At 39.0% G+C, this 127,048-nt stretch overlaps 1 protein-coding gene and 1 long non-coding RNA gene across 2 annotated transcripts; one reads left to right on the top strand and one right to left on the bottom strand.

Moving 5' to 3' along the window:
- Window positions 1-18,354: 18,354 nt before the first annotated feature.
- Window positions 18,355-49,489, bottom strand: LOC121394149. Its single transcript, XR_005961515.1, has 2 exons — window positions 49,408-49,489; window positions 18,355-18,520 (listed from the first exon to the last, which is right to left on the bottom strand). It is a non-coding gene; the product is annotated as an uncharacterized LOC121394149 (long non-coding RNA).
- A 71-nt stretch (window positions 49,490-49,560) lies between these two features.
- On the top strand, window positions 49,561-75,604 carry ppp3r1.S (protein phosphatase 3 regulatory subunit B, alpha S homeolog). Its single transcript, NM_001090497.1, is given in 8 exon segments — window positions 49,561-49,705; window positions 58,866-58,905; window positions 67,551-67,727; window positions 68,533-68,592; window positions 71,087-71,271; window positions 72,798-73,691; window positions 73,730-73,864; window positions 74,413-75,604. Coding segments are annotated over 6 exon segments (513 nt in total). The 5' UTR covers window positions 49,561-49,702; the 3' UTR covers window positions 72,846-73,691; window positions 73,730-73,864; window positions 74,413-75,604.
- Window positions 75,605-127,048: the final 51,444 nt, after the last annotated feature.

Here is a 127,048-nt window from a genome sequence, read left to right as displayed (position 1 = left end):
CGCGTTTCGTGCCTGTGTGGGCACTTACAGCCTATGAGTAAATTACATAATTAGTATTGGATATTTCTCTATGGCATTTTGTTCCTCCTTAATTAGCATATGTACTGTACATATTCAAATGAGAATCTTTGAGGCTAAGCATATAGAAAAATATCAGGACATTTGTCTACTTTCAAGAATAATAATAATAGGCGTTTTTTAGTGTTTTTGGTCCAACATATGGTTAAGGTATTCATGACCAAATAACAGTATCAGATACATAAAACCAGTGGCTTTTGTTCTGATTCAATCACAGACAGGTAATAAATAATCACCCCCAATATCATTCAAACTTCTTCATAGGTTGGACTTCTGGGATACATAGGGAAAAATGAGCATGCATCCCAATTCACACCCCAAATGGCATGCTGTCCCCCATCTGCTGCTTTAGGCCCTCTCTAGTCTATAGTTGGGGTTCCCTGTATTACACACTTTTTATAAAACAGATGCAGTCACATTATCAAGTGCATTTTTTTTTAGTTCTGACTCATAATACATAAAGCAGTGGTTCTTTTAACATGTGCTATGAATTTGGCACAGAGAAAAGGAAGACCTATTAGATAATAAATGATAAACATAAGTGTACCATTTTCCTATTCTCAAAAGTGTTTCCATTGCAAAGTTATGCCCCAGATATGTCACATACGGTATGTATATATGTATATATATATATATATATATATATATATATATATATATATATATATATATATATATATATATATCTGACTTAGAGCTATGAAGTCACTTAGGAATAAATGTAAGATCAGATGCATTAAAGCGGAACTGACACAATCTTTGCACATCATTCACATGGTATCTGCTCACTTTTGCTCAACTTTCAAACCTCTTTGGATATAATTTCACCATAAGAAGCCAGATATCTTCTGTTCTTCTTAATAGGATTATTTTACTATGCATGAAATATAAATTAGATAGATAGATAGATAGATAGATAATAGATAGATAGATAGATAGAGATAGATAGATAGATAGATAGATAGAGATAGATAGATAGATAGATAATAGATAGATAATAGATAGATAGATAGATAGATAGATAGATAGATAGATAGATAATAGATAGATAGATAGATTTCAAAGAATTAAAACGAAAAGGACCCTTGCCAGGACACTTTAGGCAGGGTCAACCTACAACAGGGGGCCTGCTGAATATCGGGGACTCGGCCAGATATACTTCATGTGCCCACTGTGTGAGTGGCTCGTGGGTACCGAACTGCTGCAAGGTCTTGGGTTAGAGGCGGCCATAGCGGTTGTAATAACTAGAAATCTAGGATTTTAATGTAAAAAATCGACCAATGTGATGTCACATCCAGCTAATGGGACATCACTTCCAGTAGGTAGTGTGATCCCTGCAGGAATGGGTCAACTGGAAAACCATGGGGTTGAGAAGGTGGGAAGCAGGCGGGATTTTCTGCCATTCTTCAGCTGTGCTTAAAGCAGGGCTCTAATCTAAGGCCAAACAAGTTATTCTGCTCAAATCTCAGCAACACAATTCTGTTGGGACCTTGCTTTGTACATAAAGGCATTTATTGTGCTGAACAGGGAAGGAAATACTTGGGGGTAATTTCCAAAAACTTGACTTCTCACTATAATTAAAAAAAAATTCCAAACAAATTGTCACTGTGACATCTCATATTTATAGCATCAAATGAAAACCACTGAAAACAGCCCATGAAGAATCCTGAAGGTATGCTCCAACTGGGACCATCTGTCACTGACTTCTACATGATTTTGGTTTTAGCTGATGTATTTTCGGATTCGGATTTTTAGCAGCTTCAGTGCATCATTAACCTCAAAAAGTTTGAGGTTTTTTTTTTCCCTGTAGAAAAAGTTTTCCCCCTTTAAAAACTCGACCAGAAAACTTTGAGGTTTAATAAATAGGCCCCTAAATAATAAAGAATGTCACATTACACTGTAATGTTTTCTTACTGGAACCAGGGCCTCTACCATCAGGGGACTCCTGTCATGGCATGGCATGGCAAGTTGGCATGAAAGGATATGAACATAATTTGGCTTGAAACTGGATGGGTATAGGGCACAGTCAGACAGGGCCTAGTCCTAACTATCGAAAACAAATATATCTAGTCCATTATTCCTGCTCCACCAAATGTTATCCTAGAGATATGCATTTCAGCAGGAAGGGTTCTCCTGGCAACCACCAAAATCAGACAAGTTTATTAGACTAGAGTCTCATTGCAGAGGCCTTTACTCTACTTCAGAGAACACTTGCTAATGAGCATGCTCAGATTAGACTTGTGTACAGTTTTTGTAATAACACTGCTTGCAGATTACAATGGATATTTTTGGACATAGACAGATACTTTGGGTCTTTAAGTATACATGTCTTTTATAAAAATGCAAACTACATGGCCACAGAGTACCGAAAAATAAGGGGTAAAACTTAAACTGACTGACAAAAGAAGGATTAAAAGGGAAGTAAAGTGTAAAATAGAATAAGGCTAGAAATGCTGTATTTTGTATACTAAACATAAACATAAACTTACTGCACCACAAGCCTAATCAAACAAATAATTTATGCTTTCAAAGTTGGCCACAGGGGGTCACCATCTTGTAACTTTGTTATACATCTTTGCAAGACCAAGACCGTGCACATGCTCAGTGTGATCTGGGCTGCTTAGGGATCTTCATAAACTATCAAAACAGCACAAGTCAAATAATATCTGCCAGAAGCCGATACAGCAAGACTGATTAATAATCAGAATATACAGACTGCACTGGGTCCTGTGTTGTCATGTAATCTAATGTGGATTTTATAGTTTTTGTATTGTTTAATACAAACTTTCTCCAACTCTCCAGAACCAGTGGCTGCAGCAAGATAATCCTCCAAATAGAATCCCAGTTTACCTGTTTAAATCTGGCTCCATGATCTTTGTCCCTGCAGCTGGAGTTGGAAACTGTAAAGGGGATGTAAAGGCAAAAATAAAATCCAATACAAATCTCTACACAGTCGCCGGCTGCTCTACAGGGAACAAACAAAGCTGCTTGAGTTCTGCATGGCTGGTAAGTAAGGTGGGGGCTCCCCCTGCTGTTCATAAGTATGATTGTTTCCCTGCAGAGCAGTAAGGGACCGTCTGACAATTCCTATCCACAGCAGTAAATGAAGGGAGAATTTCACTGCATACAGTCAGGTTTCTTATAAAAACGGTACACATTTTTTAATTGAAGTATATTGCAGATAGATTTCTTTTTCATTAAAGAAAATTAAAAATGGGATTTTATTTTTTTGCCTTTACATGCCCTTTAATAGGGGCCAGTGTTAAATCACTGAACATTTTAGCAATGCTGAATTGAAAGCGAAATCAAGTGAAGATTTGTAATTAGAGATGATAAAAGAGCAATTAGACTTTTCTGCAGGAGCACGCAATTACACTGCAACATCAAGCACATAAAATGTGTCCAGAGTAATGGAAGCGATTGAATTGAGAACTAGATCATTTCAATATTACCCTTCTGACCCACATTCTACTTTTCTACAGGATACAAAACAAATCTAAGTAAAGTATTTTAGTAAAGGAATACATTTGTGTTGTTTTTTATAAAAAGGAGCAAGTAATAATGAACTTGCCAGCATGAATTTAAAGGACCCCCACTAGGACCAATTCCTCCCCAAGGCACGCAAAACAAATTATTCATAGCAAACGCTGCATATTGATGACTCCCCAGATACACAGAAATGAGAAGTAGTTTGATTTGAATCATGGGGAATATGCAATGTATTCTGTGTTAAATTCAAGTGTATTCTGTGGCAAATTAAGAACTGTTCTATTGTCAGAGACTAGTGATGGGGGAATTTATTTACCAGGCGCGAAATCATGCTTTCACCAGTGAGTTCAGAAAAATATTTAAATGCAAATATATTTGCTTTATCCCATCAGAACACAAAAAATCTTGGACTGCAAAGTTACTTGGTCTTTTAACATATATATTTATAGTTACTCTATTTTATAAGAAATAATAAAATAAATTCACAACATTTTACCTAGGACTTATACACAGAACTGCCTAGATACCAAAATAAGAGTTATGATTTTCACATAAGGCATCATGGGCAGAGACATGCAAATCACTTCTTTTAACCCCGTTGGCCAACTATACATCCAGAACCGCTGATTAATAGCACAGATACAGCCTAGTGGTGCAGAGCCAAATATCCAAACTTGCAGGCAATCTGTATCAATCTTGTTACATCTCATCAGTGAAAGATATTGGAACATGGCTTCTGAAGGGTAGGACTTGGAGAGTAACAAAACCCAATGGGAAACCCAACCTGGTTAGGGTGAGAAGGGCTGAAAGGAGCCAAAAAACCCTTCACTAGCAATTTACACAATTGAAGCCTTCTGAAATCAGAAGGTATTATACTTGTCTCATGCCATATACACAGCACTGCCTAGATACCAAAATAAGAGTTTTGATTCTCCCATAAGGCATCATGAGCGGAGACGTGCAAATCAACGTAAGACGAATATTCCATTCCAAATTCCAAGGATTTTTCAGCTATGGTTTGTTTGGGATTTTGAGTGCCGCCCTTCTAAAGAGATGATATTCTCCACTGAATAAAACTATAAACTAGTGGTTCTGGATGCAGAGTTGGCCAAAGGGACATAAAGGAGTGATTTGCATGTCTCCGCCCATGATGCCTTATGGGAGAATTGAAACTCTCATATTTGGTATCCAGGCAGTGCTGTGTGTATGGCATGAGACAAGTAAATACCTTCTGATTTCAGAAGGCTTCACTTTGCATGTAAATTGCTAGTGAAAGGCTTTTTGGCTCCTTTTAGCCCTTCTTACCCTTCTTACCCTAACCAGGTTTGGTTCCAATTTGTTTTTAAAAAATTCAATTTTTTTTTGAAATTTCAAGTTCATGGGAGTTTATGAACTCAAAATTTACTCCCATGAACTCAAAATTCGACCCTTGATAAATCTGCTCCTAAGTGTAAAAACCATGAAAAACTCTAATACAAACAATGTAAAAGCTGTTGGGGTCCCATAGAAGTCAATGGGAGCTCTGCTGATCCTATTGGACCATTTCTAATCAGTTCTGACTTTTAGAGGTTTTCAGATTTTTGTTTTCGCTAGTAATAAGTGAAAAACTTGAATTTGTAGAGGTTTTTGATTTTTTTTTAGAGCATCATTCAGCATTTGTTTCCTATCATACTTTTTATATTTCGATCCTTTAATACATTTCATGGTTTTATGGAAATAGAGTTTAATTGTGGATTCAAAAACCTCTAAAAAGGCCTCCGCAAGTTCTTAGTGAGAGTGCACTTTGGGATGAGAGGTAGAATAATGGTAATACTAGTGCATACTATAGTGCATACTCACACACAGTGCCTTTATACAGCGTTGCCTGTCTAAATTCTCTAGCCAATATAAATACAATTATTAAAGGCTTTCTTGAACCTGTTTCCAGGCTAAATTATTTTCTCAGACTGTAAAGATCCATTAACCATAGTAACCAATCAGATATTGGCTTTAGAAAGCAGCAGCTACCTTCTGTTTGTTATTGATAACTACTACTGATTCAAACTTGTTGTATCTGCGGTGTTCATATTCTATAAGCTTTAAAAAGTTCCACTGCCATGTATTATACCCTGACTACCCCTAATTTTTTGTACCCCCACATAAACTTGCAAGGGGGCCCAAAACGAGGGAAGAAAACTTTCAATTTAGTGCTTATATATAAAGAATTTACTTGCTTTGTTTTATTCTTTAAGCACAGTTCACTAGTGATGGGTGAATTTCTCCCATTTCGCTTCGCCTAAAAATTCACAAATTTCCCGTGAAATTTGCAAAACGGCAAAAATTTCATGAAACTTGAAAATTTACGTCCACTTCAATTTTGATGCTCGCCTCCATTTTGACACCTGTGTTAAGGTCAAAAATTTTTTGAAGCCGGCAAATTTTCATCTGAGTTTTACAATTTTATTTGCCGGTGACAAAACTTGGAAATTCACCACAAATTCAGCCAGCCAAATTTATTTGCCCATTACTACAGTTTACATTCACTGACGAATTATATAAAAAAAAGTCTAGAATATCCTTTGCCTATTATTTCCTACTCACACTTTCCATAGACTGCACACAAGATGCTTTTAGCCAATTTTCATTGTGCGTCACTAATCTTTTGACAGAAAAGATCCATAAGGTTCTGCTAAGTCGTTTCCCGCCCCTAGTACGTTAGATACTTAAAACATTGATAGTCATGTTTTTATTTATGTTCTAATTGTATGAAAGTGGATTCATTGCTTTCTGTGGCATGACTGATATCGAGGCACTTCTGGGAATAATTTACGTTTCATGTATACATGCAGGAACAGCAGTGTGGGCTTCATGTTCCATCTTTTGTCATGAATTCTATATAAACAGCCTTTGGGTTTTTCTAAGAAACAAGAATTTGTAAGAGCACCTGTGTCCTTTTCCCTGAAGACCTATTTCATTTTAGAAATTAATCTTTGAAAAATGTATCTGTTAAACCATAATTGTCAGTATGGAAATTATCTTTTGTAAAGTGGCTCTTACAAAGCCCTTTGTACTTGATATGTCAGATTTTTAAGTCATCCATATAAACTTACAATAAAAGCTGGCATTTAAATACAAAAATAACATTGAGTGAATTAATATATTAGCTGTGAAAAAGCTGTGAACAAAGTTATATCTTTGAACTGATACTGTTGTTTAATGGAAATATCATGGCGCAGTGTTCTCCCCAGTTGTGTTTTTTTTGCCATTGGCAATTTTCCCCCACAATTTGTGCCATATTAAAATTGTTCTTTCAGAAGCCGGTAATTAGGGGGCTTATTTACAAAAAATTTTGCTCATTATTTTATTAAAACAACTTCAAGCAAACTCCCATCCACAATTTTACTTTGTTTGTCAATAAAATAATTTGAAAAATTCAGTGTGAGAAAAGACTCGCTATAATTGTTAACAAAAATTAAAAATGTGCAGTTTTTTCATAATTATCACCTGAAAACCACACAAAAATGTACAGATTGTGGTACGAAACCCAGCACAGATCATGATATCTTCCAATCTGCGATTGACTTTTACATGACCTCAGCAGGTTTGAGATGGAGTATTTTCGAATTTGGACTTTTAGTAGCCTTGGGTATAATAAATCTCAAAGTTTTGTTTTTCCAAAGAAAAATGGTGGTTTCCCCTTTAAAACTCCGACCAGAGAAATCCAGACTTTAGTAAATAACACCCTTAATTTGCTGGAGAGAACAGTCCTCTCAGCAGTAGAGGAAGTTTATATATTTTATTTTCCCTGGCAGGAAGAATGCTAACCATCATTTACAAAAAAGGGGCAAAGGGCACTAAAAAGTCAGTTTCAATCAGTTTCAAGAATACTTTATGTTTCAAACAACTTCAGTGGAGTATTAACCACGAAGAAAAAATATGACAGACATATCCAAAGCATTCAAGGTCTTCTTTTGTTATCATGATGCACAGAGTGATTTCTCTTTGAAACTTTCCCCCGACATAAAATGCCAAAAAAGTGCAATGCACAAAGCTCACATTGATGCTATTCACAAAGGTAATTGTGATTTGTTTTCTCAGAGCTACAGTTGTGTTCAGAATAATAGAATTATTTTTAAATAAATGAATAAAGCTCAAAATCCTTATTTTCTTACACACAAATGAGTTGGGAACACTGCACATTCTATTCCAAATCAAAACATTTAGAAACATTTATCAAATTTGTGTTATTCCTTTACAAAGTGAAGAAAAGGGGATATTAGGCTGTTAGCAGTGTCTGCATTCAACATTCACTGTATAAACTGAAATATATTTCAAGATTTTGCTTTCTTTTGAATAATTGAACTAATATTTCATTGTATAATCAGTGTTTCTGTGCTGCACATCTGTGTTGCATGGAGTCCACCAACTTCCAACAACCTGTTACATTCCACAATTCTTCTGCATTTCTTACTTTTGCCTCACAAACAGCATTTTTGATGTCACCTCACAAGTTTTCTACTGGATTAAGGTCCGAGGATTGGGCTGGTCACTCCATAACGTCAATCTTGTTGCTCTGGAACCAAGATGTTGCTCATTACTGGTGTGTTTGGGCTTGTTGTCTTGTTGAAACTCCCATTTCAAGGGCTTTTCCTCTTTGGCTTAAGTCAACATGACCTCTTCAAGTATTTTGAAGTTTTGAAACTGATCCATAATTCCTGGCATGCAATAAATATGATGTTATGAGGCATTGCAACATTGTACAAATCCCTGTGGCTGGGGGCCAACAATTAATTAACAAGGCTTGGATCTCTGACATGGTTCACAGATAGTGTTTTTTGCTGCAAGAATCTTTTTACGGGTAGCGTTTACTCTAAGGCAACTGAACATGCTCGAATCACATTGAACTGGCAGCAGCATGCGGGATCCAGGGGTTTATATTACCTGCATCCAATGCAGATAGGCTGCACTGGGCGGCACGGTTAACTCCTGCCTTGCCAACGTGCTGTTAACTCTTGCTTTGTCGACATGATCCACTGCAGCCGTTACATAGGCCCAACACCAAAGTATGAGAAACATCTCCATATTGTGATGCTTGTATCACCGACTGCACAGTGTACTGTGACTTGAATTCAGTGTTTGGGGGTCATCTGCAAACTGTCTGGGGCCCCTAGACCCAAAAAGAACAATCTTGGTTTCATCAGTTCACAAAATGTTGTGTCTCTTTAGGCCAGTCAATGTGTTCTTTGGCCAACTAACCTCTTTAGCAAATCTTTTTTTCAACAATGGGGCTTCTTGCCGATAGCTTGGCTTCACATAGGTGTCTTCTAATTGTAACAGTACTCGCAGGTAACTTTAGACCTTCTTTGATCTTCCTGGAGCTGATCATTGGCCAAGTCTATCCATTCGAATGGTTGTATTCTGTTTTCTTCTATGTCTTTCAGGTTTTGGTTGCCATTTTAAAGCATTTGAGATCATTTTAGATGAGCAGCCTATCATTTTATGCACTTCGTTTTATGTTTTTCCCTCTCCAATCAACTTTTTAATCAAAGTAAACCAGCTTTCTTCCAATCCATAAGTACCATACCCGATGAAAGCAATCTGAGAAAATCAGAAACTGATCTAAGCTCTTTTAGAACTCGGGGGAGTATACCATCAGGCCCTGGTGCCTCACATAAATTTTTATTAAAGCTTTATGAACCATAATCCGAGTCAGCCACTGACTAGATTGAGCTAAGCCAACAGTGCAGCTATGAAGTGAGTCTGGGAACACTGAAGAGAAAACTCATTTAGCACTGATTTGCAGTGATTTGCTTTTTCTGTATCTGTTACAACCATACTGGTACTATTATTTAAAGAAGCAACACTCTCAACCCACATCTTTTTATTATTAATATACTTAAAAAATTTGTGGGGTTAGTCGTAGCCTCTGGCGCAATGCACTCCTCATTTCCTACCTTTGCCTTCCGGATTACGATTTTCACACAATTTTTTTTAAAAAAAATATTTTTTAAATACAATTTTCATTTTTAAATTTTTAAATAAATTTCAAATGGTGTTTTTTTTTGATTTTGATTTTATGGGAGTATGTGAGTTTTTATAAACTCCCATAAACTCTAAATTCGACCCTTGATAAATATGCCCCCAAATCTCAAGCCTTTCATCTAATATCCAGCCCCGGGGGAACACGTTTCCTTTGTGCAAATCTTGCCTTTTCAGATGCATTTTTACTGTCCGAAGAAAATGACTGGGGGGAAAAAATTATATTTGCCTTTTTTTTTACTTCCATTAAAATCTGAAGTACTCCTGCCATTCTCATATATGCACTGAACTAATGATGCCAACCACTGATGGTAATGATGAATAATCCTAGAGGCCAACAGTCGTTAATTTTCAGTCACTGTTGTAGCTGCAGCCAAATAAGACCAGAAATCAGTTTCTAGTACAGCTATTGGATCCTTTATGCAGAAACCTGCAATCCACGAGCCTCCAAATTTAAGGAAGGCCATCTCCCATAGAATCGATTTTAAGATAATTATTCTAATTTTGGCCTCCCATTGGAGGCCATGACTTTGGTCCGGGCCCTCTTTAGCTCAAAACGCGTGATGTATCAAGCATTCAGTTCCCACAATATCTAGGTCAGCCAATAATTTCATATCTCAACTTTATTGACCTTCAAACTTACATCAAAGAGCAATCAAGCAAACCCTTCCCCTAATTGGCCTTAAGATAACCCCCACCACCAAATTGCTTCAAGCCCCATAGAAGATGATGTAAACGGCATCCAGCTGCATTTTTTCCAGCCCAGAATGAAATACACAAGGAAACAGAACAAAGAGGGAAAGAAATAGCAAACTGTGCCAGAAAATATAATAATAATTGTTTCCCAAGGCTCCATACAAACATGAACTGATAAGCCAAACATCTCATAATTTCAACTGTTTTGTGACAAATTGAGTGTTGTAATTAACCACATACATATGTACAATAAGCCTAGAGAAACACATTTTAAAACTAAAGGAAATAATGTTTTCCAGCTTGTTTATTTCAAACTGGAAAATTCTAAGGACTTTGTCACCTTATCTAATTAAAGGGTATATAATTACAAATAGTTTGACCTAACATCTTGCACAGCAACATTTTCTACCCATTTATGCACTGCTGGTTCTGTCTTTTGAATCAAAGTATAAGATATGGTATTTCTTACCCGGAATACTTGTCACCTGAATTTTTGCAAATAAGGGATCTTTCTGTAATTTAGATCTCCATACCTTAAAAGAGAACTAAAGCCCCTTTCTAATAAAAACCCCTACCCTCCATAGTCCCAGTTAGAAATAGGGTTTAGTTCCCCTTTAAGTCTGATAAAAATCCTTAAACCCAAAAGGATTGTTTATGCAGCTGAGTTTGGATCACAAGGTACTGGTTTGTTTTATTACAGAGAAAAAGGAAGTGTTTTTTTCCAAATTTGCTTAAACTGGATTGTATGGCAGATAGCATTCTTTAATTTCTGTTTGAATAACAGGTTTCCATATAAGGGATCCCATACTTGTATCAGAAGTCAGACTGCACTCTTTTTCATGTCAGGGAACAGGCTAGAAAGAGTGATTCTGCTTTAAGTATCACAGTTATAAATAGTGATGGGCGAATTTGCGTCGTTTCGCTTTGCGGGAAAATTCACGAATTTCGCACGAAATTCGCAAAACGGCGCTGGCGTCTCGTTCTTGACGCCGGTGGCTGTTTCTGCCGCTGGCGTCGTTTTTTTTCCGACACGGCGAAAAAATTTTTTGACGCCGGCGAATTTTTTCGGGCGAATTTTCGCGGGCGTTTCTCAAATTTGTGAAAATGTATATTAGAAACCTGCTTCAATTGATATTTTGGTGCCGAATCGCGCAAATTCGCTGCGAATTCGCGCCTGGCGAATAAATTTGCCCATCACTAGTTATAAATAACTTTTAAACCACTGCATATTTGTGAAAATGTATATTAGAAACCTGCTTCAATTGATATTTTGATTCATAAGGAAACAATTATTTGTGTGTATACATCCAACTTATGCATGGGAATTTATGTGTTTTTTTTTTACTTGAAACATTTTTTTAGGGGCAGATTTATCAAGGGTCAAATTTTGAATTAAAAAAAACCAGCTGAAATTTACTGAAATTTATTAAAAAAAATTGAAGTATTTTGTTTGGGAATCGTACGAATCGAAGTAACATCGAATTTGATTTGAATTTTTTTCTAAAAAAAAAAAACTTAGATTTTTCAAAGCCCACCAATTGACTTCAAATGGGTTCTAGGAGATCCCCCATAGGCTAAAATAGCAATTTCGGCAGGTTTTTGATGGCATTTTAATTTGAATTTTCCCATTCGCCCCTTGATAAATCTCTCCCTTGGTATAGAAAGGGCAATTCTACTCTCTGCAAAAGCAATGCTGCCGTCATCCCTTGCCCCCCCCCCACTGAGGGCAAGATAGAGAGGGATTGCATTGGCTCATCCATGTGGGTCAGAAGAACCCAAGCAAAGATGATTAAATAAAGTGTACAAATGTTTATAAATTATGGGTAATAAATTCGGGATGCACCAAATCCAGGATTCAGTTTTGGATTTGGCCAGGATTCTGCCTTTTTCCCAAGATTTGGATTCAGCCAAATCCTTGTGTCTGGCCAAACCGAATCCTAATTTGCATATTCTAATTGGGGCGGGAAGGGACATCACTTGACTTTTCGTCACAAAATAAGGAAGTAAAAAAATGATTCCCACTTTTTCGCCTTCCTAACCCTAATTTGCATATGCAAATTAGGATTCGGTTCAGTATTCAGCCAAATCTTTCACGAAAGATTCAGGCATTTGGCCGAATTCCAAATAGTGGATTTGTTGCATCCCTAGTAATGAATATGGTCTAAAAAATTCCAGGAGTGTCCATTTTTAGACCTTGGAGAAAGCAAAGATATATCAAGGGTCGAGTTGAGAATTGAATTTAAAATTTGAATGTTGAGTTTATTTTAGTGTAATTCATCGAATAGTCCAAATTTGATTTGAGTTTAAAAAAAATTCAAAATTCGAATTTCTAAATTTATCATGTACTGTCTAAGAATTAGAATTGAACTATTCGCCATCCAAAACCTACTGAATTGGTATTTTAGCCTATGAGGGACCTCCTACATTTGGAAAAATTTGGTGGACTTTTGAAAAAAAAATGTACAAATATTTTTTTTTTCATTTTTTCTTTTTTAACTCGAATTGAATTCAATTCAAATTTGATTCGAGTTCTAAATTGGAATTGTACTGTCACTTTATGAATTCGAATTCGGCTATTCACCATCTAAAATCTGCCAAATTTGTGTTTTAGCCTATGGGGGACCTCCTACAATCAATTTGGAGTCGTTTGATGGATTGCTTTTAAAAAAAACTCGAATTCGATTTGAGTTTGCGGGTCGATTCTATCCACCCGAATTTAAAAAAAATTCGAATTTTTTAGTACATTTCAATTGGTTATTTTTTTGGAATTTCAAGTTTATGGAAGTTTTTAAAAACTCCCATACACTCGAAATCCGACCCATTATAAATATGCTCCTTGGTGTTGCTACAGAGAACTAATATTTGGAAAGAAGGTATGTAGTGATGGCGAATTTATTCGCTTTTTGCCACGAATTTGTTGCGAAAATTCGACGTTTTGACACCGGTGATGGAAACAACGCCGGCGACGATAAACGGAAACCCATTTGTGGCAAAGCAAAATGGGACAAATTCGCCCATCACAATAGGTGTGTACTAAATAGGATTCAGTGGAGTAAAAACAACTATATATGTTTCACAACTAGTGTTTTTCCAAGTAATTTGTCACCGGGAGTGCAGGGAAATATGGCCATGCTGTCAAACTCACAATACATTTATTGTCCATTAATCTTGCTTTTATATATACAGTTTACATATATATACGCAGAGGACAGGCTGGTGAAAAAGAAAAGGTCACAAGAGCAGAAAGGAAGAATACAGCTAAGAACCTGCCAGGAATAGAAGTGCAGAGTTTGGAAACTTAATGAAAATGTGTTTGTGTTTATGAATGTTATATCCTTACTGTACACAAATCAATACACACGTTCTGGCAATATAAGAATTACAGGGAAGATACAAATATTTAGTGGTGGGCGAATTTATTCGCCAGGCGCAAATTTGCAGCGAATTCCGGCGATTTTCTGCTGGCAAGTTCGCCGGCTTACAAAAATGGACGTCAGCGACCGTTTTTTGGTCGCTTGCGCATTTTTCGCCAGCACCAAAAACGGATGTCGGCATCAAAAACCAGACACCGGTGCCTTTTTGCAAATTTTGCAGTGAAACGCCCCAAATTCGCCCATCACTACAGCCTAATATTTTCCAATAACCTTTCATTGAATGAGGGAAAACCCATAAAAGCTCACTGAATAAGACCAGATCTTTCATCTTCAAATATAAAAGTATTGCTGGTAATGGCAATGTGAAAAGCTCATTACAGACCACAGGAGGAAGCCTTAAACAAGATTCGAGATAAGAAAGACGACTCGAGTGCTCTCCTCCCTGCACAAAAGAGACGAAAAGGAAAACGCATTTTGCTATCGAATTTCATTTTTGCCATTACTGGATCCAACGTACAATAAAGGCTTTCTAGGAAAAGATCAATAATAAACTATGACATTCACTGAGAGACACAAATATAAATATAAGCTCATGTTAAAAACAAAAAAAGTACAGGTATGGGATCTGTTATCCAGAATGATAGGGACCTGGAGTTTTCTGGATAAAAGATCTTTATACCTTGAAGTCTGCTAGAAAATCATGTAAACATTAAGGGGCAGATTTAAAATTAAAAAAAAATTGACTATTGAGCTAATTTTTGTGTACTTTGACTAGGGAATAGTCCAAATGCTATCCAAAATTCGGAAATTCGAATATCGAAATTTATCATGTACTGTCTCTTTAAAAATTAGACTCCGACCATTCGCCATCTAAAACCTGCCAAATTGCTGTTCTAGCCAATGAGGGACCTCCTAGAACCTATTTGGAGTCAATTGTTTTTTTTTTTTTTTTGGAAAAACTTCAATTTGTACGATTCGAATTCGGAGCGATTTAACATACAAAAAAGAAAAAAATTTTTTTAATAAATTTCAGTTGGTCTTTTTTAATTCGAATTTCGACATTTTTCAAATTCGAAAGTCGACCCTTGATAAATCTGCCCCTAGATAAACCCCATAGGCTGGTTCTGCTTCCAATAAGGATTATATATCAGTTTGGATCAATAGATTTAAATTGGGAAGACCCAAATTATGGATAGACCCCCTTATGCGGAGAACCCCAGGTCCCAAGCATTCTGTATAACAGGTCCCATACCTGGTAGAAACAAGTAAGTGAGTAAACCGTTGAATGTAATTTTTTATGCACTTTCTTCAAGAACTGTGAGTGTTCTATATTTGTTGTTTTGTCACTTGATGAACAGGAATGTACTTATCCATATATTATAATTGTGCATTATGACAAAAAATGAATATTCAAATGTTTATTACCATAAATGATTACAACATCCATTTATCATTTATTATATCTGCCGGCTGCCAAGAGTATTAATAATAATTCAAATCATGTTTAATTTTATGCAAGAGAAATTACTATGGCTAGAAGGAAGCACTAAAAATATTCCCATATAAAAATAGAAAATGCGGTTACGTCTTTAAAAATAATAAAACAATCTCAACAAAATTCATTAAATTATACATTACAGATTATGAGGGGGTTTTTCCTGGCAGTCTCTTATTTTACTGACAACATGGCGTAAAGATAACAATTTCCTGCAATTTAAGGGGCATATTTATCAAGGGTCGAAATTCTAATTTAAAAAGACCAACTGAAATTGTATCAGTATCTCTTTAACTTGAAAGACTATCCAATAACTTCCTTGCAAACATCCCTGCCGGGCCTGGATACAAAATGCAGCTCTATTAGAAAGACATGTAACAATCAGTTGCAGGTGAAGGTTAAGGCCATAATTTAGGATTTTTGTAATTTGTAATTTGTAAAGAGCAAAAGCAAATTAAAAAGACATTGACAGAACCTTCACCTGCCATCAGTGAGCTGCCAAACCACATAAGCTCTGTCGTAAGTAGTGATGGGCGAATTTATTCGCCAGGCGCAAATTCGCGGCGAATTTGCGCGATTCGCGCCGAGCGAATAAATTCGCGAAACGCCCGCGAAAATTCGCGCTAAAAATTCGCCAGCGCCAACGGACGCCGGCGCCAAAAACGGGCGCCGGCGTCGAAAAAACGGGTGCCGGCGTCAAAAACGGACGCCGGCGTCAAAAACGAGACGCCGGCGCCGTTTCGCGAATTTTTCGCCGTTTCGCGAATTTCGCGCAAAATTCGCGAATTTTTCGGCGAAGCGAAACGGCGCAAATTCGCCCATCACTAGTCGTAAGAGCCTTGAAGCTCATGACCCAAAGTAATAGCACTTTACTTTAGACAAAGGTAACTCCAAAGCAGGCACATTATTTATCCACAAGACCAGAGTTCTGGAAAAATAACGTAAGACAAAGTACAGCGAAACGCAAACTTTCAACCTACGTTTCCTGAAATGATAAAAGTGCACTATTATTATAATGTCCCGATCAAAATATATTCACATACCATTAAGGCAAAGATTGATGATTTAATTATTATTATTATTATTATTAAACACACTTTTCAAAAGTGATGTTTTTTAACATTAAACGCTATTCGCTTAGAAGTCAGTAGAGCTCATTTATAAACACTGGCAAATTTGCACCTGGGCAGAAACCCAAAGCAACCAATCAGTGATTAGCTTTTTTTTCAGCCAGCTGCAAGTAGAACAATGAAAGTAAAGATCTGATTGGTTGCCATGGATTACTGCCCAGGTGCCAATTTGCCCAATGTTTATAAATGACCCCCATGATGAGCTACTTTCATATTCTTAAAGGTTTTCTAATTTTTTAAAATGTAGAAAATGAAGCCCTCAACAACACAAAATAATAACATTGGCCATTATTATTATTATTATTATTACTTATAACTCAACAATACACACTTTTTTAAGGTTTGTATTCATTTGAAATGTAAAATAAACACAACTGCATTTCAGAAATATGTTTGAATAGCTTTCAGATCATTCATTGATGAAAAAGACAGAAAAAAAACTGTATAATGGTTATGAATTACTTTCAAACCATTCTATTTTGATTCAGAAAATATTTATACTTGTAGACTGTATGTACAAAGTATCACAACTTTCTTCTGCTAGAACTTTTATACTTCTTATATGTGGGTAAATCAATAAGAGGTGCTCAAATGTTAGCTCTGCTGCCAAAAAAGAGCTTTCATCAAATGGTACAAAAATAGAAACAAATGGCACACTCACTTCAATGCTCCTGCATCAATTCAAACTGTTGACATTTTTATTTCGGTGAAATCTCAGCAAACGTTTCGGGGTCAAGCCCCTTCATCAAGTGTAGACTGTATGCTCTATTCTTCATACATTGTATATTGCAGTCCCCAAATTAATGCCCTATGATGCCAGTCATGTGATCCATGCATCATTCATACCCAACCATTTTTGGCATTTCAACTTGAGCCATTCAACTGACCATTTACCCCATTGTATATTAGTATTGAATTATTAGGGTTTAAGCTGAAAATACTTTTTGCCTATTGTTTTAATCACAACAAATCTATATTTCTTGAATAAAAAAGGCAAACAGGGAAAATGAACCTACTCCATGTTTGGTCCCTGTGAAATAGATTAGATTAGATCACAATACAGTCCCCCTATGATGTGACTGGTTTGTTAGAAGCAATCATTTATGATGGGGGATTTTCTGATAACTGGTACTCTAATTATTACATTACTGCAGTGATCCCCAACTAGTGACTCGTGAACATGTTGGTGTTTGTTTTTGAATTTCTTGTTTGAAGGCAAGCTTTAGTTGGATAAAGCCCATTTATACTGTACAACTATATGGCACCCCATGGGACTTTTTGCATGCTTATGTTGCTCTTCAACTTTTTTTACATTTGAATGTGGGTCACATGTAGAAAAAGGTTGAAGAACCCTGCATTACAAGGATCAAACATGGAGTAGTTCTGATAACAAGTTTGCCCTGTTTAGCTCAAGAAACAAGAAAACCCATAGATTTTTGTGATTAAAACAATAGACAAAAGGTATAAGCCCAAGGGGGTATACTGTCCTTAAATTAGTGTCCAAATGGACAGATCTTTCTCTGCCCCATAACCAAACCCCTCTCTTTGTAGCAACTTTTTACACATTTAGGGGATTATTTATAAAAATCTGAAAATGTCTGATAATTTCAGGTAAAATAGATTTATCAATACATTTTTCCGAAAATTTATCAATACATTTTTCCGAAAATTTCCTGTTCGGGAAAAAACTCCATAAAACTGTGAAAAAATTTGAATCATATTGATTTTTTGGATTTTTGCCCAAAAACCACAAACTCTTCAGATTATTGCACAAAACCCAGCACAGATCAGGATATCTTCAGGACTTCTGCCAATAATTTCTACATGAACTCGGCAGGTCTGAGCTGGAGTACTTTTTTATTCGGACTTTTAACACCCTTGGGGTTTAGTCAATTCCGAAAAATTCTAGGGTTTTTTTCCACTAAAAATTTGGATTTTATAGTAAAAAAAACTTGAATTTTTCGAATTTATGGGATTTGGACTTTAATAAATAACCCCCATAATCTAGGGCTTACTCTGCTAGGAAACTATGTACAAAAATATGAAGAGATATCATTTGGAATACGTTCCTTTACCTTTCTGTACTCTCCTCTGGAGAAGTGTCAGCAATATCTGAAAGCAGATTTATCTGGTAAAAGGGAAAATCAGTCCCCGCTGTGTAACCAATGACATTTTTCTTTTTCTAAAGGCATGAATGAGTGTCCTCCAGGACCTTGATAAAAACAGGGTTTCACACGCACCTACAAAAAAAATTGTTTTGTGAAAATACAGAAAAGGAAAACAATGAACAAGTATTTCTCGCAGGAGGAGACACATATTTTCTGACACCTGTTATTTTTTTGCAGCCTTGAAACTAAAGAAATGTTTGCTCAGGCATAAATTTCAGGCTTTCCAAATAGAGTGCACTTGTAGCCACTGTTTGACAGGATTTACAGTAATGACAGCTTTCCTAGACTGATCACAGCATTCTGCGTCGCTATGAAGGGATACAGATGTCTAGAACTCAATACATTCATTCAGATTAAAGTTAAACTATAATAAAAGGAAAAATATAACTATTATAAAAGTTAAGTTTGGAATGCTGTATATGTAGTTATGTAGAAACATATGAAAGATGGAGATAGTGTTGCCACCCATCTGGCTATGACCCGGACAGCCCAGTTTTCAAAAGGGGTGCCCAGGTCAAGACAGTCTGCCCAGTTTTCCAAATAAGGAATACCATGTAGAGTCCTGCGTCGGGTCGGGTACCCGCAAAGTCGGGTTTTAGGCCAAAAGTCCCCGATTCCTTGGCCATGCAGCAGTCCACAAATAACCGACTGGGTACCCCAAAAAGGTGCAAGCTTGATCCCTCCCAATTTCGTGGTTCTTCCAGTTTTTAGATTTTTTGGAAAGATTCAGCACCAGAGAGACCGGAGTCACTTCCAGTCAATTGTGAGTTCACTTCCGGTTGTGTGTCCCCCAGGTCGGAAGGTTAGTTGGCCTTTTGCGGGTCGGGTAGCAGGAATATGTGGGTAAAATTGCGGGGTGCTGGTACGGGTTGCGGGTATGGGTTTCAAAAAATTGACCCATACAGGACATGCAGCGCCAAGCCAAACCGTATAGAAGTGCTAAGAGCACATACCTTTAATGAACGGGGTTTAGCACACAAGTAACTGAGGGGACATCTGCAGCAAAGCAACTGCGGTAGCATACTTAATTTAGCCCTATTAACTTACCAACATCTTGAGTCAGGCTGCATTTTATGTTTTTACCCATTAAATATGGAAAGTAAAGCAGCCACTTGGGCCAGATTTTCAAGGAAAACTATCCCCTGAGCAATGTAGGTCTCTATAAAAATATACTACATAACAGCTCATATGTAAAACCCTGCTTCAGCTAAATAAACCATTTTTATGAAAATATACTTTTTTAGTAGTACGTGCCATTGGGTGGTCCTTAATAGATAATTGCCATTTTAAGAATGGTCCCCCCCTGGGTTCCTACGATTCATGTGCAAACAAACAAATGGGGATATAGTTTTCATGGAACAAAAACAAGCCTAGTGTAACAAATGTCTTGTTTCATTAGTCAGTAGTAACATTGATAACTGTATGCCTGATTTTTATTGAATATGATTTTTTTTCTGGAATTATGTTTTACTAACGTGATACTTTCCCTATGTCAGTGCTATGATATTTAGGTTTTGTGCTCTTTTCTGCCAAAGAAATGCTCCACTCTGTGTTGTTTCAGAACCCAGGGTTACTGCATTAACTTGGGTGCAAACACATGGGTGCTCCAGCACTGAAATTCGCTCCATGTGTCTGCACCCATGCTAAAGCAGTGGTTCCAGGTCCTGGAATAACACACAGTGGGGTGTTTATCTCCAAACAGCTCGGTCTTAGGACTCTTAGACTACTTAGTGGTCTTGCACTAGGCACATAGCTATTGAGGGGGCTACACATAGGGGCCCCTGAAATGAAACCAAAGGGTTAAGTGGAGGGGACATGACTGGGGGACAAATAGGGCCCTACGGGGATGGTGTTAGATTATGGGGATTGTAGTTTTGAGCCAGGGTAATGGGAGGAGGGGCAACAGAGAGTATAATAAAGTGGGACTAAAGAAAGGGGCAGTATTTTTTTACCTGAAGGCTGGAAACAGCTGCCTCCCTCCTGCTCAGGAGTTACGGGGAACAAAAGGATGGTTGGGACAGTGATGGTTATATAGTTGCAGCAATCTGGGGGCATGATGGGCTGCACTATGGACAGCCAAAAAAGGGAAAAAGAAAATGGAAGGAGGTATTTCAAATTTAAGAGATAGGCCTTGGGGGGCTAGGCCCGGTTAGGTGCCACGGTATGTGGGTGTGTTGGGAACGAGCCTCAAGTTTTGAAATTAAGGCAGGATGTTACATTTTATGTGGTTATATGCAGCCAACAATGGTTTATGTATTTGTTTATTTATTAAAGAATATCATTATCATTTTATTGTTTAAGGGATTGTTATTTACAGTAAATGAATAATAAACAAAGCTGCAACCTTTCCATCCAGATTTATTGTATCGTAGTCACGGAGCATCAAGCAGGTTAAAACATCCTTTTATTGAAAAATGATTAAAATATAACAAGAGAGCATAGAGAGCCCATCGGCTCTATGGCTTTGACGCGTTTCGTGGACAAACCACTTCCTCAAAAAGCTGCATTGTAACCGACAAGAGAAACATTTAAAACAACAGATACCACACCCCTTGTAAAAACATTAACCCCATCATGGTTGAATCCCATGATCGGTTCTCTAAAAGAGTAGGAAGTGTGTCTCGCTCAAATATATTGCATAAACTCGTACATCATGTATATCATATAGCAAAAATAATAATAATTGTGATAGTGAAAAATGAAAAATGAAATGTTTCAACTTCAAATTACAAATTATATGTTCACATGGCCAACGAGATGGAATATACATATATACTTATATCGTAATGTAATGTATAGTCAAGTGAATACTTGAAGTTACCAAAGAAAAATATTAATAATATTGTGCAACATTTAGTAAGGTATTATATGAAAATGAATAGAAAATTGATACAAAAATAATAAAGAATAATGAATTGATAAAAAAGAGAAAAAGGAAAAAATAAAAAATGAAAAAATTGATAAGAAATGAGAACGTAAGCAGGGAAACAAAAAGCCTCAATTTCAGTAATAACAAGTGAGTTCCCAATCTTGGTTAAGGCCTCCACTCATATTGAGGGTTTTTAATTCGAAGATCCAATAGGCTTCTAGCCTTGATAGGGCTTCGTTCATATCGCCTCCTCTGACGTTAATTTTAGGGGTGTCAATGACTTGAAAAGTAAAATACGATACCCCATCATGTCTCTCAAGGGCATGTCTGGAGATCGCTGATTTTCTATCTCCTCTATTAACAGCTGATAGATGTTCCAAAAATCTAACCCCGGCCCTGCGTGTGGTTTTGCCCACATATTGAGCCCCACATGCACAAGTTCCTAGGTAGACAATGCCTTTAGTACAACAATTGAAGTGACGTTTAAAAGAGTATTCCTTTCTAGTGATGCTACTGCAGAAACTCTTTGAAACATTAAGTACGAGACACGAGATTACTGAAATTGAGGCTTTTTGTTTCCCTGCTTACGTTCTCATTTCTTATCAATTTTTTCATTTTTCATTTTTTCATTTTTTCCTTTTTCTCTTTTTTATCAATTCATTATTCTTTATTATTTTTGTATCAATTTTCTATTAATTTTCATATAATACCTTACTAAATGTTGCACAATATTATTAATATTTTTCTTTGGTAACTTCAAGTATTCACTTGACTATACATTACATTACGATATAAGTATATATGTATATTCCATCTCGTTGGCCATGTGAACATATAATTTGTAATTTGAAGTTGAAACATTTCATTTTTCATTTTTCACTATCACAATTATTATTATTTTTGCTATATGATATACATGATGTACGAGTTTATGCAATATATTTGAGCGAGACACACTTCCTACTCTTTTAGAGAACCGATCATGGGATTCAACCATGATGGGGTTAATGTTTTTACAAGGGGTGTGGTATCTGTTGTTTTAAATGTTTCTCTTGTCGGTTACAATGCAGCTTTTTGAGGAAGTGGTTTGTCCACGAAACGCGTCAAAGCCATAGAGCCGATGGGCTCTCTATGCTCTCTTGTTATATTTTAATCATTTTTCAATAAAAGGATGTTTTAACCTGCTTGATGCTCCGTGACTACGATATAATTTTCTGTTCGAGACAACGCTTCGGGGGCGTACTTCCACGTGTAGCACAGCTGTAATTCATCGTGGGCCGGTGAGTGCTCCCAACTCTCTTTTGTTTGCCCATCCAGATTTATTGGTATCAGTTATTGGGGAAGAAGAAAGTGGCCCAGGCATTGAGGATCCACAAGTCAAGTGTACAATGAGCTAGTGAGATAGTGTATTAGGGCAGGGGCACACAGGCAAATTTGGGGAGATTTAGTGTCTTCTTTGGGGCGACAATTTCCCCAAACTGCCTTCCCCTTGCCGCCCGCCTGCTAAAATGAAAAATCTCCTGCGGCAAATGCACTCACGGCCCTTCGATTTCCAAAGTCGCCCGAAGTTTCCTCGTGAGGCAACTTCGGAAATCAAAGCGCCGCAAGTGCCATTGCGCTGGCGTTTTCTTATTATAGCGGGCGGACAGCAGGGGGAAGGCAGTTTGGGGAGATTGTCACCCCGAAGAAGAGGCGATTAGTCGCTAGGTGCCCCTGCCCTAATGGGCTACTGAGATAGTGTAGAATGGGCTAGTGAGATAGTGTACAATGGGCTAGTGAGATAGTGTAGAATAGGCTAGTGAGATAGTGGAGAATGGGCTAGTGAGATAGTGTAGAATAGGCTAGTAAGATAGTGTAGAATGGGCTAGTGAGATAGTGTAGAATGGGCTAGTTAGATAGTGTACAATGGGCTATTGAGATAGTGTACAATGGGCTAGTGAGATAGTGTAGAATAGGCTAGTGAGATAGTGTAGAATGGGCTAGTGAGATAGTGTACAATGGGCTAGTGAGATAGTGTAGAATAGGCTAGTGAGATAGTGTAGAATGGGCTAGTGAGATAGTGTAGAATGGGCTAGTGAGATAGTGTAGAATAGGCTAGTGAGATAGTGTAGAATGGGCTAGTGAGATAGTGTACAATGGGCCCCTCTGATGATTTTTTGCAGGGGGGCCTGGTGACCATTTACACCACTGACTTGCGCCTCCCAAGGTCATAAATTATCACCTAGCGGGTCTTCAGAAATTCTATTTATTCAATAAAATAAATACCCATTTAATTTAAAATAAAAAACTCATCTGATCCGCATTTTTCCCTCTCCTTTTTGTTATTACCGCTATGTCAGCAAATTGGCTAAAAATCCATTCAACTGGTTTTAGTAAATAAGTTGAGAAATAGTGATGGGCGAATAAATTCGCCAGGCACAAATTCACGGCAAATTCCCACGTTTCGCCACCGGCGAATAAATTTGCGAATCTCTCTTGAAAATTCGCCTGTGAAAATTCGCCTGCGGCAATTTCCGATTTTCAAAATTTTTTCGGGAAAACGTTCGAAATGCTCGATTTTTTCGTGAAAAGGTTAGAATTGCTCGATTTTGCATGAAAACGTCAGAATTTCACAAATTTTTCATGAAAACGGCTGAAATTCACAAAACTTTCCGTTTCCACAATTTTTCGTGAATTTTTTGAATTTGGCGGGAAATTCGTGAGTTTTTCGGCGAAATGGGAGAGATTCGCCCATCACTACTGAGGAAATCACTCTATAGTTGACTTTCTTAATTATAATTAAAAGGTCTATCTTTATTAGAGCATTTTGCACGATTATCCCTCCATCGTAGACAGTAAAGACATAGGATCACTCACACATCCATGAATAGAACTCAACTAGTGCACAACTCTCATGGATTTTACTTGGCACATATTTGGACTAACAAAGCACAGACTGAGTCCGGATCTTTTTTTTTAATTTTAATTCTTCCAAGATTTTTATTAAATCAAAAATTGATTGTGTGTGTACTTATATTCTTTATGGTCTGTTGCACTGCATATAAAACTTGTCATGGAATGAACTAAATGGATTGTTACGAAGCCAAAAGCAATTTCACGTGTTAAGGTCAAGCTTATTGCGAGGGTCCTTCCAAGGGGGCATTAATACTGAGCTGTAAATATTAGGGACAACCTCTGCTTTTTGCTTAAACCAACAGGAAAAAAGATAAGTAGAAACCAGCATATTTCTGATTTTCTAAACAAATGTTACATAAAATCTCAGGAGAGTGAAATAACATTGGGTAAACTAATCCATTTTATCTGCATAAAGGATCGAACTCAAGAGCATTATCTCAATGAGCAAGTATGTACAAACAAACTAATCCCATTCATACCATAAGAAGCAAGGCTAAATACAAGATTGCAATCACAAACACAATCCAACACAGCTCAGTTAACACAATATAGCGTTTCTGTCTCGGAGTCGCACGCCTGGGGTTAGGCTTTACCAAATATAGAATTGTAACCATATTAAGCTTGTAGCTACTTCAAAAAAAAAGAAGAAAAATTGAAATATTGAAAGGGAAGAGAACTTTGATAGTACTGGTGAGATGACTACTGTCAAACCCAATTTTATATCCTACGTTATATTTTTCAAGGGTCTATGTGGGAGTGATGTAAAATAAAGGAAAGAATAAAATCAGGGAAATTAGTAACACTAATAAAAAAAGGTTCCTAATAATTAGTGATGGGCGAATACATTTGCCAGGCATAGATTCGCAGTGAATTTCCGTGTTACGCTGTGCACGAATGTCTACTAAAAAATTGTCGCGAGCATGAAGTCAATGGGCGTCAAAGATATTTTGACGCCCATTGACTTCCATGCTTTTTGCAAATAGCACCAGAATAAACTTCAATCACTCTTTACTGCTGTACTGCAAGTTGGAGTGATATCATCCCCTCCCTTTCCCCCCAGCACCCTAAAAATACCCTAAAAATATTTTGTATCAAAATGAATCAGTTAATAGTGCTGCTCCAGCAGAATTCTGCACTGAAATCCATTTCTCAAAAGAGAAAACAGATTATTTTATATTTCATTTTGAAATCTGACATGGTGCTAGACATTTTGTCAGTTTCCCAGCTACCCCCAGTCATGTGACTTGTGCTCTAATAAACTTCAGTCACTCTTTACTGCTGTACTGCAAGTTGGAGTGATATTACCCCCCAGCAGCCTAACAACAGAACAATGGGAAGGTAACCAGATAGCAGCTCCCTAACACAAGATAACAGCTGCCTGGTAGATCTAAGAACAGCACTCAATAGTAAAATCCAGGTCCCACTGAGACACATTCAGTTACATTGAGTAGGAGAAACAACAGGCTGCCAGAAAGCAGTTCCATCCTAAAGTGCTGGCTCTTTCTGAAATCACATGACCAGGCAAAATGACCTGAGATGCACCTACACACCAATATTACAACTAAATACACTTGCTGCTTCAGGAATGACATTTTATATTGTACAGTGAATTATTTGCAGTGTAAACAGTGTCATTTAGACATAAAAACTACATCATAAAAACCATGACAGTTTCCCTTTAATGCCTGCCACTGGCAAACTTGGCACAATGACTATGTCAGATTTATTCAGAGCAAAGTAAAAAGTACAGACATTGCTTCAAATCCAAGAGTTCCTTGTGCCACATCGTATGACCCCCCCATGGATATTAGAAAATATTTACATTTACAACAAATCAGAAAGACGTTTGCTGAGATGAAACTCGCTGGAAGAATTCTTGTTCCATTCTGCACATTTCTGATGGGAATATAACAGGGATGATGCAGTATGTGCGAAGCTACAGCAAAAAAAGAATTTATTTTCTGAGCTGCGAGGTGATTCATTTACCAGTGAATTTTTTTTATTCAGCTGAGTAACGAGAATAAAATGTACAGACGGAAAGAGAATGATGGGTCATCTGCCTCAATTACAAAATTATTTCAATGTCAAAAAATATATTAGCCCGTTAAAGAAATATCCTTTGCTTCACTTTAATCTCAACACATGCTAATGACTCCATTAGTCAGAATGGAATGGTCTAATAGGCGCATACTGCAGTGAATTCATTTATTCTCCCGGAAAAAATAAACCCAATTGTTCAGCTTCTAACGAATACAAACACCACTCAGTGTTTAAAGGGATACTGTCATGGGAAAAAAATTTTTTTTTTCAAAATGAATCAGCAGAATTCTGCACTGAAATCCATTTCTCAAAAGAGCAAACAGATTTTTTTTTATATTCAATTTTGAAATCTGACATGGGGCTAGACATATTGTAAGTTTCTCAGCTGCCCCAAGTCATGTGACTTGTGCTCTGATAAACTTCAGTCACTCTTTACTGCTGACCTGCAAGTTGGACTGATATCACCCCCCTCCCTTTTCCCCCAGCAGCCAAACAACAGAACAATCGGAAGGTAACCAGATAGCAGCTCCCTAACACAAGATAACAGCTGCCTGGTAGATCTAAGAACAACACTCAATAGTAAAATCCATGTCTCACTGAGACACATTGTTACATTGAGAAGGAAAAACAGCAGCCTGCCAGAAAGCATTTCTCTCCTAAAGTTCAGGCACAAGTCACATGACCAGGGGCAGCTGGGAAATTGACAATATGTCTAGCCCCATGTCAGATTTCAAAATTGAATATAAAAAATCTGAATGCTCTTTTGAGAAATGGATTTCAGTGCAGAATTCTGCTGGAGTAGCACTATTTCATGCATGTTTTCCGATGACACGATCCCTTTAATGCTTAAACAGCACCAGACTGTTGTTCTACGTTTATATGGTGAATTGCAATTATACAACAACATAAGTATAACAACTATTATCCAGAATGCTTGGGATCTGGGGTTTCCCAAATAAGGGATCTTTCCATAACTTGGATCTCCGACGCTTACGTCTGCTAAAAATCATTGACATTTTAGAAAACCCAATATTATTGTTTTGCCACCAATATGGACCCTTGCAGCTTGTGTATAATTAAATACCAGGTACTGTTTTATTATTACCGGTATGGGACCTGTTATCCAAAATCCTCAGGACCCGGGGTTTTCCGAATAACGGATCTTAAGTCTACTAAAAAATCATGTAAACATTAAATAAACCCAAAAAGCTGGTTTTGCTTCCAATAAAGATTAATTATATCTTAGTTGGGATCAAGTACAGTTATAGGATCCCTTATCCAGAAACCCATTATCCAGAAAACTCAGAGTTAGGTAATGGTCGTCTCCCATAAACTGCATTCTATCTAAATAATCCAAATTTTAAAAAACGATTTCTCTTTTTCTCTGTAGTAATAATACAATAGTCGCTTGTACTTGATCCCAACTAAGATATAATTAATCCTTATTGGAAGCAAAACCAGACTATTGGGTTTATTTATTTTATGCAAGTGGTTAAAGGTTGCTCTTCATTTATACTTCTTGGATATGTCCTGCAGCAGAGGTATCCTACATACAATACTGAAGGATGTTCTTCACACCCAGGGAATTAAAAATAGACTTTTTAATTTGGCCAAAAAACAAAATCAGCAGGTCCTGAGATCGGCGCAAGACAGGGACCAAAACACTAGCCCAGTGGTTTTATTTAGGAGTGAATAAAGCTTTTTTATTGCGTATGACATGACCCTGCACCAAATAAAGCATTGGTATTGAGTATCTTTGTCCATCGCTACTGTATATTGTGATATTGTTAGTGATATCTGTAGCTTTCCCTTCAGTATTCAGTCATTGTGCCGTATCAATACCCGTGTGTGTCACTGCCATCTGCTGGCTGATAATAGGACCTGAATAATGCAGCGTAAATACATTTTAATCTGTTACAACGTCCCAAGCCAACAAACAAGCTCGTTGTTGTTTTAGGCCCAAAGGGCATAAAATCATACAGTGACTAAATCTAATAAACTAGTGAACCAGTGACAGAAAAGTCATCTTTCCCAGGGCTATAACAAAAATATCAAGAGCTCCAATATGGGAATGTTTTAAGCCAGTTCCTTAAAGAGATGCCCAAGGAAATCACTAAGCACTGGGCACTGGCGAATCTCATACAGTTGCCCAGGGAAATCAGTGAGCTCTGGGCATTTTCCATAGACAACCACAAGAGACCATTGAGAACTTTCAGAAGATGGTGGTACAGAGTTGGCAGAACTATACCCCAGGCTTGTGCAATACGTGTAAATAAATTGCAGTTTAAAGCAGTATTTTTTTATGCCTTGCTGGACTTTGGTTGTGACTTTGGAAAAAATGTAGGGGAGGTCTCCTCCAGGTCTGTTGATCATCTGGCATCTGCTGCCTGTAGGGTTGCCATCTTTTTGCAAATACTTTACCTGCAGGGGTGGGGTCTGTAACGGGGCAAGTTTGGGACATAAGGGGATGTGGCAATAATGCAAACAGGGTGGGGTCATGCCATCTGGATTGTGGTTGGAACAGAAAATGTAAGTTAAGCAGGTAGAGGTGCCGTTTGGGTGAATTAGGAAGGGATCTGGAGTTGGAGGGGGTTTGAGGTGGATTAGAGGCCTGCCGGGGTTGGAGGACAAGTCATTACAAATTTAACAGCAAGTACATTGCCAGTAAATTCAGAATACCGCTCCCAGCCTAATGAGTTAGGCTGGTGAAATACAGGTCAAGTGTCAACTCCAACTGCATGGTTAGTAGTGAACAGAATATAAGCAGCCAGACAAATACTTCTTCAATGGCTGTCTCTCATAGGGGCAAATTTACTAAAAGGAGAAGTGAAAATTCACCAGTGTGACATCATTTCGGTACTTCGCCGATTTACTAACAGGTGCAGTCGCAACTTCGCTAGCGAAAGATACTGATGCTGGCGCTAATTCTCAATCGCCAGATGAAGTTTTGCTCTGGCGAAGGGACCCAACAGCACAAATTCAATAAGATGATGATTTTAAGGAACGTTACCTCTTGAGCCAAATTTGCCTTCGCCACCTCGTACCAGGCGAAGTGCAATAGAGTAGATAGGAGTTCCTCAAAATTTAGTTCAAAATTTCTCCACTCTATAAGGAAAAAGAATACAACATTTCCATATTTGGCGAAGATGTCCGTCTCTCTCAACCAATGACTTCCCTCCCAAACCATCTTGCCCTTCTAGAAACTTACAGCAGACTCTCAAACCGCAAAGCAAACCAAGACAAATCAGAACTACTTCCAATAAACCTCCCCCAAGTGCTAACCCTTAAATTGAATTTCAATTACAAATGGAAACTGGGTTGTATTAGGTATTTGGGCATACATCTCCCTCCCTCCTACGCTGCACTGTATAAAGAAAACTACACTCCCCTCCTTGCACAGCTATACAAGGACCTAGACATATGGGATCCCTACACACTCTCCTTGTTCGATTGGATTACAACGGTTATTACTATGGTAACTCTCCCTAGATTGCTCTACTATTTTGAAACCCTACCTGTACAGATACCCTTCAAGGTGCTTAAAGCAATACAAAACAAAATTGATATGAGCCTCCAAATTACACAGAATATAACAGAAGACTAACACTCCCATCCATACAAGGAGGCCTAGGGGCCCCCGATGTACTTAGAAACGATCAAGCAGCGTTATTTACACCAAACGGTGGCATGGTCAGATAAAACATACTGTGGGATAACCAGGAATACTTATGTACATGTGTATATGAGAATAAATATACATATTTACATAAATATATCCTTGGTCAATGGGTAACACTCGAAAATGATCCTGTATCCCCATGTGGGACTATAAATGACTACTATTACAGAAGACATCCTACTCAACTCAATAAAAAGCATTTCACCCTGAAAGTCATAGGCCTTCAACTGCCCTTAGAATACTCACCCCTCGATATTATCATTGCAACTTGAGCGAGCAGGAAAGGCCTCATATCAGATATCTATGTATTACTCAACACATGCCCAGAAATATCCATTGCTAAACATTCTTACACGCTGTCATGGGAACAAATGCTACGGGATCATTTGTCCCTTTCCCAAATGGGTTTCACTATGGGAGAATCTTAAAAAGGCCTCAGCATGTGTTACATACAAGGAAACAAACGATACAATTCTCATCCAATGGTAAAGGACACCCACCAAACTTCATGCGATTTTATTGAGTTTCCCCTGATCCCATTAAATTGTGCTTTCTTAATAATAAATGTGGTCAAATTGGGGAGTCTAGATGGTAGGACTTTTTTAGAATTCAGATTTTGAGAAATGACCCCCTATTAGTAGAGGAAGACTTTCTCAACCAGCACCCGACCCTAACCCGCCTCCTCCCGTGCCCACTGCTGCCCTCTATTTACAGACCTATTTATAGTAGCGATGCACCGAATCCACTATTTTGGATTCGGCTGAATATCCGAATCCATCTTGGTAGATTAGGCCGAATACCGAACCGAATCCGAATTTTAATTTGCATATGCAAATTAGGGGGAGGAAAAGAATATGCGGAAAAAATTGGTTTGCTTCCTTGTTTTGTAGCAAAAAGTCAAGTAAAATCCCGCCCCCTCCCCACAATTTGCATATGCAAATTAGGATTCGGATTCAGTTCGGCCAGACACAAGGATTCGGCCGAATCCAAATGCTGCTGAAAAAGGCAGAATCTTGGCCGAAAACCGAACCCTGGATTCAGTGCATCCCTGATTTATAGACATCACAAAAGGGGCAGGGGCGGGTGGAAGTCTATAAATTCCAACGCCGGAAGTCGGAACTGCTAGGTCGCAGGAGAAGAGCTCGATCCGGACCTGCCCGTGACCCGAAGATTTCATGCAGGAGTCGGCCCAAACCCGGGGGTTTAAGGCCGGCCCACACATCACTACCCCCTATCTGTAAGAGTTCATTTTATCCTAGCTGACTGTTCCACCTCTGTATATGCAACAACCCAGCACTGGCCTCTCAGTCTGAATATATTTATGATTCCCCATAGTTTAAGCAACTGATGTAAATTAGCTGGAGACATGAGCAAGAATAGAGAGGGGTGCAGGGGAATCAGGCTTTACATATCCTTGTCATTTATTAGACTATTATTCTGGATATGAATTGACTTCTGGTTTAGCCGAGTAGAACTTTAGTTCTGCATAAATACATCTCAAATGACTATAGGGAAATTGCTTATTCACAATGAATCCAATCTTTATTTAAACCTTTGGGTTATTTGGTGTCCTACTACAGACAAATTTACAAGTATTCCAAATAAAGATTAGGAACACTATACATTGCACAAATATTACAATAATTGCTAGAATATATTATATATATCCCATGTTGTGACTTTTTCATCGATGTTACCTGTTGTTGGTGCAATGAATACAAACAAATGAATTACTAACAGAAATGAATACAACCAAATAAATTACTATCAGATTAAATGCTGCGGAATTCATGAGAAACTCTGCATTAAATAACAGATAAATAACAGGCATTGTAATACAGAGAGAAACTGGAGCCAGGGACATAGAGAGGCAGCAGAGAGATGTCTGGTGAGTTTGGGATTATCTCTCTTGCCTGGTGTGTGAGTATCAATTCCCAGTATCCTCATTGGCTGGGTCCAGCCACTCATAGCTGAGTATTCTGAGTATTTTACACAAAGACGTTATAAAAGGAGTTGATGAAACATTACAGCTTTTCATTTTCTTACACAATAAGTTTTTTGTTTCTTTGTTTTTGAAATAATACAACTTTAGTCCTCAGTAAAAGAGAACTGAACCCTAAAATGAACATGGCTAAAAATGGCATATTGTATATATTGAACAAATTACACAATCTTGCTCCAGTTCTGGGTTTTGGTGCGAGCGTTGCGTTTGACGTCGTCACGCTTGGGGCGAATTTCAAATATTTAAAGGGGCCTCATCCAATTTTCCTTGCCCAATGTAAGGTCTATATTCATAGTTCCTGGGTTCTATTTCAAAGTGTTCTGATCTGTTCCTGAACCTGCCTGACCCAAACCTTGTCTAGTCTGATGCATGTCCTAACCGTTACCCCTGTATAGACTACTCTTTCAGATCCTGCTTTGCATTGCGATATTGATGTGTTTGACTCACCCTGCGACCTCGACTACTCTCTCATCTCCTAAATTTGTAGTGTTTCTCCTGATTGGTATCAAACCCACCTGTCCCATGACCACACTCCTTGCTCTCCATTCCAGTTATAACTTTCAGTTCTCTTGTCTGCCCAGAACTCTCTCCCTGGTCTGTTAAGTCCTGGCGGCACCCAAGTAGTGGAGGGCTCCTCCCAAAGCGAAAGGTGGTTGTTATAGGCGGAAGAGTGAGCCGTGACCTTGGAGCTAGATCTGGGTTTCAGAAGTGGGTACAGAAGCCAAAAACATAATGTACAACATTTCCGCCCTACTTGAGTGGATCCCCACACAAAAGCAATAGTGCACAGCAACATCGAGATCACGGCAATTACCCATTTCAATAAGTCATTTGGTCAACCTGGTAAGAAAGGAAACAGCAGAAACTTTAGTCTCATCACAATGAGGCAGATTTACTAAAAGGGCTAAGTGGCTAACGCTTGCGACTTTTCTCCCAAAATCGCAACAAGAGGAAACTTCAAGCTATTTTGGGAGACTGGAGCGACACATGGGTTTTACCACCAGCGATTCACATTATTCCCTATGGGAAAGCATTTTACTGGAGAGTGCAGGAGATTAGTTGCCCAGAGAAGCAGCGATTTATTGTTAGCGATTAATCTCCTGGTGTGTCACTGCCCTTAGACTTGATACAATAGTTGCTGATATTCCTCAGATACTGCTGAAAAATGGATCAACTAAATGCATCGATTAAATGTATCAACTAAATGTATCAACTAATTGTATCAACTAAATGTATCAACTAATTGTATCAACTAAATGTAGCAACTAAATGTATGAACTAAATGTATCAACTAAATGTATCAACTAAATGTATCAACTAATTGTATCAACTAAATGTACCAACTAATTGTATCAACTAAATGTATCAACTAATTGTATCAACTAAATGTATCAACTAATTGTATCAACTAATTGTATCAACTAAATGTATCAACTAATTCTATCAACTAATTGCATCAACTAAATGTACCAACTTAATGTATCAACTAAATGTATCAACTAAATGTACCAATTAAATGTATCAACTAATTGTATCAACTAAATGTAGCAAAGTGTAACAGTTCAGATGCTCCTGGATCACTGAGCTCCCAGACTGAGACACTAGAGACACAAACATTAAACTTCAAACTTCAAGTTTGGGAAAACAGTAAAAAGTAAAAGATGGAACGCAGTTTAAAAAAAGTCTTTGTTTATGGTGAATAATCTGAAAACAACTGCACTAAAACAATTGTTTGTAAGATGAACAACCCCTTTATCCAGTTTAGTTGCACGTCTCTGCACTCGCTTCAGTTAATTGATATCTTTCTTCTTACGGACTGGAGCCCAAAACTGCGCTGCATACGATAATAATATCACATAATACCAAGGGGGGTGCCCCAGCCAATCAGCTTTTATAGAATAGATAATTAACCCTCAACTATAATTTATAAAGATAGATGTCAAGTGACAAAACAAAACCACAAGGATGCGGCTGTAATAACCGGACTTTTCAATAAAACGAATTAAAGAATTCCCAAGGCCTCCCTGGTAGGGGAAATCATTAGTGAATCAATATCTTCCTGATTTCAGAGCAATAAAACTTTGTGAGCAGTATCCTGATGGGCAAGCAATGGCGACCACTCTCAGCACTTATCTTCCCAGGCTGGGAGTTATAGTTTAAAGGGATCCTGTCATCGGAAAACATGTTTTTTTCAAAACACATCGGTTAATAGTGCCGCTCCAGCAGAATTCTGCACTGAAATCCATTTCTCAAAAGAGCAAACAGATTTTTTTATATTCAATTTTGAAATCTGACATGGGGCTAGACATATTGTCAATTTCCCAGCTGCCCCTGGTCATGTGACTTCTGCCTGCACTTTAGGAGAGAAATGCTTTCTGGCAGGCTGCTATTTTTCCTTCTCAATGTAACTGAATGTGTCTCAGTGGGACCTGGATTTTACTATTGAGTGCTGTTCTTAGATCTACCAGGCAGCTGTTATCTTGTGTTAGGGAGCTGCTATCTGGTTACCTTCCCATTGTTCTTTTGTTTGGCTGCTGGGGGAAAAAGGGAGGGGGTGATATCACTCCAACTTGCAGTACAGCAGTAAAGAGTGACTGAAGTTTATCAGAGCACAAGTCACATGACTTGGGGCAGCTGGGAAATTGACAATATGTCTAGCCCCATGTCAGATTTCAAAATTGAATATAAAAAAATCTGTTTGCTCTTTTGAGAAATGGATTTCAGTGCAGAATTCTGCTGGGGCAGCACTATTAACTGATTCATTTTGAAAAAAAAATTTTTCCCATGTCCCTGTAACAATTTCTGTATTGCTTCCACTTTTCTCATCACTCGGCAGGAATATACAATCATCCTCAAACCCACGCACTGATCATCAACCCTTATATGCCATTCTGATGACAAGACTGCTTTCTAAATGTCATTTTTGCAGTTATTGTATATAAATACCCCAATTATTTCCTCTTTTTTGTTAACACTTTCTTTGACACACAGATGGTTAATAGCGTTACTTTTCTCCAAGTGAGACAGTGAAAGACATTCCCGGGGAGCTAAAATGAGAAAATAAGCTTCCTGCTGTCACTTACGGGCGAGGAGTGTGAGATTTAATTCTCCACTTCCAACAGCCTTGGAAATAATCGTCGTGGGCTTCGACTGAATGTTCTCTAAGGCACTAACTGTCGGCCGGCAAATGCATCAGAAAGTGGCTTGTAATGTGTAAAGAAATCAGTGTAGAAAGAGAACCGTTAACCCTTGCAGTCTTTTGTATTGAAGGAGGCATGTTTTGAGCTGCAGTCTGTTCGTAGACAAGACAAATGGCATTGGAACAAAGGAGCTCGAATTATCAAGGTCAGGGTCTGACTGGCCCGGTGGGACCCATCATGGGCCCCCACCGGGCCAGACCAAACTTGGTATTTTAAAAAATAAAAAAAAGCCAGAGCGCCGCGCCGTCTGCACATGTGCGCCAGCGTGGAACAGAAGGAAGGCAGCGCACGGCACAGTGCGGAGCAGCAAGGGGGGCCCTGGACAGCAGTCCCGGTGGGCCCTGGGCCCCTCAGTCTGACACTGATCAAGGTCAACAGAATGTGGCAAAATTATAATGCTAATAATGGGAACCCTGGTAACTGTGACCTTATGGGTCAGGGCACACAGGCAGATTTGGGGAGATTAGTCGCCTGGCAACAAATCTTCTTCTGGGCAACTAATCTCCCCGAACTGCCTCCCCTGCCTTTCCCCCAGATAAAATGTAAATCGCCGTCGGGAAGTTTCCTTGTGGAGCGACTTTGGAAAACATTTCACCCGGCGGGAAGTCAGTTCAGGGAGATTAGTCGCCCAGAAGAAGAGGAGATTTGTTGGCGGTGACTAATCTAAGGAGTTGTTTAACTAAATTAACTATTAGAGGCAGATTTATCAAGGGTCAAATTTCGAGTTCATGGGAGTTATTTAAAAGCGGTCGGCCCCATGTTCTCTGCTCCATGTTTGACAAATTTTTGGGCATTTTTTGAGAATACAATTTTTTGGACAGAGAGCCCACGTTTGGAGAATAAGAGCCGCAGCTGGGGTCAGGGTGTACCTAGTACTTGATGCCTAAACTGTTAAATAAAGCCTGTGAGCTCCACATCTCGGTGTTTTAATTGAATGTTAGGGACACATCCTGGGGGGATAGGGGGGTCCTTGGCCTAAAACAGAAAGATGTCCAGGGCTGAGGGATCTACAGGAGGAATGTCATTCTATGTGTCAGTTTAGCTTTCTAGTTGCAGTTCAGGCATGTGATAAACTAAACTACCCAGTGAAATATGTCTATACTTAGGGGCAAATTTACTTAAGGTTGAATATCGAGGGTTAATTAACCCTCGATATTCGGCTGTCGAAGTTATGTCCTTCGACTTCGAATATCGAAGTCGAAGGATTTAGCGCTATTCGTTCGTTCCAACGAAAAATCGTTCAATTGAACGATTAAATCCTTCGAATCGTTCAATTCGAAGGATTTTAATCCATCAATCAAACGATTTCTCTTTGACCTAAAAAAGATTGCTAAGCCTATGGGGACCTTCCCCATAGGCTAACATTGACTTCGGTATCTTTTAGGTGGCGAACTAGTGGGTCGAAGTTTTTTCTTCAAGAGACAGTACTTCGACTATCGAATGGTCGAATAGTTGAACGATTTTTAGTTCGAATCGTTCGATTTAAAGTCGAAGCCGTAGTCGAAGGTCGAAGTAGCCCATTACTGTATGATTACGCTGGCATGTGACCGACAAACTACAGTTTTCTTTCCTTGAATATTATTATATACTCAATACATATTAAGAAACTATATAACGACAGGTTTTTATTTACCCATGAATATCGATGGCTATACAGTTTACAGCTGAAGTGCCTGATCTTTTTGCAGTTTGGCTGGAGTAGGTTGTACTGGCAGAAAACTGGGAAGTGTAATATAACAAATGAAATAAATTAAATGTTCAGTCCACGTAAGTAAGAAATATTGGAATAAGCAAACGTAATTTTTTTTTCTTTGAACTGTAAACTGCTTAAACATTCTCAGGTTTTACAACAGCACCACCTGCAGACTCCTGATAGTACTTACACTCTGTATAAAGAAATACAGTGCAGTATCTGACTAGTGTGTGATTAGTAATGTGAAAACGTGATGTGCGGGCTGGTCTGAAGCCAACGGGTTTAACGACTTGTCTGGAGGGTTTGGGCCGACTTCTATAGTATGTCCTCGGCTGCAGGCGAATTCGGGCTGAACGTTATCCTTCATTCTCAACGCCCGCAGCCTTCTTCTGTCCTACTTCCCTCTCTACATGTGCATTTTTATATACTAGCACTTTTATATAGTAGCACTTTTATATACTAGCACTTTTATATACTAGCACTTTTATATACTAGCACTTTTATATATTAGCGCTTTTATATACTAGCAATTGTATATACTAGCACTTTTATATATTAGCGCTTTTATATACTAGCACTTTTATATACTAGTACATTTATATAGTAGCACTTTTATATACTAGCACTTTTATATACTAGCAATTGTATATATTAGCACTTTTATATACTAGCACATTTATATACTAGCAGTCTTATATAATAGTACATTTATATACTAGCACTTTTATATACTAGCACTTGTATATACTAGCACTTTTATATGCTAGCACTTTTATATACTAGCAATTGTATATACTAGCACTTTATATATTAGCGCTTTTATATACTAGCACTTTTATATACTAGTACAGTTATATAGTAGCACTTTTATATACTAGCACTTTTATATACTAGCAATTTTATATATTAGCACTTTTATATACTAGTACATTTATATAGTAGCACTTTTATATACTAGCACGTTTATATACTAGCACTTTTATATGCTAGCACTTTTATATACTAGCAATTGTATATACTACCACTTTTATATATTAGCACTTTTATATACTAGCACTTTTATATACTAGCACATTTATATATTAGCACGTTTATATATTAGCACTTTTATACACTAGCACTTTTATATACTAGCAATTTTATATATTAGCACTTTTATATACTAGCAATTGTATATACTAGCACTTTTATATACTAGCACTTTTATATACTAGCACTTTTATATACTAGCACTTTTATATACTAGCAATTGTATATACTAGCACTTTTATATATTAGCACTTTTATATACTAGCACTTTTATATACTAGCACTTTTATATACTAGCACTTTTATATACTAGCACAGGCAGAGCACCAGGTTCACAGTTGCCAGGTTGGTGGTTTTCCAGCCAAATTAGGCTACTAATTTAAAACCCAGGCAGGTTTTGAAAGTACAAGTCAAATGGATGCCAGGCATGGATTTGCTGCAAATTTCCACATTTCATGGCCACTAATTTATTTTGTGAAAATGCATCAAAAATTCACAGACGAAAAAAAAAATTTTCGCACATCAAAATTATTCGGACACCCATTGACTTCAATGCTCTTTGCAAATTTTTAACGCTTTGTGAATTATTCGCGAAGCGAAATTGGACAGATTCGCCCATACATGTCCACAGAGTTATTAAAAGTGTTTTTGTCCCTTTAAGGCATGTTCTCATTCTTGCCTACCACTATAGTTGCCACCTTTTCAGGATTTTTTTTCCTGGCCGTGGTGGGGGTGGGCACAAAAGCGAACAGACCGTGATGCCACCAGGGTTGTGGTTCAAAAGGGGCGGAGCCACATCATGTGATGGCCAGAAGGCGAAGAAAAAGTTTGGAGCGAAAGGCCAAGGGCTTTTGTTAAGGGTATTACAAGTTTACCGGCAACTACAAGCTGCTGTGTAGCCATGGGGGCAGCCATTCAAGCACAGGATACACAGTAGATAACATATAAGTACTACTATAGTTCATATAAACAAGCTGCTGTGTAGTCATGGGGGAAGCCATTCAAGCACAGGATACACAGTAGATAACAGATAAGTACTACTATAGTTTATATAAACAAGCTGCTGTGTAGTCATGGGGGAAGCCATTCAAGCACAGGATACACAGCAGATAACAGATAAGTACTACTATAGTTCATATAAACAAGCTGCTGTGTAGTCATGGGGGAAGCCATTCAAGCACAGGATACACAGTAGATAACAGATAAGTACTACTATAGTTTATATAAACAAGCTGCTGTGTAGTCATGGGGGAAGCCATTCAAGCACAGGATACACAGCAGATAACAGATAAGTACTACTATAGTTCATATAAACAAGCTGCTGTGTAGCCATGGGGGCAGCCATTCAAGCACAGGATACACAGCAGATAACAGATAAGTACTACTATAGTTCATATAAACAAGCTGCTGTGTAGTCATGGGGGAAGCCATTCAAGCACAGGATACACAGTAGATAACAGATAAGTACTACTATAGTTTATATAAACAAGCTGCTGTGTAGTCATGGGGGAAGCCATTCAAGCACAGGATACACAGCAGATAACAGATAAGTACTACTATAGTTCATATAAACAAGCTGCTGTGTAGCCATGGGGGCAGCCATTCAAGCACAGGATACACAGTAGATAACAGATAAGTACTACTATAGTTTATATAAACAAGCTGCTGTGTAGTCATGGGGGAAGCCATTCAAGCACAGGATACACAGCAGATAACAGATAAGTACTACTGTAGTTTATATAAACAAGCTGCTGTGTAGTCATGGGGAAGCCATTCAAGCACAGGATACACAGCAGATAACAGATAAGTACTACTATAGTTTATATAAACAAGCTGCTGTGTAGCCATGGGGGCAGCCATTCAAGCACAGGATACACAGTAGATAACATATAAGTACTACTATAGTTCATATAAACAAGCTGCTGTGTAGTCATGGGGGAAGCCATTCAAGCACAGGATACACAGTAGATAACAGATAAGTACTACTATAGTTTATATAAACAAGCTGCTGTGTAGTCATGGGGGAAGCCATTCAAGCACAGGATACACAGCAGATAACAGATAAGTACTACTATAGTTCATATAAACAAGCTGCTGTGTAGCCATGGGGGCAGCCATTCAAGCACAGGATACACAGTAGATAACAGATAAGTACTACTATAGTTTATATAAACAAGCTGCTGTGTAGTCATGGGGGAAGCCATTCAAGCACAGGATACACAGCAGATAACAGATAAGTACTACTATAGTTCATATAAACAAGCTGCTGTGTAGCCATGGGGGCAGCCATTCAAGCACAGGATACACAGTAGATAACAGATAAGTACTACTATAGTTTATATAAATAAGCTGCTGTGTAGCCATGGGGGCAGCCATTCAAGCACAGGATACACAGTAGATAACAGATAAGTACTACTATAGTTTATATAAACAAGCTGCTGTGTAGTCATGGGGGAAGCCATTCAAGCACAGGATACACAGCAGATAACAGATAAGTACTACTATAGTTCATATAAACAAGCTGCTGTGTAGCCATGGGGGCAGCCATTCAAGCACAGGATACACAGTAGATAACAGATTAGTACTACTATAGTTTATATAAACAAGCTGCTGTGTAGCCATGGGGGCAGCCATTCAAGCACAGGATATACAGTAGATAACAGATTAGTACTACTATAGTTTATATAAACAAGCTGCTGTGTAGCCATGGGGGCAGCCATTCAAGCACAGGATACACAGTAGATAACAGATTAGTACTACTATAGTTTATATAAACAAGCTGCTGTGTAGCCATGGGGGCAGCCATTCAAGCACAGGATATACAGTAGATAACAGATTAGTACTACTATAGTTTATATAAACAAGCTGCTGTGTAGTCATGGGGAAAGCCATTCAAGCACAGGATACACAGCAGATAACAGATAAGTACTAAGTAAGTTTCAACGTGAGGCAACTTCGGGCGACTTCGGGAAAATGAAGGGCTCCAAGTGCCATTCCGCCGGCGATTTAGATTCTAGCTGGCGGGAAGGCATTGCGGGAGATTAGTCGCCTGAAGAAGAGGCGCTTTGTCGCCGGGCGACTAATCTCCCCAAATAGCATAGTACCCTAATACTGACCCTGATTCTGTCATTTGATTGCATATCGGTTGGCCGTTTATTATGGCCAGAACAAAAGATGAATATCTAGAATAAAATATTGAATCCAGTTAATATGGTATTCTGTGAAGTTAACATGCTGATTATAAGGAGCAGTGTTTGCTTTGCCTGTTGAGTCAAGGAGAGATATGTATCAGGTATGGACATGTTTTCTGCTGAGGCTCTGAGTAATCCCCATCCCTCCCTCACCTTCAGTTTATAGTTACCACTCCCTGGCTACAGCTGGGGCCCCACACATTGTTATCTGTCGAAATGTCTAAAAAGAAACCATTTCATAGTTGCCTAGTGGGAGTGAATCTCCGTACTCAGAACACAGATACAATCAGCTGCTATAAATGTTCTGTGTAATACACAATGAGACCGATAACATAAGCTTCATATGGCAAAGCCTTCCAGTCATTTATAGGAACTCACACCAAGCCATATAATTATTATTATTATTAATTTTTTTGAAGCTAAGGCTGGAGATGAAGCCAAGGGAGGTCATTTATTTGACCCTGGATGAAATACAAAAAAAATACACTTATTTGTATTCATTTAAAACAGAGAACAATAGCAGTGGCCACAAGGCAGCCCCATCCCAACCATCTGTCATAGGGAACTTGATAAGTACAGAGCTCTACATCGAGGGGCATATTTATCAAGGGTGGAATTTTGAATTAAAATAACTTTGAAATTCGAATTCAAAAAGACCAACCGAAATTAAGACTAAGTTTTTTTTGGTCAAATAGGTCTGTTTTCGATCGAATAGGTCCATATTTCGAATGTATGAATGGAAGGAATAGCGCATTGAATTTGGACCATTCCCTAGTCGAAATACACAAAAAATAGCTTATTTTTTTAAATCGAAAATTCACCTCAACCTTTGATAAATCTGCCCCCTGAAATCGGGCCTCTCCTATCAGACAATCTTAATGATAATCATAATATTTTTGGGGGTATAAGTCAGTTTACCTCTAGTTCAGCCGAGCCCCATTACAAGTGGTGAAAGAAAAAGAGCAGACAGCGAAACCAAAAATTTACCACAAGAAAATTCCGCAGCTCTTGTCATTTAGGGGCATATTTATCAAGGGTCGAATTTCGAATTTGAAAAACTTCAAAATTCTAATTCAAAAAGACCAACCGAAATTAAGTCAAAGTTTTTTTTTTTTTGCTCAAATAGGTCCATATTCGGCCGAATCAAAGTAATATTGCCAAAAAAATTTTGGTTTTTCAAAGCAGGAAGAAGATCGCTTGGAAGAAGATGGCGTCTGTGAACTCCGTGGACTGGACCTGCGCAGAAGGGTAAGTAACAAGTTAGGGGCATTTGCCCAGCGGGACGGGTAGGCCAGGGGGGAGGAGGGAGGGGAAGCAACTAAGGGGAGGGGGGAAGGGTTTTGCGCCGACTGGGTTTCCTTCTCCTTTAAGAAAAGTGGAACTCATTGGAAAGGGTTATGGCTGTGGCCTGAGGATGACAAGAGCATTTGCGGTGTTGCGGGATTGTTGTATTACAGCCAACAGTAGCCGCTTGTTCTAACTTTGCAGAAGAAAAAACAACCTGGATGGCAGTGCAATAAACCAATTTGCTTGAGATAATTGCTTGAAAGATGATAGTGTTCTACTGTTCCCTTGAGAGTGCGGAGATTGCCTTGCTGTGTATCGGGCCCTGCCCAGTCTAATAGTACATATGAAGAATTGTATTGTAGCAATTAACCAAATCAGAGTATTTTTCTTCATGTATTGCCAGTGATTTGTCATGTACACGACTCCTTTTGCTGTTGCTTTATATTCCAGGTACAGCTTTGTACTCTTATAATAACACGAGTAGGCAAAGTCCTAGACAAAGTTTATTTAGCCTCCTATTATTTTACATCTGTGGGATGTGTGTGTGCACAGTGGTGGCTTGTTGTTCAGCTCAGGGTTGACTGGGGGGCTTGGGGCCCACCGGGCTACTGCCCTCCACCCCCCCTGCTGCTCTGGCACGCCGCATTTCTGAGTATTCGAGCGGCACCGGGCCTGTGCGTGCGCACGCACGTGGGTTTCCAGGTTTCTGCACAGGCGTAGCCTCGTTTCTGCGCACGCACTATTTTTTTTTTCTTTACACGCTGGCATTAAGAAATGGATCTGGGCTGGCGGGGCCCACCGGGTTTTTTCCCGGTTTGCCGCCGGCCCAGTCCGATGCTGGTTCAGCTCAGATTATGCCCTGTACTTCCATTGTTTAGAGGCGTTAGTGAACATGTACATGGTTGTACTACAGGGGATTTGAGGGTTGTGTCCACCCTGTGACCTACTTAGATTTTCACCTTGGACACGTGGAGGGATCAATGCACCATTCTACTTTTAGGGGTTGAGGTTTATTGGTATAGAGAAAGTGCAGTTTAAAGGAAAAGGAAAGGCTAAAATTAAGTAAGCTTCATCAGAAAGATCTATATAAATACACCAGTAACCCCTCAAAGTAATGCTGCTCTGAGTCCTCTGTCAAAAGAAACAGCACATTTCTTTCCTTCTATTGTGTACTCATGGGCTTCTGTATCAGACTTCCTGTTTTCAGCTTAAACCTCCAGGGCTAGGGCTTGAGCATGCTCAGTTTGCTCCTCCCGTCCCTGCTGTAATCTGAGCCCAGAGCTATGAGTGAGCAGGGAGAGACTCAGGGAGGAAATGATGTCACAACAAGCCAATATGGCAGCTGCTATCCTAAACAGAGAGAGCTTCTAGAGCTGTTACTCAGGTATGGTAAAGCATTCTGCAGAATAAATATAGTGTTATAGCTTGCACTGTTATGTCTAATCTATTGGCACTGGGATATCTTGAGGTAAGAAGGGAGTGTCTGGGCTCATGGAGATTGAGACCCCCCCCCCCCCCCGTTTGTGTGCTGTACCTTCCACCTCTTCTTTATGGCCCAAACAGCAGGGAGCAGGCCTAGGTCAATGGGGCCCATAAGAGCTGTGATCCACTGGGTTTTTTACAGTGTCCCATCTGCCCATTCTGACAAGGGAGGGAACTAGGGCAACTTGGTCCGAATGAGACAGAGATTTAAAATAGACCGTAGCATTTCAAGTAAACAGAGGTCCAAACTGTCCCCCTACAGGACCAATAAATCTTGTCTATGGTATTTCACTGCAGCCCACTTGGCATTAGCCAGAATCTACAGATCTGGGCCTGAGGGAAACTCTCTAATGTGACACAATAATTAGTCCTTGAACAGTTTTGCAATAATAATAATATCCGTTTGTTCTCTCAAAAGACCAGTCATAAAAATTTTTTCTTTTTAACCAAAAAAAAAAAAAAACCACCAGTCAGTTTTAACTTTTAATTTGCAAAGCTTTTATTAGGAAATTACTTACCGATTCTCTGCATGCGCTCCTCTTCAGAAACGGCGACAGGGCGACAATCCATTGTGCGGCGCTCAATTTCTCCTCCCTGCCTTCTATAGGAGATAGCCAGGGAGGAAAAATCGAGCACCACACGATGGATTGTCGCCCTGTCGTCGTTTCTGAAAAGGAGCGCATGCAGAGAATCGTAAGTAATTTCTTAATAAAAGCTTTGCAAATTAAAAGTTAAAACAGTCTTGGTGGGTTTTTTTTTGTTGAAAAGAAACTAATTTTTTCAAATTTTTTTTATGTTACTGGTCCTGTAAGTGCTCGCCTACTGTAAGTCTACTGGTGATTATTGGGTTAAAATGTACCAATGGCAATCTGGTAGTGCAGGAATAAAAAAAAAAATGCACAAAGCAAATTTTGAAGGGCTGCCCGGGTCAAACCTAATTTAGAAAACCAGGAAGGATTCCCTATGATTTATGTGGTGATATCACCCACCCCCCCCAAGAATCACAGCCCACCCCATTGCATCACAGCCCCGCCCCCTGCCCATATTCATCCGGGCCAAAAGTGGCAACCCTACCTGCACATAATAAATGACCCCTATATCTACAACTACTTTATATATATATATATATATATATATATATATATATATATATATATATATATATATATATATATATATATATATATATACCACAGTCATGGCTGAAATTTAACAAGATGGGGTGTTTCAGGTGTAGTGGATGTATTACATGTGGATTTCTATTAACGGGTTCTCATTTCTCCCATCCGCATAGCGGTAAGAGATACGAAATTAGACATAGGCTAACCTGCCTGTCTGAATTTGTGGTGTACTGCATTATCTGCCCATGCGGTTTACACTATATTGGGAAATGTACTACAACATTTCGGATCCGTATGAACAATCATAGGTCCACTATACGTACTGCTCTGACCTCCGGTAAAGCGGATACCCCACTTGCCAGACACTGTGTAAACTTTGGACACTCGCTCCCCTCTATTCGATGTGTTCTAATTGATCATGTCCCCCCATTTAAATGTGGAGGGGACAGGGGGAAAATATTACTTCAAAAAGAGGCAAAGTGGATCCGAACTCTTGACACGGTGGCTCCTAGGGGCCTCAATGAGATGTATTCATTGGCTTGCTTCACCTAAATGATATATTTGTCCATCCTTTTTATAGATTCGATTAGTGCTATACATACCTGAGAAGATTGTCAGCACACCTTCTCTTTTTTTGATTCTTTTTTTGATCCTTTTTTTTACTTTGTATGGGTTAGAGCAGGGATCCCCAACCTTTTGAACCCATGAGCAACATTCAGAAGTAAAAGGAGTTGGGGAGCAACACTAGCATGAATAATGTTCTTGGGCTGCCATATAAGGGTTGTGATTGGCCATTTGGTAACCCCTATTTGTATTGTCAACCTACATTGAGGCTCTGTTTGACAGTACACCTGGTTTTTATACAACCAAAACTTGCCTCCAAGCCTGGAATTCAAAAATAAGCAGCTGCTTTGAGGCCACTGGGAGCAACATCCAAGGGGTTGGAGAGCAACATGTTGCTCACGAGCTACTGGTTGGGGATCACTGGGTTAGAGACATGTGATTGGTTCACAGGACAAGTGTGCAATGGAATGGTGACATATGGATACACCAGCCTGTAAACTTTTTAATATTCATACAGACTACACTCTGTTTTTTAACTACAAACTGGGTTTTGAGGATGACCACAATAATAGGACTCGTTGAGCAAGCATGTTCAATAAATATTTGTTATAACATTGGATCAACATTGCCCCTAAATAATAAAGATTTTTGGTATCATATAAGTAGCATAAATACATGTGAATGGTACTATTTGATAGACTTATTGTGACATGTAGATGCAACAAAGGGTTGGAAATATCCATGTACTTTGATATACGGCATGTTTGATATACGGCATGTTTGGAATTTTGCTTGACTAGGATAGATCTATATCCCAATGAACTTTACACCACTGGGGAGGCAGTGTTTTGAATAAGTAATTAAGCGCAACCAAGTCTTGCTATGTTTTGTTTTTGAACTTTTAAAATACCCCCTGGCCGGAGCGGTTTTATAATGGCATCTATGATAACCCAGTTTGTCAGTCCTGCAATTTGCACATTTTTGTATGTCTATAATGCCCTGATGGCTTATAACTTTGCACTTTTATAATTGTCTTTTTGACACTGTGGTTCAAATGTTTTACACTTTTTTATACACATTGTTAACATACATTGGGATTTTTTGTAATATACATTTGAATTGTTTTATCAATGTGATAGCTATTGCTAATACTTTAATGTGGAACATGTTCACTGTTATGCATATTTAATTGACACTTTACACTGATTGGAGGATGCTTGTATTTATGTATCATGTGATGACCACTGGGTGCATCCTGACGACGGTTCAGAGAGAACCGAAACGCGTTGATGTGGGAGAGTTTGTAATACTCCAATAAAAGATACTTCTTTATCACTACACCTGTGAGTGCTCCTAACTACATTTATTTATATATATATATATAATACACAAAAGCCATGAATATCCTGTAAATTATATCCTTATAAACGGTGAGTTCTGATGTCATCAGTTATAAACGGTGAGTAGTGATGTCATTTCTGTCACATGACTCATTGAAACTTGTGTATTATAATAAATAAAGTACCCCCAGTTGTAAAATATGAGGATATTAGAAGTTACCTCGGAGTTCCATGACCTGTATAAAAACAATCGGCCTTCGGCCTCGTACTTTTATATGGTCATGAAACTCCTCGGTGACTTATAATATCCTTATATTTTACAAGAGGGGCTACTTTATTCACTATATATATAGACATACTTGACTGAATCCTTCATGAAAGAAACCCAAAATAGAGAATTTGGTGGGTCCCTGATATATATACAGTATTTAAATGCATTAGTGTACCAGCTGAAAAGAAAAACATAATTCATGTACTTTCAGTAATTAAAGTTCCAGGCAGCCCCTGTGCATCTCATAAACTATAAAGACTAAACTAACCAGATTGTTTGTCAGTTGTCTAATAGGATCCTGTGGGGAAAGAAAGGTCTGGCAAGTAGGGATGGACGAATTTAACCCGTTTCGTTTCGACAAAAATTTGCCGCCGGCGAAATGTCGTCGACGCCCATTAAAGTGGGCATACAAGTCTATGGGCGTCAATTCTGAGGCATAACAAGGCGAGTGTTATAGATCAAATAAAAAGACAACTATAGTACATACCATAAAATATAATGTATCCTGTAGTGGCATACGGCAAACATAATCTATAGCAATATATCATAATAGCATAGTAAAATTGCATTCCTTAAAGTGAATGTCGTTATTTTTTTATGTAGTTTTTGTCTCTAAATGACACTGTTTACACTGCAAATAATTCACTGTACAATATAAAATGTCATTCCTGAAGCAGCAAGTGTATTTAGTTGTAATATTGGTGTGTAGGTGCATCTCAGCTCATTTTGCCTGGTCATGTGATTTCAGAAAGAGCCAGCACTTTAGGATGGAACTGCTTTCTGGCAGCCTGTTGTTTCTCCTACTCAATGTAACTGAATGTGTCTCAGTGGGACCTGGATTTTACTATTGAGTGCTGTTCTTAGATCTACCAGGCAGCTGTTATCTTGTGTTAGGGAGCTGCTATCTGGTTACCTTCCCATTGTTCTTTTGTTTGGCTGCTGGGGGGAGAGGGAGGGGGGTGATATCAGTCCAACTTGCAGTACAGCAGTAAAAAGTGACTGAGGTTTATCAGAGCTCAAGTCACATGACTGTGGGCAGCTGGGAAACTGACAATATGTCTAGCACTATGTCAGATTTAAAAATTGAACATTAAAAAATCTGTTTGCTCTTTTGAGAAATGGATTTCAGTGCAGAATTCTGCTGGATCAGCACTATTAACTGATTCATTTTGGAAAAAAAATTTTTTCCCCATGACAGTATCCCTTAAATGAAGCTAATGCAACTTATTAGGTATACTGTCATGGGGAAATTTTTTTTTTTTAAAACACATCAGTTAATAGTGCTGCTCCAGCAGAATTCTGCACTGAAATCCATTTCTCAAAAGAGCAAACAGATTTTTTTCTATCTGACATGGGGCTAGACATAATGGGGCAGATTTATAACGGGTCGAATTGAAATTTCAAATTTTTAAATTTGAATTTCAAGTTTATTTTAATGTAATTCGACTAGGGAATTGTCCAAATTTGATTCGAATTTAAAGAAAAATTGAAATTCTAATTTTGAAATTTATCATGTGCATCATCCAAAACCTGCCAAATTGGGGGTTTAGTCTATGGAGGACCTCCTACAATCAATTTGGAGTCATTTGGTGGACTTTTGAAAAAAAATTTTTTAATTTTTCTGGAAAAAACTAACTGAATTTGAATGAATTGATTCAAATTTGATTTGAGTTTGCAGGTCGATCCCATTCACCCGATTTTAAAAAATCTGATTTTTTTTTTTTTTACACCACCCTGGAAATCTCTATGAGCTAATAACTCAATACTTTCTTTCACACCAAGGGGCAGATTTATCAAGGGTTGAATGGAAAATTCAAATTTTTACATTCAAATTTTGAGTTTATGTTAGTGTAATTCAACTAGGGAATAGTCCGAATTTGATTCGAGTTTAAAAAAAAAATCATAATTTATCATGTACTGTCCCTTTAAGAATTGAAATTCAACTATTTACCATCGAAAACCTGCCGAATTGGTGTTTTAGCCCATGTGGAACTTCCTACAATCAATGTGGTCGTTTGGTGGATTTTTGAAAAAAAAAATTAAATGTTTCTTTTCTTTTTTTTGGTGAAAAACTTGAATCGATTATAAATTTCGACTGGTAGTTTTTTCCCCGGATAGACTCAAAATTCGACCCTTGATAAACCTGCCCCAATATATTGTCCGTTTCCCAGCTGCCCCCAGTCATGTGACTTGTGCTCTGATAAACATCAGTCTCTCTTTACTGTTGTACTGCAAGTTGGACTGGTATCACCCGCTCAGTGCCAGTAACAAATATGGCCATCCGATGAGGTTGTACCTTGGGTACGAATGACGTAATGACTTCAGGACGTCGGGGGCGCGTCTTGGTGACGTACCCGGACGACAAAGCTGCAGGCCACACCTATCTGTCTAGTACGTCAGTGCAGCTCCGCCTCTTTCTCGCGCCTGTCGCTGCTGCTCGTTCTCTCCCACCTAGAAGCTGCGGGTCATTGTACAACCGCCTTGTGCGCGGAGGCTGAGTCTTGTCCCGAGGGGAATACGGAAATTGCCGGGGATTCCCGAGGCCGACCAGTGAGCTGTGACAGTGAGGAGAGCGCCGCTCAGCCGCCAACATGGTGAGAAAGGGAAGGGGGGGGGGTTGTGGGCGGCCTGACTGGCGACTCCCGGTTGTGTATATGGCGGATTACGGCCTGAGGGGAAGTGAGTGAAAGCCCGTCCGTGGCCTGAGGAGAATTGCGCCTCTCTAGGCCCCGCAGTCCCACGTCTCCTTGTCTTTATATCTGCCCCGCGGCTCTGGGACTCTCTATACACTGTACTATACACGTCTCTATTGTACTACACACGTCTCTATTGTACTATACACGTCTCTATTGTACTATATGTCTCCTGTAGCGCCACCTGCTGCTCATATTCAACCTGCTGCGCCCAACAGACTATACAGGACTGACCAGCTCCCCAGTGATCCCCTCAGCTGCAGTCCAGATACACGAAAGCCTCCCCTGCCTCTATACAAGAGCCAATGACTGGTGCATTGTGGGTAATGTACCTGCCGCACTAATGGCTCAGTCCCTGGGAATGACGTAAATGAGGGGAGGGGCTTCTCTGACACATGCTAATTGCACAGCCAATGGGCTGCACCGCTCTGTTCTAGTGTAGGGAATGTGCTGCCTAAAGGGTTAATGAGCAGAGAGGAGGGATACAGACACTAGAAGGTTTATTGTCTCAGCAGATCCCTCCTCCTCCTGCCACTTCTCTGTCTCAAATATCAAGACAATAAAAAAAAAAATAACTCCCTCTGCTGCAAATTTGTGTTCCAGCCCTTCCACATCATCCAGAGTCTCTGACCTGAAGAGAAGCAAATGATCCAGGCCCGGGGGGTCTGCAATATAGCGCTGGGAATACACGGCCTCCAAGGCTTGCAATCTAGCTGTGCTGTAACATGTACTATCGGTATTCCCTTTTTACTGCAGATAAACACGAGCAGGAAGAGGGAAGAACGCTATTAAATCAGAATTTCCAATCTCCAAACGTGGAGACATTGGGGCTAATTTATAAACAGTGGGCAAATTTGCACTGGGCAGTAACCCATAGCAACCAATCAGTGATTTGCTTATTCAAAACAGTTGCAGGTTGAGCACTGAAAGCAATCATTTGATTGGTTGCCATGGGTTACTGCCCAGGTGCAAATTTGCCCACTGTTTATAAATGAGCCTCCCTGTCTAATGACGTGCGGCAAAGAACTGATGAAACGAGATTTACAATTTCACTTTATTCCTGATCGACACCATCCAGCAGTCCTTTTTCAATTATAACTAGGGGTGCACCGAGTCCACTATTTTGGATTTGGCCGAATCCTTCGCAAAAGATTCGGGCGAATACCGAACCGGATCCTAATTAGCATATGCAAATTAGAGGTTGGAGGGGGAAAACATTTTTACTTCCTTGTTTTGTGACAAAAAGTCACGCAATTTGCCTCCCCACCCCTAATTTGCATATGCAAATTAGGATTCGGTTCAGCCGGGCAGAAGGTTTCTGCCGAATCCGATTCCTGCTGAAAATGGCTGAATCCCGAACCGAATCCTGGATTGGGTGCATCCCTAATTATAACCCTGTGTTTTTCTCAATGTGGTCGTATATCTTTATTGATATCTCCAGCAGGACATATTCAGCATAATATTCAGAATTCTCTATTCATGGCCTGCAGCCTTGTTCCTTCATACGGGCATGAGATTGTTTTGGGTGACTTCTGATTTACTTCAATTTGACAGTAAAGGGGTTGTTCACCTTTAAATTAACTGTTTGTATGATGTAGAGAATGATATTCCGAGACAATTTGCAATTGGTTTTCATCTTTTATTATTTGTGGTTTTTGAGTTATTCAGCTTTTTATTCAGCAGCTCTTCAGCTTGCAAAGTCGGCAATCTGGTTACTAGGGTGCAAATGTCCTTAGCAACCATGCACTGATTTGAATAAGAGACTGGAATATGAATAGGAGAGGGCCCAAATGAAAAGAATAGCAAAAAGTAGCAATTACAATAAATGTGTAGCCTTAGAGAGCATTTGTTTTTGGTTTCGGTCAGTGCAATATATGGACAAACAATCCCTGTTTTGTTTAAAGGGTAAGGCATTTTTCAGTAGCAGTAGCACAAAATGTATCTGTCTTAAATATATTGATAATGGGTTTAGTGCTGAGGACTCTTGTATTCGGTCAGTGACCCCCATTTGAAAGCTGGAAAGAGTCAGAAGAAGAAGGCAAATAATTAAAAAACTATAAATAAAAAAAAAAATGAAGACCAACTGAAAAGTTGCTTAGAACTGGCTATTCTAAAACATACTAAGGGGCAGATTTATCAATTTCAAGTTAATGGGAGTTTCTCAAAACTCCCATAAAACCGAAATTTGAAAAAAAAACAAATTGAAATTGATTAAAAATATAATTTTTTTTAAAAAAATGGGTGAATAGGATCAAGCTGCAAATTCGAATAAAATTAGATTTTGAGGTTTCACCCCCATAGGCTAAAACACCAATTTGGCAGGTTTTAGATGGTGAATAGTCGAATTCGAATTCTTAAAGTGTACATGATAAATTTCAAAATTCAAATATTTTAATTTGTTTAAATTTGAATCAAATTTGGACTATTTTATTCACTAAAATAACCTCGATATTAGAATTTAATAATTTGAGTTTTCAATTCGATCCTTGATAAATCTGCCCCTAAATGTTAACATAAAGGTGAACCACCCCTTTAAGGGTGTACGTTATTCTATATATATATATATATATATATATATATATATATATATATATATATATATATATATATATATATATATAAAATATTGAGCTTCATCCAGTCACTGTGCCTTATTATTTCTCATTTATATTTATTAGGGATGCACTGAATCCACTATTTTGGATTCGGCCGAACCCCTGAATCCTTCGTGAAAGATTCGGCCGAATACCGAACCAAATCCTAATTTGCATATGCAAATTAGGGATGGGAAGGGGAAAACATTTTTTACTTCTTTGTTTTGTCACTAAAAGTCACGCAATTTCCCTCCCGTCCCTAATTTGCATATGCAAATTAGGATTCAGTTCGGCCGGGCAAAAGGATTCTGCCGATTCCAAATCCTGCTGAAAAAGGCCAAATCCTGGATTCGGCGCATCCCTAATATTTCTTTATCTATATGTTTGTGTATTGTATAGAGCTTTGCAATATTTTGGGCCGTTGGCAAGAGGCTGTAGCTCACTGTGTTGTACAAAACATTGATTTTCTTACATCTCAATATTTATACATTTCATCGGGAGCTGTCACATGACTTGCTTTGACGGAGACGTTCTCCGTAAGTTTTAGCAGGTGTCTGTCTCTGCTTTTCTACAGAGACTTCAGGAGAGCAACAGCATTGCAGGTCCTGCTCATTAAATAGTGCTGGAAGGTTGTCTGCTTATAATAAATAATAATCATTTTCAATAAATTGCTTTCTCTGAATCCAATAGCCAGCACTGGGTTCTTAGGTTGAGTTCTGCAAAAAGACTGGGGCTTGTTTATAAACACTGGGCAAATTTGCACCAGGCAGTAACCCATAGCAACCAATCAGTGATTAGCTTTTTTCAGCCAGCTGCAGCTTGAACACAGAAAGCAATCGTCTGATTGGTTGCCGTGGGTTATTGCCCTTGAGCATGCTCAGTTTGCTCCTCTCCCCCTCCCTGCTGTAATCTGAGCATAGAGCTTGGCGTGAGCAGGGAGAGACTCAGGCAGGAAGTGATGTCACAACAAGCTAATATGGCAGCTGCTATCCTAAACAAACAGAGAGAGCTTCTAGAGCTGATTACTCAGGTATGGTAAAGCATTCTGCAGAATAAATATAGTGTTATAGTTTGCACTATTGTGGCTAATCTATTGGCAATAAACTGCTTCAGTAGCTTTCCTTCTTCTTTATGAATATATCACTACAAATGCTGTAGTATACAGGCCCGGAGGCTTAGTAGCCCCATAACTGTAATAATTCAGGTCTTCAAAGTTGCTCTCAACTGCTCCCAGTTCATATTAGGCCATTTTTTGAGTGTCGGTGACACGGCACATGCTCATTGTGCTCTGGGCTATTGTAATGACTCTAAAGCATGTCTTCTCAACAATAGTGTTGTCGGGCAGGACTCCCAGATATTGATGCGGCAATCAGCCAATCACCACCGCCATAGCCCTGCCTAGAATCCTGCAGCGGGTCGGGTACCTGTGGGTTACCGGCAAAAAACGGGCACCCTGCGGAATGAGGGAAGGATTTTCAGATGTGGGTAAAGATGCGGGTCTCATCTAAATTTCTTATCTTATGTAATATTGTCAATGTTTTACAAAACATGTTTCTGCCCCGCCCACTTTTGATGATGCCACTTCCGGTTTGCAGCAATATCACGTCCTGTTTGATAGTGGTTGCGGATAAGGCAGTTGCGGGTCCGGGTCGGATAGCGGATCAAAGTGGGTAAATTCTCCTTTAAAAGGGGCGTATTGTGTTATGTATAATAAATGACAATATCCCTTTAAGAATTAACATAACAAAAACAGATAAGTACTATACTATAATTTATATGAACAAGCTGCTGTGTAGCAATGGCGGAAATTGAAAAAAAGGATATATGGCACAGGTTGAACAGTGGATAAAGGATAACACCATAATGTTCTACAGAGTTAATCTGCTATCTGCTGTGTCACCTGAGCCTTTTCTCCTTTGAATGGCTGCCCCATGGCTACACAGCAGCTTGTTTATATAAACTATAGTAGTACTTATCTGTTATCTACTGTGTATCCTGTGCTTGAATGGCTGCCCCCATGGCTACACAGCAGCTTGTTTATATAAACTATAGTAGTACTTATCTGTTATCTACTGTGTATCCTGTGCTTGAATGGCTGCCCCCATGGCTACACAGCAGCTTATTTATATAAACTATAGTAGTATTTATCTGTTATCTACTGTGTATCCTGTGCTTGAATGGCTGCCCCCATGGCTACACAGCAGCTTGTTTATATAAACTATAGTAGTACTTATCTGTTATCTACTGTGTATCCTGTGCTTGAATGGCTGCCCCCATGGCTACACAGCAGCTTGTTTATATAAACTATAGTAGTACTTATCTGTTATCTACTGTGTATCCTGTGCTTGAATGGCTGCCCCATGGCTACACAGCAGCTTGTTTATATAAACTATAGTAGTACTTATCTGTTATCTACTGTGTATCCTGTGCTTGAATGGCTGCCCCCATGACTACACAGCAGCTTGTTTATATAAACTATAGTAGTACTTATCTGTTATCTACTGTGTATCCTGTGCTTGAATGGCTGCCCCCATGGCTACACAGCAGCTTATTTATATAAACTATAGTAGTATTTATCTGTTATCTACTGTGTATCCTGTGCTTGAATGGCTGCCCCCATGGCTACACAGCAGCTTGTTTATATAAACTATAGTAGTACTTATCTGTTATCTACTGTGTATCCTGTGCTTGAATGGCTGCCCCATGGCTACACAGCAGCTTGTTTATATAAACTATAGTAGTACTTATCTGTTATCTACTGTGTATCCCGTGCTTGAATGGCTGCCCCCATGGCTACACAGCAGCTTGTTTATATAAACTATAGTAGTACTTATCTGTTATCTACTGTGTATCCCGTGCTTGAATGGCTGCCCCCATGGCTACACAGCAGCTTGTTTATATAAACTATAGTAGTACTTATCTGTTATCTACTGTGTATCCTGCGCTTGAATGGCTGCCCCCATGGCTACACAGCAGCTTGTTTATATAAACTATAGTAGTACTTATCTGTTATCTACTGTGTATCCTGCGCTTGAATGGCTGCCCCCATGGCTACACAGCAGCTTGTTTATATAAACTATAGTAGTACTTATCTGTTATCTACTGTGTATCCTGCGCTTGAATGGCTGCCCCCATGGCTACACAGCAGCTTGTTTATAGAAACAAAAGTAGTGTTTCTGAAGTAAACACATCAGTTTTACCAGTTCAGGGCAACAGTAATATTTTCATTGCTTTAAAACACTTTCATTTTTTGGTGTTACTGGTTCTTTAAGCTATAGAGATGCTTCCTATTCCTATAATTTCATCTACTCCTTGGAGGCTCAGGTTCTTAGATCCAAACCAGTCTGCAACATGACATGATGATATGTATGCTGGTATTCTAGGGTGTAAATAAAGCATTCCTCACATGATCATAGTAAGTTTTATTTTCTTTAATTAAGCTCTGCAGCGTTAAATAGGAGCCATTACAGCATACAGAGGGAATCTCCCTGGAGCCAAAAACACATGCTGTAAATGTCTCCGACGGAAACCGATACTGGAAAATAGACATGGGGAACCCTGACATGTTATTTGCCAAAAATCTCAGACTCAAGATCTCCTGAAGAACTCCCTCTCCCTACTGAAATTTGCAAAGGCAAAACTATTTTATTCTATTTTTTACCAAATGATCATTTAAAAAAAGAAAAGATATTAAAACTGAAAGCACAGAGCTACAGAGAAACACTGTAAGATAAATAAACGGTGTTGTGCCCGAGCTGTGTATAGGTGCGACGTGTGTCCATAGAACCTGCTGTGTGTCTGCAATTTCTTGGCCAGGTTGGGAATCTGAAGTTCAAAGAGGGAATCCTTTCCCATAAGAAGATCATCTTGTCAGCCGAGTCGAGGCCCTGTCTGTGCTGACATCTGTTAAAGGAGAAGGAAAGGTTAAAACTAAGTAAGCTTTATCAGAAAGGCCTATATAAATACACCAGTAAACCCTCAAAGTAATGCTGCTCTGAGTCTCTGTCTAAAGAAACACCATATTTCTTTCCTTCTATTGTGTACACATGGGCTTCTGTATCAGACTTCCTGTTTTCAACTTCAACCTCTAGGGCTTGAGCATGCTCAGTTTGCTCCTCTCTCCTAGTAGTGAGCAGGGAGAGACTCAGGCAGGAAGTGATGTCACGCCAAGCTAATATGGCATCTGCTATCCTAAACAAACAGAGCTTCTAGAGCTGTTTACTCGGGTATGGTAAAGCATTCTGCAGAATAAATATAGTCTTATAGCTTGCACTATTGTGGCTAATCTATTGGCAATAAACTGCTTTGGTAGCTTTCCTTCTCCTTTAAGTTCGTTAACTAGAAGTGACGTAGCCTAGAGTCCTGCGCAGAACCAATTTGTTAAACTCGAACCTGACCCGCAAGTACCTTATCCGCAACCCTTTCCGCTGACCATCAAGAAACAGGAAGTGCTGTCATTGTAAACCGGAAGTGACATCATTGGACGTTTGCGTGATCAGAAAAAAGGGGTAAAACAGGAAGTGTTGTCGTAAACTGGAAGTGTTGTCGTAAACTGGAAGTGTTGTCGTAAACTGGAAGTGTTGTCGTAAACTGGAAGTGTTGTCGTAAACTGGAAGTGTTGTCGTAAACTGGAAGTGTTGTCGTAAACTGGAAGTGACATCATTGGAAGTAGACGTGATCAGAAAAAAAGGAGTAAAACTCACTATTGAGAAGACCACGTGACCCACAAACCCGAAGAACCGCCAACCCGCGTCTATACCGGCTCCCGAAGCTGCAACCTGCAACCCGCAGGGTACTGCATGCTTTTGCAGGTAACTCGCGGGTGTAACGTAGTCAGCCTGCAAAGCGAATACTTTCTGCGATTAGGATTTCTGGGCCATTTACTACAGTACTTACTGCCAAGGGGCATTTCAACAGTGTTGCCTGATGTACTGAGGAACCACAATGTGTTTGGACACACTGTTAGACTATCATTTGGACTCAACATTTAAAAACAAGCAACTGCCGTAAATCGTTTGATGGAAATTCGTGAAAATGAAAGACATTTGATATGAGATAACTCTTCATATTCCCAAAAGTTATTTACCTTCCTGTTAAAGGGGTTGTTCACCTTCCAAACACTTTTTCTAAACCTTTACAATTTGCTACATTTAGTCGATCCAATTAGTTGATACAATTAATTGATCCATTTCTCAGCATTATATGTGGAGTATTAGCAACTATTGTATCAAGTCTAACAGCTGCCTGTAATGAAACTCAGGGATTCTGCTCAGCAGGGACAAAGATAAGAAATGTATCAACTAAATGTATCAATTTAGAACAGTTTACAGGGTCGGCGACCCTCCAGGCCTGCTTTAGAAGGTGAAAAATGACACTTTACACTTCAATATTAGAAAAACAGTCGCACACAGTAAATAGAAAGTAATGGAAAAACTCTTTATTCTCTTTAACATCTGAAACCAACTGCATTGAAAAAAAAGTGTTAGAAGGTGAACCACCCCTTTAAAACCTATTGCTCTGTATGATCCAAACCCTTCGTAGCTTATTAACGTTTGCGAATTCTAAAGGATACCTCCGAATACATTCTAATATTTAGAATTGTCTGTTTTTGAGTTTGCTGTGTACTAGATGCACATGTATGCATGAATCATAGATCGGATGTCATTGCATTAGAGGACAGATCGGGGTTGTGTCTGGGCATTATTGGGTGGTGTTAGGGTTAAAGGTCCAGTACCAAAAAAAAATATTAATTTGTATTTAACAAAAAAAAAACCCACCAAGACATATTTAACATTAAAAACGCAAAGCAGGGGCGTAACTATAGAGGAAGCAGACCCTGCGGCTGCAGGGGGGCCCAGGAGGTATAGGGGCCCCATGGGCCCAAATTCATATAAAATTTCAATAAATATTGGAGAAACAAGTCAACCCCAAAACATTTTGGGGGCCTGAAAAATAATTTGATGTGGGGCCCAGTAATATCTAGTTACGCCACTGACGCAAAGTCTTTATTAATAAATAACTCACCAATTCTCTGCTTGCGCTCCTCTTCAGAAAAGGTGGCGCTTGATTTCTCCTCCCTGGCTATCTCCTATAAGGAAGGGAAGGACGAGAAATCGAGCACTGCACGATGGATTGTCGCCTTTTCTGAAGAGGAGCGCAAGCAGAGTATTGGTAAGATATTTCTTAATAAAGACTTTGCAATTCTAAAGTTAAATATGTCTTGGTGTTTTTTTTTCATAATATACAGACAAATTTTTTTTTTTTTTTTTTAAATGATGTTGCTGTTCCTTTAATGCCTTCATTATATGGCTATGAATTATGTAATGGTATTGCTGAACACTGTTTATACGTTTACAGTTGACTCTTGATCAGTATACATACTAGGATAGAATTGCTTCAAATATTAATTGAACTGTAGTAATTATTTTTTTAGCTCAGGTTTTAATGTTGATTTCCTTCTCTTTCAGGGAAATGAAGCAAGCTATCCATTGGAAATGTGCTCACATTGTAAGTCATTTTTCCATATTTAATAGTGTGGACCTATTGTTGACTGTATCTAACTGTACTTTATGCACCACCTGTGGGTTGTAAATAGGACTATATTTGTTTCACACAATAAGAAATCTGTCCAAGCCATTTATGCTGGCTAGTTTAGGATTTTACAGGAGACCTTGACCATAAAAATCAGTATGGCAACAAATACCGTATTGTTTATACTGAACTTACTACCTTAGCAACTCTATAGCAGCCATGATTCAGGTAAGTTGCCACAGGAGCTTACCATCTTGGAGTTTCAGCGACACTGCACATGGTATGCTTTGGGCAGCTGGGAGAAGCTAAGCTTAAAGGGATACTGTCATGGGAAAACATGGTTTTTTTTTCAAAACAAATCCGTTAATAGTGCTGCACCAGCAGAATTCTGCACTGAAATCAATTTCTCAAAAGAGCAAACAGATTTTTTTTTTATATTTAATTTTGAAATCTGACATGGGGCTAGACATATTGTCAGTTTCCCAGCTGCCTCCAGTCATGTGACTTGTGCTCTGATAAACTTCAGTCACTCTTTACTGCTATACTGCAAGTTGTACTGATATCCCCCCCCCCCAGCAGCCTAACAATGGGAAGGTAACCAGATAGCAGCTCCCTAACACAAGATAACAGCTGCCTAGTAGATCTAAGAACACCCAGTAGTAAAAGCCAAGTCCCACTGAGACACATTCAGTTACATTAAGTAGGGGAGATAAAAGCCTGCCAGAAAGCAGTTCCATCCTAAAGTGCAGGCACAAGTCACATGACTGGGGCAGCAGGGAAACTGACAATATGTCTAGCCCCATGTCAGATTTCAAAATTAAATATAGAAAAAACTGTTTGCTCTTTTGAGAAATGGATTTCAGAGCAGAATTCTGCTATTAACTGATGTGTTTTGGGGAAAAAATGTTCCCATGACCACATCGCTTTAAGGGTCATTGCAAATCATCTAGCAAAAAATGAGGCTGGCCCATAATACAAGTTGATGCTACATTGCTTATTATTACATCCTATTGCTAATTGGACTGGTTTCAGAGCTGAATTTATTATTCTATTCTATATCTAGGGGAATATTTATTAAACTCCGAATGCAAAAATCTCGAAAAATTAGTGATTTTTTTTTTTTTTTATAAAATCTGACTTTTAAAAAAAATCATGAATTTTTCGTAATTTATTAAACCTCGAGGATGGAAAAGTCTTAATCAGAAAATCCAGCATCTCAGACCTATAGAGGGTGCATACAAGTCAATTGGAGAAGTCCCAATGATTTTTTGATGTGCACTGGGTTACGTGCAATATCCCGAAGTTTTCGGGTGAAAATTCAGAAAAAATCATGAAAAACTGACGAAAAATCCGAAAAAATCATGAAATTTTGATTTTTTTTCCCGCAAAGCAAATTTTCAGGAAAATGTAATAATAAATAAGCATAAAAAAACAGAGCGTATTTGATCGGAGTTTGTAGCAGAAAATATTGAGATAAATTCGGACTCTAAAATAAATAAACCCCCCTAAAGTATACTTCTATATATAAATGTTTGGGTAACTGACTGTAGCCCAGAGCATGTATTTTCAATAAGTCGCATGGAAGATCTGAGCCTATGAAGATACCTTCATAGTTCCCCATATTTTCTAAAGGGCTGTGGTAGCCTTGAGCCACGAAACATTAGGTACATCATTTGTTGAGCTTTAGTTCTCCTTTTAAGTGGGAGATGCACTAACATAGTTTTGCCCAGATACAGTTGCCATAAGCAACCCATCATAGTGTTTAAATTTCTAGTTTCAATTGATCCTCAGCATTCAGCTCACATTCAAAAGCAACAGTTATGTCCCATGTGCCCACCCTCAATTCCCTGATTGGTTACTGCCTGGTAACCAATCAGAGGAAACCAAGAGAGCTGAAAAGCAGGAAGTAGTGTTCTGGCTATTATGTTACACATCCACTCACTCCAGCCTTTATACATTACATTTTTGGCTAACTAACTATATTGAAAACATTTTTTTATTTTGTATTTCTGTACAACCTGTCTATTTACCCAGTTTTTTTTTTTATCTTTACACTGAACTGTTCCTTTAAAGTCCACTCATCAATGTATTATTGAATTAACTCTAGTTTTGCCCAGATACAGTTGCCATTAGCAACCCATCATACATTTCCTTTAAATTTCTAGTGGACTGATGAAAACAATTGCTGATTGGTTGCTATTAGAAACAAGGCGGTACAGTTCAGCTGCCATGTTAATCAGTCCCATTGTCAATGGAAAGGCCAGGACCCTTCTTTTACTAGAGCTCATTAACGTGACCAACAAAATCTTTGCTACTGACAGTTGCTGTGCGGAGCTGCCTTTCAGTACAGTATTTTACATACCCGAAATTGACACTGTTATCTCATGGTCCTATACAGGCATTCGTTTTTGTATTGGTTTGTTTCTGGTTTTATTTATAGAATACTTTCTTGTAAGAACTGAGACACGCTCTGCTATTTCAGGAGATTAGTCGCCCAGCGACAAATATCTTCTTCTTCGGGCGACTTATCTCCCTGAACTGCCTTCCCATTGGCTAGAATGTAAATCGCCGGCGGGATGGCACTCGGAATGCTTCGTTTTCCGATGTTGCCTCACTAGGAAACTTAGGGCGACTTTGATTTACATTTTTTTGCCGACGGGAAGGCAGTTCGGTGAGATTAGTCGCCCAAAGAAGAAGCGATTTGTCGCTGGATGACTAATCTCCCAAAGTGTGTGTCACTACCCTAAAATATAAGGAAATAATTCTTTACTTTGGCAGATGAGGGGGAATCAAGACCCTATTGACCATGTAGCTCCATAATGTTGCATCTGGATTCCCAATGCTGTTGGTTGCATTAGGCACAATCAAAACCATTGCACTTCCATGCAAATCTATAGGCTTCAGTATATAGAAATTTACTTTTTTTTTTTTTAGCATTTCCTCAGTAATAGTTTTTTTGTTCTAACTGGGGAGGCTGAGTCTGCAGAGTGTATAAATGTGAATACAGGTATAAATGAGTAGCCATCGCATTTTGTACTATAACACTGACTGGTTAAATAAACTAAATCTACAGAAGCTGTATCTGTATTGAATTTTAGTGCACACTTTAAAGGGGATGTTCACCTTTCAAGCACTTTTTCCAGTTCAGTTGTTTCCAGATTGTTCCCCAGAAATGAAGACTTTTTTCAATTACTTTCCATTATTTATTTTTTTACTATTTTTCCAAAATTTACATTTAAAGTTGAACGTTTGTGTCTCTGGTAGCTCAGTAATTCAGGTGCAGACTCAGACTATTACACTTTGCTACAATTAGTTGTTACATTTAGTTGATACAATTAGTTGCTACATTTAGTAGCTACATTTAGTTGATCCATTTAGTTGATCCATTTAGTTGATCCATTTAGTTGATCCATTTAGTTGATCCATTTAGTTGCTACATTTAGTTGCTACATTTAGTTGATACAATTAGTTGTTACATTTAGTTGATCCATTTAGTTGATCTATTTAGTTGCTACAATTAGTTGCTACAATTAGTTGATCCATTTAGTTGATCCATTTAGTTGATCCATTTAGTTGATCCATTTAGTTGATCCATTTAGTTGCTACATTTAGTTGATCCATTTAGTTGATCTATTTAGTTGCTACATTTAGTTGCTACATTTAGTTGCTACATTTAGTTGCTACATTTAGTTGCTACATTTAGTTGCTACATTTAGTTGCTACATTTAGTAGCTACATTTAGTTGATACAATTAGTTGATCCATTTAGTTGATCCATTTCTCAGCAGCATCTTTGGAGTATTAGTAACTATTGTATCAATTCTAACAGCTGCCTGTAATGAAACCTAGAGATTCTGCTCAGCAGGGACAAAGATTAAAAAAGGATCAACTAAATATATCAATTTAGAACAGCCCCCCCCCCCCCCCAGAGCTGCTTTAGAAGGTGAAAAATGACACTTTACACTTAAATATTAGAAAAACGGTCACACATAGAAAATAGAAAGTAATTGGAAAAGGTCTTTATTTCTGATAATCTGTCTGAAACCAACTAGTTGTTTGAAGGTGAACTACCCCTTTAAATGATAGCGCTGATAAAATATCACCACAATGCAGATCGTTATCGTTTTGCAGAAAAGTCTGACGTGACATTAGATAAAATGTTTCAGGCAGGAAGCAAAGGAGGAAGATGTTGATAAATACAACACCCAGTTCATGTAGCAGGAGACCAGTGTGTTGCATTAGGGGAGCTGTTACATATTAAGAAATCCCTCAAACACTATTCTACATCAGATCTATGTATATTTTTATTTATATACCACTACTACAGTGCCGTATAGCAGATCTTTTTGTCATATAATCTACAATAGACCCAAATACCTCATACTGTTAGATGGTTAAACATTTTAGGGTGTAGAATCAGAGACTAGCTTCTAGACAGCCATGGGTTTCCAACAAAGACAGTACAGGTATAGGATTCATTATCTGGAAACCCGTTATTTAGAAAGCTCCGAATTACGGAAAGGCCGTCTCCCATAGACTCCATTTAATCCAAATAGTCCACTTTTTAAAAATGATTTCCTTTTCTCTGAAATAATAAAACAGTAGCTTGTACTTAATCCCAACTAAGATATAATGAATCCTTATTGGAAGCAAAACCAGCCTATTGGGTTTAATAGCCGAACACTACTTCCTGCTTTTCAGCTCTCTAACTCTGAGTTAGTCAGTGACTATAAGGGGGGCCACATGGGACATAACTGTTCAGTGAGTTTGTAATTGATCCTCAGCATTCAGCTCAGATCCAAAAGCAACAGTTATGTCCCATGTGCCCCCCCTCAAGTCTCTGATTGGTTACTGCCTGGTAGCCAATCAGTGGAAAGCAAGAGAGCTGAAAAGCAGGAAGTAGTGTTCTGGCTATTATGTTACACATCCAGTCACTCCAGCCTTTATACATTACATTTTTGCCTAACTAACTATATTGTTTTCATCAATTGGGAGTCCACATTTGGTTTCTATCTTGATTGAAGCCTAAAGCTGGCCATAGACGCAACGATCCGATCGTACGAATCGTGGATTCGTACGATTTTCGGACCATGTGTGGAGAGTCCCGACTTTTTTCGTCCGTCGGAGATCAGTCGTTTGGTCGATCGGACAAGTTAGAAAATTTCTGTCGGCTGCCGATAATATCTCTGCGTGTATTGCCGATCGTACGATTTTCAGAGGGAGACTGTCACTGTTGTTGTCAGACATAAGTATCGTACGATTGCTGTCAGGGGCAGAACATTGGGTGATCTGTTCTTATTTGATCGGAATGGTAAAGACTTTGATCTGAATGGTTAGTGGAGGGTCGGGAGATGGGAAAGTCCGATCGTACGTTTATTCGTATGATCGGATCTTTGCGTCTATGGCCAGCTTAAGGGACTCGCCCCAGTTCACAGGCAATCATATACAAAAATTCCTATATCAAAAGATAACTGTCCCAAGGCTTTTTTTCTCCAGTTAAAAAAATATTTTATTTAGATTCACATTAAAAATTCACATACATACTGACCCCACAAGGCCCACCTTACGCGTTTTGCACCCTCCGGCGCTTAGCCATAGGTGTGTCTGTAAACAGCATGTCCTATACAACATAAAAACCCTATTAATCCCTCAAATTTTCTTTAAAACCAATCAAAAGTTAAGAGGGATTAACCCTACTTTTTCAATACGTTCCCAAAATTTACCTCTGTGGGATGTTCGTATCCTCTTCTATGTACCGTATCACAAATTGTAAATTCAAATAGTATTTCAAAGTAAACAATATTCATAAAGACAGTATACAACTCATCACATAAAAACAGTATAATACCAAAGTAATTTATAAACACTCCTTTGCACAAGTTATTAATTATAAAAGCCGTCACTAATTCTCCATGTTAGAAATTTCCAGCGGAGATGTTTTAGATACTTAAAGCAAGTGTTCTAATTAACCTCTTCAAATATAACAAGTGACATTGAACTCATAGTTGAGACCTCGAGGCAGGCGTGTTCCCAAATGGAAAATCCAAAACACCTCTCTCCTTTCCAATAGGCTCAATTGATCCATCCCCTCTCACTCCCAATCTAACTCTTTCAATTCCTTGAATGGAGAAGAATTCTAAGTCTCCCCCATAACAGACAGTAAAGTGTTTTTATTTTGTATTTTTGTACAGTACCCAGTTTTTATTTTTACACTGAACTGTTCCTTTGAAGTCCACTCATCAATGTATTATTGAATTAACTCTAATCCTCCATGCCATGATTTAGTTATAAAGCTACAAAACATTGTTCTGTAAAGTTTATAGGGGCAAATTCACTAAAGGGCAAATTTTTGCCTGGGAAGACTTCGCCACACTTTGCGCCACTTCCTGAGACATTAATTCGCAGCACATACGCTAATTCATCAAAATGTGAAGTTGCATCTCGACAGCCGATAGCGCTGATAAAGTTTCACTAGCGTTACTTCGTCAGCACCAGCATTTCATAGCGAGCTTTCGCTAACGTTCGTTTCTGCCTAGCGAAACTTCATTAGTACGCTTAGGTCAATTTGAATAGGGTCGGTACATATAGGTCATATACATGTCTTTATTAGAGATGTTGGTGCAAATGCTTGAAGTGGCCACACATGTACAAAGAAGCAAAATAAAGACAAAAAAAGTCCTCTAATGTCCTAGACATGAGCCCACCCTAAAACAAATGTGGCTTCATCTTATCAGTTATTCCTGGTGAAGGAAACTCTGGTGAAAGTGGTAACGTAATGGAAAACTTTAGTTAATTTGCGGAATAACGATTGTTCGCCTGAGCAACATTTCGCCTGGCAAAAGGATGTGAAACTTCATTAATGATGAACCCTTTCTCCTAGCGACGGCCACTGGGGGCAGCTGGGAAACTGACAATATGTCTAGCCCCATGTCAGATTTCAAAATTGAATATAACAAAATCTGTTTGATCTTTTGAGAAACAGATTTCAGTGCAGAATTCTGCTGGAGCAGCACTATTAACTGATGTGTTTTGAAAAAAACCTGTTTTCCCATGACAGTATCCCTTTAACTTAAACGTGGACCACCCCTTTAATGACAAAATCTGCCAAACTGTGATTACATGTCTCCTGTGGGGGTGGACATGGGGCTCATTTATCAACACTGGGCAAATTTATAGCAACCAATCAGTGATTAGCTTTTTGAAACCAGTTGCAAGTAGAGCAATGAATGCAGCAATCTTATTGGTTGCCATGGGTTATTGCCCAGCGTTGATAAATGAGCCCCACTGTCTCATCCATTCTGTTAAAGCTAAATCTGAGAGTTTAGATGGAAGAATGGATTCGGGGCATGTTTACTAACATTGAAGATAAAATCTGGAGAGATGTTGCCCATAGCAACCAATCAGATCTTTACTTTTCTTTTCTAACTTATAGGCGGCTGTTTAAATCTGATCGCTGATTGGATCTCCCAGATATTTATCTCCAATGTAATAATAAAAAAAGCTGATTAGTCTGCAGCTGAGTATTTATATGTATAAACGTCAATTGTACACACACAGGCTCCTTTATAAGTATCCCATAGCAACTAATCAGTGATTGGACTGATTTACTAACAGGTGTATGAATGCCCTCGGCTGTCCTTACTCTGCTGGTAGTGGTAGGATCAAAGCTTTGTTCCAAAATAAATCATGCAATACTGAATACACTTTGGGAATTTTTTGGGATTGTAATTACACTGTCCTTGTAGACCCCAGGGGCCTGTATCCAACGTTTCTTCTCACTGCGATAACCTGCTTAGCTTGTCCACGTTAATTACGCCATGTGATTGTGTGGAATTAACAAAGTATTAGCTGCGCTCTGCTGCTTAGCATTACAGTCGGCACAGTTCTAATCGAGCCTCTGATTTCACTGTTATGGCAAGTGCCGGCAGAAAGAAAGGTAATTCCTCCGAGTCCTCAGGAGTCGGTCATTATATAGTGAATAAAATACCCCCTCTTGTAAAATATAAGGATATTATAAATTACCGAGGAGTTTCATGACGAGGCTGTAGGTCAAGTGCTTTTATACAGGTCATGGAACTCCGAGGTAACTTCTAATATCCTCATATTTTACAACTGGGGGTACTTTATTTATTATAATACACAAGTTTCAGTGAGTCATGTGACAGAAATGACATCAGAACTCACAGTTTATAACTGATGACATCAGAACTCACCGTTTATAAGGATATAATTTACTTATTTCATGGCTTTTGTGTATTATATAGTGAATAAAGTACCCCCTCTTGTAAAATATAAGGATATTATAAGTCACTGAGGAGTTTCATGACCATATAAAAGTACGAGGCTGAAGGCTGAGTTATACAGGTCATGGAACTCCGAGGTTACTTCTAATATCCTCATATTTTACAACTGGGGGTACTTTATTTATTATAATACACAAGTTTCAGTGAGTCATGTGACAGAAATGACATCAGAACTCACAGTTTATAACTGATGACATCAGAACTCACCGTTTATAAGGATATAATTTACAGGATATTCTTGGCTTTTGTGTATTATATATATATATTCCTGATCATCTGGGAAATGCAGTTAACGCGAATGATTTTGTCTTCCTTGCAGTCGATGCGGACGAGATCAAAAGGCTGGGGAAAAGGTTCAAGAAGCTGGATTTAGACAACTCCGGTTCGTTGAGTGTGGAGGAGTTCATGTCGTTGCCGGAGCTTCAGCAGAACCCTCTTGTGCAACGAGTAATAGACATATTTGACACGGATGGAAACGGAGAAGTAGACTTCAAAGGTAACAGACCCCCATGCTTTTTATTTATTTTTTTTGGATATCTTTGTTGTGCCCTAATAAAACCACTGACTTTTAATACTACATTTTATCTTAAAGGGACGATGTAGCCCAAAATAAATGCCCTTTTTCCTTTTAGTTAAATGGCATAGAACTTTTTTGTCTTTGCCCTACTTTAACTTCCTGCTTGTCCCTATGTGACTCTATTCCTTCTTATTTTCTGGGACATGGAGTGGTTCAGTAAACGCCTTTTAAATATACAGGTATGGGACCTGTTATCCAGAATGCTCTGGACACATAGTAGATAGATGAATTCAGAAGAATCCCATTGTATGGCAAAGACCTTATCTGTTATCTGCCTTGTATCCTTTGCCTTTTCTTCTTATTCAGCTTTGAATGGCTGCCCACATACCTGCATAGCTTGTTTATATAAACTATAGTAGTACTTATCTGTTATCTACTGTGTATCCTGTGCTTGAATGGCTGTCCCCAGGGCTACACAGCAGCTTGTTTATATAAACTATAGTAGTACTTATCTGTTATCTACTGTGTATCCTGTGCTTGAATGTCTGCCCCCATGGCTACACAGCAGCTTGTTTATATAAACTATAGTAGTACTTATCTGTTATCTACTGTGTATCCTGTGCTTGAATGGCTGCCCCCATGGCTACACAGCAGCTTGTTTATATAAACTATAGTAGTACTTATCTGTTATCTAGAACAATTTTTTGAGGTTTTTTTCAACCTGCTATAACATTTTCTGTACATGTAATGGAAAATAATCCTAAAGCTTCTTTTTTCCCCCCAGAGTTTATCGAAGGAGTGTCCCAGTTCAGTGTCAAAGGTGATAAGGAGCAGAAACTGAGGTGTAAGTGTTGCTTTTAAATAAAATATAAAATAGTTTATTCAGAGATTTTTTTTGTTTTTAATATTCTTAATTGAGACTTGAAAATCTTTTATGAATTACCCAGATATGTGCTTTTTTCAAAGATACCTTCATATACTTCTGAATTACAAGAGGGCAGCAAAGGGAAGGGGTGGAATATTGAGAAAGATGGAAGCTAGACTTACTCAAAGATTCATTTGGCCAAACAAGACAAAGGCAAGCATTGGCCAGAAAACACGAGTGCCTGGGTGGTAAATAATCGGCTATGCACTATACATAGTCGGGTACAGGCAGATTTTCTTGCTACACCTCAATATCTGGGTAAACTGTGTTTTTTGCCTTCCACATCAAATTGTATTCTAGTTCAGCTGAGGGATGAAACCACAGACACTTCTTAATTGGTTTCAGGAACGTTTATTGGCTGCTATTTCTGTTAGATATTGCATTATTCTAAGTATTAAAGCAGAAGGAAAGGTTAAAAATACCCGAGTATAAGCCGAGTTTTTCAGCATCCAAAATGTGCTGAAAAAGTCTACCTCGGCTTATACTCGGGTCAGCGGTACCCGACCCGAGTAGCTGAGATTGCAGTCACTTTTAATCATTCCTATACCAACAGTACACTTGGGGAGAGACTGCAATATCCCACAATGCCCTCTGTTGGTTATATGAAAGAATAACAGTGACTGCAATATCACACAGCGCCATCTGTTGGTTATATGAAAGAATAACAGTGGGCCCTCTGTTAGTTATATGAAAGAATAACAGTGACTGCAATATCACACAGCACCCTCTGTTGGTTATATGAAAGAATAACAGTGATGGCAATATCACACAGCGCCCTCTGTTGGTTATATGAAAGAATAACAGTGACTGCAATATCACACAGTGCCCTCTGTTGGTTATATGAAAGAATAACAGTGACTGCAATATCACACAGCGCCCTCTGTTGGTTATATGAAAGAATAACAGTGATGGCAATATCACACAGCGCCCTCTGTTGGTTATATGAAAGAATAACAGTGATGGCAATATCACACAGCACCCTCTGTTGGTTATATGAAGGATTAACCGTGATGGCAATATCAAACAGCGCCTTCTGCACATGGTAGTGGGACAGTGGGACAATGCACACAGTAATCCGTTTGACAATTCTCTTGTCACCATCAACTTTGCAAAGAAGTCCGGTTGATCGCTGGGGGGGACGCTTTGGCAGAATGTGCGCTGCTGGGAGAGAGGGCTTTAGTTGTGTCTAGGCTTATACTAGGGTCAATAAGTTTTCCCAGTTTTCGTAGGTAAAATTAGGTACCTCGGCTTATACTCGGGTCGGCTTATACTCGAGTATATACAGTAAGCTTTATCAGAAAAGTCTATATAAATACACCAGTAACCCCTCAAAGTAATGCTGCTCCTCTCTTCTGTATCAGATTTCCTGTTTTTAGCTTAAACCTCCAGGGCTAGGGCTTGAGCATGCTCAGTTTGCTCCTCTCTCTCCCTCCTCCCTTCTCTGCTGTAATCTGCGCCCAGAGCTATAAGTGAGCAGGGAGAAACTCAGGCAGGAAGTGATGTCACACCAAGCTAATATGGCAGCTGCTATCCTAAACAAACAGAGAGAGCTTCTAGAGCTGTTTGCTCAGGTATGATAAAGTATTCTGCAGAATAAATATAGCATTGTAGTTTGCACTATTGCAGCTAATCTATTGGCAATAAAATGCCTCCGTGGCTTTCCTTCTCCTTTAACAAACACAATCATCATACAGTGTGCAATTTTTGGAAGCAAATTGTGATATTTTTATCCACTGTGTTGCTTTTTTCACACTAGCATTCAGCATAAGAGCAGGCATCTGCTTAGTAGTCTCCACCGTAACTTGCAAGTTATTCAGACTGTTGTGGCAAATTGCACAGCATTTCTATACATTGCATTTATTCCATAGCATGTGTGCCCTAAATTGCTTACACCATAAATGAAGCTACATCAACAGATGCACCCCAATATAGTAGGGGTCCCCACCTTTTTACCCATAAGCCACAATGAAGTGTAGAATGAGTTGGGGAGCAGCACAAGCATGAAATATGTTCCTGGGCAGGGTACCAAATAAGGGCTGTGATTGGCTATTTGTTAGCCCCTATGGGAACTGGCAACCTACAGGAGGCTGTGTGGAAGTACGTCTGTTTTTATTGCAACCAAAACTTGCCTCCAAGCCAAGAATTCAAAAATAAGCCCCTGCTTTGAGGCCAAAGGGCTGGTTGGGGATCACTGCTAGTATTTCCCGGTAATTCTTGCTTTCATGGTACCTTTGTAAACAACAACAACATACTTTTGCCTTCAGTTTGGCTCTTTGTGGTTGTGCATTAGTGAGTGAGCCACCAAGTGTCCAAACCTTACATCAGGACTAATGAAGGGAAAAATCTGAGTTTTTTGTATAGAGGATATTTTGCATTTTTGCTGGTTATGGAACGATCTGTTTCTCTCTTCTAGTTGCTTTCCGTATATACGACATGGACAAGGACGGCTACATCTCCAATGGTGAGCTCTTCCAGGTACTGAAGATGATGGTGGGAAACAATCTGAAAGACACCCAGTTACAGCAAATAGTAGACAAAACCATTATCAACGCAGATAGAGATGGAGATGGAAAAATATCCTTTGAAGAATTCTGTGTTGTAAGTACGGCTTTAAAATAAAAAGCTACGTCCCATTTATAGCTGGGCCCGTCCAACGAGAGATCACGTGACCAGAATGCCTACACATGACAGTTGGACAGCTTGAAATCGAAACCCAAATGCTTGTAAACCTTGTAGTCCTTTCTTCGTAAAAATAGCCATGTTAGTAATTGGTGATTTTTGTTAAAAATTCAGAGCCCTTTCCAGATTTCTAGAGTCCCGAGCATCGTCTGATTTATTTTCCCTACTTCAATCCTACAATTTAAATCTGAATGGATAGTTATAGGTCATTGCATAAAAACATGCAATAGCTATGCACCAGTTCATCGTATAAGGAATAAAATCTGAATATCTATAGCCAGCTTAACATCTAACTTTTAAAGTTTAGATGTAAATCTAGGAATTCAAGCTCCTTACCACAGCTCAAAGTAAATTTGATGGTATCGGAGCAAAGGTTAAGATCTGCAATTAAAGCTATATTCACTGCCTCTCCATAATAAAACAATATCGTTGAAGAAACGCTTGTACATGACAATATTTAGATTTGGAAAAAATGTAAGTACGTTCAAATTAATGCATGAAAGGGTGGGCATATGAGAGGACAATTGGCACCCCATTGCCGTCCCTGAAATCTGTTGATAGAAGGTTTCTTCAGTACTTATATATATGTGGCTGACGAGCAACATGATGGTGACCAACCCTTGGATGTTGCTTCCAGTGGCCTCAAAGCAGGAGCTTATTTTTGAATTTCAGGCTTGGAGGCAAGTTTTAGTTGTATAAAAACCAGGTGCATTGCCAAACAGACCCTCCTGTAGGCTGCCAGTTCACATAGGGGCTAATAAATAACCAATCACAGCCCTTATTTGCCATCTCAAAGGACTTCATGCTTGTGTTGCTCCCCAACTCTTTTTACATTTAAATGTTGCTCAGGGGTAAAAAAAAAAGTTGGGGGTCCCTGGTATATACAATAGGCATTCGGTATGAGCAGCATAGAGTGACTTACAATTCCAGGTAAATGATGTTCTTCACATCTTAAATTTTATATGATTACCGTATATACTCGAGTATAAGCCGAGTTTTTCAGCCCCCAAAATATACTGAAAAACTCTACCTCGACTTATACTCGGGTCAAGCGCAAAAACGTCCAAGAATAGTCTCCAAGAATATTCGCCGGCATCCAAAAAACGAGACGCCGGCACCTCCAATGGGAGCAGAAACCCTCAATTTTTTGATTGAAACTTACCAGAAGCGACTGCATTTCTCACCCTAGGCTTATACTCGAGTCAATAAGCTTTCCCAGTTTTTGGAGGTAAAGTAAGGTAAAAAGAGTTGGGGAGCAACACAAGCATGAAGTCCTTTGAGATGCCAAATAAGGGCTTATACTCGAGTATATACGGTATAACAGGCTGACGTATATGGATTGTTACAGAATGTCCCCCTTCTGGCACTCGCTGGTTTACAATATAATCTAGAGGGAGGGTATCCATGTGTAGCACTAATGATTGGGGGGTGCTTCTCTCTTACAGGTCGTAGGAGGTTTAGATATCCACAAAAAGATGGTGGTGGATGTGTGACTGAGCAACACTCTTCTCCATCTCTGAAGATCTGCTCAAGACGTCCAGCAACGCTCTCTGTGTATTTTCAATGGAAGTATTTTTCTCTGTGAAGCCACAATTTCCAACATGAGCCTCATGAAGCCAACTTAGTGTTATTGAATTTTTTTTTTTTTTGATCCTCAATAACTCATTGTAGCACTTTACAAGTCTGAAGGACAGCCGGATGGGAAGAGCGCGTCCATGTGGTGGAGAAAAGAAGTTGGCTTTTAATTTATTTTTTTTTTCTCCTTCTTCTTCGTCTTTTATAACAAGAAAAATATATATATAAATATAGCTTTCTATTTAGTCTCTAGGTAGGCTTTAATTTAATATACTCGAGTCAAAAGAAACTTAGAGTACAAGTGCCAAGCAGAACATACGCCGCTCATGACACGACAGCCAAGATCACACGCAGTTTTATACACGGTAGAAGAATGTCGACTTTTTAATGGGGCGTTCGCTCGACTTTCCTGTGATCATTTACCTGTGCGTTTTTTTTATATATATACACAGGAAATGTGTAAGTTTAATTGATACATGTTCTCATTACCAGGGACTGTGTGTATCTTGGTTTACGGAGACGTCCCTTCCAAGAGAATCATTCAGCTGTGTTCATAGCAACCACATAGCAACTGGGCCTTTGCTTAATGATACCCGGCAATTCACCATTATTTTTTGTGAATCTGCTGCAAGAAGCGCACATATAAACCTGCCTTCTCCAGTATATCGATTTAACGGTCACTGGGTCATGGCAGTGTCTTCTAGCAGGTTAGAAGTGCAGACCACTTGTTAGTAACGTCAGTTCCCTTTGTTTCCAGACAATTGATATATATATATATATATATATATATATATATATATATATATATATATATATATATATATATATATATATATATATATACAGTGAATAAACTATCGTCTCTTGTAAATTATAAGGATATTAAAAGTTACCGAGGAGTTTCATGATCATATAAAAACATGAGGTTTTTATACAGGTCATGGAACTCCGAAGTAACTTCTAATATAATATTTTCCAACGGGGTACTTTATTTATTATAATACACAAGTTTCAGTGAGTCATGTGACAGAAATGACATCACTACTCACCGTTTATAACTGATGACATCACTAGTCACCGTTTATATAGTGAATAAAGTACCCCCTATTGTAAAATATAAGGATATTATAAGTTACGTTACCGAGGAGTTTCATGACCATATAAAAGTACAAGGCCGATGGCCGAGTGTTTATATACAGGTCATGGAACTCAGCGGTTACTTCTAATATCCTCATATTTTACAACTGGGGGGACTTTATTTATTATAATACACAGGTTTTAGTGAGTTATGTGACAGAAATGACATCACTAGTCACCATTTATAAGGATATAATTTACAAGATATTCATGTATTTCAAGATATTCGTGTATTATATATAGTGATTAAAGTACCCCCTCTTGTAAAATATAAGGATATTATAAGTCACCGAGGAGTTTCATGACCATATAAAAGTACGAGGCCGAAGGCCGAGTGTTTTTATACAGGTCATGGAACTCCGAGGTAACTTCTAATATCCTCATATTTTACAACTGGGGGTACTTTATTTATTATAATACACAAGTTTCAGTGAGTCATGTGACAGAAATGACATCACTACTCACCGTTTATAACTGATGACATCACTACTCACTGTTTATAAGGATATAATTTACAGGATATTCATGGCTTTTGTGTATTATATATATATACATATATTTTAGATACACATTACTGGAAGCAGCCATTAATAATTATTTAATATATTTATTCCTCCCCCCCCCCCCCCCCGTTGTCATCTTCTTGGAAGTTGCTCATGCTCTCCGTGTCCTTGTCCCCGTTACGACTTATCCTTGTGATCTAAAAGTAGAGAAACGATAGACTGGAGTGTTCTCCTATATCTGCTCTGGTACTATTGGCAGGAAAATTTAAATAAGAAAAAAAAAAATTCCCCTAAACACCTAGTTTCATGGCTTTATTTGTTCCTTTTTGGCTTTGGAAGTGGCACGCTGGCTCCATTGGCCGCAGTCAAACGATTATTCCGCCATATTGTTCAGCTGCCGAGTCCCTTCGACTCAACTATAAGGCTCTTTGTGTGCCACAGATGGAGGTGCTTGGTGTCCTTGCATGACATGGAGCTTTGCATGTAGATCCATTGAAATGTTCATCTTGTTTACATCATTTGCATTATATATATTTGAGAAAACAACAAAAAAAACAACAAAACTTTGCCAAACGTTGGTACATGTTAATGTTCAATGAATAAAGAGAATAAGCCACATTTACTACATGTAATTCCCTTCCTCGGGGTGCGTGTGTGCGAGGGGTGAATGTTTCCAGCCGCTGGGTGTCTGATCCAGTGTTACTTGCCATGTACTCTGGACAAACTTGTCCTTTTGTGAATTTCCTTGTTTTGTACATAAGTTGTGTTATATTTACATTGAAGCAAAGGCTTTCTGTTTCTCTTGCTTGTGCATATTTTGGCTCGGCGTAAAAACAAAAAAAGGCTAATTTTTTCCGTAATGGGAGTTTTTTTTTTTTTTTTTGTTTAATTTCTATTTGTCTTCGTTTGTGTGGGGAAAATGGTTTTTGAATGGTTCAAAAAATATCTTTTTTTTTTTTTTTCTCCTGCATGATCCGGAACTGGTAGAGTTTGTAGTAATCTTCATACTGTATCAATAAAAAGATGAAACTTGTTAATCCGTTTTCAGCCTGCCTTATTTTTTGGGGGGTGATCTCATTTGCAATTGAAGAAGAAATCGACTCCAAAAGTCACTCGTAGTATAAAAGATGACTTTATTTCGGTAGATTAAAAAAATCACAAGTCCTGACGCGTTTCATACCTGGGATACGTTGTCATAGGCAAACTATAGGGCGATCTCATTTACAATTGAAGAAGAAATCGGCAAGGGCTCCAAACGTCACTCGCAGTATGAAAGACGACTTTATTTCAGTAGATTAAAAACATCACAAATCCTGACGCGTTTCGTATTTGGGATATGTAGTCATAGGCAAACTATAGGGCGATCTCATTTACAATTGAAGAAGAAATCGGCAAGGACTCTAAACATCACTCGTAGTATAAAAGACGACTTTATTTCAGTAGATTAAAGACATCAAGTCCTAACGCGTTTCATACCTGGGATACGTAGTCATAGGCAAGCTATAGGGCGATCTCATTTGTAATTGAAGAAGAAATCGGCAAGGACTCCACAAACGTCACTCGTATAAAAGACGACTTTATTTCAGTAGATTAAAGACGACATAAGTCCTGATGTGTTTCATACCTGGGATACGTAGTCATAGGCAAACTATAGGGCGATCTCATTTACAATTGAAGAAGAAATCGGCAAGGACTCTAAACATCACTCGTAGAATAAAAGACGACTTTATTTCAGTAAATTAAAAACATCACAAATCCTGACGCGTTTCATATCTGGGATACACGTAGTCATTGGCAAGCAATAGGGTGATCTCATTTGTAATTGAAGAAGAAATTGGCAAGGACTCCAAGGGTCAGGGCACACAGGCAGATTTGGGGAGATTAGTCTCCCGACGACAAATTTCCTCTTCTTCTTGGTGACTAATCTCTCTGAACTGCCTTCCCGTCGGCTTAAATGTAAATCACCGGCGGGATATCACTCGGAGCGCTTCGTTTTCCGAAGTCGCCCGAAGATTCCTCATAAGGCAACTTCAGAAAACGAATCCCACCGGTAATTTACATTTTAGCTGGTCGGGGAGGCAGTCTGGGGAGATTAGTCGCCCGAAGAAGAGGAGATTTGTCCTTGGGTGACTAATCTCCCCGAATCTGCCTGTGTGCCCTGACCCCAAACATCACTCGACGACTTTATTGAGTGAGCTCTAATACATCTGCTAGGAAAAAGGAGCAAGTCAAACCCAAAATAAAAATCTGTCTAACAAAAGACAAAATTATTGGAAGCAACTTTACAGTAGACATATTCATTACAAATTGTCTATGGTTTTTAATTTATTTGTAGAAGTATTGCTGTTGAAAGCAGAGTTTGTCCCTTCCCATTATCTGCCCTGATGGCCAAAACTGTTGATACAATGTAAGTCAAGGCAGCTGATTAACTGACCGGTCTTTGCTGGGGAACCAAGACTTTTGCAACATTGTTTAAAAAAGTAACAACAGGGAGTTAAAGGGAGACTGTCATGGGAATTTTTTTTTTCTTTTTTTCAAAACACAGTTAATAGTGCTGCTCCAGCAGAATTCTGTTCTGAAATCTGTTTCTCAAAAGAGCAAACAGATTTATTTATATTTAATTTTGAAATCTGACATGGGGCTAGACATATTGTCAATTTCTCAGCTGCCCCCAGTCATGTGACTTGTGCTCTGATAAACTTCAATCACTCTTTACTGCTGTACTGCAAGTTGGACTCATATCACCCCTCCCCCCCCAGCAGCCTAACAACAGAACAATGGGAAGGTAACCAAATAGCAGCTCCCTAACACAAGATAACAGCTGCCTGGTAGATCTAAGAACAACACTCAATAGTAAAATCCAGGTCCCACTGAGACACATTCAGTTACATTGAGTAGGAGAAACAACAGCCTGTCAGAAAGCAGTTCCATCCTAAAGTGCTGGCTCTTTCTGAAATCACATGACCAGGCAAAATGAGCTGAGATGCACCTACACACCAATATTACAACTAAATACACTTGCTGCTTCAGGAATGACATTTTATATTGTACAGTGAATTATTTGCAGTGTAAACAGTGTCATTTAGAAATAAAAACTACATCATACACATGACAATATAAAGTCTATACACGGAGCAGAACACCAAGGTGACCACTAATATCAGATTTATTTATAGCAGGGTCACTGTACTTTTTTTTTTTTTTTAAAACACACAATTAAGAGAGTCAGGTGACGTATGACATCACTAAGCTCTAATAATTAATGACATCACTGAGAGTCCATTATAAGGATAGAATTTACACAATAGTCTGATCAATCTTTGATACAAATGTATAATCAGGAGAATGCCTGTGTGTATATATATATATATATAGTCTAAGGACTGTTGCTAAGTTGTTTCTGCATAGCAATAGAAATGAGAGGCGGGGCTTGTTGTGAGCTGCACAAAGTGGATTCCGTGTTGAAGTCAATAAGTAACGTTCCATGTTCCATCAGTCAATCCCCGGTCTCCACGTGCCTCTTCTCTTCCGGCTTTTCTTACACGTGACACTTGTGAAACTGCGGCGCTTTCGATCTCCATTTTTGCCACTTGATTATCCTCAAACAGAGGCGACAGAGCTACTCCTATAGTTTCCAGCGATCTCACTACTACAAGTGCATCTCAGCAGCCAACCGCGTCACAGAGGGGCAGGGCTAAGGCCGCCAGACCCGTATACAGTGGGCAACAGAGCGTTTTCATAATTACGTCACGGACGAGCAGCTTTTCACTGCGTTTCTGCGTGAAGCCTCGTATAGGCGTCTAAATTATTGCCTGCACGCTTCATCTTTTTTTTTTTTTCAAAGCAACCTGCCAGTCATTTTATTTTATTCCTTGAATTATATGAGCGATAACTGAATAGTAGCTTAAGCCAGACGGACTTACGAAGGAAAGTATGGCGAGCAGTGATGCTTCAGTTGTAAACAGAAGGCGTGAAGCGAACAGCCCTGTGTTTTTCAGTTCGTTGGGGGCGGAGCTTGTCCCGGAGCAGCGGGGTCCTACAGGTGTATGAGATGCAACAGGGAGAAACCAAACTGCTCCAAGAGCTCAGAAGCGATTGGGCGGGAGGTAATGGCACCGAATAGCCCGTCTGTAATTCAATAATCAGCCCTCACTTGTGTAATTCATTATAAAGGAATAAATGTAGTTGGAAGCGAAGGAATCCTGCGCGTCACCTGTTGCCATGGTAACACCAGTCTCCGCGACACCAGCCCCAAGCGCAGCCGTGACTTTATAATGGAACTTTTAATTGTTTAACCACTACATTCTGCTCTAATTATATATATATATATATACACACAACTGCAGCAGCATGACATGGGCTAACACTGTATTTATAGTCCCGTGCAAAAGTTTGGGAACCCCTCTCAGCTGCATTATAATTGCCTTCACTTTCAGCAAAAAAGATAACAGTGGTATGTCTTTTATTTTCCAGGAACATCTGAGTACTGGGCTGTTTTCTGAACAAAGATTTTTGTATTCAGTTGTATGAGATGAAATCAAATGTGAAAAACTGGCTGTGCAAAAATGTGGGCACCCTTGTAATTTTTTGCTAATTTGAATGCATGTAACTGCTCAATGCTGATTACTGGCAACACCTGGTTGGTTGGATTGCCTCATTAAGCCTTGAACTTCATAGGCAGGTGTGTCCAGTCATGAGAAAAGATATTTAAAGGGCACGTAAAGGCAAAAAAACAAAATCCCATTTTTACTTTCTTTAATGGAAAAGAAACCTATCTCCAATATACTTTAATTATAAAATGTGTATTGTTTTTATAAGAAACCTGACTGTATGCAGTGAAATTCTCCCTTCATTTACTGCTGTGGATAGGAATTGTCAGACGGTCCCTAACTGCTCTGCAGGGAAACAATCATACTTATGTACAGCAGGGGGAGCCCCCGCCTTACTTCCCAGCCATGCAGAACTCAAGCAGCTTTGTTTATGACGATCCCTAAGCAGCCCAGACCACACTGAGCATGTGCACAGTCTTGGTCTTTCAAGATGTATAACAAAGTTACAAGATGGTGACCCCCTGTAGCCAACTTTGAAAGCATAAATCATTTGTTTGATTAGGCTTGTGGTGCAGTAAGTTCATGTTTATATTTAGTATACAAAATACAGCATTTCTAGCCTTATTCTATTTTACACTTTACATGCCCTCTAAGGTGACCAATTGCAAGTTGTGCTTCTGTTTGACTCTCCTCTGAAGAGTGACAGCATGGGATTCTCAAAGCAACTCTCAAAAGATCTGAAAACAAAGATTGTTCAGTATCAGGGTTTAGGGGAAGGCTACAAAAAGCATCTCAGAGGTTTATTAAACTGTCAGTTCCAACTGTAAGGAATGGAATGAGGAAAGGGAAGGCCACAGGCACAGTTGCTGTAAAACCCAGGTCTGACAGGCCAAGAAAAATCCAGGAGCGACATATGCGGAGGATTGTGAGAATGTTACAGACAACCCAAAGATCATCTCCAAAGACCTGCAAGAAGATCTTGCTGCAGATGGTGTATCTGTACATCGTTCTACAATTCAGCACAATTTGCACAAAGAACATGTGTATGGCAGGGGGATGAGAAGCCCTTTCTGCACTCACACAAACACACTCGCTTGTTGTATAGAAAAGATCATTTACACAAGACACAGGCATTTTGGAACAAATGGACTGAGACACAAATTGACTTATTTGCTCATAACAAAAAGGGCTTTGCATGGTGGAAGAAGAACACGGCATTCCAAGAAAAACACCTGCTACCGACTGTCACATTTGGTGGAGGTCCCATCATGCTGTGGGGCTGTGTGGCTAGTTCAGGGGCTGTGTGGCTAGTTCAGGGGCTGTGTGGCTAGTTCAGGGGCTGTGTGGCTAGTTCAGGGGCTGTGTGACTAGTTCAGGGACTACTGGGGCCCTTGTTAAAGTCGAGAGTCGGATGAATCCAACCCGATATCAACAAATTCTTCAGGATAATGTTCAAGCATCAGTCACAAAGTTGAAGTTCCGCTGCAGGGGTCGGATATTCCAACAAGGCAATGACCCTAAACTCACTTGGAAATCTACAAAGACATTTATGCAGAGGGACAAGTACAATATTCTGGAGTCCCCCGACTTGAATATCATGGAAAATCTCTGGGAAGATGTGAAGCAGACTGTCCATGCTCGGGAGCCATCAAATTTAACTGAACTGGAGAGATTTTGTATGGACCAATGGTCACAAATAGCCACATCCACAATCCAGACACTCATCAAAGGCTATAGGAGGCGTCTAGAGGCTGTTACATTTGTAACTAAGTATTGATGGAATATCTCTGTTGGGTGCCCAAATTTATGCACCTGACTAATTTTGTTCTGATGCATATTTTCTGTTAATCCAATAAACTTGATGTCACTGCTGAAATACTACTGTTTCCATAAGGCATGTTATATATTAAAAGCTGAAAGCTCAGCCAATGAGAAACAAAACTCCAAAGAATTATGAGGGGTTCCCAAACTTTTTCATATGACTCTATAAAAATTTCCCAGAATTCCCTGCCCTAGAGCCTCTCTCTGACACTAGGGGAGCTGGGAACGAAGCTCGATGTAGAATTGATCTGTTTTGATTGTGGAGTCTGTTCATTGTAAACACAATTCTCCAGGGACCGTCGCAACTTCTGTTTGTTTTTCCTACTGCTCCAGCGCAGGAGAAAATTCAACAAAACCTCAGCTTTCCGCTCACTACTGGAAGGTTCTCTGACATGGAATATAAACAGAGTATAGCGGAATATAAACAGAATTCCAGTAAGTATCCAGCTGTTGTGCTTGTGCATTACACTATGTAACCAGGCACTTGCAGGACACCTGTTATCCAGAATGCTCAGGACCTGGGGTTTTCCAAATAAGGGATCTTTTTGTAATTTGGATCTTCATACCTCAAGTCTACTAAAAACTCGTGTAAACCTTAAATAAACCCAATAGGCTGGTTTTGCTTCCAATAAGGACTAATTACATTTTAGATGGGATCAAGTACAGGTATAGGATCTGATATCCGGAAACCCGTTATCCACAAAGCTCTAAAATACGGAATGGCCGTCTCCCATAGACTCCACTTTATCCAAATTTTGTAAAATGATTTCCTTTTTCGCTGTAATAGTAAAACAGTACCTTGTACAGGTATGGGACCTGTTATCCAGAATGCTCAGGACCTGGGGCTTTCCGGATAACAGATCTTTCCATAATTTGGATCTTCATACCTTAAGTCTACTAGAAAATCTTGTAAACATGAAATAAAGCCAATAGGCTGGTTTTGTTTCCAATAAGGATTAATTATATCTTAGTTGGGATCAGGTACAAGCTACTGTTTTATTATTATTATTATTATTATAGAGAAAAAGGAAAAAAGTTGGATAAAATGGGGTCTATGGGAGACGGCCTTAAAGGAGAATTCACCTCTTTAGCAAAAAAAACCCCTACCCCCAACACACGTAGACCACCCCCCTAACTTGTTACTTACCCCTCGGTGCAGATTTAGACCTCGGAGTTCACCGCAGTCATCTTCTGGGTCTTCACTAAACTGAGACGGAGACCGGTGAAGCGCTGCATGCGCAATTGGAGCAATTTACCGCTTTGCGACAACTGCGCATACGCCTAAATGAACGGAAATTGGCAAAGTGCCGGAAGAAGATGCGACTTTGACTTTACGCCCTTTGGACAAAATAGTCGGGTGTATAAAAATTGTCGCTTGCGTCAAAATAATTTTTACGCCCATTGACTTCAATGCGATCTCTAATTTTTCGCCGTTTTGTGAATTCTTCGGAGAAGGGAAAACGAGACGGATTCACTCATCACTATTGATGTGCGACATTTTTCGTCAGGTTTTGCCATGAAAAAGAAGCCCATAGACTCCAATGGGTAAAAAAAAAATCATCACCCATTGACTTTTGGCGAATTTGTCCGTTTATGAATTTTCGGCAAAGCAAACCGGGTCGGATTCGCCCATCGCTAGTAGCAACAAAATGGACAGAATAATGTGCTTGTATCAGTGGCAAATGTCTTTTAGTTTGCTGCCACCTACAGGTGAAACAGAAAATCTCTCTTGTTCCTGAGATGGATTTGGCAGCAGCTGTATGAGGTCTATGTGAGACCCCATGTGCCATCCCATGAATGAGGAATACCCTCATGTGAGACATTTATTTATTGTTAGGTACATGACAGTCGCTGCAATCAGAAGCAGAGTGATCCATTTGAGCAAATGAACCTGAATATGTTTCTGGTGTCATTTATGGGATATTGTCATGGGGAAAAAAAAATTTTTAGTTAATAGTGCTGCTCCAGCAAAATTCTGCTCTGAAATCCATTTCTCAAAAGGGCAAACAGATTTTTTTATATTTAATTTTGAAATCTGACAGGGGGCTAGACATATTGTCAGTTTCCCAGCTGCCCCCAGTCATGTGACTTGTGCTCTGATAAACTTCAGTCACTCTTTACTGCTGTACTGCAAGTTGGAGGTCAAGGTGAATTTTCGAATGAAAAAAATTCAAATTTCAAAATCAAACCAACCGAAATTAAGTTGAAGTTTTTTTTGGTCGAATTGGTCTGTTTTTGATCGAATAGGTCCGTATTCAGTCAAATTCGAATTGTAACAATCGAAGGAATAGCACATTTGCTCGAACAGATGCGGCTGCGATCCGACGGGATTTTTAGTCCCATCCGATCGAGATCTGGCCGACTTTCGGCCAGATCTCGATCGGGGAAGCCCGTCGGGGGCCCCCATACACGGGCCAATTAGCTGTCGACTCGGTCTGTCGGCAGCTTTTATCGGCCCGTGTATGGCCACCTTTAGTCTCTTGAATCTCAACACTGTCCCATGAAAAGCAGCACAATTATAACTCCCACCTATGAGAAGACAACACGGCACTTACCTGCAAATCTAAAAGTTCTTTACATGGAGGAATGCAGGAGATTTTGACCAGACATCTCTTCCTTATCCAGGTCTCTTTGTCTGGGGATTCCCGAGTGAGGAAATGAAGGATGACTCCAGTTGGTTCCATTCTAACTCCTCGTAGGGCTTTATCTGGCCAATCAGGAACACTGAACAACATTAGTATTGTATTGTAACCGCTTTACCTTTACTCACACACAATAAATCATACATTTGAAAATATGCTGTTTATAGTTGTGATGAGGCAATATGCTGTACATTTATATATGGATAAAACGATCTCTCTCCAAACAATCATTACTATGCGTGACTAGGACTGGTTGGGAACCATTGACCCCACACTTAATGCAATTCGGGCATTTTCCAGTTGCAGATCATTTCCTTCCACAAACATTGCTGCAAAGCTTCTATTTCATGTTCCCAGTTGGCTGTTTTGCCGGTGAGATATTGAAGTGGGTTGGAGACGAGATATTTGCAGGAGAAGAGACTTGTATAGAGGAGCTTGGCCGCAAGAAGGATGAGTGACAGAGGCTTAAAGGGAGAACAAGGGGTATTTGCACAAGGGACGACTAACGACAGTTATTTGGGGGAGGGATATTTGCACACGGGACAAGTGATGACAGAGGGCGACACTAAACAGGAGAGAGAGGTAAATATTGTATATGCTCCAATGCATTCCAAAGCTTTCCTCTTATCATGTCAACTTTGAAGTTTCACTATTAAAGGGTAAAAATATATTAAGATCATTAAATCTAATTTGTATGCGTGTTTGTGCTTATTTATGTAAATGGGGATTTTGAGCATTTATTTTGCAGATTTCACTAATTGCTTAAATTGCTAAATGTTAAATTCAGGGACCTTAAAGGAGAATTCAACCCACTAATTTGCTTCCCCCCTACCCTAAATATGCCCCCTCCCCCCTGGCCTACCTGGCACCCTGGGCAAATGCCCCTAACTTTCTACTTACCCCTCCTTGCAGGTCCTTGTCTCCTTCAGTCTTCTTCCTGTAGTGGTCGGCATTTTCGGGCACATGCGCAGTTGGAGGAATCTTCCGTTGCGGAGCTACTGCGCATGCGCAGAAAGTCACGAAATTTGCAGTAAATTTTTTTGTGAATGTATATATAAATGTATATATATATATATATTTTATGTTTTTTCTCCTTCCCTCTTTAAAAAGGTCAGTGATCATTTTCTCCACCACTTGATTAAGGTAGTTAAAGGGCATGTAGAGGCAAAAAAATAAAATCCCATTTTTACTTTCTTTAATGAAAAAGAAACCTGTCTCCAATATACTTTAATTAAAAAATGTGTACTGTTTTTATAAGAAACCTGACTATATTCAGTGAAATTCTCCCTTCATTTACTGCTGTGGATAGGAATTGTCAGACGGTCCCTAACTGCTCTGCAGGGAAACAATCATACTTATGTACAGCAGGGGGAGCCCCCGCCTTACTTCCCAGCCATGCAGAACTCAAGCAGCTTTGTTTATGACGATCCCTAAGCAGCCCAGATCACACTGAGCATGTGCACAGTCTTAGTCTTGCAAAGATGTATAACAAAGTTACAAGATGGTGACCCCCTGTGGCCAACTTTGAAAGCATAAATCATTTGTTTGATTAGTCTTGTGGTGCAGTAAGTTCATGTTTATGTTTAGTATACAAAATACAGCATTTCTAGCCTTATTCTATTTTAGACTTTACATGCCCTTTAATGGAGTCCTGTATTCATGAACCTGTTCCAGAAGAGCTAATGCAGCATATTCACCTATCAGAGCAAATATACATATAACCTTGTTAATAATTTATCAGGAATATATTGTATGAAGTATAAATGTTATCATCTCTGCATTATCTTTGATATATAAAATTGATTAAAATATACAAAGAAGGAGAAGAACCTCTAAAATGCTCATTGCAGTCAGCATAGGCAGAGTTTCATTAAGGCTTGGGGAGTGCTGTTGACTAGTGTCTTTAGAAAAAAAATCCCTACCTTGTACCTTTTAACTTTGCATTTATAATCTCCGGAGATTTCAGATAGGAAAGGCTAAGATCTGAGTGACAAGCACAGTTAGGGAATAGGTGAGACTGAGTTTTACCCAGGATGGTGTTTGTTCTGGGGATCAGGGCCAAGAGACAAAACATCTGATGATTCTAGGGTTGCCACCCGGCCGGCATTTTACTGGCCTAGCCAGTAAAACACCTGCCAAGGCCGGGGCCGGTATTACAAATTTACCGGCAATGTAGCTGCCGGTAAATTTGTAATACCCTTAAAAAGACCCCCTCGGCCAGCCCCCAATCCCTTGTAAAACTTACCTTGTCCTTTGGTTCTTGTCCTGGCCGCGCCGTGGCCCTGCCCCTTTGCGGCATAACCCCACCCCTTTGATGTCACGCCACACCCCCTTTTTGTACCCGCCCCCACCAGACAGAATTTTTTTTGGGAAAAGGTGGCAACCCTAGATGATCCTCCACCTGCTTGTCTTGTATGTGGGATTATTTCATACTTACATTGCACAAAAAACAAATAACATCAATGGTCAATAGTAGTTCCATTGATCTATTCCGGTAGGTGTCGGCTGAAACTGAACGAAGTGTGAAGGGGATACAGTCATTATGGTGCCATTGTGATCACATCTCACTTTCACACCTGTGTGAGTTTCACCCAACACCTACCTGTATAGTTCAATGGAACCATTCTGATTGGCGATTGTTTCTTTAAAGGGGCTGTTCATCTTCCAAACACTTTTAGTTGAATTATTTTCAAATTGTTCACCATAAACAAAGACTTTTTTTTCAATTGCTTTCCATGTTTTACTTTTGACAGTTTTCCCAAAATTGAAGTTTAAAGTTGAATGTTCATGTCTCTGGTGTTTCAGTCCCGGCAGCTCAGTGATCCAGGAGCAGATTCTGAACTGAATTCTGAGAGGTATTGTGAGGACCAAGGAGGAAGCACAGTCCCACCAGTTCAAGGTATCCAAGGGGTTAAGAGAAAAGCGAAGTCAACTCCGGGCAAAAGGGGTCAGTTCAGGCAGCAAGGGTTCAATACATGATATTACAGGCAACGGTCAGGATCAATAGAATACGTAATATAGCGCACCCAGGAACTCACAAGGTGGAACCTATAATAGGGCACTGACTGTAGTGTCTTGGCGTCCTACGAATGTCATGACGTTGGCGTTGTGACGCTGTGATTCTTCAGACGCTGGCTATGAAACGGACCGCGTGGGATCCCTGGGCGCCGCCATCTTGGAGAGGCAGGCAGAGACGGAGGACGCCGGACCTGAGCGTTGGTAAGTACACCGTACAAGTATATGAGCAATATTAGCAACTATTGTATCAATTCAATTCACCTTCCTCTGGATCAGCTAACGGATCAGTTTGGCTACTTTTACTTATGCACAAACTTTGTGTTGATGGTTGAATGCAAGTTTTTTCTCAACCTCATCTACTATTATATTGTGTTACTTTGAAACTGCAGTAAAAATGCAGCTACTGATTTTTTGCAAGGGAACCATACTATATCTGCGTTATACTTCATGGGGCAGATTTATCAAGGGTCCAAGTGAATTCGAGGGAATTTTCGAAGTAAAAAAATTTGAAATTCAAAGTCAATTTTTGGATACTTCGACCATCGAATAGGATACTACGACTTCAACTATGAATTAGATTCGAAGCAAAATAGTTCGAAGATTCGACCATTTGATAATCGAAGTACTGTCTCTTTAAAAAAAACTTCGACTTCAATACTTAATTGAAGTGCTATGTTAGCCTATGGGGACCTTTTCTAAGTCGAAAAGTAAAATCGTACGATAAAATCGTTCGAATGGTTTGATTCAAAGGATTTAATCGTTTGATCTAGCAATTTTACTTTGACCGCAGAATACCCAAATTCGATGAAAAAAGTTCAAATTTCGAATTCGAAGTATTTAAATTCGATGGTCGAATTTCGAAGTATTTTTTACTTCAAAATTCGACCCTTGATAAATCTGCCCCTATGTGTATAAGATCTCCCATAAATGACATTGCTAACATATCTCTTGTGCTTTATGTGTAAGTAGACCAATAAACACACTTTAATGTTAAACAAGCCAATCATTAGCCCTGATTTCCAGTAATGTGAATGAACTGAAGTTTTTCTATAATTTTGATAATAAAAGAGTAATATGAATATTATTTTCCAAATAGTCTGGGCTTTGTCCATGTCAAGTGAAAAATGACTTTATACTTAACCAGGCAGAGTGTGGGTCCATCAGTAGCTTTTAAGTCAGACCATGTGTGGGACAGATCTCAGATTGTTGTGTGTTTTTAGACAAAAATCCTCCCTGTGCTCAGACAGGTGAATTACAACTTTTGCCAGTGTTTAGTATATGGGGCAGAATCAGCTGTTGCCCCACCAGTGGGAAATCTCAGGTGAAGAAACTGTTGATGTAACATTAGACTTTGGGGCAGATTTATCAAAGGTCGAGGTGAATTTTCAAATTCAAAAAATTCTACTTTCAAGCTATTTTTTGTGTACTTTGACTAGGGAATAGTCCAAATTTGATTTGAATTTGAAAAAAAATGCAAAAATTCTAATATCGAAATTTATCATGGACTTCGACCATTCGACATCTAAAACCTGCCGAATTGCTGTTTTAGCCTATGAGGGACCTCCTAGAACCTATTTGGCGTCAATTGATGGACTTTTGAAAAAATCAAAGTTTTTTTTGGAAAAAACTTTGAATCGAATTCGATCGAATGCGCTATTAATTTGATTCGAATGGTTCTAATTCGGCCGAATACGGACCTATGCAATCAAAAACGGACCTATTTGACCCAAAAAAAAACTTAGACTTCGAGGCAGATCATAAAATAAAAATTTTTGTTTAACATATTTTTTGTTTTACTGGGACATATTCATGAATATACAGATATGCTGATATTTTCTGTATGGAAAATGAATAGGGTACCTTCCCTTACATTGAATTGTTGAATGAAACTGTTCCTTGGTTTAATTCCTCAGAGTGACTGTTCTTCTACTAATAAGACAATTGTCTGATACATGTGTGGGATCCCTTGTCCTGAACCCATTATCCAGAAAACTCAGGCTGTCTCCCACAGAATTCATTATATGGGGAATAAAGTAGCCCCTCTTGTAAAATATAAGGATATTATAAGTTATCGAGGAGTTTCATATTTTTTTCATGACCATAACATTTTATACAGGTCATGGAACTCTGAGGTTACTTCTAATATCCTCATATTTTACAACTGGGGGTACTTTATTTATTATAATACACAAGTTTCAGTGAGTCATGTGACAGAAATGACATCAGAACTCACCGTTTATAACTGATGACATCAGAACTCACCGTTTATAAGGATATAATTTACTTATTTCATGGCTTTTTGTTCCAAGCATTCCGGATAAAAGATCCCTTACCTGTACACTGAATTGTGCAGAAATTGGACCAATCCCATACCTGAAGTGGGCTGCTTTCATTTTTTTTGCCAGGGCTTCTTTTTTCTCCCAGTGCGGCCCTGCTTGTCTTTGTCTGCCTTAGATTCAACCGTTGGGGAATATAAAAAAAAGAGCATGAAGCTTAATTACAGTAAATGACTAGTGATGGGCGAATTTGTGCCGTTTCGCTTTGCTGGAAAATTCCAGAATTTCGTGCGAAATTCGCGAAACGGCGAAAAATTTGCGAAACGGCGCCGGCGTCTCGTTTTTGCCGCCGGCGCCCGTTTTTGACGCCGGCGTCCGTTTTCTTCGACGCCGTCAAATTTTTTCGGGTGAATTTTCGCGGGCGTTTTGCGAATTTATTTGCTGGCGGCGAATCGCGCAAATTCGCTGCGAATTCGCACCTGCCAAATAAATTCGCCCATCACTATAAATGACCGTATGAAGTTAAAGGGAATGGTTCATATATTGCCGAGGTATGACCTGTTTTACCTGCAGCTCCTTTAATAGTGAAAATGACACAATGTTAGTACCTAATTAAATATTAGAAAAATAACTTTGTATAAGGATTGGCTCCTGCCAACCCAGCTCATTCATATCAGTTGTTGCCCCAGAGAAGCTTACAATCTAAGGTCCCTATCACATTCACACAGACACAAGGTCAATCTGATTAGCAACTAATGTATCTGTCTATATGTGTTTGGAAGTTTGGAGGAAACTGGAGCAACTGGAAACCCACCCAAGGGTAACATACAAACTAACGCGAGAACCCTGTGCTCTGCAGCAATACAAATAACGACTGTAAAGGCAAACTAACCGGCCAGTCAAAAATGTGTCATTCGTGTTACTTTGTATGGAGTGTCAGTGTCTCCTGTGAGCCCCAGCAAACAAATAGCATTGGAATAAATGGATTTTTTATATGCCAGACAAAATATTCAGCTGGCTTATTTAGAAATGAGTGTTTGCATCTTGCTCCACCAACAGAAATAGGTGGCCCCATGTGAATCAAGCCATAAATGACAATATTGACAGTGTAAAACATATTATTGAAGTAATGAGCAGCAGAAAGAAAGTCAATATACTTAAACTGATCTTGACAACTGGCTTTTCAATGACTGTTCATGGGAATATTCTCCGATGACAAGAGAAAACATCCTGCACTTTAGTAAGTCTTCCCACATGATCCCAGTGGTAGAAAATCACTTGTTATGTTTTCTAGACATTTGCTTAGCTATAATTTAGGAATTCTTCCAAATACCTTATACCTATTTGCTAAATACGCGTGGGGGTGATTCCCTCACCAGTGAAAAATTCGCCAGCAACGGCTTCGCAGCCATCGCAACACTTCACCAGGCGTTAATTCGCTAGGACAACATTAATTCACTAAAGTGTGAAGTTGCGTCCAGTACACCGAATGCTGGTGAATGTTCGCTAGCGTTACTTCGGCAATCAAAGCGAAGATGCGCTAGCGTTGCCTAATTTGCATATGGAGGGAAATGATAAAGTTGAATGGACGTATATGTTGCAGCAAATACATGACATTACACAAGTCCAGGGAACCTTAATAAAGACAATAGAGTTGTTATATTGCCCTACACATGAGCCCACTGTATAGTTTATTTTCCATATGTTAGGAAATGTAGGGGGGAACCCGGTTACCCGAAAAAAAATTTATAAGGACTTTTGCAGCCTATCAGTCTGAAAAAAGGAAAAGACACCAGCGTTTCTTGGGAATTTTTCAGTAAAAATTGAGGTCCTACGCACTCCATTGCACTTCACCTGGTCTGAGCTGGAGAAGACAAGTCTGGTGAAAGAGGTAACGTTCAGTAAAATCCGCATCTTAGTGAATTTGCAGAGTTACTTCCATTTACAGGAGCGAAAATTCGCCTGGCGATAGAGTGCAAATTACCGTCAGTGTCTATCTCCGTCGCTAGCGAAGTTACGCTTGCGTCCATTAGGAAATTGACGAAGTCCCTGAAAACTGTTAGTCATTTAGCCCTTTAGGAAATCTGCCCCATAGGCTTTAAAGGAGAAGGAAACCCTTTTGGCGCAAAACCCCTCCCCCCCGTGGCGGCGCATGCGCAGTAGGAGCATTTGCCGGTTCAGCTGTACTGTGCATGCGTCGAAAGTTACAAAGTTTTCCGATTTCTTTTTTCGGCAACTTCGTGACTTTCGGCACATTCCAACCGGCAAATGCTCCTACTGCGCATGCGCCGCCGGGGAATCCAGGAAGAAGACCGCACTGGAGAAGATAGCGCATGCGAACTCCACGGGAGAGGACCTGTGCTGAGGGGTAAGTAGCAACTTAGGGGCATTTGCCCGGGGGGCAGAGGTAGGTAGGAGAACCACATGGTGGACAGAGAAAGAGGTCAGAGAGCTGCTGGTGGACCCAGAGAGCTGAGAGGCTGCACCAAGAGTATTCATTTAATCATTTGGATCAGGTTGGCACAGGAAAGTAGTGATGTGCGGGCCGACCCGATACCCGGGGGGGAGCAGGGCTGTTTAGGGTCGGGTGTGGGAAAACCCTGCCCCGCACATGTGAAAGGAATCCAGACTGGAGGAACAACCAGCAGGGGGTGTCGAAAGGGTTACAGGTTTATAACTGATTTAGATTCTAATATTCAAGACAGATTACACAGATATTCAGATCAACAAGTTTACATTTAAAAGTTATTGATGAAATATAATCCTGTTCTAAAAAGGAATGGGAACTGATTCAAGTTTTGCATTCAGACTGTTTCCTAATTCCATATTTTCATTCATTTATCCTGGTAGGCGTTATGATATCGTCTAAATTTGTTCTTAGAAATCCAGTAGCAATAGAAGGTTTTTAAGTTGATTTAGCTGTTGGCACTTTGCTGGGCACCCATTAATCCATCCCATCCAATTTGCTACCGATTTAAAGTATGTGCCTGTAATATACAGTAAGGGAGATCGTTATATACCCAGAAAAAGCATTTTTCAGCTTTAAGATGCCGATGGTGCAGAATTATTTTTCTTGGTATAAGAATTGTTATGAAAATACTTTGGTTTGTGCTACTGCCACATAAAAAAATATCTATGGTACCACTCAGCAAATGAATGTTAAATGAGTAAAGATACAAAAATATATAATGGAAAATAATAAGGAGAAAACACTCACAGTTCACCTCAGTCCCAAGGTGCAAAAATCAAAAACACTGTATCCAAAGGATGTGAGGATCTCCAAAAATAAAGAGACAAATATAAAAAGTAATACATTTTTCTACTTTTTATATTTGTCTCTTTATTTTTGGAGATCCTCACATCCTTTGGATACAGTGTTTATAAGAATTGTTATCACTAACTCTTGTAGCTATAGGTTTGCCAGACATAAATGTCTACTTCCCTTGATGTAAAGACAGAAATACCAAAGTATGTTTAAATGTAAAGCTATTTTATTCTCTATTTTTTTGCCTTTCTCTAAGGAGATGACACTTTCAGGGCAGGGTCATTAATCAAAATGATTAATAGCCTCACCTTGCCGGTCTGTTTTTACTTCCAGCCATAGAGATTCTGAATGTAATTAGCTCTGCTCGACTGACCCTGTTCTTTAAGCTGCTGATATTCTAAATCTAATGCTTTTAACTGCTGCTCTAAACTTGGCCAACGAGAAAAGCCATGAAGCTTGTTGGATTTCTTCATCATTCCCTTTAGCCTTTGCGCTGCAATACTCTGGGGTATCTTCTTTAGCCTCAATTTTTTCAGACCGTTGCTTTGTCCACTCCCATTCTTAAAAATAAACACAAAATATAAAGCTAAAGTAAAATTACTTAAGTATTCCAACATGCATTATGAAACTGCTAAAGGTTTACTTGAACCCTGCTCATAACTGGACATAAAGGGGCAGATTTATCAAGGGTCGAATTGGAAATTCAAATTTTAAAAATTCGAATTTCAAGTTTATTTTAATGTAATTCGACTAGGGAATAGTCCACATCCGATTCGAGTTTAAAAAAAAAAAATCTAAATTTGAATTTGAAATGTATCATGTACGTTCCCTTTAAGAATTCGAATTTGACTATTCGCCATCTAAAACCTGCCGAATTGGTGTTTTAGCCTATGAGGGACTGCCTACAATCATTTTGGACTCGTTTGGTGGACATTTGAAAATAAAATTAGATTTGGGTTTGCGGGTCGATCCTATTCATCCGAATTTAAAAAATATTTTTTTTAATTAATTTCAATTCGTTGTTTTTTTTTCCGAATTTCGAGTTTGTGGGAGTTGTTTTTATAAACTCCCATAAACTCTAAATTCGACCCTTGATAAATCTGCTCCGTAGTATGCTGTTATTAACATAAAATGTCAAATCAAGATAAATGGTTTACTCAATACGTTTCTGCTCTGATCACAGACATGAGGAAGATGCTTTTAGACCGAAATAACCTTTTATATAATGAGAAAACATATGGTTTAGCTAAGCACAAGAATATGTCTGTATGACTGATGGTAAGATATAAACATATAAGAAGTCACAGAGGAGTTCAGTGAATACATAAACATAAAAAACTACAGACCAAGTCCATTTGTGCAGGTCATTGAACTTGGTGAGTAATAAATACATTATTTCCTGTATCACACAGGTTTCAATAAGTCATGTGGCATAAATAACTTAAAGCCCATAAATAACTAAAGACTAAGTTCTGCTCTTTTCGCAGATATAAGGGGCTTTTTGACCTGAAGAACCTTTACTATCATCAGGAAACATATTGTTTAACTCAACTTAAAGGGTATGTAAAGTGTAAAATAGAATAAGGCTAGAAATGCTGTATTTTGTATACTAAATATAAACATGAACTTACTGCACCACAAGCCTAATCAAACAAATGATTTATGCTTTCAAAGTTGGCCACAGGGCGTCACCATCTTGTAACTTTGTTATACATCTTTGCAAGACTAAGACTGTGCACATGCTCAGTGTGGTCTGGGCTGCTTAGGGATCATCATAAACAAAGCTGCTTGAGTTCTGCATGGCTGGGAAGTAAGGCGGGGGCTCCCCCTGCTGTTCATAAGTATGATTGTTTCCCTGCAGAGCAGTTAGGGACCATCTGACAATTCCTATCCACAGCAGTAAATGAAGGGAGAATGTCACTGCATACAGTCAGGTTTCTTATAAAAACGGTAGACATTTTTTAATTAAAGTGTATTGGAGATAGGTTTCTTTTTCATTGAAGTAAAAATGGGATTTTATTTTTTTGCCTTTACATGCCCTTAAAAAAGATCCTGTCATCGGAAAACATGTTTTTTCAAAACACACCAGCTAATAGAACTACTCCAGCAGAATTCTGCACTGAAATCCATTTCTCAAAATAGCAAACAGATTTTTTTTATATTCAATTTTGAAATCTGACCATGAACCTTGAATAAACACGCAGGGCTTGTCCCACTTGCATGGAGTCCGTAGTGCCGGTTCATTTTCTTTTTACTATTCATAATTAAGGTTGCCGACCCCTGTGACTGTGCACCGGACTTATTTGGGAACGAGAGACCAGGGTGTGCTGGTGGGTTCTTGTGTTTCAGACCATTAATTAAAGCGATCAACTCCTTACGTGATGGAGTAGTCGTCATCTTCCACTTTTTTGGTAGCAACAATCTTGCTGCTGTAAAAATATGAAAAATGATGCACCTGCTTTTGGTAGATCAATCAACTCTAGATTTAATAAGACCATTTGCGGAGTAGGTAATAGTTTCACCCCAGTGACCTGATGTATCAGTTCATATACAACTCTCCAAAATGTTGTTAACTTGGGACAATGCCACCAAATCTGTATATGGTCTCCTTTATTTCCACAGTTTCTCCAGCAAAAAGGGGTTGTAGTTGGGTACACTGGGTGGAGTTTCTCTGGGGTTAGATACCAATAATACAATATCTTTTTATAATTTTCCCAGTGATTAGTACATCTAGTCAGATGCGTAGTCATGTTTAGGGATGGGCAAATTTTTTTCGCCTTGTTTCGCCATGGAAATGACGCCCATAGACTTGTATGGTGCCGTGCATCAAAACAATATCGCCGGGTGTCAAAAAAATTTTGACGCCCGTAGACTTTAATGGGTGTCGGCGTCATTTCGCCGGCGGCACATTTTTGGCAAAGTGAAACGGGTCAAATTCACCCATCCCTAGTCATGTTAATGGCTCTAACCCACTGTTCCGTCAAATAGGTTTTGCTTGAGAAAATCTGAAGCTGGCAACAAACAGGTTGATTTTGGTGCATGGTATGATTGAGTGCCCTATAGATTAAACCTTGTCATAAAACTATTACTTAACTAAATGTTGATCAGCTTATTGGAAACAACCAACCTGGTCTTCCATATAAGGAGGGGCTGCTACACAGTAGGTAGGTGACAGTGATGAGTAAGAACTCTACAGTAGGTGTATGCACAATTTACACCCACCACCCAGTAGGACTGCTCTGCTGTGGCACTTTAATCACTGCTGTCCAGTTCTTCTCCTGATAGATCAAGTTAATTATTTGGTTAATCAGGTTTATTTTGATTGAATCCTGGAAAGATTGAGGGGCATTTAGCTCTATCAGTATGAGAGATGGACAGGGCCAGACTGGCCCGGTGGGACACCGGGAAAAAACCCGGTGGGCCCCGACCCTCATGGACCCCCGCCGGGCCAGACCCCTTCTCCCGATATTCTGATTATACAAAAATCCTATATAATAATCCTGTATAAACTATAACAAACAAGGAAAGGTTGTGCTCACCATTATTTTTTAAAAAACATTAAGTGGGGGTAGACTTAGCGGTGAGCACAACTTTCCCTTGTTTGTTATAGTTATACAGGAGCAGTGACCAGCTCCATGTTGTAGCTCCCACCCTTCCCAGCTATAGTCAGGTGATCCCACTGGTGTCTAATAAAAGGGCAGCCAATTTGGGAGTTTTACTTTGAAAGCAGCAAGTAAGTTGCAGGTAAAACTCAGTAAAATGTATAATGAAGCAACAGAATTCTTAATGAATCAGATGAAAGTTGCGGAGCTGCTCTTCAAGTGAGAATTACACCAATATCAGAAGTTTTCCACTGAGGAATGAAGAATGTGGCTGAATCTGCTGATGTGTCAAACAAAACCCTACATTTCAGGGTCAGACCTTGAAAACTCCCAAATATGTGCATCAGTCACTATGTGTTGGGGTTGCTACATTCTTGTAGTTGCGGCTCAGCAGTAGCAAAGGGACAACTAGGCCTTTCCTTAATTGTCGTTGTATCAGAATGTAAGAGAAATGCAAAAACAAAACATGCTAAACCTCTCTTCTGCTGCCATGAATATTATGTATATTATTCTACAAGACGCATGGCTCCTTTAATCCTTTTCAGCATTACTTTTCCTACTTTGTTTTTAGCAGCTGGAGAAAGTGCGGTGTGTGGAAATGAACTCGGTTGTGTTGATGTAAGTAGCACTGAAAACAATTCAATAAGCCACACGGATCACACGCCTGACAGAAAACTTGGAAAGGCTTCACTATTCTATTTTTGTGCGTAAACAGGAAAATGCATTAACACTTGACTTGGTTTTTTCAATAGAAATAAGGCAACCGGAAGGAAAACATTGTTGCATGCTGTGTATATATAATTCAAAAGATGACTAGCAACACTGAGATGTTTTGTGGAAGAAGTTAAAAAGAGTTGTGTGGACTGAAAGGTCATCTTGGATGTACAGGTATGGGACCTGTTATCCAAAAACCCGTTTAAAGAAAGCTCCGAATTATGGAAAAGTTGTCTCCCGTAGACTCAATTTTATCCAAATTATCCAAATTTTGAAAAATTATTTCCTTTTTCTGTGTAAGGGCAGAGACCCACGTGGAGATTCAGGGAGATTGCCTCTTCTTCGGGCGACTGATCTCCCCGAATCACCGGCGCACAAGGAAACTTCAGGCTACTTCGGAAAAACAAAGTGCTACAAAGTGATTCTAGCCGGCGAAAAGGCAGTTAGGGGAAAGAAGAAGAGGTGTTTTGTTATCTCCCTGAATCTCCACGTGTGTCTCTGCCCTGTTAATAAAACAGTAACTTGTACTTGATCCCAACTAAGATAAAATTAATCCTTATTGGAAGCAAAACCAGACTATTGGGTTTATTTATGGGCAGATTTATCAAAGTGAAAATTAGAATTTAAAAAATTTAAATTTTGAGCTAGTTTTTGTGTACTTCGACTAGGGAATAGTCCAAATTCGATTCAAATTTGAAAAAAATGTAAAAATTAGAATTTCGAAATTTATCATCTACTTAGGGGGACCTCCTAGAACCTATTTGGAGTCAATAAGTGAAATTGTAGGTTTTTTTGGGAAAAACGTTGAATTGTACAATTCGAATGCGCTATTACTTCGATTCCTTTGTTCAAAATTGATCAAAAACTGACCTATTCGATCAAAACCTGACCTTTTCACCCAAAAAAAACATTGATTTAATTTTGATTGGTCAATTTGAATTTCGAAGTATTTCAAATTTGAAATTCGGCCCTTGATAAATCTGCCACTTAATGTTTACATGATTTTCTAGTAGACTTAAGGCATAAAGATCCAAATTACAGAAATATCCGTTATCTATTAAACCTCAGGTCCTGCCCTGGATAAGTGGATAACAGGTCCCATACCTGTACAATATGTCAGAGGGTTCAGATATGTTTTCAGCAATGGCCACACATAAGCCGATGTTGAGGATGGTTTCCGGCCGTCCCACAGTTCGTAATCACTGCCATGAATTCTAATTCTGTTACACACACAAAAAAGTCCATAAGAGAATGGGTCGATCATCTGTTAATATACTGGAGTCTAATTAACGGGATACTGTCATGGGAAAAAATTTTTTTTCAAAATGAATCAGTTAATCTGAAATCCATTTCTCAAAAGAGCAAACAGATTTTTTTATATTCAATTTTGGAATCTGACATGGGGCTAGACATATTGTCAATTTCCCAGCTGCCCCAAGTCATGTGACTTGTGCTCTGGTAAACTTCAATCACTCTTTACTACTTTACTGCAAGTTGGAGTGATAATGGGAAGGTAATCAGATAACAGCTCCCTAACACAAGATAACAGCTGCCTGGTAGATCTAAGAATAACACTCAATAGTAAAATCCAGGTCCCACTGAGACACATTCAGTTACATTGAGAAGGAAAAACAGCAGCCTGCCAGAAAGCATTTCTCTCCTAAAATGCAGGCACAAGTCACATGACCAGGGGCAGCTGGGAAATTGACAATATGTCTAGTCCCATGTCAGATTTCAAAATTGAATATATAAAAATCTGTTTGCTCTTTTGAGAAATGGATTTCAGTGCAGAATTCTGCTGGAGCAGCACTATTAACTGATTCATTTTGAAAAAATTTTTTTCCCATGACAGTATCCCTTTAAGGGTTTCAGGGTTCAATTCCTGTATTAGGACCTTCTGAAAGTTAATTATCACCGTGTCCAGGTACCAAACCTATGATTATAAACAAAACTGCACATGGACCACCTGCAACTAAAACCATTCTGTGTTCTTCCCTGTGTAAATTGAATAATGTTGTAGATACAATGTCTACAAGAGATGAATCTGACATGAAGCTGTGCAAGGGTTGTGCCATGCCTGAATTTTATTTCACTGGAGAGGTCCGGAATAAGTTGCTTCTAATCGTTGGCAGGGGAAGTGATTGTGGACTACGGTGACACACCGAGCACAATATTCATTTCAGATTTCAATCTTTTGCTATTTCCTTGCAAATAAACAAGTGGATTCCCTTGATTCTGAATACTAATTCTGGAGACGACAAAAACCAGATACAGCCGAGTACCTGACCACATCCTTTTATTTCATGTCGCTGAAATGTGAATACGCTCCTGTAATTTAACCTAAGAGCCCTTATCTAAATCCAAATCTCCACAACGTATCTGTCATTTTTAAAACCCTTTAATCAGAAGGTAGAGCAGCGTAGAGTCTGGGTTATATTTTCCTACACACAGTCACAATTAACCGTGTTTGATCTAGGTCATCTGGATTACTTTTGTGTTCCGCCTTTTGTGAGGGAAACGGGTTACGCTGCGTATTTCGATTTCATTTTTGTTAACAAGAATAACAGTTTCAAGATGAATGGAAGGTCAGCAAAAGTGTCACAATCCGCCTTAGACAAGGAAAAGCATCGTGACAAAAGAGAAAAATAACTTGCAGCCATTTCATTGATTTCTTGCAAGAGCTCAGAGCCGGTCTGAAAGTAGTCCCGGAGGATGTTTTAAAAGACCAGGATAGAAAAGATGCACAACCGTCAAAAATTAAGGTTATTCATATGAGAGAACTGTTACTTATTAAAATGGAGGTCAATAAATGTGGTGCCAGTTTGCATAGGATGAAGGAGAAATACACAACAGATATTATTGTTTGTTTCTTGTAGACCAGAGAGGCAACCTGTGGTCCTCCAGATACTCTTGAAGCAGAACCTCTTTATCCAATGGCACCAGACAGCCATCAATGTGTACTGGAGGTTCAAGTTGATGCTGTTGACCAGGGGTCTTCAACCCTATCTGTGAGGCACATTCAAATGTAAAAAAAAAAGTTGGGGAGCAATACAAGCATAAAAAATCCTTATGGGTGCCAAATAATGGCTGGAATTGGTCGTCCCTATGTGAACTTGTATCCTATAATAGGTTCTGTTTGGCAGTACATCTGGTTTTTATGCAACCAGAACTTGGTTCTAAATAAGGGCTACGATTAGCCATGTGGTAGCCCCTATATGAACTGCCAGCCTACAGGAGGTTTTATTTGGCAGTACACCTGTTTTTATGCAACAAAAACTTGCCTATAATCCAGGAATCCACTGGGAGCAACATCCAAAGGGTTGATGGGCAACATTTTGCCCCCGAGCCACTGATTGGGGATTACTGCTGTAAACAGTAGTCACCTCATTTGCAATTGAGCTTAATTTAGGGGTTATTTACCAAATGCCAAATGCCAAAAACCTGAAAATGTCATGTTTTTTTTTTAGTATAAAGTTCAATTTTTTTTTCGGGATTTATTATAACCCCCGATGGAAAAAGTCAATATCTGAAAATCTGGCATCTCAGACCTGTCAAGGTTGCATATAAATCAATGGGAGTGCTGGGTTTCATGCAGTAACCCGAAGAGTTCAGGGTTTTCGGGCAAAAATCATAAAAAGTCTTTTTCACAAGGAAATCTGAAAAATTCTAATTTTTAACAAATTTTTCAGGGTTTTTTTCCCCACAAAACAAAATTTTTGGGAAGGCGTATTAATAAACAAGGCTAGAAAACCCATGCGGATTTGGTCAGGATTTTTTTCAGCAAATATTCAGATAAATTCAGACTTAGCTAAAAAAAACCCTTACTGTTTGAATTGTTTACATACACTTAAAGATTAAAGATGGGGGGGGGAGAAAAGGGAAAAAAAAGTGTTGAGGAGGAGGAGGAGGATTCGAGTGGAGTGACCTCTCCAAACAAGCAGATCATATGCGATTAAGGGGGTGATTTATCAGCACTGGAATTGAAATTTCTGCGGTGAATTTAGGGGTTTTTTTTTAGCTAAAACCCTGAATTTAAAAAAAATTTAAATTAAAAAATTTGGCAGAAATCAATTGGAGTTGTCCTAGGCAAAATGTAAGCAATTGTTTCTATTCGAGCATTTCAAGTTCTTTGAGTGTTTTTTGAGCTTGTAAACGCAGAAATTCCAGGTATTCTAGTTTTTTAGGGAGCTGCTATCTAGTTACCTTCCCATTGTTCTGTTGTTAGGCTGCTGGGGTGATATCACTCAAATTTGCAGTACAACGGAAGTTTATCAGAGTTCAAGTCACATGACTTGGGGCAGCTGGGAAACTGACAAAATGTCTAGCCCCATGTCAGATTTCAAAATTAAAAATAAAAAAATCTGTTGCTCTTTTGAGAAATGGATTTAAGTGCAGAATTCTGCTGGAGCAGCACTATTAACTGATGTGTTTTGAAAACATTTTTTTCCCATGACAGTATCCCTTTAAGGTGCTGTTCCGACTCTGAGTGATTTTTAAAAAGTGACCTCCCTTTCTAGTCTAAAGATAGAAATGCTCCCAGCAAGATCTGCAGAATGTCAGCAGAAGATTAATATGCATGAAAAACATAATCGCTGACACATGACACAAACATAGAAAGGAAAAATAAATGAAAGTACAGAAAACCTGGTTTACAAAACCGGAAACACTGGGAGGCGTTCAAATACAGGTATTACAAAAGGAGTACTTCATGCATACTACTTCTAGTTTGATTTAAACTGGGTATTCTGAAATCATTTGCTATGACTCTTTGAGGATTATTTATCAAAATCTGAATTTTTCTTATTTTTTTTGAAAAAAAAGTCCAACCAAACTAGAATCTCAAATTTGTCCTTATTTATTATTAAAAATTGTAACAGTTTCTCCCCGAAAAAGCCAGAATTGTTTGGATTTTTGCCTGAAAATCAAAGGTCGGATTTTCAGGTTAATTCCAGCGCAAACCACATAAACTTCAAAATAGTATAGGGACCTCTGCCATTGACATTTTTTTTTCATTCAAAAATTCACCTCGACCTTTGATAAATCTGCCCCTAAAATAAACTAAAAATTTAAATTTAAAAATTACAATTTTCAATTCGACCCTTGATAAATCTGCCCCTATATGTAAAACCTGCATGGGAGCAGAGATTTCAGCTTCAGAGTCTTATACATGTTCCAAGACAATCACTAGAGATGAAGTTTCAGTTTCAAACTGTTAAAATAGCTACAGAAAATAAAGTCAAATAATTAAACAATAACAAATATAGATAAAGGGGGTTATTTATGAAACTACAGCTGGCCTTTTTGGGGCAAAACTCAATTTTTTTAGGGGGGTTGAAGAGTGAAGTTAGAGATCATCACAGTCCTCTAGAGTGAAATTCAGCCACTCTCTATTCATTTCTATGGGATTTTTAAAAGAGTATTTATCAATGGGTGAACGTTCATCGTTTGATAAATACGCCTTTAAAAATCCCATAGAAATTAATGGAGAGTGGCAGAATTTTATTTATCTATTTATCTATCTCCCTATTGCGAATTCAAATTTTGTTTGGTCAAAACTCACAAATTCGAATTTAAAACGAGCAACTAGAATTTGAGGGGCAGATTTATCAAAGGTCGAGGTGAATTTTCGAATGAAAAAAATTCGAATGTCAAGCAATTTTTTGTGTACTTCGACTAGGGAATAGTTAAAAAAAATTTGAATATCGAAATTTATTATGTACTGTCTTTTGACTTTGAACATTCGCCATCTAAAACCTGCCGAATTGCTGTATTAGCCTATGGGGGACCTCCTAGAACCTATTTGGAGTCAATTGGTGGACTTTAAAAATTCAATCGAATGCACTATTCCTTTGATTCGCACAACTCGAATTCGGCCGAATACGGACCTATTTGATCAAAAACTGACCTATTTGACCAAAAAATTTTTTTACTTTATTTTGATTTACCAAGCTCGGGTGAATGAATAAAGGGAAAAAAGCTCGAAATTCGAGTAGTATTTTTGTGCTCCTCGACTATCGAATTGGCGTAAATTCGCCTGAGTAGAATGATTCGAATAGATCGAGCGCAAAAACACTGCGACTATTCGCCCATTCGATAGTCGAAGTACTGGATCGAGCGCAAAAACGCTGCGATTATTCGCCCGTTCGATAGTCGAAGTACTGAATCGAGCGCAAAAACGCTGCGACTATTCACCCATTCGATAGTCAAAGTACTGTCTCTTTTAAAAATACTTCGACTGCCTACTTCGCCACCTAAAACCTACCGAATTGCTTTAAAAGCCTATGGGAAAGTCCCATAGGCTTGTTTTCAAAGTTTTTGATCGAATAAAAAGGCATTCGATCGAATGAAAATCCTTTGAGCGAATATTTGATCGTGCGCCTATTCGCCTGGCGAATATTTGCCAATTCGGCTATTCGCCAGCGCGTAAATGCACCTGAATTGCCTATTCGATTCTATTCCCCAGTCGAATTTCGAGGGATTTAACCCCTCGAAATTCGACCCTTGATACATCTGCCACTTAGTCTTTTTGAATTGGAATTTCGAAGTTTTTTCAATTCAAAATTTGATCCTTGATAAATATGCCCCCTAATGTCAAATTTATCACACCTCGACCCTGGAAACACTTCAAATTCGACTATTTGCCTCTTAAAACCTGCTACGTTCATGTAGAAGTCAATGGCAGAGGTCTGTTGAACCATTTAAAGATTTTAATAGCCTTCCTGACATTTGAGGTTTTTTTCAGAGAAAAACTTGATTCAAATTTGTTTCGATTTATCAGGTCGTTCCTGATCGATGGAACATAAGATGTTCGGGTTTTTTAAATAACCTCCCATTCAAGTTGTGATTACATTCGAATTTAAAAAAGTAAAACAAAAATTCACATAACTTTAAGTTTTTTGAACTCCCATAACTTTGAAATTCGAATAAAAAAACAAACAAACGAAATTTAGCAAAAAAAAAAATCAAAGTTTTCTTTTTGCTGGTGAATAGGCTGTATTTGTTTGTTTGAATCGAAGAAAGACCAAATTCGATCCAAGTATTTAAAAGAAAAAAAATGTTGATTTTTCAAAGTCCATCTATTGACTCCAAATAGGAGGTCCCAAATAGGCTATTCGACAGGTTGTAGATGGCGAATGGTGGTAGTCAAATTTTTAAAGAGACAGTACATGATAAATTTCAAAATTGGAATTTTCAAATTTGTTTCAAATTCAAATCGAATTTGGACTATTCCCTAGTCAAAGTACACAAAAATTTGCTTGAAATTAGAATTTTTTTACTTTTTTAAAATCCCCAGCACAACCTCCATTTCTCTTTTATTTTTATTCAGTGACACTTTCATGATGATTATTCTTCAACAGCAAAAACTATCAAAAGTTCTCCCTAGCACTTCTGCAACACCCATGACTCTTCTAGACTTTATGGTAGAGTGGAAAAAAATATATATTTCCCTTCTTACGGTACCTGTGATTTTGTGCCATTATCAGACGTAATTGCACTTCAATCGATTTGTCTCCAAGCGCCAGTGCGACAAGTTTAATATCATTGCTGTGACTTTTATTTTACTGTCCTGGGCATATGGGTTTATACATATTCAACTCTGGGAATCTGGAACGGTGCCTAGTTGTATAATTTTGCAGGAAGACATAAAAAGACACATATTTACAGTAGTTCAGAACGGGCAATTTAAGGCTTAAATCATCAAGGCATGCATTGTACACATTTTTCCAAGATATGCTATAATTTTATCTGATTTCCCGGAATTTTTTACAATTAATGTGACAAATCTTCTACTCTGAAACTCCAGCAGCAAATCAATTGGAGTCACTGGAGTTCTGCAGATGACATTCAGCACTTATATATTTAGCTGTATTATAATGTTACTCACGGGGGTGCACCAAACTGAAAAATAACAACATATATCTCCAGACCGTTATATAATAAAAATGATCCATTAACATGAAACTTAAACCAAAGATTATAATGTAACTATGCCAAAAAGTATTATATATTGTGGAAAATTTGCCTCCTTTTGAGTTTTACTTTTTCCTAGCAAATGACAAATTACATTTAAAATATATGAAAGTATGGTATGTTTAAAGGGATTCTGTCATGGTTTTTATGATGTATTTTTTGTTTATAAATGACACTGTTTACACTGCAAATAATTCACTGTACAATATAAAATGTCATTCCTGAAGCAGCAAGTGTATTTAGTTGTAATATTGGTGTGTAGGTGCATCTCAGCTCATTTTGCCTGGTCATGTGATTTCAGAAAGAGCCAGCACTTTAGGATGGAACTGCTTTCTGGCAGGCTGTTGTTTCTCCTACTCAATGTAACTGAATGTGTCTCAGTGGGACCTGGATTTTACTATTGAGTGTTGTTCTTAGATCTACCAGGCAGCTGTTATCTTGTGTTAGGGAGCAGCTATCTGGTTACCTTCCCATTGTTCTGTTGTTAGGCTGCTGGGGGGGGGGGGAGGGAGGGGTTGAAATCACTCAAATATGCAGTACAACTGAAGTTTATCCGAGCACAAGTCACATGACTGGGGGCAGCTGGGAAATTGACAATATGTCTAGCTCCATGTCAGATTTCAAAATTGAATATAAAAAAATCTGTTTGCTCTTTTGAGAAATAGATTTCAGTGCAGAAGTCTGCTGAAGCAGCACTATTAACTAGTGATGGGCGAATTTGCGCGAAAATTTTGCGAATTTCGCGCTAAATTCGCGAAACGTTTTTGACGCCGGCGCCCATTTTTTCGGAAATTTTTTTTTTTGACGCCGTCGATTTTTTGACGCGAATTTTCGCGGGCGTTTTGCGAATTTATTCACTGGCGGCGAATCATGCAAATTCGCCACAAATTCGCCCATCACTACTATTAACTGATGCGTTTTGAAAAAAAAAACATTTTTTCCTATGACAGTATCCCTTTAATCATGTAATTAAATTTTTTTTCAAAAATGTTTGCCTTTTTTCTGTGTAATAATAAAACAGTAAGTTGTACTTGCTCCAAACTAAGATATAATTAATCCTTATTGGAGGCAAAACCAGCCTGTTGGGTTTATTTCATGTTTAAAGGATTTTTCAGTAGACAAGGCATGGGGATCCAAAATACGGAACGATCCCAAAAATCCCAGGTCCTGAGAATTCTGGATAAGAGGTCGCATACATTTATATGAAAATCGTACGGAATGGCACAAAGTCCCATCATTACTCTCCTGGATGAGCATTTCGGGCAGATTTTTGCAACAAGAGACGAGACTTACAGTAGAACCCTGATTTTACATCCTCTGAGTTTTGCCGGAGTTTACGCTGTTTTGTCACAGTCCCATTCAGATAAGTTGTGTTCTCTTCTTACCCGGATTTAATGTTTTTACAAAATGTATGGCGTTATGCTGCGGTCACCTGGGAAACTCAAAATTGTGGATCTATTGTACAGGTATGGGACCTATTATCCAGAATGCTCGGGACCTGCGGTTTTCCAAATAACAGATCTTTCCGTAATTTTGATCTTCATACTTTAAATCTACTAGAAAATCAGGTAACCATTAAATAAACCCAATAGGCTGGTTTTACAACCAATAAGGATTCATTATATCCTAGCTTGGATCAAGTACAATGGACGGTTCTGTGATTATTTGGATAAAATGCAGTGCATAGTAGAGCCGTTCTGTAATTCTGAGCTTTCTGGATAATGGGTTTCCGGATAACTGAAGCCATACCTGTATATGTTTCAGTGAGATAAGAATGGACTTGAGTGTGTGGCTTCTTGCAACTTGTTTCTGATCGACATCATAACATGAAGTATTTATCATGAATGTGTATTGAGATCCAGCCAAAGTCTTTCTGGCAGTAGCTCTGTGTATGTTTTGTGCTCTCATTGAATTGCTTGTTTTAACAAAAGATCAGAACTTGTATACATCTCGACGAGTACGTGCTGCGGATTTCTCAATTCCTTCCAGTTGCGTCCTGCTACAGTATCTCTGCAATATTTCTTAGCCGCCACTCCCTCGCCGAGCGCATTCATTTCAGGGATTAGGTACAGGATGATCCTCAGGGCATTACAATTATCTTTTGATTTTTTGGCTACATCTATTGATGTGAACGTGCCACAGGTTTGTTGGTTTTGGCAAATCGCAGCCGCGTTTTCAGTTGATTTTCTGTCTGACTTTGTCTTACCTGGTGAAGTTGCTCCTCATGCATGTTTTTTAAAGGAACAGTTCAGTATAAAAATAAAATCTGGTTAAATAAATAGGCTGTGCAAAATAAAAAATGTTTCTAATATAGTTAGTTAGACAAAAATGTAATGTATAAAGTCTGGAGTGAGTGGATGTGTAACATAATAGCCAGAACACTACTTCCTGCTTTTCAGCTCTCTAAAGGTGACCCAAACGAGATGTCGCCAAACGAGTGGATCTCCCTCCGATATGCCCACCTTGAGGTGGGCAATATCGGGCTGATCCAATCGTGGGCCCTAGGGCCCAACGATCGAATCCTAGTGAACGCAAATGGGCGGTCGGATCGCGGGACCACATCAACAAACAGATGTGGCCGCGATCCGACGGAATTTTTAGCCCCATCCGATCGAGATCTGGCCGACTTTCGGCCAGATCTCGATTGCGGAAGCCCGTCGGGGGGCCCCCATATACGAGCCAATAAACTGCTGCCTTGGTCTGTCGGCAGCTTTTATCGGCCCGTGTATGGCCACCTTAACTCTGAGTAAAGGTGGCCATACACGGAGAGATCCGCTCGTTTGGTGATATCGCCAAACAAGCGGATCTCTCCCCAATATGCCCACCTTGAGGTGGGCAATATCAGGCTGATCCGATCGTGGGCCCTAGGGCCCAACGATCGGATCCTAACGAAGAGTAATTAGCGCATTCCATTTCTGGCAGCATTACCGTTCCAGGCATTGTGTAAGTGCGGAGCAAGATGTGTATGTGATATCAGTTATTTGAAATCGATCATCAATGGGTTCAAACTATATAATAAACATTTTGGGGGAATCACAATTCTAATTTGTGTGGAACAAGATAGACTTAGGGGCAGATTTATCAAGGGTCGAATTTCGAAGTAAAAAATACTTCAAAATTCAACCATCGAATTAAAATACTTAAGGATACTTAAGGATTTTTAACCGAATTTGGCCAAATCGAAACGATTTTAGCGTATGATGAAACGATTATACTTCGATGTGTAAACACTTAGAAATTGGTTGTAGAAGGTCCCCATAGGCTAACATAGCACTTCGGCAGGTTTAATTTGGGGAAGAATTGAAGTCAAAGTTTTTTTAAAGAGACAGTACTTCGATTATCGAATGGTCGAATGTTCAAACTATTTTTACTTTGAATCGAATTCGAAGTAAATTCGAAGTCATAGTATCCTATTCGATGGTCGAAGTATCCAAAAAATTACTTTGAATTTCGAATTTTTTTACTTCGAAAATTCCCTTGAATTCGCTTCGACCCTTGATAAATCTGCCCCTAAGTATTTAAAAAATGAAGAAAATCACACATTTATAGGGAAGTATCCACTGTGCATTCACAACCCTGAAATATAACCATAATTATTAGAGCATGCATAGAATATTAAATGGGGTTCATGGAAATAAGGTCCATGTGGCAAATGATATTGTCTAAGGAGGCCATGCCATTTTTGGATCCATTCCATTGTATAATCCTATAAACAAGATGGTGTCTGATTTACTAGTGCAGAAGACCATTCCCGCACCACCCCACATCCAATTCCCTCATTAATTCATTGTCTCAACAGTTAAGAATTTGGTGCGGCAACAAAGCTAAAAGCTTTTTTGGCATCGTCTGCATGTGTACTGTCCAGTAATCCTACATAAGTGACATATTTACAACTTCTAATAAATCTCTTTGGTTTTGTCTTTGTGTTCCATTAAGTTGAATGAACAGATTGAATATATATATGGCCTATATTTCATGATTTCTGCCAACCAAGAACATCAAAGCGGATCATAGATTTCAAGTATGAAGCATAAAATTAGTATGAACTGGTTCCATTTTGACTTGTCACACGAATAATAATGGTCCTGAAAAATGGAAATTTATATTTTATTTGACTGTTATTCAAAGCCAAGCAAAATTTAGAATTGATATATGACATTGTACCGTGTAATTTCCATTTCTTATCATTTACTCCTTTCAGTGTTGGACTGGGATGTCAGGGGCCCACCAGAAAACCTTAGATGTGGGCCCACTTTCCAAACTATTATTCCTCCTCACCTCACTCAACCACTTTATTTTTCTAGTCTTTTATCTCTACATACTATACTCTAGTGTAATAAAAATACCTGGTGGTCTAGCGGTACGGCTGCCACGCCGCCGCGCTCCTTCTCCTTCTTCCTCCCAGCGCCATTAGGGCGCGCAAGGCGCACCTCTTAAAGGCGCAGTCGCGCTGGCATGATTGCGCCAGCGCGTTCTGGCGCGAAAACGTACGTTCTGGGGTGTGGAATTCTTGCCCTATAAAAGGCCCATTCAGACTGCTGACTGATGCCCGTGATAGAACTTGTTTCTAGTGGTTCCTGAGCCTTGTGCATCTGATCTGTTCTGTATCTAGTCTGTTTGATTACCCGTGTTTAACCCAGCCTGTTCCTGACTATTGTGCATTCTGTATCCTGACCCTTGCCTGCCTACGACAACTCTTCCTGATTAACCCCTTGATTGACAACCCGGTTTTGACCCTAGCCTGCCTGACGATTCTTGATATCTGCCTGCCTCGACCCAGCCTATCTGACGATTCTCTTGCCTGATCCATTTGTACCGTGACCTTCGGCCCAAAAGACTCTGCTAACAGCTGTGCCCCTTTGCCAGCCAGAACATCTCGCCTTGTACCCCTTAAATCCAGGTGGCACCCAAGTAAGCTGAGGGCTCCTCCCGAAGCCCAACGGTAGTCACACTACTGGTGAAGCCGAGCCGAGACCAGGGTGCTTGGCACTTGTTCTGGTATTGGGTGCCGGTCGTGACATATGGGGGCACATTTTCAAAGCTCGAGTGAAGGATTCGAATTAAAAAAACTTCGAATTTCGAAGTGTTTTTTGGGCTACTTCGACCATCGAATGGGAGTTTTCCTGGTATCCTGGTGGGCCAGTCCGATACTGACTCCTTTCTTCCAGTTTTGATTTCCAGCAAAGATGTTGCTTTACATCTTTCAAAATTCTGGTATAGATAATGGATTTTACCGTATTTATATCCGTGTGAAATCGTAACAGCCCTTTAAAAACCTAATCTTGCCTTTTAAATGTTTCAAATTCATTTTATTCTAGTAAACACCAACAAAAAACTCCTCATCATCAGGAGATATTCTTGGGACATCTTTTTTTAACGCCTGGGCAGCATAAGCCCAAAAATTCAATCAAACCCTAATCCACCGGGTGCGCTAACTCTGCTTATAGACCTATGCCCAACCCACCATCTCTGATGTCACAAAAGTGGGCTGGGCAAGCACAAGGCTATAAGTAAAGGCTGTCACTGTCAGAAGCCAGCAGTGTAAGGTTGTGGCTTGGCTCCCTGCAATCGTCTGTGGAAGTCGACCCAAACTGTCCGGCCCACACATCACTACTTGGCCATGTTTGGTTGGCTAAAGTCTGGTGGCAGAAATAGTAGATTTACATAAGGGCAATCTGGGTGGTTGTTTGTGGCCCTTAATTCCAAGGAGGCCCTGTGTCAGGGAAATTGGGGTAAGATTGGGCAGAATATGAGCAGGGCTGGGGTAAATCAAGGTTAGGGCAGATTAAAGGCAGAACTGGGGTACAGTCCATTCAATCCATGCAGCACAGTTTCAGCACATTTTCATGTGTTTCCCATTAATGAAGCCATTAGGATTGTCAGCCTTTTTATTGTTTTATGAAAGGTAAAATTTAGGTCTAGAGAAGTAGATATTCATATTGGTATTATTGCGTTTGTACTGCCTGGAGTTTCCTTCACTGTCCATGGACCCACACTGTGTTTCCTAACAGCCTTTCGAAAAAGCCCAGTATTAAAAGCAGCCCTTTGTTTTTTTTGTACTTCAGGAGAGAATAAGGGGCTACATGAACAGAGTTAAAGAAATAACAGATCTCGAGAAAGCTGCCAGACTTGACCAAGGAGCTGCACGAAGATTTATTCTGAGCGATCCGACTTCTGAGGAAGCTCCTCCAGCCAAAATGGATTGCAAAGCAAAGAAGGAGAGAAAATAGTTGATTTTTTAAACATGTCATTATTCATTTATAGGTTTTTTTTTGTTAAAAAAAGCATTTTTATATAATAGTCTGTGTGTATTTTTCACCAGAGAAAGGAAAATCAGTAGAAGTGCTGTAACATTTGGGGGCCAATTCACCAAGCTCGAGTGAAGGATTCGAAGTAAAAAAAACTTCGAATTTCGAGTAGTTTTTTGTGCTCCTCGACTACCGAATTGACGTAAATCCGCCTGAGTAGAATGATTCGAATAGATCGAGCGAAAAATTGTTTGATCGAACGATTAAATCCTTCGAATCGTTCGATTCAAAGGATTTTAATCCAACAATCTAACGATTTTTCTTCGACCTAAAAATTGTTACAAAGCCTATGGGGACCTTCCCCATAGCCTAACATTGCACCTCGGTAGGATTTAGGTGGCGAAGTAGGGGGTCAAATTTTTTTTTAAAGAGACAGTACTTCAATTATAGAATGGTCGAATATTGGAACGATTTTTAGTTCGAATCTTTGAGTGGTTATGTAGCTAAAAACCACAGAGTTGTAACTAGAGTTATTTCTTGCTTAAGGCCAAGTGAAGCTTCCAAGCTTTTTTTTCAGAACAATTGTAAACTCTTCTGAAAATTTCCAGGTGTTTAAATAGTTTTAGAAAAAATGAAGCGCAACTGGGTAGGTTATAATAAGTGGTTACTCATTGTACAAGTAGACCTGATCCCTTGATTGAAGGGAAGGGCATCAAACCTGGTCATTGCAAATAATCAACGTATTGCCTAATCTACATCTAAAACCCAGTGGATTTAGGTAGTAACTAAATCCCTTCACAAGAATTGAGTGAAGACTATGTGTAAAACGAATCTTTGCTTTTATGAAGCCTTTAAAAGTAACATCATAATATAATTGCTTACTAGCATTTTAAAATCGTAGAATCTTCTCTGTAAACAGTGATATTTGAAATTCTTACACTAACTTCCAAAAATGCAGTATTTCCAGTTATTGTGCTACGCCTTTTTGGTTGTTTATTATACAGTACTTGCTGTACCAACCACCTGTGATGGCATTTTTATATTAAAAATGTTTTTATTGAAAACGTTGGATTATTTGGATACTATGGAGTCAAGACGGTCCGTAATTCAGTGCTTTCTGGATAACGGGTTTCTTTAGCTGTTCTACTTTTACCACCAGTTGTTGCCCTATTTGCATGTTAGCCATAGGTCGAGCAAGTCCTGTACCATTATAGGAAATCAGGGCTGGAACAAGGGGTAGGCAGAAGAGGCACCTGCCTAGGGCGCAACAATGTGGGGGCACTAGGCAGGTTACTATTCAAGGGTCTTCTATCTACTCCTAGTCAGGATTTGCTCCCCTCTGCCACTCTTGCCTCCTTCCTCTATCACTCTCTCCTTCCTACATCCCTTCCTCCTCCTCTCCCCTTAGTTGCCATCCCCCTCCGTTATGGCGTGCACGCATAAGCACATGGGGCGGTTTTAGCCGACCGTGTTGCCTAGGGTGCCTGGTTGGCTCGGCCTGGCCCTGTGTCAATTATGTATTATAACAGAACTTATGATGGACAATTTAATGTTCTTCTACAATTTATGGTGGACCATTTTCATGGGTACGTATATACAACTAATGGTGGACCATTTTCATGGACATCTACAAATTATGGTTTGCCATTTCCCTGGGCATCTACAACTTATAGTGTGCCATTTTCATGGGCTTCTACAACTTTGACCATGGTTATTTATTTTCTGCCATTAAAGTGTTTCAATTTCTCATTAACAAATGTTGTAGTCCCTCTTGAGAAGAGAACCAACCTCCAGTTGTACAACTAAAACCTTAGCACATTTGTGGCTGCACATTACATCAGAAACATGTCTTGTAGATTGTTCTGCCACTGCTTGGCTGAGCTCTGATGTTTGATGTGCTTTAAGCTGGTAAACTTCATATGTGCTTAGTGTAAAACACCAGATTAAATCAATCAGCCCTGCAATTGACTTTTTCTTTTGGAGCAGAGCAGAGGATTTCTATAAACAGAAAATGAATTTCCTAATGCCCTGCTGTGAAAACGCACATATTTACTCAGGATATGTAAACTCTCACTTGTCAGGCCTTTCCTGCTTTAGATCTTGCCGTACACGTTTGCCGGTTACTTTTTTTTTGAGGGGGGGGGGGTTAATTTTTTGTTATAAACAGGACATATTTAAAATAGCACTTTCTGGATAACACAGAAATAAGAGTTCGTTTGTAATCAGTGGAATATTGTTTTTTCTTGGGTCAACAGAACAGTCATATATGTGGGTGAAATTAGACATGAGGAATCGATTTCAAAAATTGGTTGAACAATAATGGCTTCCTAAAACAACAGGGCTGCTGCTTTGGCTCTAAAATAGCTTTTGGATGTGGAATGCAGTGGTTTTTTTTGTACCCAGCATTAGCTTTGTCTCTTTGGACATTCAGCCATAGTGAGAAATGATCCAGAAGACCCAAGTAACCAATGTGAGCCATGGTCAGAAACAAACATTGACAACTTTGGCCATGTATCCTCAACAGTTATTACTTCTTGCCACCTATACACCCTGATCTCAATGGGCAGCTGAACAAATCATTAGCTCCTGTAAACCGATATTCATCCTGTAAACCGATATTCATTTGTGTGAGAATCACCAACAGGTCGGTGTTCATACTTAATAGGTGGTATAGGTGCTGTCCTTCCATGCAAGGCTATTACTGCAAAGACATGTCAAAATATTTATCAGTAAGAACAACTCTTACTTATTTATATTCATAAATGTTCAGTAAAACTTAAAGGGGATGTAAAGGCAAAAAAAATAAAATCCAATTTTTAATTAAAAAATGTCTAAAGTTTTTATAAGAAACCTAACTGTATGCAGTGAAAATTCCCTTCATTTACTTGCTCTGACTTCTCAGAACCCGAGCAGCTTTGTTTGTTTCCCTGTAGACCAGTCAGTGACTGTGTAGAGATTTGTATTGGATTGTATTTTTTACATCCTCTGTTTCCAACTCCAGCTGCAGTGACAAAGATCATGGAGCCAGATTTAAATTGGAATTCTCATTGAAGGATTATTTTCTGCAGCCACTGGTTCTGGAGAGTTGGAGAAAGTTTGTATTAAACAATACAATAACTATCAATTCTACATTAGATGACATGAAAACACAGGACCTAGTTCAGTCTGTATATTCTGATTATTAATCAGTCTTTCAAGACTGGCAGAATTTATCTGACTTGTGCTATTTTGATAATTTCTGACAGTCCCAAAGCTTTACCTCCCAACAGAAGCCCAGACCACACTGAGCATGTGCACAGTCTTGGTCTTGCAGAGATGTATAACAAAGTTACAAGATGGTGACCCCCTGTGGCCAACTTTGAAAGCATAAATTATTTGTTTTATTAGGCTTCTATGCAGTAAATTCATGTTCATATTTAGTATACAAAATACAGCATTTCTAGCATTATTCTATTTTAGATTTTACTCCTCCCTTTAATGGCATATGACGTTCTTTAGAAGCTACCATGCTTTCTCTGTGTTATTGAATTTCAGGAACCGGAGACCAATTGAGGTGAAAGATGTTTTTTGTCATGAACTCTATGGATTCTGAACCCCCGAACAAAGGAGTTTTATAGAATTGGGAATGTATGACACGAAAGTGAACACAGGAGTGAAATGGAATTCTTAGTGGTAGAGCATAGAGATGTGGCTCCACAGCACAGAAATACAAAGAACAGCTCTTACAGCCACTCAAACCAAGGAGCATCTTGAGAATAGAACCCATCCAAGTCAGAAGGGATCACGGGGGAATCTAAATGCATACAAATAATTTTATTCTCTTTCAGATGAAAAAACAAACAGATGGTACTGAGGCTCTTTACTAAGGGGGTTATTTACTAAACTCTGAATGCAAAAATCATGAAAAATTTGTGATTTCTTTTAATATAAAATAGGACTTTTCAAAAAATCACAAATTTTTCAGAATTTATTAAACCCAAGGATGGAAAAGTCGGAATCTGAAAATCCGGCATCTCAGACCTGTTGAGGTTGCATATAAGTGAATGCGAGAAGTCCCAATGATTTTTTGATGTGCGCTGGGTTTTGGGCAATACCCCGAAGGTTTGGGAGTTTTCGGGTGAGAATTACGAAAAAATCGTGAAAATCGGATGAAAAAGTCAGAAAAATGAGTGAAAATCAGATTTTCTCCCGCAAAGCAAAATTTCGAGAAAACGTAATAATAAATAAGTGTAAAAAACCCGAGCGGATTTGATCGAAGTTTGTAGCTGAAAATATTGATATAAATTCGGACTTTGATAAATAACCCCCTAAGTATTAATGATTGCATTTTTATTCTCTACAGTAAATGCCCTTAAATATCTGTTTTAAATATATAAATGTTTACTACTACTGTATATACATTTTTTAGCAGAGGCCTTTCAGCACTAATTTGTATCTATGGGGCCCATTTACTTAGTTTGAGTGAAGGAATAGAGGAAAAAAAGTTCGAATTTTGAATGGTCAAATATGGCTACTTCGACCATCGAATGGGCTACTTCGACCTTCGACTACGACCTTCGACTTTGAATCGAACGATTCAAACTAAAAATACAAAAAGAAATACAAAAAAAACACAATTATTTATAGAAAAAATAGAAATCAGAATTAGACTTCTCCAAAACCACAAATGCCATTTCATTTATTATTATTTTTTTTTTTTTAAAAAAGCGAAACGATACACTAAAAAAATGGACCTATTATCCAGAATCACCGGGACCTGGGGATTTCCGGATAACGGGTCTTTCCATAATTTGGATCTTCATACCTTAAGTCTACTAGAAAATCATATAAACATGAAATAAACCCAATAGTCTGGTTTTGCCTCCAATAAGGATTAATTATATCTTAGTTGGGATCAAGTACAAGCTACTGTTTTATTATTACACAGAAAAAGGAAATCATTTTTAAAATTTTGGATTATTTCATTATAATGGAGTCTATGGGACGGCCTTTCCCTAATTCGGAACTTTCTGGATAATGGGTTTCTGGATAACGGATCCCATACCTGTACTAGTGAAAAAAATCCGAAATCCCCCAAAAGTCTGAATGGCTAAAAAAAGGATCCAATAGGATCAGCACAGCTCCCATTGCTTTCTATAGGACCTCAAATGCTTTTCTTGTATTAGAGTTTTTGTTTGACACTAAATAAATCACAAGTTTTTAGTTTTAAAACTATAAAAAAACACATTTTTAGAGGATTCAAATTTTAGCAAATAGTCCCCTTAGATTAAGATTATGTATATATTGTTTGTTGAGTAGGAATCTGACAGTTCAGCAATGTCGTTTTGTTGTACAAAAAACAGTTCAGTTATTCCAGCAACCACATTTGGGAGCAAAGTGAAACAGTTCAGCATTTGCTGAGTAATAACTGGATAAAGACAGTTCAGTCATTTTACAAAGAAGGTAATAAAGTTAGACCTGCTGGTTTCGGAGCTTTGAGAGAACTATTACTTCACCAATTTAAGAATTTGTTTAATCTTTCTTTCTTTCTTTCTTTCTTTCTTTCTTTCTTTCTTTCTTTCTTTCTTTCTTTCTTTCTTTCTTTCTTTCTTTCTTTCTTTCTTTCTTTCTTTCTTTCTTTCTTTCTTTCTTACTACTGCCTGTACAGGGCTGTATTTAGGTCCAATGGCGCCCTAGGCATCGGACCTAAACACGCCCCTAAGTCGTGCGCGCTGATGTCACTCAATGTATTCAGCGGAAGTGACATCACTTCCGCTTTCTTCTTTGGCCCCCTTACCCCTTACCCCCTAAGCTCCATCATCTGATTTCCTATGGAAATCCTTGGCGGTGGGTGGGGAGGGTTTTTAAAAACAAAACAAAAACAAAAAAATAGGCACCCCTAGGCCTGACCCCTAAACTGTTCTATATTTTTAAATACGGCCCTGTCTGTTTGGCTGAGAAGGAGAACAAGTGAATGACACTAAGGAGCCTGATGTCTGACTCCTAAGCAAGGTAAGACAAGAAGAGTCACCTCGCACACCCTGGCCGTCCGAATTTTGCGGAACCTGGTGCTCGATGAAGGAGGTATTGGCAACCTCCACAACAAACAGACAAGTAGAAAATCACTGGCACAACAGGATATTTCTAGCAAGGAAACCCTTGCTCATTTATTTGGGGATGCAACATTTCGGGGTGTACCCCCTGCTTGAAAAAGGGGTACGCCCGAAACATTGCATCCGCAAATAAACGAGAAAGGGTTTCCCTGCTAGAAATATCCTGTTGTGCCGGTGATTTTCTACTTCTCCTCAGCAAGGTACCCACAATGGGTCGTGAGAGACAGCATAGGTTTGTGGAGCTCGCTGTACTCTAGAGCTAGTGGTAGGTTAGTGAGATGAGCAGCTGAGGCTTCAGCAAGGAAAAAGATAAGGACCAGTATCCCAGCAATACCCCACCCAGATAGGGGCCCAGTGGAAGAGGGGCTGGGCTAAATTGGGCTCAGTGTGCATCAAATGCAAGGCTGACACACTGTTAAGTTGTGTTGGGTCAGGGTTGGGTCAGGGTTCTGTGAAACCAGTCAAGTTCTTCTGCTCCTATCTCAGCAAACCTATTCTGTATGGATGGACCTTACTTTGTTTTGTGCACTGGATTATTATCCTTAACTGTAAAACCCCAGTAAAGAATATCATTATATGATGCAGTTGAACTGTTGTCAGCAACATTAGAGGGCACATTTACTAAGGGTCGAATATCGAGGGTTAATTAACCCTCGATATTCGACCATCGAAGTAAAATCGTTCGACTTCGAATATCGAAGTCGAACGATTTAGCGCTAATACTTCGATCGAACGATTAAATCCTTCGAATCGAACGATTCGAAGGATTTTAATTCATCGATCGAACGAATATCCTTCGATCCAAAAAACATAGGCAAGCCTATGGGGACCTTCCCCATAGGCTAACATTGAGTTCGGTAGCTTTTAGCTGCCGAACTAGGGGGTCGAAGTTTTTCTTAAAGAGACAGTACTTCGATTATCGAACGATCGAATAGTCGAACGATTTTTAGTTCGAATCGTTCGATTCGTAGTCGAAGTCGTAGTCGAAGGTCGAAGTAGCCCATTCGATGGTCGAAGTAGCCAAAAAAACACTTCGAAATTCGAATTTTTTTTTATTCGAATCCTTCACTCGAGCTTTGTAAATGTGCCCCTTGGTGTGGCTTTGAAGGGTTTTTTTTACCTTCCAAACACTTTTTCCACTGCAGTTGTTTTTAGATTGTTCACCATAAAAAATAAGACTTTTTTCAATTGCTTTCCATCTTTCATTTTTTAATGTTTTCCTAAAACTGAAGTTCAAAATTTGATGTTCGTGTCTCTGGGGTTTCAGTCGGGCAGCTCAGTGATCCAGGAGCATTTACTACAATTAGTTGATCCATTTCTCAGCAGTATCTGATGAGTATTAGCAACTATTGTATCAATTCTAACAGCTGCCTTTAATGAAACTCAGGGATTCTGCTCATCGGGGACAAAGATAAAAAATGTATCAACTAAATGTATTAACTTAAAAAAAGAGTCACCAATTCCCCCCCCCCCCCCCCCCCCCGAGCTGTTTTAGAAGATGACAAATGAAACTTTACACTTCAGTATTAGAAAAATTGTAACAATTAGGAAATAGAAAGTAATTGGAAAAAGTGTTTATTTCTGGTGAACTACCTGAAACCAACTGAATTGGAAAAAGCGTTTGAAGGTGAACAGCCCCTTTAATAGTCAATTCCAACAATTAGAAAGGGGTTCCACATGCTTTTTTGCCATTTAGTGTAGGTTAGCAAAGCCTAAACCCATGTTCCTCCAACATTATTCCTTATTCTCTTCATCATTCATCATAGACCTCCAGTCAGGTCCTTTTGGTTCTCCTGTGTGCCAGGAGATACCATGGGGCTAATTTATCAACACTGGGCAAATTACAGTTACCTATAGCAACCAATCAGTGTAAAGCTTTTAAAGCCAGCTGCAAGAAAAACAATGAATGCAGCAATTTGATTGGTTGCCATGGGTTACTGCCCATGGGCAAATTTGCCCAGTGTTGATAAATGAGCCCCCATGAATTTTAGTTCAGCAAAACTTATAGTCATAACAGAAGAGGTTTGGGAAGTGGTTTGAAAAGTTAAACTGGAAATGCTGTATACTCTGAACATACTGAACCAGCCCAGAGGTTCAACAATTCTAAAGTAGTTCTTTCCTTCTATATTGTCCACAGGAGCTTTCCATCTTGAAACAGGATCTTCCCATCTTGGAACAATCACCATCTCCTGATTGTCAGTGACTCTGCACATGCTCATTGTGCTCTGGGCTGGTTTTGAAACATAATTGTTCGAAATTATCAACACATTAGCAAAAAACGAGATCCCTGTGCACTGGTTTCTATACATTTATGTAATGTGAACCTGGATTGCCTTCTAACCAACCTTATATAGTGAATTGTAGAATGTGAGTTGATTGCTAAGCTGAGGTTAACAGCAAGCAGTCCAGAGCCTCTGTTGTGAATCAGCAAGAGAGAAGATAGAGAGCTACTGGGGGCATGTTTGGAGGCACATATCTCACATATAAAGGTCCCATCCGCTACTACAGAAGATTTACTAATTCTTTGTTGAACTGTAGTGCTCTTTGAAGCACTACATCATTTCATCTAGGGCATGATAACTTTTTGCTCTTAAAGTGTCAGTAAAGGTTCCTAATAGTTCAGCCATTGGGGAGAACATTCCAGTGACAGTTCATCCTGGGAGAATTATTTGGCTTCCTCCTTGATTTTCTAAAACAAGGAATAATAAATAACAGCTCACGGCTATTGCTGCTTGGCTTGATGCCATATTGTACACTAACATTTCTTCTGCCAGACTGTGTAAACTTGTAATTAGGGATTAGTCATATGGGGATGTGCTTGTGCATTGACTATCATGTTCCATCTGCACCAAGCTCTTCAGCCTCAAAGTGTAACAGAGAGGAGGTTTTTCCTTATTGGTCCATTTGTTGGGCTGTCATGCTCTTGGCCATTCTGTGTAAACTGTATAATGTTTTATTTATAAGCCACTTAGTAAATCTTGCTTAATATGCAGTAAAAACATATGTTTGTTTTCAATAAGTGGGAGGATTGCATCACCTTGCTGTGCTACAGCGTGAGCTTATTTGATTTTCCACATGTATCATACTTTGGCCCTTTAAGAACTCAAATTCGACTGAAAACCTGCCAAATTGCTGTTTAAGTCAATGGGAGAGGTCCAGGGATCAATTTGGAGTTGTTTGCAGCCTTCCTGACATTCAAGTTTTTTTCTGAGAATTTGATTCAAATTCAATTCGACTTTTTGGGTCAATTTAATTCATCCAACTTTTCAAGATTCGATTTTTGTAATAAATTTCGATTGGTCGAATTTCCAAATTGATTGGCGTTTAGGGGAGTTTTTAAAAACTGGACCTTCACCAATAACAAAATGGTGACCATAGGGGCTACAGCAGTAAGTCTCCACAGGGCTGCAGATGGGCCAGGGTTGTCCCTGCCCAAATACAAAGGATTATTTTAGGTTGGGTTGTAGTTCTCTTCCCCAAGGAAAACTGAGCAGCGACATGACTTTCATGGTCCTTAAAGTAAGTGTCCCCTTAAAGTGGTACACAACCTTGTCTTGCTTCCAGTGGGGGCCTTACGACAGTAGCAAAGCTTTAAAGTTGAAAATATTTTATTTGATTTTCACATAAACAAGAGAAATCAACATGAAAACAAATACCATCCAGACTCAGAGGATGTGCTGTAATTGGTACAATGGCATTTTATTTTCAGAAATTAATAACATTTAATGGAGAAAAACGTAGAAAAACTAACACAAACTAACTAAGCCAGTGGATGTATCAAGACAATCAAAAAGAAAAAGCCTGAGAAAGGCTGAATTGTGTGCAATTGTTTTTATTGATGTTGGGGGACACTGGAGCAGATACCACCCCTAAAATTGTGGTAATTCCAGGGTTCCCACAGCAAGTTCTACCAATAGGAGCAACAAACGTGCCAGAGAATCACACACCAATGTCTTTTATCAGCACGTGCAGTAGTGAGACAATTCCATGCTGAAACCCTCAGTTGACCAACATTACGTGTATAAGCTCTTTTGGGCAGGACCTCTTCATCTCTTGTATTTATTACTGGTTGTTTTTTATGTAAACTTTGTATATATCAATTTAATTTAAAGTGCTGTGGAATATGTTGGAACTTTATGTAAATAATAAGAATAGTACTTCTTATTAGGCAACAAAGAGATTGTTGAGAAGATCTAGCAGCTAAAGGTGGCCAAGCACAGAATTATCCTACACAGCAGTGGACCTGCGGGCTGATTGGATGGATATCATAGGACCATACACAGTACAACCACCTTTTGTACTGCCCAAAAGCCGCCTCCCTTCTTCTTCCTCTGACCATACACTGGTCAATATGGTCCATCATTAGATGACATTTTCAAACTTGCAAAATCACCGAACCTACTGATATCCAAAATAAATTGTTATTGATTGGGTTTGGCCATCATAAATAGGCCAAATTATGAACGTGAATTATCATGCCTAATATGTGTAAAATCGGATTATATTTATTTGTTGATCTTGCAAAATTTTACCATGTTTGTGCATTTTATTATATTTTTTTTTTTCTCAGAAAGACCAAACTGTTTCATTTGATTGATTTCTTCCTCTATATATACACTATATTGCATGATTAGGGCAGTGGCCCTCAGGGAGAAGCTCATGTAAAGAACTGAAAGAGTTGTTTGTGAATGGTGGTGGGTGATTAAAGGAGTTCTCATTACCCTGGTTCATATATTGCCCCTGTGTGAAGCCTTATTGCTTCAATATGATCATCATTAGTCAACTGCAAAGCTCGGCCTGGAACTCTCATACCTTGGAATGTTCCCTGACTGAGAAGAGACTTTGCAGTAAGAATGTTCCACCAATACACGTCACATATTATGATTTATATCTTTAATTCAATTAACTTGTGGAAACTTTTACATAAAGCTAACGTCAGAATTTTTACCTCTGAATTAATGGTGATGCATAATGTGAGTATCACTGAGGCTGTAATTACTACTCTTATTAAACAATGGAGCTTGGGTTTCCAACCCCCTCTCATTTTCTTAAAGGGAAACTACAACATATAAATAGTCAGCCAGACATGGGTGTCAAGGGTGTTCTCCTCAAGCAGATGCTGTGCTTATCTATGGTCCCATTCCCAGTTACACAGTTACTCATCCCACTACAAACTGGGAATGATCACGGTGATGAGTTTTCATTAGAGCAGCAGACCTGGGGGATTAGGAGAGTTGCAGGGTGTGTAGGGAGGCAGTATAAGGTCAACAGAGGAGTGGGGTACTCAGGGAGGCCCTATACATTTAGCAGGGGAGTGGGGTACTCGGGGAGGCCCTATACAGTTAGTAGGGGAGTAGGGGAGTGGGGTACTCGGGGAGGCCCTATACATTTAGCAGGGGAGTGGGGTGCACCGAGTTAGTAGGGGAGTAGGGGAGTGGGGTACTCGGGGAGGCCCTATACATTTAGCAGGGGAGTGGGGTGCACCGAGAGGCATTTAAGGTTAACAGAGGAGTGGGGTACTCAGGGAGGCCATATGGAGTTAGCAGAGGAGTGGGGTGCACAGGGAGGCAGTATAAAGTTAGAGGTTCAGTGTCTGCAGGGTATAATTACTGAATTCTCTGGTAAATAATCTCATAATCAGCACATTCTTAGAACCCAGACTCACATTAGTAAAAAAATTTTTTTCTGCCACTCACAGTATTTATTGCCGGCAGTTAAATGAGTTACAGGAAACAGGCTCCATTCACATTTGAAAAGATTGTGTTTTTACTGTTTCCAGACAAATTTAACACTTTAATGTCCCTTTAACTTGGCTTGATGATGATTTCTTAATGAACAGACAGTAACTTACTAAGGCTCAGTATACTCTGTGTTTATAGGTCATTGGGCAGCCGTGTGTCCTGCAGCAGCTGCTTTGCATGTGAATGTGCGTGAGACGTAGCCCTTGTGCATCAATGGCTCATGTGATTGACAAACAAACAGCATTCCATGCATATGTGTATATATATATATATAATGTATAGACTAATACAATGTTGCTTCAGAAGGCCTTTATACCCTGGTGCCTTACATGCCTAAAAATGCAGTGAGAAATGACTTTGTCTGACCAACTGCTGAACAGCAAGTAGTCAAAGTAATGCTCTTTTAGTTTAGAACAAACTTTAATATCTGGTTTATGTTGCCTTTAATTTCAATTTCTCTTATTGAGAAAAGGCATGTTGAAAGAGGCATTCGTGATTATGTAAAATAATTGGTAAAGCTCTTGCTATATGATCCTGTGCTTGATGTTTTCAGAGCTGGTCCTTGGCAAACATTAGTTTATCAAGGCAAAAAAACATTATTAGGGTCAGGCCACACTGGGCGTTTTGGGGAGATTTGGTCACCTTCCGACTAATCACCTCGTCTTTGCGGCGACCAATCTCCCCAAACGCCTTCCCTCACTCTGCGCCGGCTAAATTGAAAAAACGCCCTCGCTAATCACACACGGTGGTTCGTTTTCTGAATTCGGAAGAGTGAGGGAAGGCATTTGGGGAGATTGGTCGCCGCAAAGACGAGGCAATTAGTCTCCAGGCGACTAATTCTCCCCAAAACACCCATTGTGGCCTTAGAAAGAATATCTAGTGGATTTAAAATGCAGATAACCAAGATTAGCAGACTGAGTTTTGTACAATTATATGACACTTACCACTTGAGGGCAGCAAAGTTCCATCAGAGTCTTCCATACCTGCAACATGCCAGAACAGTGTTTTCCTTCTGAGCATCTTTATACTAAAACGGCTTCTTAGATCTTTACAAGCCTTTGCTTATCGCATTGTAAAGTGACTTGTAAACTTGACTTTTTTGTCTTTTATTTTTTCAGATATTCAAGCGCTTTCATCTGATCCAATATCTCTCATAGTAAAGAAAACAAACATGATGTTTCGTTATTATATTAAATAAGTGGGTTTTTTTTTTAGTAAGAGCAATAAAACGTTGGTCTCATTTATCTACACACGTGAGCTCGCACTCTCCTGCCACATTTTTTTTATTCAAGCCTTTGTTTAACCTGTAACAAAGTCGCTGCCAGAATTCGTAGCAAAAGACTCAGTGGGCCAGTCCTGTCCTTACAACCTGCCATAGGCCTGGCATTAGGACTTGCATGTGCATATTAGGAGATGGTTTGAGCAGCATCGGACTGGGGGCCCGAGGCCCCCAACCCCAGGCACAAAGTGCCCTCTGGCCCCTATCCCCAAGCCACAACCCCCCTCAGGCCCCCTGCGATTACCTTCTTTTAATTTCAGCCGCGCAGGAGCCAGGGAGGGAGGTCAGAAGCCACTTTCAGGCAGGGACCGGGTCTGGGTCGGCGGGGCCAGGGTCTAACTGGACCGACGGGGCACCGGGAAAAAACCCAGTGGGCCTATCTCAGATATATTTATAAAGGGAACTGCTAGAACTTTGAAGTCCTCATATACTGTATTATGGCAAGCAGGCAGTGTTTTAGGGGGTGCCACGTCTTCCTTACCTTAGAACCTGAGGGGGGCCATGGAATTATTTGATCTTTCTCCGAAAATCTCTATTGCAATGTGGCCTTTCAGAATGAGGGCTATAGGTTGATAGAGGTGGATAGAGCGTTGTGATTATAAAAAAAGGTGGTCACTGGGGACAAAGGTGTTTGGGGTTGATATGGAGGGAACCCTGCCCTAGATTTTTGACCAGGACTCATGGGTCTCTAGCTACAACCCTAGTGGAAAAACATCATAAAGTATGGGCATATCACTTATGGCATCTGGGAATATAGGACAACAAAAAGGAGAAATAAATGAAGATGAAGGGTTTCTGGCAGTACATGGTGCACCTACTGCAGATACCTTCTCATTATGGAAGGTCTAGTTCAAAACGAACTGTACTCTTATAAAGCCCAGGTGAGAAATTTACAGAAGAGTCACAGTGACCATTGTTAAAGATTACTGCCAGATATGATAAGATATAGACCCAGACCTAGTAAAGATTGCATGATGGAGAGCTGGTTTGGGTACAGCTATTTTTTGTCTGTGTTGTATTCAAGGTGCTGACTGAAGATAAGGAAAATGCATATTTAGTGTCTCAATATCTTAAAATGCACAAATAATAAATGTTTATTTATTATCTTCTCAAGCCTGAATAATAATCGGAATTATTTTAGGTTAATTAGCATTATATTTACATTATATCTACATACCAAGTCAACTTCTTGCACATCTTACCTAATTTTGACTTCGCTATTAGTCTATTTTTTTTTTTTAAAGCTGAAACTTGCAAACAGAATATTTTGAGACATCGTGTTTAATGTGCTTGGAATTTTAACAACGGATTCAACTCTTAAGGGCATATTTATAAAGGTTTGTAAAAACAAGGTATTTAAATACAGTTTATACTTCTGACAAATCTCAAATCTACACTGTGTAGAAGTGGGGGGCTGTGTAAAATTTGATTTATTTAATAGTGGACCAAAGTGTATAAACTAGCCTTAAAAAGTGGTAAAAACAGAAAAAACAGTAAAAAAAAAAATAAGTTGAATATTTGTGCCCACCAAAGGCAGGGTGATATCGGACTAATCCGATCGTTCGGCTCTAGGGCCAAAGGATTGGATTACAGCTATGGGCAGTGGCATAACTAGATGTTACTGGGCCCCACAGCAAATTCAATTTAGGGCCCCAAAACACTGGTAATTTGACCTATTCTACTAAGATATTTTGAATTGCTCATTGATTATGGCTTTACCAGGCCCCTACATTCCTGGGGTCTGCTTCTCTGTAGTTACGCCCCTGTCAATGGGAATAGGCACCGACTGGACGAGGATTGCATGAACTAGCCAATGTGTTCAGAGGTGAAAGTCTGACCTGTCAGATTGACATCTGGATGATTTTTGGCCCGACATTGCTCAGAGAGGCTCCATACATGGGCAGATAAGCTGCCAAATTGGTCTTAAGGACCCAAATTGGCTGCTTAAATCTGCTACCTTTATATTGTAAGATTTCTATGCCATGTGCTTACACAAATGTTTCCGCTGTTTTTTTTTTAACAACAGCAAGAAATGTTTATTCAATGGACAGTATATGAATGGATAAAAGATTCTTTATCTGAGAGATATTTAGAGACATTTAATGTGACCATGTTTTTTTTTTTATACAGTCAATTTTATTTTATCTCAATAAAATTAATGCCACAATTGTTAATAGATAAAAATTGGGCATGTGGATGTTACAGCCTAAATGAGTGTCTCTATAGTTCTCCTATTCCTGGCAGTTACACAGAAGGTTCTGACCTGCACAGGTCAGAAAGGGAAGAAATGCTTTTTTTTAACCTGAAAAGTGCTTTGCATTTCTCATGGTTCTTCCATTAATAAATTTGTGATTGGAGAGCAATCCGATTGGCTGGGAGCCAGAGGAAGAGGACCCAGGGGAGTGCCTTGCTTTGGAGCCAAATGCACAGGGTTACATAGAGCTGATAAAGAAGCCCCTGCTGCAGCAGCCAGAGTCAGATCTGTGGAGAGTTAATGTGCAGGGTGAGAGTAAAGGAGCTGCTGTAAGTGAGACTGTGTTTGTGCTCTGCTGGGACACCTTTGAGCTTCAGATTAAAGGGAGAGGTTGCCCTGCATCAAAATCAGCTGTTGGGTACCTGTTGCAACCCTTGTGTGTCCCCAGTGTGAGGACAGGTCTTTCTCGTGAGCCTGACATGTGGAAGTTACAGACTGTATCCTTAAGGAGAGGTCAATTGGGGCAGGCAGCGCTAACTGGGGAATAAGAGCTCTGGGTGAAAGGGACATTTCATGTGAACTGAACTGTGTTGTCCACCTGGAGTGGAGTGAGAGACTGTTCTATGTTCTAGACAGATCCAGGATTCCCCAGTGCAGGAATATTATTGAATTGCACTTGTTAACCTTACTGTTCTTTTATTCTTTTTATAAAGTTAAATTGTTTTACTGCAAACTGTGTTTTATTTTCCAAGTGGAACTCTCCTCAGTGCCCACAAGGTGGAGACACTGCACTGTAAATCCCAGTATCTTTCATACGCAAAGAGAATTCAGGGCCCTGGATAGCAAAGGGCTAATTGCTATTAAAGAGAGTGTACCAAAATAGGGTTATATGAGATAGCACTGCGTATCTTGACAGCTCTATATAAATAAATGATGAAGATGATGATAGATAGATAGATAGATAGATAGATAGATAAAAAGATTCATATAGTTATTTATAGAAATAAATAGATGATATATATATAAAATGCAGGGATTGACAGCACTCCAAGGAAATACATCAAAGGA

This window comes from Xenopus laevis, chromosome 5S, assembly GCF_017654675.1.
Source record: "Xenopus laevis strain J_2021 chromosome 5S, Xenopus_laevis_v10.1, whole genome shotgun sequence".
Taxonomy (NCBI): Eukaryota; Metazoa; Chordata; class Amphibia; order Anura; family Pipidae; genus Xenopus; species Xenopus laevis.
Note: the sequence above shows the minus strand (reverse complement) of the source record. Positions and strands in the feature narration are given on the sequence as shown.